Source organism: Sorex fumeus, unplaced genomic scaffold (assembly GCF_029834395.1).
Source record: "Sorex fumeus unplaced genomic scaffold, SorFum_2.1 ptg000024l, whole genome shotgun sequence".
Classification (NCBI taxonomy): Eukaryota; Metazoa; Chordata; class Mammalia; order Eulipotyphla; family Soricidae; genus Sorex; species Sorex fumeus.
Genome location: NW_026606081.1, coordinates 18,345,675 through 18,469,684, shown reverse-complemented (window position 1 = coordinate 18,469,684; position 124,010 = coordinate 18,345,675). Strand labels below are relative to the sequence as shown.

Genomic DNA, 124,010 nt, shown 5'->3' with positions numbered 1-124,010 from the left:
AGATAAAGTCCTCCCACCCGCCCAGACCTTTTGGTCACGTCTCGCTGACTCATTCTCCCCACTCTGGGCACAGGCGGAAGTCCTCCCCCTCCGTGAGTGCCCATCCCTCCTGGGGGCAGAGGCCCCGTCACAGCCCCTTGACAGACTCAGGTGGAGGAACGGTGTGCTTGGGGCAGGAAGCCCGCAGCCGTCCTCGGTGACGCACCCCCACCGGGCAAACATACAGTGCCGGGAGCCTCTCGCACTAATACTGCTCCCCAGCCGTTTCCCCCGGGGGCTGGGGAAGACGCCACCCCTCTCAGACACTGAGGAGCACAGGGGACCTCAGTACTTGCCCGCGGTCCTGGGGCTTCCTGGTCATGGTTTCTCAGGTCCTGGAGCCACGCTGGGCCACAGCAGCTACACACACACACACAGACACATGAGCATACACGCATGCACACACATGCACATGCACGCACACGTACACACATGCACACACGCACATGCACACAGGCATGCACATGCACACACATACACAGACACACGCACACGCACACACATGCATAGGTCCTGAGGGGCTGCTGCTCTCAGTGTACCCTAGCGAGACCTCGAGCTCACAGGCGGAGGTGCTGGCCCGTGGACACTCGCCCAGTGTCAGGATGTGCCTGAGGTCACCAGGGGTAGCTCATGGATGTGGAGGGAAGGGGTGCGGCAGGCGGACAGCATGGGCGCAGGGACACACAGTGACGGTCCAGGCGGTGCTCTTGGCAGCAGGCTACTGACGGGTCACACATCAACTTCGGTTATTCTTCTCTGGTTTGTTCTGACACCACAGTGCTCAGGTGCAACCCGCCATTGATACGTTGTCCGTCCCAGAGATGCGCAAGGGACCATGTGGTCCCAGGGACCGAACCTGGGCCTCTCCCACGTGAGACGCGTGCTCCAGCCCTCTGAGCTGCCGCTCTTCCTCCTGCAATTCCCTGGGGGCCAGAGAGCTGGCTGGGGGCCAAGCAGACAATCCTGGCACTGTGGGGGGCCCCGGAGTACTGCCACGAGGGCCCCTCACGCACAGAGCTGAACGCTGAACGTGGCCCCCAGGATCCGCCAGGTGTGGCCCTAAGCTTAAAAACATAATAATTCGGTGAATAGTTTTTGGTTAGTTTTCAGCTGAGTCATTTTATTGGTTTGTTCCTTTTTGGGGGGGATGGGGGGAAGCTTTTGGCCACACCCAGCTTTGCTTGGGGTTACTCCTGGCTCAGCGATCACTCCTGACAGGCTTGGGGCCTAGATGGGGAGGGGGGGAGCCCAGGTCAGTGGGGTGTCAGCAAGCACCCCACCCGTTGCATTCTCTCTCCAAATGGACACAGGGTAGGACCCGGCTCGCACCTCACTGCTGGCACCCCTGCCTCACTGAGTCTTCTCGCCAGCCCAAATAGGGGTCATTTCATTTTTTTTAAATCTCCCAGCGGTCCTTGGGGCCACCAAGGCCATGTCAGACTGTGCTCAGGAGGCCGACTGGGGTCCCACGGGTGCCAGGCCCATGCTCCACCCCTGCACATCACCCTGGCCTTCCCACACTGGGCCACTGACGGCCCTGTCTCCCTCCCTCAGGCACTCAGGGAGTCCACACCCCACATCTGAGCATCTACTGCCCTTTCGGATTCCAGAGTCTTCCTGGAGGGTGTGAGGTGGTGCCTTGTCTTGCCTACGCTTTATCTTTCTTTCCTGACTAATGGCCCTGGGCATCTTCCTCACCTGCTGGCCACCTGTACATCTTACCTTTCATTGGGGGTGTGGGGACAGAGGGGTTTGCCCCATGGTTCTGGGGGTCCATGCAGTGTCAGGCATGAAGCCGGGTCTTTCACATGCAAAGCACATGCTCTGGACTTTAGAACCTCCTGCCCACCCTGCCCCACTCTTGGGCATCTGTATTTGGGAGAAATGCTGTTCAAACCCTTTGTTCACTTTTAAACTGTTGCTACTTGTCTATTGTCGAGTTTAAAGATTCTTGACCCCTTGCCAGGCAGATGATTCGCAAATACTTCTCCCACGTTGTGATTTTTTTCACTGGAGTCCTTTGACAGAAATTTATAATTTTGATCAAGTACGATTTGTCTTTTATTATTACTACATGAAAGACATTGGGTGTATCTAGGAATTAAATGCCAAGTCCAAGGTTAGGAGAATGTGCTCTGCTTCCTTCTGAAAGCTGTCGTGTTTCGATCGTCCATTTCGAGGTTGGCCCACTCTGATCTGTGTATGAGACGAGACGGGCATCCAGAGTGGTTCTTCTTCACAAGATCATCCACTATTCCACCCAAGTGTTCCTGCATATGCTACTGGATGCTCTTTTTATTACTTGGTTTGGGGCCACCACACCCAGCATTGCTCAGGGGTCACTCCTGGCAGTGCTTGGTGGACACTGTGGTGCCGGGGATGGAGCCCAGGTCAGCTGCAAGTGGAAGACAAGTGTCCTAGCTGTTGTGCTGTCTCTCTGGCCCTATGACGTCTTGAAGAAAATTTTGACACAGGAAGTAGTAGTTCCTCACTTTGCTCCATATCAAGATTAAAGATGTCAGACTACAGTCCTTCGCAAGTCTGCACCTCAGAAACCTCCCATTTCCGGGGCACAATCCCTGAGTGCAGAGCCAGAAATAAGCCCCGAGCATCACAGTGGTGCCAGTAGGGAAGAACCTCCCGTTTCTGCAAAAACATCCACTGGAAAGTTGATCGGGACGGTGAAGTCTGCAGATTACTCAGGAACATGGCCGTGTGATTGTGGTAGCTTCTACTTCACGAGTACTAGATGTCTTTTCACTTTAGATTTTTTTTCCAGAATATACACTTGGGTCAGAGAGAGAACGCAGCAGGTGGGGTGGTCGCCTTGCACGCAGTCAACCAGGGTTTGATTCCCAATAAGCCACATGGTTCCCTGAGCACCATCAGGAGTAACTCCTGAACATCACCACAAGCCGCTCCTCCCGAACAGAATACTTCGTAAATTTAACAAGTACCAAACCTATTTCCCCTGCACACATTTTGTACTTCCTGCTTAAATGTATTTTGCAATGCTGGGGACTGAGCCCCAGCCTCCCACACAAGAGGCACATGCTCCGCCCCTGCCAGCTCCCAGGCCTCACTCATTCTTTTGCTACTAACTGGCAAATGGATTTTTTTTTTTTGCTTTTCGGGTCACACCCAGCAATGCTCAGGGGTTACTCCTGGCTCTGCACTCAGGAATTACTCCTGGCGGTGCTCGGGAGACCATATGGGGTGCTGGGAATCGAACCCGCGTCAGACGCGTGCAAGGCAAACGCCCTACCCACTGTGCTATTGCTCCAGCCCCCAAATGGAATTTTTTGGATTTGTTACAGAAATACAATCGAGGGAGTCATAGCACAGTGGGGAGGGCGTTTGCCTTGTACGCGGCCAACTCGGGTTCAATCCCTGGCATCCCACATGGTTCCCCAAGCACCACCAGGAGTAATTCCTTGAGTGCAGAGCCATGAGTAGCCCCTGAGCATCGCCAGGTGTGACCCAAAAAGAAAAAAAATTTTCTATCGTGCAAATTTGTTTCAATTATTTTTTTGCAGTTGACATTCTAAGATTACTTCAGGGTTTTCTTTGTGCTGCTTTCATGAAAAATTCTGCATTTCTTCCTTCACAATTTTGATGGCCTGGTTCGTGCTAACGTCTGAAAAACCTTATAGGTAAGTCAGCTCTTGCTTACGTTCTTGCCTTCTGCCTTCTGGTTCTGTCTTGGAGCAACACCTGCTGTGCTCTGGGTTCAGTCCTGGCTGTGCTCGGCACCAGGAGGCGTAGGGGCCGGCAGCCAGGGCAGCTGCTGTAGGATGCATGCCTTGAGCCATCTTCTCCGTGGCTCTTCTGATTTCTAACTGAGCCACTGAACCCCGGCAAAGAACCTGCTTCTTCCACATCTGCTTTCTCTACTTTAGGACCAACTACTTCAAAAAACAAGTTCTCTGCCTGTGCTTTCTGGAACTATATAGGAAACCTCTGGGCTGCAAACCCTCTGAAGGACACACTTCAGATACAAACCTGCAAACCCACCTGCGCAGAGCATGGCGCCCGGCCCTCGGCAGGCAGGGGTGGGCATTTTAAACTCGGGCTCTTCGGGTGCGCTTTGGACTTTGGCAGGATTAGGGAAATGGCAGGTCACCTGGTTCTTTCAGTATTTTTTATATTTTTATTAGTGAAATACCATGAGGTAAAGTTGTAGACTTTTAACAAATCTTTGTGTTTGGGTTTCAGTTATGCAATGATTCTTCCAGTATTTTCAAGAAAGCTCTTTTCCCCAGGTACAGGATTGCTCGTGTACTGAGGCCTTCTCTCGGCCAGGGGGGTGTGGAGTCCAAATGAAAGAACAGAGCGGAACCCATTGGGAAACCACCCATTTCATGCCTGGCCAGCAGGCAGTCTGGCCATGAGAAACACAGCGGTGCTGGACAGGCCTTCTGGGGTGAAAGCGGCTCCCCACTCGCGGTGGGATGCCGCCATCCCACTCTGCCCAGGGCTGAGTACTTGAGGGCAAAAGGGGCCGTATGGAACTCTTGGGGTGAGATGATCCAGAGGCCGGACCCCAGCCCTTAAGCACCTGGTGTGCTCCCGCCTCACAGGGGTTGGGAATGGGGGCACGGGGAGCACAGGAACCAGCGCACTGCAAGTGCAAGTGTGCCACCCGACACTGCACCGTCTGCTGGGTTCGAGGCATCTCACACAGGCCACAGGCTAACGGCCCTGCACACAAGGCAGTCACGTACCCCAAGGGCTGTAGAGCAGCTCAGTCGAAGACAAACACTTCACCAGACTTTTCTTGAAGGGCCTCAGGCGGCACATAGGCTGGGGTGAGCCACTCAGAGACCTGCCTTGCAGGCCATATGATCCTCGAGCACCGTGCGGAGGGACCCCAAAACGTAAGCGACACCCAGAAATGAGTGGGATTAATAACAGAACCCTGGCTAGTCATTTTCCACGGGTCATCAGTAAGGTCTCCTACTAGGCAGAACAGGGTCGGTGGGAGACTGCAGGAGTACCAGCAGGAACTCGGGGAGCTGAGGGGCGACAACCCTGAACCCAGCCTTCAGTTCTCTGGCAGTGGCTGCGCACCAGGCCTTCCCGGAAGCTGCCTGCTCCTCCATGTGGGAAGGGTGTTGGGTTTCAGTCATGCCCACAGTTCCCAAACAACCCAAGATCACCCAACTCTTACTGACGCTGAGTCGTTTCCTTGCGGGAGGGGAAGCATTCCAACACGCAAAGGACCACGCGCCACTACAACCCGGGCAGCCGCACACCAGATCACGTTACGCCACGCGACACATATTACCCTTCCCTTGGGGGGGGGGGGGAGAGGGGGGAAGAGAGTGGTGTCACGACTGCCCAGCCTGAGACCACAGTTCAAAACCTTGCTCATCTGACCACACTCATGCTTTTAAAATACTTGGTCACTGAGTAATACATCCACGGAATTAAGTTGATGTAAGATTGTTACTAATTTAGAACCGTGAACCTAATATTGTCTGTGTAGTGTTACTCAGAACTCAAAAGCACCATCAACCTTACAAAGCACTCTCGGGCATACAGTAACCCTGTCCACGTCAAGGGGCTGTGGTCACTGCTGCCGCCTACCCAGCCTCTTAAAGGGCCAACCATTACTGCCCTGCAAGCTGGCCTGGAGGAGGAGTTTCCACAATAGGGCTGGTGTCAGGAGATACCCTTTTTTCTTGAGAACCACCATCCTAAGCTCATTTAGATAAGTCGATTCCAAGCTCCACACAGAATTCACAATAGGAAGTGTGAGTTTCATGTTGGCTGAATTACTGAGTAAGACCAGACGTCTTTGAACACAGACTTTAATGGTAACAGTTCCTTTAAGCTCGATTAACCTTAGCTATTACAAGTCTTATGCGGGTGTCACTGTTAGACAATACTGAGTGACTTGCACTGGGATCCTCATAAAAGAAAGACAACTGGTAAGTGTAACCAACAATCATTTAACAGGTTTGTTATGTCAACACAAAAACATGGCTAACCGGAGTCACCCCAAATCACTAACACAGTATGGTATCTGAAGCATTTTCAACTAAGCCATTAAAAAAAAGTGAGTGTTTCACTACCCCTGAGACCACTAGTTAACTGTGGTTCATACTTTAAAAAATTGTGAGTACACCCACACAAGAAAGCAAAGACATTTTCCTTAAAAAAATTATCACATTGCAAACTTGCACAGGAACAAAAACTTCAAATATTTAATGTTGATTTACTATTAACAGGTCAACTGGACTATAATTCTCATAGGTGAAGCAAAACTTACTCTTGAGTTTATGCATTAGAAGACAGGAAATATATAGGAAGAACTGACTTCTCATCTATCTTCTTCAGTCTTACACATGGCACTAGTACTGTGAAGTGGGGACTGGGCAGAGGGCAAATTCTTGGGTTCTTTTGAAGGTTTCATCGGAGATGATCAAGTCCAGTGTCCATACATTCAAAAATGTTGGTTTTCCAGGTAACTTTACGGTTCTCTAAAACCCGGAGAAGCCTTTATGGCTTGTTCCCTTAGAGTTGACACAGGTTGTTCTCGGAAAGCAGTTAGAGAAAAGGACTGGACACATCTACCATCCATGACGATGTTGGGGGACATCATCTCTATACATGCCTACGGGTGATCTACGGCCAAACAGGGTCAGTTCGAAAGCCAGAAGGGATCCAGAAGCTCTGACAAGTATGTTTTTTTATTTACGGTTGGCTTTCAAGAAATCATATGCCAACTAAAGCTGTTATTTAGAGAGCATACTGTAGAGGAATCTCAGAAGAAACCATTTTTAAGGAGACGAAAGTATTTACCTGTGGAGTGGCATGTTACTAGTATTAATATCTCGTATAACTTGAATCCAAAATAATTTTAACAATGACAGCTATTCATGTCTTAAAGGAAAATAATGAAAAAAAATCACTCACTGGAAAACTGTATAGCTGGATTGATATTTCTCAATGAAATGCTTATTACAGAATTAACAAAGCCAGAACATCTTCAGAAGGCATGCATTTCACTTCATTTAGAGAACCTTAAGCCAATAAATCATGTCCAAACTACATATTAAAATGTTTATATATAAAAAAGAATCAAGCTTTAACATTTATTTTATATCTAGCTTCCCACATCTGTGTGCAGACTAGGAACAAGATTGCACATGACTTTAAGCAGTGCAAAAATGAGTAAGTGGAGAAAAGTCACAGATGTGCTAGCAATCGGATACAGGATTTGAAGAAAGCAACGGACAAAATAGTTAGGGAAAAGGAAAACCAGAGGGTCAGAAGAGGAAGGGTGAAGAATGGTAATGCCCTTGTTACTACAGAAGTTAGTGGCACACATAGCACTTGTCAAACAAAAATAATCCAATAGCATCGACTTTTATTCATTCATGTTAAGTCACCTGAAATGATATCTGTTGCACTTAAATGCTCATTAATGGAAATGGCTGAACAAGTCCAGGCCAATGGACACTCAATATCCCACACAGTTAAGTCACTTCAACATATCCTTATGACAACTCCCACACCAAAACAGTACTTTATTTCATAAATCTTGACCCATTATTACGCCCATGTTTTTTCTTTTCTCAGCTGTTGGGTGTACAAGGTGAAGGAAAAACTGAGTTAGATGGGGGTTGCACCTGGAAAAGAAACTGAGCTCCACATACGCTGCCGGTCCCAAGCGCGTCTCTGCGGCCCGGGCTGCCAGTGCCGTGTGCAGAGACCAAGCCACACTATCCCCACAGCTTCTTCACTCTGCATGACTCAGCCAGTCAGTGTGTGAACCTGGAAGAGACTGTGCACTTTAACCAGACATGGCAAAATAGTCACTCTTTCCAACTTTACATCATCATTTGATGTCCAACAACGAGGCAAATCCCAACAGTATATACAAAAAAACAGCTTTGCATTTACAAAAGATTGTTTCCCATACTGATTAATCCAGGCAGCTAACTCATTGGTTTATGCAACTTTATTGAAGAAAAATAAATTGATTACTAGCAGAGCTATTAGTTGATCACTCATCCATCGACAACTTGCATCATTTATTCAGTGCTATATTAAACAGTGTATTGGAAGATAGATTAACTAATAGCTCCAAGCCTCCTAACAATTTAAATGAAAATTACAAAATGTTTGAGACCCTATTTTGGAATACAAAGGGTGTTGACTTCCAATTTCCATTCTCTGTAGAACAAGAACAGGTCATTCCTTTATTGACATGCATAAAATACATCACATTTTCTGTTCTGCTGATGCTATAGGTTCAATACCAATTCTCCAGCCACATCAGTTATGAGCATAAAGTATATCATGTAACCTCGCATCTCTAACAGTGGAAGGCTTAGACAGGATGGGTGCTGCTAAAACAATGCTGCTTCGCGATGTGACCACCGAGCCCCCCGCCATCTCCCCTCAGATGGCTTCTTCAGCATGTTAGAGCAGGGAGGAATGGTTTAGTCTCATAACCAAGTTAGAGTGAAGACATTGGCCACATAATACACATGCTCCATTTTTTAAAAAAAAATTCTGAATCTTGGGCAACTGTTCTCTTGTAACTACTTTATAGTTTCTATAAGCAGTTATTGTCCAAAGCTGGAAGAACGTAAGTCTTCTCAGATGAGCATGTGAATGAATGGAGGGAGGTAAACAAAAAATAAAATTAAAAAAGATGAGGTCTGATAGGGGAGCAGCCGGATAAGAAAATCAAAAAAGGAACAGTAATTTAAAGTTTATTCCAGCTATAATGCAGGTTATTCTGACTTTAAGGTAGCATCACATGGCATACTTCTGAGTCCATTCCCGAGATATTCTGTTGTACCTGGAAATAAAGAAGATGTTATTTTATAAGTCTTTGAAAGAGCTGCACTACTTGAAGGGAATGATTAACTTAGTTTACCTTCAGACTCACCATGGACTCTCTCTCATGGCTATGATCAGAATAAAATCAAGAGAGAAACAGCACTAGTACTCAAAGCAACATGGGGAATGAAGACCTGGGCCTTCCACACTGAAAAAATAGTATTATTTTCCGAAACAAAGTGGCCATTGAGATCTGGAAAGCCTCAGGAATACAAAGACCTTTTCTCTTCCCACCATAGAGCAAATGTTCTATCAGAAATGCTACAATTGGTTTCCTTTCCATTTAAACATTTTATAGTTCAGAGACTTTTACTTAAAAAAAAAAAAAGTCGAAACTTTGAAGGAGGCCAGAACCCAACAATTAAGCTTAATCTTGTCTGACCCCTAGAGATGTTGAGAAGTCACTTGGATCCTCAGTATTAGCAGAAGAGAAAATGCCTTTGAGACCTGAGCACAGGCAGACACAGAGGCGCTTCGGAGAGTGGAGGGAGGGAGCAGTTCCAAGAGGTGGGAGTGGTGTGTGCTCGTCAAGACAACAGTGCCACCTGTGAAAGGTGTGGTGACCTTTTCGCAGCTCGAAGCTAGCGAGCTCCTTTTCAGACTGAGGAGGATCTCTAGACAAGGACTCCAAAAGGCCAATAGGCAATACACGCACAAGCGACACATCGAACGTTACTGAACACTTTCAGTATCTCCCTGCATCATTCCCATGTCACAGGCTACTCACTGACAAAAAAATACTGTTAACCCTAAGAAACAAACATCAAGAGGTAAACATTAAAAGGTACAGGAAAATGTTGTTACAGCTTGAATGTAAAAAAAAAAAAAAAAAAAAAACCCTTAACCAGCTTCACTTCAAACCAAGAACTAAATACGGCTCAACCACATTTCTGAACATTTAACAGTTTTTCCTACCAATTTGTGGTGATTTCACTTAAGCATTATTTTCTAAAAAAAGCCAGCACTTTTAAATCAAATGCTTCAACTTAGCACACAAGGTACCCCAAAGTAAATGACACTAATGCATGCTTGTCAGTAATGAACATTTCAGTCAGGCTGAGGCTACATTAAGTGCTTCCCCTGACATTCTCTCTTATTATAATAACAAATTATAATAACAAAAGCATCACAACCTCACATTCCATGTAGTACTGGTACAAATATTTAATATACCAACTTTTGAATTAAAATTTAAGCACCACAGTAATTTGAAAAAAGATACAACTTAAATTTCCATTTCTTTCTAGTGCTATAGAACTGTGTTCTCATGCAAAAAAAAAAAAAAAAACCCTAAAAAACTCCACCCAATAACAAACAAAAACTCTCAAGCAAGAATCACTGGGCTGTATGTTCAAAATAAACAGAGGTCAGGCGGTTAAAGGTGGGGTGGTCAGGACACTGCCATGTGTTACCTGGTGTTAGTGGACACAGTACAGCCTCCCACATGCACACGTCAGTGCCGGCAGGACCATGAGTAAGCGCACCGGAGTGCAGAGCCTCTTACCCTACAACATAGCGTATTTCTCTGTCCACTCTCTTGCTAACCTATTGTACCTAATTGAACAAGTATACTTAGCATTAATCAAAACAAACCAAAGTCGTAATGGTGAAGTTCTACACGATGATTCAAATACTCGTGAAATTTAATGCAATTTTTTTACAACAGTGCCAATGTACTTTTTTTTTCAAAAACAGAAATAACTGAAGTGAAGCAGATTAGCTTTCCTCCCCCTCAATATGATAAAAGTGAAAAACCATCGAACCATGTTAGAAAAATAAAAACCATTTTAGAAGGGTTTTTCACTGCCCCAAATTAACATCTACTAACTGGGAGGGGCGGGGGAGAGGGAGAGATATCACTCTGCAGTAACTGGCTTTTATACACAGTAGACTAGCTTCCTATATATACATTTCAACAATCATCTTACCAGAGACAGCATGTTAGCATTGTCACCTAATACTCAGTATGAGCCCAACTCATGAAGAAAACCACTTTATGTTATTTCCTTTAACTGCCACATACTTACTTATCTCTGTCTGTTTTATAGATCCGTGCAATCTCTGGCACTAGGGGGTCATCTGGGTTTGGATCACATAGCAGTGAACAAATGGATAAAAGAACTGCAAGAAAACAAATTAAGTTTCCCAACATCGGAAATTTGAATAAAAGTGTTATTTTAAAACACATTATAAGTCAGAACATCGAAAGACTCTTTATACCTTAATCTCAACGGGACAGGGGATTGATTGGGGTAGTCACACCCAGTGATGGGCACTCAGAATCACTCCTGGAGTTGTTTTGGGGGCCATATGGGATACTGTGGATCAAATACTGGGGTCAGCCATGGGCAAGGCGAGAGCCCTTCCTGCTGCACCATCTTCCCCAGCCCCTCAAGGAGACATGCAGTATTAAGAGATGCCGAGGCCAGCGCGTAAGTACAGTTGGTAGGGAATCTGCCTCAAGGCCAAACCGGTGTGATCCTTGGCATCCCAGGATTCCCCAATCCTGCGAGGTGTAATTCCTGAGCACAGTTCCAGGAGTTAAGATCTGACCACCTCTGAGGCCCCAAAACAAAAAAATGCAGGATTCGGAGAAATAAATGCTGGAAAAGGCAGCTGGAGAGATGAAACAGATGAAACTTGGCAGATCCAAGTTCAGGCCCCCTGCATCCCAGATGGTCCCCTCCCCCCACCGCCAGGCTCCCTCAGGAGTGATCAGTGAACCCAAACCAGGAGTGAGTCCTGAGCACTGCTAGGTGTGGCCAAGACAAAATAGCAGGTAACCTCAGAGCATTGCAGTGTGTGGCCTTCCTCCCCTAGCCCCAAGAATTGCCAGGAGTGGCCTGGCCCTGAGCATCACTTGGGAGCAGCTCCCACAAAGGTAAATGGCATCAGACTAATACACTTCATAGTACTCTCTGGGGAAAAAAACTTCAGTATCTGTGCTCAGGGCTGGAGACAGCAGAGCATGGGGTCAACCCGGGTTCGATCTCTGGCACTCCATATCATCCCAAGTACTGCCAACAGTGATTCCCCAGTACAGAGCCAGGTGCAGCCCTAAACCCAACCCTCCACCCAAATAAATTCTGTACAGCATTGTTTTCAGCGCTGAGGCATGATGAAAACGCCATTCTGCGCTGCTCTTCCACAGGAATTTCTAGCTGCACCACTAATTAGCATTCTGTGTCCCTGAAGTCAGACTCCACCCCTCAGTACGGGCTCACTCTCTACTGAAGAATCTCAACAAACTAAAGTTTGATGTAGTTAGGGTAGATAATCTTTGAAGATATAAGCAAATGCAAAAAGACAATATATGAACCCAGCACGTAATTTTACTGGGGGTCGGGGGCAAGGGCACAGTGCTGGGATGAAACCAAGCTCCACGAATATGAGGTGTTTGGAGTTTAGTGTGTGGAAGGCAGATGGAGACGGAAAACTCAATGTACATTTACAGAGGTCTCAGCTTCAAGAGCGCATTCCTTAACTGCAATGAAATGTTGGAACTCAGCATAAAGATAGTGATTTAAAAATGAACAGCAGGTGTTCCAAAAGAGCTCAAATTTACGCCAAAGTTAAAATGACTATGGCAAGCAGACCAAATTCTTTTTCTTTCTCCAGAAGTGATTCTAATCCGATGAAGGCACTCTGTAAGGGGGCTCATGGGATTCAGGCCACTGTGTAAGCTATGGGGCCAAGAGTCCTGCCTTTCAAGTGGGCCAGACTTCAGAGTGCAGGAGTTAGGGCCCCCAGAATCAAATCACCTGAGCACTGCCAGGGATGGCCCATGGTCCCCTATTCCCTGCTGTGCCCCCAAAGGGACTATCACTCGGAACAGATCACACTGACACACTAAAGAAATTCTTGTGAAGGCACTAGCTATAACTTGTGCAAGAAACAATCAGGAATTCAGCCAAATATTCAGCCAGAAAACGGTCAATACTTCAGAGTTAGCTGATCTGGGGTGGGAGCAAGCAGTACAGCAGGGAGGGTGCTTCACCTTGCATCCCTGCCATCTCATATGGTCCCAAGTATTGCCAGGAGTGACCTCAAGTGCAGTCAGGAGTAACCTCTAAGCACTGCTGGGTGTGACCCGAAAGAGCTGATCTTTTCCAGTTGTCTAGAACACTGGCAAAATAACCAATTTTTACTCAGTGTCAAGGATCAAGCCCACCACAATAAACTGAAGGCAGACTTCATTCTCATTAAAGCAGTTCTGTGGTAGGTAATTTTGTCTGTTGGGTTAAAGTGATACTCTCCCACCCACTGCAAACCAAAGGATTGAGCGAAACTATCTGCAATATTCATGTGGTCACAGAGACTATGCTTTAAGACTTTTTACAAAACACAATAAAACTTCTAATGTAAAATAAAATAGCAGGTGTCAGAGAGAGAAGCCAGAGTTGGGAGTACACAAGCACGTTTTCTGCACGTGGGATAAGGATCAATCCCCAGGACTGCCTGGTGTGGCCCCCCAAATTCCCCACATACACACAAAAGCAGGAAAGAAAATCACCAGTTTTCTAAACTAGAAAACCCAAGATTCAGACACTATTATGAATGGCAGACATACCAGTTCAGTTTTTTTTTAATTGCTTTTTTGGGTCACACCTGGCAATGCACAGGGGTTACTCCTGGCGCTGTGCTCAGGAATTACCCTTGGCAGTGTTCAGGGGACCAGATGGGATGCTGGGAATCGAACCCGGGTCGGCCGCGTGCAAGGCAAACGCCCTACCCGCTGTGCTATTGCTCCAGCCCAATACCAGTTCAGTTTAAAGGCAATGAGCAAGTAAGCTACCAAATGGCTTAGTACTGGAAAGATACTACTCCAATCTATTAAATTGTTAAAATTTTTAAGCAAGATCTTGTAGGAGTGCAATTTCAGTTTCTTTTCCCCATGATACATTTCAACACTGCTAAAATAGTAAAAAATGACCAGCAACTTCTTCCTTCTTCACCTCTGACTCACATACACACAGGTTCCAAGATGAAATTTCTTTGACCAATTAGAAAAATCAAAGCTCAAGACTATTTCTCTAGAAGTATTTTACCTTTAGAAATAGTTAAAGCAGGAGACCACTGTGATCTTAGAATATCGAGACAAATGCTGCCATTACTGTTAATATTTGGATGATAAATTCTTGTTGTAAACGCAACCTAAAATTAAGAAAAAAAAACCCACAAGAGCTTTAGGTGTTTTCTCCTCAAAAACAAACAAACAAATAACAAGCATCCTAAGCTTTAACAATGTTACAAAACGCCACAAAACCACACACACAAAAAGAAACTTGAATGGTTAAAGCCTAATCTATACACAGAAGGACAAAAATATCACATGACCTGGTTTTTACATTCTGACCAAGAAGCCTTGGGTAGGACTCTTTTAAAACAAATGTTTTTATTATCATATCATCAGCTGGATGGTAGGCTGGATGGTTACCTTAGCTTAAGTAAAATTTCTGCACAAACCTCCATTTCTCCAAAATACAAATCAAACATTTAAGTTGTTTTTACCTAAAGTAACTGTTATGCCTGACAAAAATGATTATCACAAACATTCAATAAAGATTTTTATAGCTATTTATATTGAATGTTAATGGCTGTGTAATAGCGTATGATTTTAATATCGACAAAACCAGTCACAAAGTGACTTATTTGTTCATCCCCAGATGAGAAAAATCTATCTATCACAAACATAGCATGTAGTACGTGTTCACATTAGTACATAGTGCTTCCCACAGTGTGACAATGCCCCCACTCTCAGGCTTTGGGGCTACTGAAAGTTACTGTGTCCGTGTGTGTGTGTATGTGTGTGCGTACTTGTAGTGTCACTATGCAACACCCCACCAACCCTCAAAAAGGGGTTAATAAGCCAAGTTTGGGAACCTCTGACGTGGTATATAAGGATAGGGCAATTCTTATTTCCATTTACAAAATTCACACCCAGGTACAGCTGTAGCTGGACTAAAGGCCAGGAATCAGGAAAATCAGTGACTCAATTATTTATTATTCTCAACTATTCTTACTCACTAGTCTATGTGCATGTACACACATATAACCATGTAGTTTTAATGCTCAGAATCTGAATTTCTAAGAATATTCAACTGCTGAAATAAAGCATAAAACTTTACTACCAGACCCTGGGAAAAATACTTGCCTTAGGTGGTTTGAAGGGGTAGTCTGTAGGAAAATGAATTGTCAAAAAGAATACACCGCCTTGATATGGGCTGTCATTCTGTGAAAAGAAAACGATGTTTAACTCTAAGATACCAATGCTAAGCAATTCATATAGTATTTCAAATTCTAAAGACTTTCTAATATTCTAAATGGTACTCAAGAACACCTACTATTTACATTACACAGTCGCGGTTCTCCCGTTATTCATTGATTTGCTCGAGCGGGCCCAGTAACATTACATTCTGACCATGTATCATGAGACTTCTTGTTACTGTGTTTGGCAGATCGAATACGTCACGGGTAGCTTGCCAGGCTCTGCCGTGCGGGCGAGATACTCTCGGTAGCTCTCCGAGAGGGGCGGAGGAATCGAACTGGGGTCGGCCATGTTGGCCACTTGTAAGGCAAATGCCCTACCGCTGTGCTATCGCTCCAGCCCCATTTACATTACAATGAACACTTTATAGCTCACATTAATGTAGAAAACACAAAGTTTGCCAACAGTGAACCAACCTAGTTTACTCAGATCTCATTCTGGGTAAGTCAAAGTGTTTGGAGAAACCATACAAGGAGCCGGGGTGGGAGAGAGCTCACACCCGTTAGCTGCTCACATATGCTTTGCACGCAGGAGGCCTGGGTTCAATTTTGGCACAGAGCACTGCCCAGTATGGTTCAAAACCCCAAAATCAGCACACTCTGAAATGTAAGTGTTCTGGGGCCTGAATCTCATAAACACGAAGTACCCCAATGAATCTAGTCTATTTTTTTTTCCATTTCATTTCATCATCCTGTTATTCGTCAATTGCCTCGAGCAGGCCCCAGTAACGTCTCTTTCATCCTAGCCCTGAGATTATATTCACGGCTCTTTAGGAGAATGAGACCCATCATTGTTACTGGTATTTGGCATATTTGGTACGCCACGGGGAGTTTGCCAGACTCTGCCCTGTGGGCAGGCTACATTCGATAGCCTGCAAGTTTGTCCAAAGTAGGAATGAGATAATAAGATGTCATAAAAAGATGTCCTGATAAGATGTCGCGCGGCCGCAACATATATACAACGTTATATGTCAAAATACAAATTTGAAAATAAACCCTTATTTTCAGAATATGCTACAAATGGCCATATCCATGTGTGTATAACCTACATACACAAGCTGCTGTGTATCCCGTAAGACCATTCTAGCAAGTCAGATTATCAGGACAGACATGAAGCGGGGAACCAGCACAGGCCTGACGCCTGCCATCACCCAGCCCCCGCGCACCCCCAGGCCGAAAGCATCGCCAGGCCCCTGAGAGAACAGTGAGTGAGGAAAGGGCTTGCCGTGGACACGTCCCCGCTCAGGTTCAACTCCCAGAATCCAACGTGGTTCCCCGAGTACGACCAGGACGAAGTCCTGAATGTCACTGGGTGTGATCCCTCCCAATGACCCAAGAAAGCCACGAAGGTTTTTTCTTCAAAACCATACTTAACACTCCAAACCAATACAAAGAACTACTTGATTTAGGAAAAGAAAGATTTGCCTCGTGTGACAACAGAAAATATGGACGCCTGTGTTACAGTGTACTTTCTCCTTCACTCCTTTGCTCACTGCAGTACAAAGAATTTCCTTAATAAACTGCATGGTCAAACATATCAATAATAAATAAAATTTTAAGATGTAAATTCAGGTCAACACTGGGGGGGGGGGAGACAAAACAGTGACCTAAAAATATTTTATGGTAAAGTTAAAAGACAAATTGCCCAAATGCTTCAGAATATGCAAACAACCTTCAGGTCAATTTGAACGTGTACAGTAACTGAGTAGTAACAACATTCATTCCTTTCCATCAGAGTAGCATAAGGTACCAAGTCTTTCATAATGACTATTATGGGTATCAAGCAAATATAGTACATTTCAGGTCTGACAGCTTCTATAACTCATCCAACCTCCTGCCCTCCATGGGGGGGGGGATCACATTTGCTGAATTGTTAACCCCCTCTCCTCTATTCTTTTGCAGTCAATCTAGTGAGCTTACAGTCTGGTAGAAATATGTAATAATAGATATTTAAAAACAGGGACCATCACCCCGGTTTGAAAGGAAAAGTCCACTTATCGATGAAACAAACTCCAAGAAACTAGAAGATGAAAGCTACAATTTAAGCTGAGTTCCTCCTCCTCCAAAGCTTGTCTTTTTTATACCGTCTATAAAAATTTAATTAAAGAGCTTAGATGATGATGCCGATCCATGAGATCCGGGTCTGGGGTGGGGAGTCCTGGTGTTTAAGAGGAGCCAGAGCACCAGAACATGACCCTTACCTCATGCTAGGTAAGAGCACCTGTGTTACACAGTCTGACACCGGCAGGCCAGCGCCCTAATACAGTGAGCAGAGTATTTGCCCTGCACGTGGCAGAACCACCTTTGATCCCTGTGCCCCTTATGGTCCCTTGAGCACTGACTGTCAGGAATGAACCCTGAACTCAAGAGCCAGGGAAGTGCTGGGTGTGGTTCCAAAAAAACACAGGTACCACTGTAGATAGATGCTTTCTAACAGCATACACTTACAAAATAAACTAATAGTGAATATTTATACAAATACAATTCAAGAGCAATCAAACATGTAAGTTTGCATAAAACCCAAATTTCAAAAATCCCATCTACGCCTCCAACCCATGCCAAAACGCTTTGTCTGAGAGCTTCTGAATAAAGGTAATGTAAGATGAAATTCAAGAAGTACCCAAACTTCATTTCTAGATCCGCAGCACTGCCACGTGAATCCCAACCACGGGAAGGGTCAGCAGCAGCTAGAGTCCAGTTCTGCTCCCGGCAGTCCCCCAGCCATGTGTTGGGTGTGGCCCCAATCCCGTCCTCCTCCTCCACAAAGGGGAAAACCAGTGAACCGACTAGAACAGGGGTCAGGGCCATGCAAGGCAAGCACCTTAAACCCTGCATTTTCATCTTCAACTCACTACACTTGATTTCTAAGATATCCGAAATGGAATCCATCCATACTAGTCAAGCTGTAATAGTCTTTTGGCCTTAAAGACCTTTAAAAACTCAGATCATACTCTTTTCTGCCCAAGACTCTGGGTCTACACTGTGACGGATTCCTGTGGGCACTCCTACCTTCACCAACTTCTGTCTAGTTCATCCTTCACCACTTTGCTGAACTAGTTTAAGACACAAGTTATTGCCTAATGTAACGAGTTTTCAATGTGATCAATATGACTCCTACCAACCTCATTAACTCTCACCTGCAGAATGAAGGCTAAAAACTCCTTCAGGACTCACATACAAGGAAGGGAACTAACGCTCTCCTGGTGAGGGAAATCAGTCTCTGGCCCTCAGAACACGCTTTCTTCGCTGCATGGAAGTAGGTTTTGAACAGGGAATGTAGTTTGTTGGCAGAAAGCTTGTCCTGCATGTGGGAGGCACTGGGTCTGATGCGAGTGGGGAACAGAAGTATACTTCATAACCTTTCCTCCATTTCTTTTGCCTACTTTATAGCTTTATTCAAAGGTTTGCATGGGAAGATCGGCATTTAAAACAGGGCAATATACTTAGTTGAAAAACAACCCCCGCCCCCGACCAATAAAACAAAATCTACAAACCAATTATTCTACTTCAGCTTCTGTGGCTGATTCCGTCCAACCTACCAAAGGTTACTTTATCTTTCTACCAGTTTCTAGTTCCATGTCCAATTAAGGACAGAACATAAATATCAAGATAAGTTACCTTTAAATGAACTACCATTTCTGTATCATTAAAAAACAAAACGAAGCTGGAGCGATAGCACAGCAGGTAGGGCATTTGGGCATTTGCCTCGCACACGGACAGCCTGGGTTCGATTCCCAGCATCCCATATGGTCCCTGAGCACTGCCAGGAATAATTCCTGCGTGCAAAGCCAGGAGGAACCCCTGTGCACTGCCAGATGTGACGCAAAAAAAAAAAAAAGGGGCAAATCAATCATTGGGGACATTGGTGGAAAATGTACACTGGTGAAGGGATGGATGTTCGATCATTGTATGACTGAAACTCAAACATGAAAGCTTTGTGACTGTAGCTCACGGTGATTCAATTAAAAAACAAAACACCCCCCCCCCCCCCATTTTGGGTCACACCCAGCAACGCTCAGGACTCACTCCTGGCAGTGCTGGGAAGACCATATGGGATGCCGGGGATTGAACTCAGGTCACCCGCGTGCAAGGCAAATGCCCTATGCAGTGTACTATCGCTCCAGCCCCTGGCGTGTGTGTGTGTGTGTGTATTTGCTTTCTGAGTCACACCCAGTGAGGCTCAGGGGTCACTCCTGGCTCTGCACTCAGGAATCATTCCTGGTGGTGCTCAGGGGACCATATGGGATGCTGAGAATTTAACCCGGGTCGGACGTGTGCAAGGCAAACACCCTACCCGCTATGCTATTGCTCCAGCCCCTATATTTTCTCTTTTAAAACAGAAAATTGCCACTCCTCATTACTGTAATAAAGGTGATGAGGGGACCAAAGAGGCAGTACAGCGGGTACTTGCTGGGTAGGTAAACTTGCCTTGCATGCAGTTGACATGGGTTCAATCTGTGGCAACCCATATGGTAGCCTAGTCTGCCAGGAGTGACCCCTGAGCACAGAGCCAGGAGTAAGCCCTAAGCACTGCCAGAGTTTTGTTTCTGGCCCTTTCAAAATGAAAACTAGACCGGGGTAACAAAAGATACTTGATTGATGGAAGAGGCAAAATACTCTGGGAAAGATAACTCACCAGCAAGAAAGAACTAACTCATAGAATTGATTTTTCTTTCAAAAACCTACGACATATTCAAGACTTATTTTAATTACTATTTAGTGAACATAAACACTAATAGAACTAGATCAGTTTTGGACTATCATTAAAAAGCAGAAGTTTTGCATTCATTATACTTACAGGTCCCATAATGGTGGCTTGCCAATGGAACACTAGAAAGAGAAGAACACTTATTATTATCTCGGACATACAAGCTTTTTCCTGTTTGAAATTAACCATAAAAACCAACTCGAAAAATACTTACTATCATCCCCAACTGGACCTGCAGAACATTGTGCTGGAGGGTCACGGGCCAAATCACTAAGTTCCTACACCAAGACAAAAGGCAAATGGGTCATTTAACTTAGCAGCAAGCACAAACAAGGAGAGCCAAGACTCGCCACTAGGGCCCCCCCATTCTGTGACTACGATAAGCCATCTATTTGGGGAGAAAACAGAAGCAACTCTATTTCAGATTTGCAGGACATGGTAGGCTAAGGTTGCTCAATGCGACACTTCTAACTAAACCCAGAGCCACATGTCCCCCTCTCCCCCCCAACGACCAGTCTCACGGACCCAAGGTGAAATGGCCTCAGTGCTCAGTGCTCTGGCACAAGTCTACGGGGAAACCAGATCAGGGGCACTGCAGCAAGGTACAAGGGCTAGAAAAAGGTTGAGAAACACGGGCTTATTAACAGCCTTACCAAGAATCTCCTTGCTAGTGTTCACAGTACAGATACACTGATGTGACAATCATGTGAATAAGGCAGTTCCTGGCATTGATATCCCGCCGTAACTTCAGGGTATCTTTTCTCCTTTCTCCTGTTTGAAACACCAGCTCCTTGGACCCACACTACCCACTGACCTCATGCTCCATTTGGAAAATCTCCCAAGGGACTAAAAGACCTTTGTTATGCACTCTGAATTCCCTTAACTCAACTTTATTTTTTACTCACATGGAATAAAAGTAAAAGAATTCTGCTCCCGGGGCTGGGGTGCCCAATGAAAGAGGTAGTGTACACGCGCATGCAGGACACCAACATCCGACCCCAGCATCACAGGAACCAAAGGAGCCTCGCTGAGCGGGGAGCCCAAACACCCCCCCAACCCGGGGCCCAGTCCACACTGAAGTCTGAGAAAGACAGGCAGTGCAACACTTTTCTCATCTTGTTATGTGCAACACACAGAATCTGATACAACTTAGGCACTGTTACTACAGGGGTGCAGAGTGGGGAAGAAGCGCCTTAACCCCACACCATCTCTCTGGCCTCTACACGTGCCTATATATAAACCCCTACAGACTACAGAGCTATGAGATAACCTGCTTCTAAGAAAAAAATACACAAGACTTTAGGAAAAGAATGTGTTATCTGCTTCTATCACATGGTCAAAAGTGCTTCAGCAATAATTAATCTAGAATTACCGCAGGGACTAGAGAGATAGTACAGTGTGATTAGGCGCCCGCCTTGTATGCAGCCAAACCAAGTTTGATCCCTGGCACCCCATAGGATACCCCGTGCACCACCAGGGGTAACCCTTGAGCATCTTCAGGTGTGGCCCAAAACCAAAATCTAGAGATACTCCATTAAGTCACGGAAGCAGGAACTACAGGGGTTAAGGCACCTGCCTTGCATGTGGCCAGCCCCAACTTAATCTGCAGCACAGTGCCCAAGCACTACCAAGAGTGCCCTCCCCCCTTTAAAATGAATCCCCGTGAGATAGTTACAGTCTTAGAAATTTTCGTGATCAAGTTTCAGTCATACAATGACCAAGTGCCCATTCTCCACCACCAATGTTCCCAGTATCCCTCCCGCCAACCCCCGCCTCTGTGGCAGGCACATTCCCTCTAACTCTCCCTTTGGGTGTCATGGCTTGCAGTGCAGGCACTAAGTGGCCATCGTGTTTGGTCCAGTCTACTTTCAGCACCCATCTCCCATCCTGAGCAGGCCAGGGAACAGCTCCTGAGCACTGCTAGGTATGACCCAAGCCCCAAAGTAAACATCTAACAGAATGTCAGGCTGGGCAGAAGGCTCAGAGCTGGAGCAATGCTCCCCAGGGACCAAGTGTGCCCCACAGAGAACACTTCAGGCTGTGTCCCGGGCACTGCAGGCCAGAGTCCAGGAAGCAGAGCCCCACAATGAGCCAGCAGCAGCCCGAGCATAGTCACATGTGATTCAAAAACAAAATGTCAGTTCGGAACTGTCCTGGGCTAAATTGCTTTGCAATGTATATGCATTAAACCACTACCTACCCCAAACTAGGAAGTGACACATCAAGTTGCTATCAATGGTGGGGTGGATGGGAGGTAATCTTGAGTCTCAGCATTTTCCCCCTGAAACTATGATGCCAGATCCTCATAAGAATTAAAACGTAAGAATCCCACGATTCACACTCAAGAAGATGGAAGGGCCTTTGCTGGCCCATGTGACTACCTTTTACGTCCAAAAATACATATTTTAAGTTAGCACTGTCCTCCGTTGTTCATCGATTTGCTCGAGCAGGCCCAGTAATGTCTCCATTGTGAAACTTGTTGCTGTGTTTGGCATATCTAATATGTCACGGGTAGCTTGCCAGGCTCTCTGAGAGGGACAGAGGAATTGAACCCGGCTCAGCCGGGCCGGCTTCGCGCAAGGCAAACGCTCTACCGCTGTGCTATCACTCTAAACATTTGATTATCAGCAGAAATAAGAACTGGGGTCTAGAGTGATAGAACAGTGGGGAGGGTGCTTGCCTTGCATGCAGCTGACCCAAGTTCGATCCCTGGCACCCCACATCCACCCATGTACCGCCAGGAGTAATTCCTTAGTACAGAGCCAGGAGTAACCCCTGAGCATCATCGGGTGTGACCTCCCACCCGCCCCAAATATTGCTCGATTTGCTCGAGCGGGCCCAGTAACGTCTCCATTGGAGACTTTGTTGTTACTGTGTCTGGCATATCGAATACGTCACGGGGAGCTTGCCAGGCTCTGCCGTGCGGGCGAGACACTCTCGGCAGCTTGCCGGGCTCTCCGAGAGGGGTGGAGGAATCGAACTCGGGTCGGCCATGTTGGCTGCGTGCAAGCCAAATGCCCTACCGCTGTGCTATCACTCCAGCCCCAAATATTACAGAAGATTATCCCAAATTAAAGTTCTAATTTTAAAGACAGAGCACAGAAAATGGCAAATGATTCTGAATCAAAATTCAACACACACACACACACAACCCATCCCTTAAAGTGAAAAAAAAATGTACTGGCACTTTTGCTCAACTATCCATTACTGAGATGATTTTCACAGGTCAGAATCAAATATTGGAGCAACTGTTTTTCAGCCACGGTAATTCAAGCTTTATTAGAACAGCAAGCTCTTCATTACCATCATTATTTTGGCTTTTGAGCCACAGGCGGCGGGGTCAGGGAGCTACGTGGTGCTGGAGACCAGCTCAGTTGCTCTGCTCCTGGCCATCTACTCTACCAAGGGCCTATACTTTCCCTGTAGTCAGAATCAACTCGCGTAACTGAGGGACTTTCCCTAAGTTCCATGGAGTCGGGGTCTCCAGAGTGCCCAGGGTCGGCGCAGTTAGCCTCTGAACAGACAAGGTGTGTGGCCCTTATTGGCCCAAGCTCTATTGTGTATCACCCCCTGCCCCCAGCCAGAAGCTTCTTCATTCTGTGTCTAAGCCCCTTTCCTTGAGGGATCAGTGTCCAAAAAGTCATTTTAAGGTTAAAAACCCACTGTGATCCTAAGAACACCTTTCCTCCATAGAACAAAGGGTCAAGCTCTGAATTTAGGAGTGGGGCGGCTATGGAATAAAGCCTGGACTAGAGGTGCCAGAGGGACAGGGGAGGGCAGGGGCACTGGTGACTTTACACAGCAGTACGGGAAAGCATGATCACCCCCCACCTAAGCAGTATGGCTCAGGAGGGAGGAGAGCGCTGAGGCACTCGCCCTACGCACCATGCAACCCACACCCCTACCTGAAAAGCATCTAGTTTAAAAACGCCACTAACCAAATACAGATGTATCTGCACTTCAGACACTCAAGCACAGCGCCACAGAAGGGAAGATTCTATGCATATGGTCTCCAGTCCTGCCTTGTTTCTTGAGTTTCGGCCCATGCTGATGGTACAAGAACCAATGTGTGTTTGAGATTGAACTTGGGGGCTCCAGACTTCCGAATCATCTCACCTGTCATTAAATCCAACTTACACCATTTCCTCATCTCTACAAGATAAAGCTATTTTAACAGGAAAACCTGTCTTTTTAACACGAACATGACCAAAAGCACTTTGGCACACTACCTGGGAACTGCGGGCCAGCAGTCCACTTGCAAACTACACACCTTGAAGCAAGATTTCTGGGTAGGCACTAAACCAAGAACCAATCTTCTACCATGAATAGGTTATGCCTCAGAGCCATAGCTCATTTAAGGGTGACGAATCTTTATGCTGAGCTGTAACATCTGCACCATGTCATCTAGCAATTATAATTGTCAGGCTATTCATACACTAACACAAGCAAGTCAAAGAACATTCATAGATGGGGTTTTAAGAACACATTATTAGGCTGAGTCATATGAAATTACAAATATCTGAACATTTTTAGAGACTGCAATTTCATGGATTCTAACTTAAATGGTAAGCCCTTAAAATCTTACTTTATACATCATTTAAGTATTCAAATATTGTTAAAATAAACATCTTGCAAAGTTTCTTAAGAATCTAGCCCCAATTGTTTTGGAGATCTAAGCAGTGCTCAGGAAGACCAGGAGCTACTTCCAGAACAGCCAGGCCACACAAGCCAATGAGAGGGGCCCAAGGATGCCACACCTGAAGGTGTGGGAGAGGTTGTCCATGTGGTGCCAGGGATTAAATCCTATAAATACAAATCAGGAATTCCTAGTCACAGCACTATCCCCCCAGTACCTTAATTACCATTTTTAAAAAATTCGTTGCTTTTAGGGCCACACCCAGTAGTGCTCAGGGGTGATTCCAGCTTTGCACTCAGCATCACCCCTGGTGTTCCTTGGAGAGCCTTATGGGAGAGATGCAGGGAATTGAACCCAGGCTGGCCACGTGCAAGCATTCTGCCTGCTATACCATCACTCCACAAACCCCTCCTTATTATTAAGAAAAAAAAATTTTTTTGGCTTACACCCGGTGATGCTCAGAAGTTACTCCTCGCTCTGCACTCAGGAATCACTCCTGGTGTTGCTGGGGGACCACATGGGATTCCAGGGATAAAACCGGGTCGACCACATGCAAGGTGAAAGCCCCACCTACTGTACTACCGCTGCTGCCCCTATTTTAAATAAATTTAAATGCCTAAAGAAAAACAGTAACTTATTTTTGGGCCCCACCTAGTGCCTGGGTGCCACTCTCCAGAGTGATCAGGAATTGAGGTCCCAGGGCCCAAACCTGGACTCTGGATGCAAAGCATACACCCCAGCCCTATCACGCTTTCTCCCAGGCCCAACTAGCAGAATTTACCAATAGAGATGCAAATATCCTACTTAAAACGTGCACATTAAAAACTTCCTATAGAAAAAATTTCTGCACTTTGATACTTATGAAAGAATGATGATACAGTCTTATTAAAATTCAATTTCAGGTTTTTATCCTCACAATTACTAAGTGTCCTTTCCTCCAAATTTCCTACGGCCAAGAGAGCTCTGGAGAAATATTCAGAGATGCACAATAAGGCCAATCAAATTATGTTAAAATCACTTTAAATTGAAGATTAAACAATGGTCTAAATCATTTTAAGGACAACATATCTTTTAACTTTTGCACTGGCATTTACCTCTTAAAACATAAAATAATTCTTATTATTATTATTATTATTATTATTATTATTCCCATAGTATAAACAAGATATGAGACTATCCTAGCAGGGAAAAAGACACACAAAAAGCACACATCCTGCAGCAGACATTTTTACGGATTCAACAAACCACTGTCAAATTTCCATGGAAATGCTTTTCCCTTATTCCACAGCACGACAAACGTTGAGTGACAGTAAGCACTCCAGAAACCAATTCCTTAGGACTCACTCGAAAGATACTGTGTTCACTCCGCATCACTGATTCATTAGCTCAAAGACCTGGAAAGTAACCCGAGTCTCAGTCTTGCCATACCAATTCATTTGTCCACTCCTGCACCGGTGCCCTTTGAAATCTTTTCTAGTAAGCTGGAAGGGCCTGACCCAGAGCCACGGGCAGGAATGTGCCCTCAAATTACAAGGTGAGCCCAAAGAAGCCCAATGGGTGGCAGATAACCAAGAGCTGGCTGCTGCTATTTCTATCCACAGCTCAGGCCCCTGCTAGTTGTTTTCTTCCAAAATCCAAGAGGGGGAGATGAAAATGAAAAGGACCTTACTGCCAACAATTCAGACATTATTCCACTAAAAAAGTCGTAACCGAGGACCAGAGAGATGTTCGAGTGCAGGGCAGCCAAGCTAGGTTCACTCCCCAACACCCCACATTGTCCCCCACCAGGAGCGATCCCTGAGCAAATGAACACAGAGGCTCGGTGAGGAACAGTCCATCTAAAGGAAGCGGGGCAAAGCCATCTGTCCTGTTCTCGAACAACAGTTCGACCTGTCAGTCACAGAAACTAGAGGTTCGTTTAAATCACGAATAAAATGTAAAGTGTACTGTTGGTAGCTTAAGTTTCAATATTTACCAGGGCCAGAGATATTACAAGGGTTAAGGTCCTTGCCTTCTACGCCACCCATTCTGGTTCCAATGCCCAGCACCACACAGGGTCATTCCAGAGGAGAGCACCACTGTGTCCCCAACACTCCTATCAAAGACTGGCTTGGTTTCAAGCGTGTCATTGAAACACAAATGATGCCTCAAAAACAAAGTAAGCACGACAGGACAAAAATGATGTGACCCACCTTTCACTGCCTAAACACTCAAAATGCTGTGAGTCCTCAAAGGTAAACTGTGCTTGAATAAAGAAATAAAGGAGTATTTCACCCGAGTTCTTGGAGATCTAAATATTCTAAATAGAGTCCAAGGGTGGACTAAGGGAGTAGCAACAGCAAGGGTATTCTGAACACACAATTTACTAAAAACTGGGCTTGGAGAGATAGCACAGTGCATAGGGCTCTTGCACTGTTTTCCTGGGTACAATCCTGGGTACCCCACCTGGATCTCTAATCCCAGCCAGGAGCCCTCAGCATAGAGCCAGTGTGGCCCAAAAGAAGGAAAAAAACAAAAAACAAAACACCAACCGTTGAACCAACAAAAACCCCACAAAAAAACACACCCAAGAAATAAGAAACAAAACCTTAAAAATCAATCGCACAATAAATTCAAGGTCTTTCTTTTGTTTGGGGGCGACGTTCGGCGATGCTCAAGAGACCATATGGGATGCTTGGGACAGAACCTGGGTTGGCTATGTGCAAGACAAGAGCCTACCTACTGCACTATCTCTCTGGCTCCAAATTCAAGGTGTTTCTGTCAGCATTTGCCCATACTGCATTTCTCAGGGCAAAAGGGATCCTAAGTGGGAAATGTTCAGGAAAACCTGCATCTAATACTCTTTAAATTAAGCCACATCCCCAAAACGTCCATGTATCAATGTGCCCAGACTGATACTTAAACCCCTATTATAAAAGGTAAGCGGCTACATTGGGAAGACACAGTGGTTAATTCAGGATACTGAGCATGAACTATGTTACTGAGGAAAGAGTGTCTCAAACACTTTCTACCTTTACCACTTTATGAAAATATGAACAATCTTAATTTTGCATTCAACCCCACAATAGCAGACAGTAAAATCAAGTAGAGACCCTGAGTTTCCGAAGGGACAGCAGAGCTAAATATTCCATCGCTTTAAAGACACGGGCCAGGAATAGATCCTGAGTAGGCTGCTTTCTCAGAAGGGCATTCTTGCATCAAAAAGTTTATACTAATTCAATAGTTCAAAAGCTAATTCAATACAGTATTAGGCAAACTGGAGGGAAAACTATGCAAATTCAACTCTCCAGGTCCACCCCAGGAATAAGCTACCTAGAGACTGAGATACAGAAATGTATTTTTTTTCCTTCTTAGAAAAAAAAAATTTTGGGGGGGGGAAAATAGATTTACTGAAGAAGGGAAGGAAACTCCCCTGGTAGGGAGAAACTTTGTGTAGGATTACATTCTGGACTTAGAAATTTCAATGGAATTTGTTGTCATTGGTTCTCACAATAATAAAATGATTTTAAACCTTAGGAAGTCCAGGGCTGGGGCTGGAGAGACAGCACAGAGGGTAGGGCGTTTGCCTTGCATGCGGCCGACCCGGGTTCGATTCCCAGCATCCCACATGGTCCCCTGAGCACCACCAAGAGTAACTCCTGAGTGCAGAGCCAGGAGTAACCCCTGTGCATCACCGGGTGTGACACCCCCCCCCCCGGCAAAAAAAGAAGTCCAGGGCTGGAGAGGTTAACAGTGGGTAAGGTGCCTTGCATGAGGCCAATCTGGGTTCCATCCTATATGGACCCCTGACAACACCAGGAGTAACTCCAAAGCTAAGAAAGTCTTCGGGATAGGGGGCTGGAAACAGGACAGAGGGCAAGGCACAAGGCACAAGGCACAAGGCACAAAGCATCGCGGCATCACAATACAGTTCACCAAGCTACACGTGGGTCACTCCTGAGCAAAGCCAGGAATAGCCCGAGTACTACCAGGTGCGGACCAAATAGCCCCAACCCACCCAAAGCTGAGGAACAAAAACCTTCAAGCAAACAACAGGTACAGCTTTCACCAAGTGCTCTCCTCTAGAGGTATGTGATTAATCAGTAACAAGTCTGACCATTCTATTTGTGGGACTCAAGTCTAGTTTAACTTTGAAGATCTTTGCCTTGATTATGGGAAAGACTCTGACAGATGATCTTTGAGGCTAAAAGGAGAAAAGGGGGTGAAGGGCCATAGAACAGGGGTCCCTGTGGCACCACTTGGCAGTCCCCCCAAGCAGTTGTCAGGTACATGCCTCTGGGCACCACCAGGTGTGGTCCAAGAACAAAAATATGAGGTGGCCCCAAAATTATTGCTTCAGCAGTAATTGTGGGGCACACTCTGCCTGCTCTTTTATAGAAGGGAATGACTAGGGAGCAACAAACAATCCAACTCTGAACAGGGGCAGAATGGTTCATAAATCCTAGGAACCTCTGCTGCTAGACCACTGGTTTCCAGCTTTTTACGCCTGCAAAGTCATCAAGACTTCGGACTAGTGGTTGAAAACCATGCATTACAGTTTAAATGTTCCTCTAAGTATTTGTGGTGTTTTGGAGATGCTATTCTCATAGAATATTTTCCTTTATGAGGTGATGAGATTTACCAAAGATGACAGAGTCAGACAAAGGTACTGAAAACTACCTTGACTATAAAAATGGAGAAATGGACCTGATTCCAAAGAGTTCCTATATTGAAAACAAAAAAACTATTCATGAATGGCGAAGCTGTGAGCCTCGTTCAACTCATTATCTAGTAAAATCGAATGCCTATTTTTCCTTTTTTTTTTTGGGGGAGAACCCAGCAATGCTCAGGGGTTACTCCTGGCTCTGCACTCAGGGGACCATATGGGATGCTTGGGATCAAACCCAGGTTGGGCATGTGCAAGGCAAACCGCCCTCTCCACAGTACCATAGCTCTGGCCTGCCACATATTAAGAACCTAAATATTCTGCCTTAACATTTCAATGACAGCCACTACTTACATACTAGATTAATGAAACATAAATGTAAGAAAGTTTCTAATCTCAATTTTACCATTAGCACTTCATAAAACGCAGAATTGTAAACTGTGGAGTTAGACAAGAACTGTATAGTTCTTACAAAGATCAGCCTTATTATGAAGAAAACAATTCTTTATTAACTTCAACATGGCAAAAATTCTCTGGATGGTACATAGGTTAAAAATAGGAAAAGAACAAACTACCCAGAAACTTATGATCACCAAGTAGTTTGTTTCAAAAGAAGCCAGCTTGGCAGATGTAAGCAATTTTATAGAACTGCAGACAATCAGAACAGTCTCTTCTAAAATCATTTCAGGTTGGAGTTTGTAATTTCTTCAGAAAAACCTGCAGTTCTTTTACCTTAAGGGTTAAAAGGTAGGTGCTGTGTGACACATTCATTACATCACCAACAAGACATTAACTTCCTGTTTAGTCGTAATTATGGGTGAGACAAGCATGCTTGCTCACCTGACAAGGTAACAAAGAATGGCTTGAGTGAATAATACTGCAATTTTCTTTCTGTTGACCACCACTAAAACCACCATTAAATCACGTAGGATTATGCAAAGCTGGTCTTCAGTAAGCAGGATGAAAATGGACAAGGACAGTCAAAGCTTTGATTCGTGACAGTTGGGCATTATAAAAACATGGAAACCCAAAAATCAGTCCAGTGGTTGAAAACAACTATGTATATACTAGCCTTGAATCCATGACAAGACCAAGACTAATGCAACCTGTTTCAACAAAATATGAAATATCTCACAGAACAGGCTAAGAATTTTTATTTTTATTATTGGGGGGGGCAGCTAAAGATTTTTAGTTTTGAGAATGAACTTTACCTAACAAGGTAATTAGACACTCAACTAAATGTAACCATTTTAAATTATACTAGTTATGAAATAAGATCACTCTGATGGTAGCAAAACTAAATTAAGAACATTACTTCCAAAGACAAAAACTCATGTCTTAGAATTTCAAAACAGGGGCTGGAGCCTGGAGCACAGCAGGTAGGGTGTTTGCCTTGCACGCAGCCGACCTGGGTTCGATTCCCAGTATCCCATATGGTCCCGAGGACCACCAGGAATAATTCCTGAGCGCAGAGCCAGGAGTAACCCCTGTGAATCGCCGGGTATGACCCAAAAAAACAAAAGAATTCCAAAACACTGGTATGCTTTAAATAGGGGAAATTAAGGTATAGAAAATGAAACAACCTACCATAATGACAAAATGTTGAAGAGACAAATTTTTAAATAACCCAATGCAAATATGCTTTTTGCTTCCTTTACCTACTTCACCTACAAGTTGTGTAAGTTGATAAGTCTCTATTCACCTATTTATATGCTTATTTCCTCTATTCAGAACAGAGTTCCAGATGAGGACAGTTCTCCCCTTTCCATCCCTAGCTTAGACTACCATGCAAGAGCCAAGCTCAATCCTTATGGTTCTTGATCAGGGCTTAGACTACCATGCAAGAGCCAGGCTCAATCTTTATGGTTCTTGATCAGGGCGAACTTCACAATCGCCTTGGGGACATTTCAGAATCACGCCTGTTTCTTGAGAAAAATGATTCCATCTCTAAGACCCTGCACCTGCATTTTTAAAAATTCCGCTATATGTTGGAACACTGTGTGAGTTTAATGGTCTGCCTCACACTGATTCAATAATCTAAAAAAAAGAAAAAAAAACCTGAGCTATACCTTTGGATACACAACTGCAACTTATGTCAAAAGTGACAAAACAGTAACAGAATACAGGCAAAGCCAATGTAAGATTTAGGATTTCTGGCTTTGAGTATTAGAAATCTGGTATCTTAAAAGAAAGGGGGGGGGGGGGGGGGAAGGGTGTTTGCGTAGTACATGGCTAACTGTAGCTCATTCTCCGGAACCCCACATGATCCTTCCAGCTGCTGGAGTTAAGTCCTGAGTACCACCAGGTGTGGCCCAATGGGGGGGGGGGGGGGAAGCATATAACATCTTGGAGATAACGAGGGCACCTAAACACACACAGAGGCATCAAACGTGCAAGTCTTGACAGTACTGGTAACAGGATTCAGCTGAATAGACACACCAGTAACAAAAACCTCCAAGTCACGTTACCGATGAACTCTACGCTGGAAGCACAGTAAGCAGACTCCCTCACTCAGACATCGAAACCACCGTACAGCCACTTCCCTGGTCGTGCTTGTGCCTTCCTAAAATCAGCTGGCTCGCGACAAGCGCTTCGAGGAGCGTGAAGACAAGCCAATCAGGCCCACGGGCTCCCTGGGCACAGTCGGGACACCCTAGAAGCAGGGGGGACACCGGACGGCTCCTGCGACCCTAGAAGGCGCCACAGAAAGAATGCCACTTCGGTGAGATCCCGAGGGTCTGCCCGGGAAGTGGAGGCCGGCGAGCAAGCAGGGCGGGGAGGGCGCGACCCCCGCAGCCCTCACCGCCCCCAGCACCGCCTGGGGTGGTGGGAACGGTGGGGGGGGTTCCCGGGGCGCAGAGCCGGAGCAGCCCCCAGCAGCAGCACCGCCGGGCGTGGCCCAAGCGAGCAAACAAGCAAGCAAGCGAGCGAGCAAGCAAGCGAGCAGTGGGAAAGGAGCAGCTTACTTCCGGGAGCAAGGCCTTTCGGAAGGAAAACCACCGGAGTCACCTGTAACATACTAACCTCGGGAGTCGCGAGCCGCCCGCGCGCCCCACCCCAGGGTCAGGCCAGCCGGCGTGAGCCCGGGGGCTCGGGGTGCCGCTACCGGGGGGCTGGCAGGAGGCCGCCGCTCCGGCGTGGGCGTCCGCGGCCCCCCACCGGGGCCCGAGTCCAGCTCGGAACCGGAAGCGGCCCGACTCCTCGGTGGGAAGCGCGGGGCTCGGGCTCAGGGCCGCGGACGCAGCCGTTCGCCACGACGCCGCGTCAGGGCTGAAGTTCAGCAGAACGGCCGGGCCGGGCCCGGACCCGAGGCGGGACCCCCGGCGACGGAGGCCGCGGCCGCTCGAGGCCGGGGCCCGCGCCCACCACACGTGGCCGCGGGGGGCGGCGAGGGCCGGCGCGCGGCGGCCGGGTGTGGCCGGGCCTCCGAGGCGGGGTGGGGGGGGCGAGTGACCGGAACCGCCGCGGGGCCGGGGTCGGCGGCCCCCGCGCCCCCCCGGCCCGGGAGCGAGCGGCGGGCCCCGGGCGCCCGCAGCGCGGCGGGGGGCCGGCGGGCGCCGCGGGGCGCGCGGGGGCGGCCGGGGCGGCGGCGGCGGCGGGAGGCGCCGCGCCGGAAGGGCCGCCATCTTAGCGCTCACCTTATTGATCCGCTTCAGCGCCATGGCGGCTGCGTGTCGGCTGTCGGCGCTCCGTGCGCGGCGGGCCCGACTCGGCTGCTCGGCGGGGACGCGGGAGGCTGCAGGCTCGGCTCCGCCGCACAAGGCGCCCTGCGCGAGACCCGCGTCAGCGCCGCCGCCCGGCCCGCCCGCCGCCCGCCCGCCCGGCCCGCGCCTGCCCCGCGCCTGCCCCGCGCTCGCCCGCCCGCCCGCCCGCGCCCCGCGCCCGCACCGCCACAAGATGTCCGCGGGCGGAACTGGCGCCGCGCCCCTCCCCCCGCCGCGCGGCCGCCCGCCCGCCCGCCCGCCAACGGCGCCGCCGCCCCCGCGCCGCCGCCCGCACCTGCTCGCCGCGGCCCCGGCGGGCCCCGCACTCCGGCCGCCGAGAAGCCTCGAGAACCGGAAGGAGACGGCGGCAGGAAGCAGGGCAGCGGCCGCGGCGCGCCCCGGCCCACGCCCCTCCTCCCGCCGCGGCCCCCCGGCGGCTCACCTGGGGCTCGGGAGGCGGATCTCGCGAGAACCGCGTGGCCGGCGTCCCCCGGAGCTGTGGCTCGCCGATGACTTAAGGGCAGTTTTGTGCGCTCTTCCTGATGGGGGCCCGCCCCCACGCCGCCGAGTCTCGCGAGAGGTCGCGCGGGCCCGGCGCGAGCTGGGCGGGCCTTCGACGGGCGGCGCCGCGCCCGCCGGCTGCGGCGCGGGGGGCGTGGACTTCCGGGGCCGGGCGGGCCGGGCGCGCCCAATCGGCGGGCGCGGGGGGCGGGACCGCGGGCGTGACGCGCCGCCCGGGCGCCGGGGAGGGGGCGCCGCGACTTCCGGCGGGGCGGGGGCGCGCGCCGGGCGGCCGGGGGCGCCGGGGCGGCCGGGGAGCGCGCCGCCCGGGACGGGCCTCTCCGGGGGCGCCGCGCATGAGCCGGGACGACCTCGGCTGCGGACGGCGCCCGGGACCCCGGGGGCTGCCCCGCACCGTCCGACCCCCTCCCGCCGCCCCTTCGCCGCCTCGGACGCTTTGCAGCCGAGCTTCCCCCTTGGCGCTCCTACCCGCGGTTTCTTTTGGGGGTGGGGTAGGGGTCTCAGATGTCACAATGTGAGCAAGGACACGGTGACGCGGACACGGGGCTGGAGGGACGGACGTGCGCAGGTTGCACTGTGGACCCCTCCGCCCCCGGGACGGCGCAGGCCACCCCGCAGGTGACCCGTCTTGTGCGGGCAGCATCACCCCGCCGGTGAGCCGGGTGTGCAGGCAGCGTCGCCTGCAGGTGAACCGGCAGTTGGGGCAGCGGCGCCCGCAGGTGAGCCGGGTGTGCGGGCACCGTCGCCCGCAGGTGAACCGGCTATGCGGGGCAGCATCACCCCGTAGGTGAACCGGGTGTGCGGGCAGCGTCGCCCCGCTCAGGTCGCACAGCCTCCCTTGGCTTCCCAGGTTTCTGGGCAAGAAGGGCAGGGTGCTCGGATAAGTCCCCTTTTCACTGCTACTTGAGTCTTAATTTTGTCTTGAGTTATTTCTCCGTCGGTGTCTCGTTCCTTCAGAAAACCACGGCACAGGGTAGTAGGAAAGTCTCCCACCTGCCCGAGGAAAACAGGTCTCAGGGTGACCGCGGAGCACCAGAGTAGCCGTTTGCAGGTGCTCCGGCAGGCCCGGTGCAGGGCAGAGCTCCTGGCCTCAGTGCTTCACCCACCGGGCAGTCTGCAGGCAAACTCTCCCTGCATGGGACTGAACACACGGAAAGCACTATCAAGGGAAACATCCTGAAATGGTACAGAAAACCGAACATTGTATACAGCACGTGCTTTATTAATTCAGCAAACTCTAGGTCCGGGTCTAATGGAGCACGTTTTGTAGATTACAGACTATAGAGTAAGTGGTATCCCTAGAGCCGGCAACAGTTGTGATACAAAGTATCTGATTCTTCCTGGTGATAGAGATGTAGATACAAGCTGGTGGTTACAATCAGAATTGAAGGAAATGCTAATTTCCGGGTAAAGAGAAGCAATATAAAGCTGTAATTTCTGGGTTGGAGAAAGCAGATGGACTTTTGTCTTGCATGTGGCCAGCCCAGGTTTGATCCCTGGCACCCCAGATAGTTCCCCAAGCCCACCAGGAGTGACCCCTGAGTTCAGAGCCAGGAGTAAACCCTGAGCACAGCTAGATGTGGGCCCCCTCTCCAAAATAAATAAATAAATATGTAATTCCTTCCTTACCCAAGCTTACATGCTATCTAAGTTCTATCTATGGACTTGATGTTGGAAAATGTTAGAAGATCAAGTGCTAAGGGTCCCACTGGTGGAGTGACCCCTGAGTTCAGAGCCAGGAGTAAGCCCTGAGCACAGCCAGGTGTGGGCTCCTCTCAAAAAAAAATAATAATTCCTTCCTTACCCAAGCTTACATGCTATCTAGGTTTATCCATGGACTTGATGTTGGAAAATGTTAGAAGATCGTGTTGAGGGTCCCACTGGTAAATCTTGAGAAAACTAAATTTTAAGATTACTTCATATAACAGTGCTGCATCAAGAAAAGATTCAGTTACCATCAATGTACTCTAATTATTGATAAGCTAGGGAAGAGGCAGTGTGCTTAGGAAGTAGATCCCTAGTAGGCTAACTTAGTTTGGACACCAATTAAGGCACTGGTCTGGATTGATCTTCCCAGGCCTTCTGAATAACTTAGTTTCACAGAAATGCAAAAGGTGAGGGGCTGGAGTGATAGCACAGTGGGTAGGGCATTTGCCCTGCACGTTGCCGACCTGGGTTTGATTCCCCATGTCCCATATGGTACCCTGAGCACTGCCAGGAGTAATTTGTGAGTGCAGAGCCAGGAGTAACCCCTGTGCATTGCCGGGTGTGACCAAAAAAAAAAATCAAGATGAAAGAAATTGAAATGCTGCATATTTGAAGTCTATTTTTTTTTCCTTTGGGAGCTTGTTTGGAGGTTCTAGCAGGGAAGTGCAGCTTACCGAAGACCGGTCCAGTCCATCTTTTCAGGGAAGGCCGCCCTCTTCGACCAAGTGCAGAGCTTCAGGAGGGATGCACATGGAGCAGTGAGGGAGGAAGGGAATACCCGCCTAGCCAGCCAGATCAGCCACAAGTCTCACAATGGAGACGTAATTGGTGCCTGCTTGAGCAAATCAATGAACGAGATGACAGTGCTACATTGCTCATTTTTTTCTTCAGATTTCAGTGCAAGGGTTGGAACCCAAGCCTTTTATGTGTCAGCACAAGCCTGATGTCCATCAGCTGATAAATAAAAATGTCCATATTGTGAATGGTATCTTATTAAAGAAAAATGCTACGTGTATTTTAAGCTAGAGAATATTCTGAATCAAAAAATAAAGCCAGACACATAGACCATTCTATTTATGTGAATGATTAGAATTGACAAACTCGGGCTGGAGAAGGACAACTGCAGGTACAGTGCTTGCCTTGCGTGTACCCAACCTGGGTTTGATCACCAGCATCCCATAGGGTCCCCCAAGCTCCCCTAGGAGTACAGAGCCAGGTATGCCCCCAAAACAAAATTATTTAACAGGTGGTTAGACAATTCTCTGCACACCCTGGAACCCAGATGTGAGAACCTCATCACTAAATATTCTCCGGGCAGGAACAGTGAGGTACTTGCTTGCCACTGGTTTGATCTCCAGCACTGCGCTTAATCCCCCAAGTGCCCCTAGAGTGGTCCTTGAGCCTGGAGCAGGAGTGAATTCTGAGCACCAGTGGGTATGGGCCAAAACCAGGAAGAAGGAAAACAGACTTTCCAGTATGTACCTTTTCAGGCTGCTGGTGCTAAAGCGAAAAGGCATTCATGTAAAATGTGGACAGGTTAACAGACAGGGTCTGGGGAGCAAGCTCACAAGCCCGGTGCCCACGCTTTGTGGTGGATGCCCAGATTCAGGCCCTCCCTGCATGGTGCCCCTAAGGACCACCAGGAGTGACCCCTGAGCAGTATGCTGGGGAATCCAGTCCCCTCCGAAGTTATAGCAAGTAAGCTTTTCTAGTCAGCATAACTACAATTCTATGCAAACAGCATGACATGATTAGATTGGTTTCGGTGTGTTTCCTGTCAATTAGTCCAGTATTTGTACTTCTAATCTGTATTATTTGCAGCAGTTATTTATTTTTGCCACACCTGGCGATGCTCAGGTCTTATTCCTGGCTCTGCAATCAGAGATTACTTCTGGCAGGCTCAGGGAACCATATGGGGTTGGTCATGTGCGAGGTAAATGCCCTACCCATTGTACTATATGGCCTCCGTGTAGTAAGTACAACTAACGCATCATATTTCATTGAAAATGCATGTTCATAATTCTGACGGGAGAAAATGCACTCAATCTGAGCGTACAATGTAGAAAAACCAAATAAAATTGGTTGAAAATTGAGGGCAAATCTGTATGGGGATTTTGTCGGCTAGGTCCTGGGTCTGTTTAAATGTACTACAAAAGATTAAAATGTGAGGCATTTGAACACTGAGAGAACTTTGGTTAGGAGTGATCTTGTTGTGGCGGTTCTGAAGTCGGAGGCGGGGAGTTAGGGCTGTGGGTGATATAGCTGCACCATCCCTCATTCTCCTCGTGGCTCGGAAGCACTGACTATGCATGCTCGAAGGGGAAGAATGACACTAGGAAGCTATTCCCTTAGGGAAAAAACAAACTATAAAAGGGCTCATCTGAGGTGTTGTGTACGTATAACAACGTCATTATGTTTTGGAATATCAAAGCATTTTATATAAATCTCAAGTTTGTGATTAAATGCCAAGATTAGGTCCTCCCAGCCCCACCCAGCAGTATGCAGGTTCCCATCTTCCCAGAGATCCCTTAGTTCTTCAGTGCGCGGAGACTAAACCTGAGAATGAAGGCCGCACTGGGACAGATCGTGGGATGACGTGTTCCTGGTTCTCCTGATCTGCCCTGCTGGAGTTCCATGCAAGCTCTTGGCGCTGCCGAACCATAATTGGAGGCTGAGGCAGTGGGAGGAGGTGAGGGCCAGGGGAACTGTGGCTGGGCAGGAAGAACCCGGAAAGGCCTGAGGGGACTGGGGTAGCCTCCTTCCTGCCCTTGGCTCCAGCCCGAGGCCGCCTTGAGTTCGGGTCCTCTTGGCTGTCTGAGCACTGCCAACCTGATTCCTGGGCATGCATCATTCTCCAGTAGCTTCCACACCCACTGACCCTGTGTGACTTCCCTAGAATCCCCCTTTCAAACTCTCACAATAGCTGTGTAGAACCTGGGCATCTTCAGCTGTGGTCGAGGCAGAAGCACGAGCTGGCGTGGCCGTGATATTTGGGGCTGAAGAGGCCTGGTGGGAGTCGGGGGAGTGTCCACGAGATAGAGATCTGGACGCATCCCCTGCTCCCAGCTGGTCACTCACAGAGAAAGACTGTCCCACTTGAGGCATGGAACTGAGTGGGGAAAGCCACAGTGCCCAAGTCTCGGAATCCGGAAGGTGCAGCCCTGAGCACAGTCTCACAGGGGTGGGTATGAGTTCTCTCAGCAAAGGGGGCAAGGTGCAGGGTCCCACAGAACTCTAGCTAGTTCATTTGCAAGATGAGAGACACAACAGTTGACACCGGGCTAGACCTCTTGAGAGTCTGAACACGCCTTTCGTGGACCCAGGCAGTGAGCAGGCAACAGACTTCAGCTCCTACAGGCCATGCGTGTGCCAACCCTGAGCTCAGGCCCCGCCACGAGTTCAGGTCAGGGTCAAAGGGAAGTGGGGCCTTCCACACACAAAGTCCGGACCATGTTTGAACCCGAAAAGACCGAGTTTGGTGACATGAACAGTGGGGCTGTGAGGAATCGGAGCATGGAGCTGGCCAGGGGCTCCGCTGAGGCCTCGGGGACCGTTCTCTCCTGGGCCCCACCAGGGCCACCCCACCCAGCGGCCCAACTGCAGTACTCAGAGGGTCAAACTTTTGAAACGAGGGGGCTGGAGCAATAGCACAGCAGGTAGGGTGTTTGCCTTGCACGCGGTCGACCTGGGTTCGATTCCCAGTGTCCCATATGGTCCCCTGAGCACCGCCAGGAGTAATTCCTGAGTGCACAGCCAGGAGTAACCCCTGAGTATCGCCAGGTGTGACCCAAAAAGAAAAAAAAAACTTTTGAAACAAATACAGAATTGCCTGTATCAGAATTAAGGTCTTTCACGCCTGCCAGGTCTCTGCTGACTCCACACGGCAGCCAGTTTCTCTCCTAGAGCCTCATTTCATCTTTGCACCAGAAGCCTGGCTTTCTCATGGCCAGGAAGAAGCGTTTCTTACCAGTTTCTATTCTCCCTTGCTTAAAGTCTTATTACACAGTGCCAACAGGACCGTGACCATAACCATGACGCAGACTCTGCACTCTATGATAGTGCTCCGCTATAAACAGCCATCCAACTGACCTGGACCGTGCTTCTACTGGGTGTTACAGACTAGCCAAACTTCGAGCGGGCCCAGTAACGTCTCCATTGGAGACTTTGTTGTTACTGTGTCTGGCATATCGAATACTCTCGGTAGCTTGCTGGGCTCTCCAAGAGGGGCGGAGGAATCGAACTCGGGTCGGCCATGTTGGCTGCATGCAAGGCAGACGCCCTACCCGCTGTGCTGTCGCTCCAGCCAAACTTCAAGATGGGAAAAGTCCTGGTGAGAAGGACTGATTTGAGAATCACGGCAGACGAGTTGGTTAAAATCCTTTTGTCATATACCTCAGGCTGAACCTGTGTGACCTTGGGTGGCGAGTGGTCATGAAGTGGGAAGCAGGAAACCGTCTCCGTCAAGTTCTTTGACTGCTTATCACTGATGACTCTGTGCTGACCTTCACACAGATACCAAAGTCCTCTTACTCAAAGTCAGAACCCTCATGAAAATGCAGTCCACGGTGAGATCTCTCTGGAGGCATGTGAATGGGAGGAAAGAACCCTCTGAGGCGTGAAGGGCCCATGGGCTGCTGCTCCCTGTCAGGCGTGAGAAGGCCGCTTGTACCCGTCGGGCACCCAGAACACACCCAGACCACGCGTGACACTTGGGCTTAAGACAAACAGTCCTGGGGCTGGAGTGATAGCACAGCGGGTAGGGCGCTTGCCTTGCACGCGGCCGACCCGGGTTCGATTCCCAGCATCCCATGAGGTTCCCAAGTACCACCAGGAGTAATTCCTGAGTGCAGAGCCAGGAATAACCCCTGAGCATCGCTGGGTGTGACCCAAACGGGAAAAAAAAAAAAAGTCCTCTGTTCTGAGGGGGATGGCAAGCCAGGAGTACAGGTGCTGGGTGCGAGGGAAGTGAGGGAGGGCCAGGCACCATGGGACAGAGCAGGGGCCTGGGAGGGCCCCAGAAGAGCAGGGCAAGTGCAGGAGGGTGGTTCTGAGCAAAGGCAGCTACGAGCGCCGCAAAGTGTCGAAGGTCAGCTGGACAGAACGTAGGCGAGCACCCGAGTCTCAGTGTTCCTACAGGAAGTGGGCTGCGGGGTGAGTTGGCCCTTGCGGGCACGAGGAAGGATTCGGGGAGCAGAGGAGTGGGAGGGCGTCATGCTGGGATGGATGGAGCCTCACACAGTGTGTGAAAGTGGGTCTGAGCTCAGGGCTTTGAGAACTGCTACACAGCAGCACTTTATATGGATATATATATATATATATATATATATATATATATATATATACACGATATATGTGTAACAAAACCCCACAGCTCTTCTCTGAAGTTAATGGAAACTTAAAAGAAGGTGAAAGGTGAAGCGCTGAGAGGGAGTGCAGAGGACAGAGGTGTTTTGAACGGGATGACGCTTCCCTCAGTGGTTCGCAGGCCAGGGCAGCAGGCGAAGAGCTTGACCTGTGGCTGAAGTGTCCATATCCCTCCAAAGCCCTCCAGGCCATGAGCGGAGAAGCTGCCCATTCCCTGTCAGTGGACACCTGGACCGCTCCTCAGAGCCACCTGCATGGGGACATGCTTCCACTGCTCTTGGGGAACGGCTGAAGGAACCAAGCACCTGGCCCCTCTCACGAGCCTGAATTCACCAGCTCCGCACGGGGTTCGAGTGGAGAACTCCTCACCCCGACCTGCGAGGATCTGGATTTCGACCTCAGGCATTCTCTCGCCTCACCATCCCCATGAGCGATGCTGGTGGCATCTACTCATGGTGCTGCACAGCGTCCCTGGACTTTGGGCACTTTTTTTTTTTCTTTTTGAGTCATACCCGGCGATGCTCAGGGGTTACTCCTGGCTCTGCACTCAGGAGTTACTCCTGGCAGTGCTCGGGGGACCATATGGGATTCTGGGAATCGAACCCGGGTCAGCCGCGTGCAAGGCAAACGCCCTACCCGCTGTGCTATCGCTCCAGCCCTTGGGCACTTGTTTATGTGTTAAATATACTTACATATATATGTGTGTACATATCTTTATGGGCTGGAGCGATAGCACAGTGGGTAGGGCGTTTGCCTTGCATGCGGCCGACCCAGGTTCGATTCTTCTGCCCCTCTCTGAGAGCCCAGCAAGCTACCAAGAGTATCTCGCCCACACAGCAAAACCTGGCAAGCGACCCATGACGTATTCAATATGCCAAACACAGTAACAAGTCTTGCGATTTGTTGTGAGACGTTAGTGGTGCCCCGCTCAAGCAAATCGATAAATCAATAAACAACAGGAGGACAGTGCTACAGTGCTACATATCTTTATGTACATTGCTTATTATATTCCTAGTATTTGTATTTGCATAAAGCATTAAAACTCAATAGCAATTTTTTTTGTTTTTTTTTTCTTTTGGGTCACACCCAGTGATGCACAGGGGTTACTCCTGGCTCATACACTCAGGAATTACTCCTGGTGGTGCTTGGGGGACCATGTGAGATGCTGGCAATTGAACCTGGGTCGGCTGCATGCAAGGCAAACGCCTACCCGCTGTGTTATCGCTCCAGCCCTCAATAACAGTTTTTTAAGATCTTAACATGAAGTCATAAGACCATAGAGGAATATGAAAGGGCATGAATCAGAGGTGACTATTTGGGGCTGGAACAATAGGACAGTGGGGAGAACATTTGCATTGTGCCTGGCCAACTTTGGTTCAATCCCTGAATCCCATATGATCCCCTGAGCACTGCCAGGAGTGAGTGATTCCTCAGAGCAGAGCCAGGAGTAACCCCTGAGCACTACAGGTGTGGCCCCAAAACAAAAAACAATAAAGAAGAGTTGACTATAGAAATCAGATAGAAATGGTAAAAGTGTTTTTTTGTTTTTCAGTGCCAGAAAATGAGCTTCAAACATGCAAGGCATAAGCTCTACTTCTGAGCTATGTCCCAGCCCTAAATTTGCAGGGTTTTTTGTTTTGTTCTGGGCACACTGGCGGTGCTTATCCCAGTGATCCTGGTCATCATGCCCTGTTCAAAGCCCATGGCCAGCTCTTTGCACCGTCTCAGGCCCCACGTCTGCTTGGGGCCTGTCGAGAATTGTCAGCCAGCAGAAGCACTCACCACTGTGAGAGTGCAGGAGGCTTGGCGGCTCTGGGCATCAGTTTTTAAATTTGTAGGAATTTTGCAGGCTCGTTGTTAAAGCAGCTGTCATTAAACAGTAACGCTGTAAAATGAGCTATCTCAGAATCTACCATGGAAGACTGTATACACCCTCAGAACTCACTTCCCCCACATTCTGACACATTTTCGTTTCCAGTTTTGTTTCTGGGTTCTTCTGCATCCACGAGATGGAAGTTTCTCTTTCCAGTGCCGCAGCTTGTTGAGTCTCATGGGGAAAATGTGCTCCAGAGAAATAGGTAAATACCACAATCAGCAATTTTTCCCCCTGGAAAGCCAGTTGTTAAGTATTTCCCGGGTATTAGTGATGGCGGTACCTTCGAGCTTCGCTGACCTACTGTCTGGGTGAACACTTGACTCTTCGCTTACCTGGAGACTCTCTCCCTGGGGAGCAGTTACTTGGGAACTGGTGCTATCACTCCGGCCCCTCAGCAGTGAGGTAACACAGAGCCATGATACAGCGGGTGTTCGCCTGGCATGTGGTCCCCCAGTTTCCATTCCTGTATCCTATATGGCCTCCTAAGCCCTGCCCAGGAGCCATCCCTGAGTGCAGAGCCAGGAGGAATCTCTGAGCATCACCAACTGTGGCCCAGCCCCCAAAAAGGGAATACAAATTCCTGAGGAAGTAACTGGTTTTTCTCAAACTTAAATAAGGAAAACAGAATAATCTTACATTAAAAAAAAAACTAAGAAAATATGGTATGTACGAAACTAGTAAGTGTAGTAGAAAATCTACTGAATATTTATCTTTTAATGTTTATTTTTTTCTTTGCTTTTTGGATCACATCCAGCTATGCACAGGAGTTACTCCTGGTTCATGCATTCAGGTATTACTCCTGGCAGTGCTCAGGGGACCATATGGGTTGCTGGGAATCGAACCTAGGTCGGCTGCGTGCAAGGCAAATGCCCTATCCGCTGTGCTATCACTTCGGCCCCTCTACTGAACATTAAAACAATTGAAATTGAATCACTATTTTCTCCCTAAGCCTTGTCTTGGTTTCCAAAACCTATCCCTCTTCTGACTGATATAGGTGACTTAATTTTTTGGTCACAAACATTTAAAATACATTGGAATCATCTTTTTCCTTCCCCTTCACTTCTTATCCATCTCCATGTCTCCTTCCTGGGGCCTTCAAATGCAGACCCAGTTTCTGTCCGGCTGTGCTATGTGACAGATTTTTCCTTGTCGTCGCTCTGCATCACCACTGAGTCCGGCAGGAACAATTCGCCTCTTGTCAGGTGACGAGCATGAAGGAGACTCAGAGTGTGACGGGCCAGTGCCCTGCCCACGAGGGAGCGTGTAATTAGAGGTCTGCTGACTCTGCCGTCAGCATTCCTCGCATGACACCGGCTGCTCTTCTCCACGTGGACGTGGCCTGTCATTTCCCGGCAGTCATCCCACAGGGGTTCTCAGCCATCCCACGCACCACTCTCAGATTAGACGTGTTTTATTAAGTTGCCACAATACGAAGTTCTCGACAGCTTCCTGTGGTGTAAAGGAGGCTTATCTCTGCGTCTATCCACGGCTATCATCAAAGCAGGCTCTCTGGGATCATTGTACACATGTGCTTAACCCGGGACCATGACCTTCTGACTCCTCCAGGGATGCGGGGGGTCGAACTCGGGTTCTCGCATGTGCTTAGCGACTCCCCTCCCTCGGTGTCTGGACGCACTGTCGGCTCTGAGAACGTCTTCGCTCTCAGTGTTTTTGCTCCTCCTCTCCTACTCACCACCCCCCCATGAGCAGCCCCATGGCTGAGGGATTGTGTGTTCCTTACTCATATATGGGTTATGTGGACATACATGGACCACCAGTACTTTGTGATTGATAAAGAGACAACTGGCCCCCTGGCGCCGAGTAATCCCATCAACAGCCAAGACTCAGAGACTATAAAATCCAGCTCCCGGAAGAGAACAGCACAGAGTCTCCTGCCCCCCCCCCCCCCCCCCCGCGCCTGGCTGTCCTCGTCAGGGCCCCTTGGAGGGGAGCGGATTGAGTTTTCCTCCCCACCCCGACCAGGGCTCTGGCAGCCAAAGACCTCCAGAACCAACCACCACCGTGCTGAGACCACTCTTTGCACACATGAAGGTACCGGCAGGGGAACAAAGGCACGCGGGTCCCGGGGCTGAGATCTCCAAGCCTACTTGGATCGGGGTTGAGCATCCTTCACCCAGATCCTCCATATTCCAGTAGGCAGGGGTCACACCCACCAACTGGCCCCCTGGCGCCATGTAATCCCATCAACGGCCAAGACTCAGAGACTATAAAACCCAGCTCCCGGAAGCACGTGGCCGCAAATGCACCCACGCGACATCTTATCATCTCATTCCTACTTTGGACCAACTGGCAAGCTACCGAATGTAACCTGCCCACATGGCAGAGTCTGGCAAACTCCCCCTGGCGTACCCAATATGCCAAATACCAGTAACAATGAAGGGTCTCATTCTCCTAACTCTGAAAGAGCCTTGAATATGGCACTTTTTAAAAAAATCTCAGTGCTAGGACGAAGGAGACGTTACTGGGGCCTGCTCGAGGCAATCGACGAATAACAGGATGGTCGAAAGAGACATATATGGATGACTAGTGCTTTGTGATTGATAAAGAGCAGTTTGATAAAGTGCTTTGTGATTGATAAAGAGACATTAAAAACAATCCCCTAGACCTGAGTGATAGTAGCATGGGTCGGGCACTCTCCTTGCCCAGCTGGCCCAGTTCAATCCAGCACCACATACAGTCCCCTGAGCACTGCCAAGGAGTACCCCACACTCCCCCACCTTATACCAAACACAGAGGAAGAAAGTGGAGGTTACAGCTCACCATGGGAGAAACACCAGCCTCTACCCCCAAAGGGCTGTGACCCTCTGGAGCAGGACCAAAATGGACAGACTGACCCGCTGGCCAGGCAGCTCCTGGAGAGGCAAAGAAAGTTTTCTCTCGAAGGGGAAATAATGCCAGCCAGAGCCTCAATTAAGTGAGTTTGCTGGGTTTTGGCATTACCTATTTTTCATCTTCTATATTCAGTCCAGATAAGAAAAAGCATCGGGTCGATGCAAAGATGTGAGGGACCTCAAATCAAAGCAAGGGGGTTCCCGAGCAGAGAAGCAACAGGTGAAAGAAACAGCCCCCAGGATTAGGAGATGAAAGTGTGCAGATACTCGGCGCACACACCACACACGGAAAACCCGAGTGAGAACCTCGAGGGTAGAATTGCTAAGGGCCAAGTGGAAATTCTGTTATTGGAAGAAGGGACAGACAGGACCCCCGGGGAATGAACGCGATGGGCAGCCGGCTATCCGGATGAAGACAAAGCAGAGGGTGGAAGAAGTTCTGAAGAAAACACGTGGGCAGATTTTCAAGAAACAGAAAAGCCTGGAAGCCACGGGGAGCCACGCTGAAGAGGCTGAGCCGCCCGTGTCAGGCAGGCCCGGTGAGTGGGAGGGTGTGTCAGGGACCCGAGTGACGGCCAGCACAGGCACAGGGCCCAGCTCACACAGCATGTCCTCACAGCCCAGCACACACTGACTGCTGCAAACCAAAGACGGGGCCACGCCCAGCGGTGCCGGGAGCAAACTCAGGCCACGGGCATGCGCAGCATCTGCCCCACAGACGAGAATATTTTAAACATGCAGAGGAAAAGACAAACACTGTTGAATCAACACCAAGGAGTCCAGTGCTCCGTGACCCAAACAACGCTAGCATCTTCTGAGTACCACAAGAGGGCAGGCTCCGGGCCTCAGGGAAACAGCAGGACCTTCCCACGTCAGGGAGAACTCAGAGATGCTTCCAGCAGGCCTTGACAGGTGGGGGGACGGCCTTCGGGCCGAGAAGAATGCCTCCCGACGGAAACCCGGGTTCCAGAGGGCGAACGATGGCAAGAAAATATGGGTACATCCCAATGTATGGTGACAGAGAAAAATATAATACCCCGGGATGCTCAAAATATCACAGTCTAAAACAGACTGCAGGATGCGGTGATTCCCAGGGTTCTGGTGTCTAGTAAGGTGCCCATGACCCCCAGCCGGGGCAGGCTGGCACGCACTCTGCTCTTCGGACAGTGCCAACAGAGGACTCCAAAGCACAAATCTGAACAACAACCCAAGGAAAAATGACGAAACAGCTATAGGACTGAGTGGCAGACACCAGAGGAGCAGCGGGCCAGCAGTCCCGTCCTGGGGCCGGACACATCTTGAGCCGGTCTCAGGGGCAAAACACCATCCCATTCAAACCCAGCAGGGAATATGGCCCCTGGCTGCTGAGGGCCCAGGTAAGAAGCATTTGGGGGTCGCGGGCAGCTCCCAAGAGGCGTCTCTGCACAGCCTTTCCCAGGCAGGGGGCCCGCCCTTACCTGCCCACTACCCCCTTTCGAGCCGGCCACAGGGTCTCGCCGGGGAGCACAGGGCCTCCACCCCGGCGACAGGAGCGGGGGCAGGACGAGTACTGGCTCAGGCCAGTTAGCCTGGCCGTTGGCGACTCCCTCCCCTGGACACAGGGGACTCACAGCCCCCAGAACAGTGTCTCTCCCCTTCTGGTGGCAGACAAAACCCAGACTGGCCCTGAGCAAGTCAGTGAGCGCCAGGGCCTTATGGGCACCTTCCCCATCCCAAGCCTCAGGGCAAAACCATGGGTTTTGGACAGAAAGTTCTCCCTTCCCCCCATGTATGTAGATACACACTAAGGCCACAACAGGTGCTCCTAGCAGTGTTCTTCAAGTAGCCCCCACCGAGAGCCTGCGGCCAGCATGCAGAAGGTGCAGACTGTGGCCCGCTTCAACACGGCACACGGCAGTGAGGCCAAGTCGCCTGCTCCAGGTGGCCCTGGGAAGGAAGTGTCCCAGTGTCAGAAGAGGAGCGGCCTCGCCTCGTCTGCCTCGCACCTCAGCCCCCGGGAAGCCACTCGGGCTACGTGGCTGCCCTCCCTGCCTGGGTGAACACTCCCATTGAGAGCAACGAACGTGAGGTTGGAGAGTGGGTACAGTAGCAGCTCGGTTCCATCCCTGGCAGCCCTGTGGGACCCAGGCCTGCCAGGAGTGAGCCTGAGCCCAGCGGTGTGGTTAAGGAACCTGGGGCGTATGAAGAGGGTATTCCTACAGCGTGTGTGCTTGCTTCCTGTGCTGGAAGGAGTCTTGGGCAGCAGTAGGGGTTTGGCTTTGGGTCCAAGACTGACGAGAGCGAGGTGTGTGGGGTGCCGACCACGAGGCATGGTGCCTGGACATAGCTTTCACAGTCACTGGCCTGCTGGTGGCCTCCCTGACCCTGCAGATGTTAAGTGACCATGCTTCTGCCATCCCAGGGTCATCCGCCATGCTGTGGGTTCAGCAGTGAGTGACCAGGCCGGGCTGCTCCGACCCACGTCCTCCTCCTGGTGAGATGTCCAATCCAGCTGCGGGTCCGGCAGAGGACCCAGGAACTTGCCTCTCTCAGAACAGGCGAGTGCTTGCCACTTCCTGGCGGAGGCCTCGGGGCGCGTGTCCTGAGCAAGCTGGAAGAAGCCAGGCCCGAGGGGCCCCTGCCACCGCAGTGCCCTCTGCCTGATGGCTACCCTGGCCCAGGTGAGGGTGAGCTCGGCTCCAAACCCACAGCGCTGGGCAAGGCCCAGAGGCCCCGGAACGGCGCTGCTCCCGTGACCCCACCCAAACCAGCCCCAGCCCCAGCATCCTCCTGCCACCGGCTGGCACGGGGCCACGCGGTGAGCACAGAGGGGGCAGGACTGTGCACTGAGCCACACGCCAGTGCGGGGGCAGACAGAGATCTGTCCTGGAGTCCCTGGGGCCCACTGGCCAGGAGCCAAAGGCTGTTTCCCTTCTCTCGGGGCTGAGGCCAGGGCGGGGGCCCCGAGCGGAGGCAAGAGCAGCCCCAGCCCGCATAGGGCTCTCCTTCCGCATCCCGGGTCAGCAGGGCACAGCTGGGCTCTGGGGCTCCCTGCTGGCTGGATTCAGGCAGTGGCCACACCCCGTGTTCTGCTCAGTGTGCAGGCGTGTCGGGAGGCGGGGTCTGGCCCTGGCTGCTGAACAAGAGTTAGGACAGTGACCCCGACCTGACTTGCTTGCGCGGTTCTGTGCTCGGCTTAAAGTAGCAGCTGTGGAAAGCGAGTGGGCCGGGCCGGGCCCTGGGCAGAGTCCACAGGACCACAGTGCAGTCAAACCTGGACTCTGGGGGGTTTGACACAAGACCCGTGGGCCAACAGGCAGGACAGGGCCCATGGGCAGGAAACCAGTCAGAAGGGGCTGCAGTGGGCAGGGGGAGAAGCACTGACCTATGGCGTCTACATGCGGGCAAGTGTGGCCCCCGGGCTGGGGGACACACAGCTGGGGCTGCACGCAGTCCTGAGGGACCCCCGCGTCCGTCACAGCTGCCGGAGACCCTTCCCACCATGAACAGACTCGAGGACTATCTGGAGCACCTGGCAAGGGGCAGTCCAGCAGGCGACCCGTCCACGCCCTCTCCACTCCCTCACCTGGCAGGTCAAGGCGGGAGCAGTGCTGGGCCCTGACCAGAGGTGCCGCCTGGCAGGCTGGGACCCTGGGACAGTGGGAGGGGACGGACAGGCCACGGGGCGGAGGGAGTGGACAGGTCCTGGGATGGGTGGTGGAGGCCGTGGGCAGGTCCCGGGTAGGGCAGACACCTGGATGTGCCCACAGCCTTGGAGCATCCCCGGCTAAGCTGCTGACAGTACAGGGTGCCCCAAGCCCGGTGCTCCCCATCGGTTGCGTGCCTGTTACCCGCCGGCCGTTGGCACTGCTGGGCCGAGCACCATGCACCAACCATCAGCGCCAGCACGTTGGGTGACATGCCCACACCGACAAGCCCACCCGGCTGGGATCTTGTCTGCCTCTGCTCTCGGGGCTGCCCTGAGCCTCATTTCCGCCCACTCTGCTGGACGGGTCACTCATGTCTGCTCTTGGGAGGAGGGCAGCGCTCACAGGGCCGTGCTCCTCGGGAGCTGGGCCCTGGCTTCTTGCTGTTCTGGCCGGCCCGTCTCCTTGTCGACTGTCTGCACAGGAGGGCCGCCCCTTCCCAGGCTTGCTCCAGGTCCTCCTGCTGCCTTGGGCAAGGTTTTGGTGGCACCAGTTGGGATGGGTGCTCCCAGCCCATCATGGGTGCTGCCGGTAGTCGGCTGAGCTTGGGAAGTGGCCACTATGTGTTCCGAGCTCTCACTCTCCTCGTCCCCCACCCACACGTGCTGGTCAAGACCACACCATCTGCTGAACAGTCTCTGTCTTGGCTCTGTTCCCATGGTGATCCTCTCCCCAGCTTCCCTCCGCCTCCTGCTTGGGAGGGGGCCATGATGGTGCTGAGCCCCGATCTCCTGTGGATCCCTGTCCCCTAGGACGGGCACTACATGAAGGTACAGAAGCTTATTCGAACCAACAATCTCTGTTTTTTGGTTTTTTTTTTTTGCTTTTCGGGTCACACCTGGCGGTGCTCAGGGGTTACTCCTGGCTTTGCACTCAGGAACCACTCCTGGCGGTGCTCAGGGGAACATATGGGATGCTGGGAATCGAACCCCGGTCGGCCGCGTGCAAGGCAAACGCCTTACCCGCTGTGCTATCACTCCGGCCCCAACAATTTCCGTTTGAGGAACTATTTCCTGCGCCAAGTCCTGGTATTGATGGCTCTCAGCATTACTAGGAAAAATGTAAGCCACACTTAAAACAATGTAAGAAATAAAAAGATGGGTGCAGTTAAAAATTAGCACCTACCACCCCCCCCCGGGACTCCATCAAGAAGAAAGAAAAGACAATCATCAAATGGGAGAAGAGAGTTGGCGCACACAGACTTGACTGAGAGTTCTCCTGAACAGATAAAGCGTAAGTCAGTGTGATGAAGGCTGACAAGGTAACAGACACCAGGCAAGTCACATGAGCGAGCCCTCAAACAAAGAGCATCTCAAGACTCCCAGAAAATGATGCTCAGATTCCAGAGCGCCTGGGAACAGGAGAACAAGGTCGGGTGAGTCGCCACTGTTGAGCTGAAAGATGACCACCACCAAGCGCGGCTGGTGAGCGAGCAGGAGTGTCATTTAAATCTGGGGGGGGGGGGGGTGTGAGTGACACACTGTCCCGGCTCACGCAATTTGAAAATACCTCAATGTGGAAAAGGTCTTTCGAGCACACCTGTACCCATAAAAAAAAAAATCAGTCAATGGCACTTTGGGTATGAAGCATGCAAAGGCCAGTAATGGAATGGACACAAAGTTTGGATTAGTCAGGTCACGGAAACACCACGAATGCATCTCACAAAGGCACTGAAATGCACAGTGAGTCTCAGTGAGTCACTGTCAGCCCCAGGCAGAACGGTGTCTGCTTAGGACTCGACAGAACAGCAGGGAGGGAGAGCGCTGGCCTCATCTGTGGCCAACCCGGGTTTGATCCCCAGCACCATAGACGGTCCCCCGAGCCCACCAGGAGTGAGCCCTGAGCATCGCCAGGTAGGCCCCCAAACAAAACAGCAATGTGTCTGGCAGGAAGGCAGAGGGCTGCATTTGGGGGAGATGCTGGGTGACGTTCTGGGAGGTGCCCTCTGAGAGCTTGCGTGACTGGTAGTACACCACTTAGGGCACGCTGAATTTTTGCAGGTGTGCTCTATTCGAAGCCACGCGACCTCTTATTCTCTAGTTCTCGCTCTCAGAGAACCCGGGGCAGGCTACTGAGAGTATCACGCCTGCATATATGCCTGACTGGGAACACCTGTAAAAGTGATTAGAGGCTGCCCCAAAAGCCTCCATCTCTCTCGGAGAGCCCGGCAAGCTACCAAGAGTATCCCGCCTGCAGGGCAGAGCCTGGCAAGCTACCCGTGGCGTACTCGATATGCCAAGAACAGTAACAACGATGGTCCTCATTCCCCTGACCCTGAGAGAGTCCCCAAAATGTCATTGGGCTACACTAGCACGTGACAGGGACGAGTGGAGACGTTACTGAGCCCGCTCGAGCAAACTGATGGACAATGGAGACGTTACTGAGCCCGCTCGAGCAAACTGATGGACAGCTCGATTTCAATGTCTGAGCGGGTGACTGACCCTAAAAAGATGGGGAGCCGCTAGCTGATGCTGCCCCTGCAAGGGCCCACACACGTTCTGTACCTCACAAGAAGCCAAGCACTGCCTCAGCAACAAGCCACTTACAGCCCCCATCTCTCCACCTCTCCAGGAAGCACTGGAGGCTGAGGACGAGGAGGGCTGGGCCGGACCCTCCGCCAAGCAGTGTCACCAGACATGGGTCTGTGTGTCGCATCCCCTCTCGGACCTGAGCAGTGCTGAGTTGCACAGCTTCCCTGACTCGCGGAGGCGGGAGCTTCCTTCTTCACCTTCTGGATCCCACGTTCACGTCAGAGTGGGAGGAAAGTCTGAAGGGCGCCGGGAGCCGGGTGGGGCTGGCTGCAGTCAGCTGGGGAACAAGCACGCTTTCCCTTTGCACGGCTTCCCTGCTGTACCCTTCCTGGCTGCCCTTGACGTCAGAAGCCCTGGTCTTTCACAGGGTCACCTGTGGCAGAGCCTGGGCCTCAGAGGCTCTGCAGAGGGTGGGGTGTCACTAGGTCGCTGGGTGGGGCAGTTGCAGTGCCAGGAAATCAGTCAGGGCCTGCCCGGGCAAGGCATGTGCTCCGTCCTCTCCCTGGCCCAAAGTCCCCACTGTGTCCTTTGGCCACTTTCACCCAGTGAGGGACTGTCTTGTGGCTCCCTCCAGGATGTGGGCACAGGACTTCCTGCTGGCCTGGGGGGCTCTCACTGGACATGAGGGTCACATCTTTTGTGCTGTGCCCTTGCGAAGGGAGACCCCCCCACCCCCGTTCCCTGGGTCCCACAGCAGAAGCTAAACTGCTACCCCAGGCTGGGGGCTAGAAGCCCGGCATGAAGTACAACAGATCCACCAACCAGAGGCGCCTGGGCCGCTGACCCCTTCCGCCTGGCCTGCTAGGGAACAACGCGAGAGACCAATCCCCACACTTTTTTTTTTTAATCTCAATTTAGTTTGGGGGCCACATCGAGGTGTTCAGGGATCACTCAGTGGGCTCAGAAGACCAACTGGGGTGCCAGAGACCAGCCTGGGTCCGCCACGTGCAAGGTAAGAGCCCCTCCCACTGTACTGCCTCCCTGGCCCCCTCTCCACGCTCTTTAGATTGCTGTTAGTTTGGTCTCAGAGCAACCAAACCTATGACCCAAGTAATATGCCTTTTCCCATGACTTCCTCCATGAAATTACATGCAGCTTTATATGCTGTGTTCACACACAGATATGCAAACATTTGTATGTTTTGGAGATGTTGCTTTATAGGCTGGGACCATGCTAGACACGCTGTTCTCTTTGTGCATTTTTTCTCTCAGTAATATCTTGTGCACATCAGGATTTGGGGCCAGAATTAAGGTGCCTTGCAGACAGCTGAGCCCAGGTGCTCAGTGACCCTCCCCCCCAGCATCCCAGGGTATAGGCCTGGAGGTCCGGGTACTGCTGGCATGGCCAGGTACTGCCCAGCACACTCGAGGAGCACTGTATCCTGGAGCCTGCGTGGCTGCAGGCTGGGGAGGTCCCTGTCTCACCACCGGCTGGAGCACTGTTCATCCTGCTTCCATCCCAGACAGGGGACGTGCACTGCAACCCACTCACTCCTCCCGCTGGTGACTTCCACACAACTCTTGGGATTATAGGATAAAAGGGATTTCTGGCGCCCACTCTATTCTACCGCGTGTCTGGAAATACTCTTTTAATCGAGCAATTCTATATCCTGCTGACACTTAGCACCAGAAAGCATGTTATTTTAGTGATTATCTGAAAAGCCTTTACCCTATGTTGCTAATCTACAGTTTCTAGATTAGTTCCCCTCAGTGTGCTTTCCTTCCCAATTAGTTGCATTTTCTCTTAAAATGGTGGGTGCAGCAACAGTAAAATGTGGTCCCTCACGAACACGAAGGAGGTAGAGTGTAAGAATTTCACGTACGGGGCCGACGCGGTAACGCGGCGGCCAGCCCAGCTGGATCCCTGGCATCCCGAGGGGGTCCCTGAGCCTACCAGGAGGGTCCCTGGTTGCAGTCATCCCGAGGGGGTCCCTGAGCCTACCAGGAGGGTCCCTGGTTGCAGTCATCCCGAGGGGGTCCCTGAGCCTACCAGGAGGGTCCCTGGTTGCAGTCAGGGGCAAGACCGCCGCTGGCCTCTGCATCGGCCCGGCAGACAGGTGAAACAGTGGCCCGGTTTTTTTTTTTTTTGCTTTTTGGGTCACACCTGGCGATGCACAGGGGTTACTCCTGGCAGTGCTCAGGGGACCATATGGGATGCTGGGACTCGGACCCGGGTTGGCCGCGTGCAAGGCAAACGCCCTACCGGCTGTGCTATGTCTCCAGCTCCGGCCCGGGGTGTTTGAGACAAACAAGCTGGACAGGTCAGAAGCCAGAGCCCCGAGCAGAGTCGAGCACCTGCACCGCGTCTCTCTCCCGCGCTGCAGCCGGGCCGGGCAGCGCCCACCCGAACCCAGGCCCCTGGCCGCCCCCCAACCCAAGCCCGCGCCCGGCAGGCCCCGGCTCTCGTCTCGCTACGGGACGGTCACCCGGGCTTGGACAGGCCGGCCGCGCCAACAACGCACGCGCACGCGCTCTGCCCGTCCCTCTGGAACGAGACCCTCGAAAAGGGACACGTGGAGCCGCCTCGCCCTCCCTCCGGGCCGTGCCGCGGCCCCGAGACCACGGGCAGGGCGGGACCCCGAGGCTGGGCCCAGCGCCCCGCTGGACCCACGCCACGGACAGTCGCGCACTGCGCACCGCCGGCCGCCAGCACGCGCCTCCTCGGGCCGCGCCACCGCGTCATCCGCCGGCGCCCCCGTGCGTCATCCGCCGGCGCCCCGCTGGCGGCCAATGGGCGCCTGGCACGTCACCGCTGCTCCAGCCAGGCCCCGCCCTCGTCGCCAGGCCCCGCCCCACTCCCGCCGCCAGGCCCCGCCCCGCCCCCCTTCCAGGCCCACTCACTGCTTCGCGTCACCGCCAGGTCTCGCCCTGCCTCCGGCCCCGCCCCGCCGCTCAAGCCCCGCCTTCCACCGCCAGGTCCCTCCCCTTTCGACCGCCAGGCCCCGCCCTGTCTCCCCACCAGGTCCTGCCCCATCCCGCCGCCAGGCCCCGCCCCGTAGCCCCGCCCCACAAGGCCCCGCCCTCCCTATCCAGGCCCCGCCCTCCGACCTCCAGCCCCGCCTTCCCCTCCCCAGGCCCCGCCCCCGCCGCCGCTTCCGCCGGGAGCGCGGGCGCAGGCGCAACACCGGGCCGGCGAGCGCGGACTGGGGCCGGGATGGTGCTGGACAGCGTGGCCCGCATCGTCAAGGTGCAGCTCCCCGCCTACCTGAAGCGGCTGCCCGTGCCCGAGAGCGTCGCCGGCTTCGCCCGCCTCACGGGTAACCTTCGCCTGCAGCCGAGGCTGGCGGCGCGGCGCGGGGGTCGCGGGCCCGGCCGGGGGCTGCCCGCGTGACCTCCGGGCCCGCCGGACCGCGGCCACCCTGACCGGGTCGAACCGGGTCAGGGGACTCAGGGCCCAGAGCGCCCGCGGGAGCCGCGCCTGGCGGGCTAGGGTCGGGCCCGGGTCCACCCGGGGCTGTTTCTCAGAGCCCCTCCCCGAGGTCCACTCCCCACCGCTGCCCTTCGCAGGACACCCTTGGGTGCGAGCTTCGCGGGGAGGAGCCCGCAGCAGCCTAGGGAGACGGCCCGAGCAGGGCAGGGAGGAGTGGGGGTCAGCGCAGACCGCGCCGGCCAGGGCATCCGCGGGACCCCGCGCACGGGCACTTGCACGGGAGCTGATGCCAGGACACGGGGGTGGGGTGGGGGTTGCCCAGGGGGAAAGGTCGGGGTGGGCTCCGGGCATCAGAGCAGAGAGGGGAGAGAGACCCTGCGTCCACGGCCGGCCCCATCTCAGGCCTGCAGAGGCCGGAGGCATATTCTGGCACATTCCCTCCTTTGGCGGGGGGTGGCGGGGTGAAGCACCCCTCTGCCCACCCTGCGGATTTCACTCCTGAGACACAAGCAACAGAAAAGCACCATGGACACAAGATCTGTCGGGATCAGGTGCTTATGGTCACCTGATCTGGACTTCTCTGACTTCTCAGAACCCTATGAACTGCGGCACTTAGGGAAGTTGTCCTTCACCCTTATCAGCTCTCTCCTTAATCCCCAGACCAGTGCAGTTTCATCTTGCTCTAGCATCTGTTACTGTCGGCCCAGTCCTTCCACAGAGCTGCAGGGGCAACTGTAGTGTTTGGTGTTCAGTGGGTCAGCTGCCACACGACCCCCGCCTTGTGGTGCTTTTTCTCCTTAGAATTACCCTGAACTCATTCCTGGACATGGTGATTCCAGGTCAGAAGGCTGGGGTTGCTTCTGTGACACTAATGGCCCAGGCGAGTTAAGTGTCGAGAAAGGGAAACATTCCATCCTGCCCCAGCCCCTCCTGACTGAACGGTGCTGCCTGACACATGCTGGCGTGACTTCGTTTGTTTCGGTGAGGGGGTACAGTGGGGGTTAGAAAATGCATCTCCCCCTTGGAGGTCCTTGCCGGGAACAGATGATGACCACGGGCGTTCAGGAGACCCCATCTGTCCCTTTCTTTACGTCAGTGGTGTCCGGTGTCTGTGCACACTGTGGAGTCCTTCTGTCCCCACACACGGCTGGCCTTGGTCCCAGCTCAGCCTGCAGCTCTCATGGGTACCCTGGAGACGCACCAACACCTGACAACAGCGGGCACCCACGTTCCTCAGGTGCTGGGGGACAGGAGCTATTTCGAAGCACTTGGAGGGTGCCCTCAGAGGCTGAGTTTCTCCTGAGTCTTCCTTTGGAAGACCCTCCCTGTACATGCATTTCCCCCGTTGGACAGGCTGGGGTCAGGAGACATCAGACTTGCTGAAACAAAACCTGGGCGGGAACTTCAGTGGCAGTTTGAAGCGGGGCTCAGAAACATTTTCTTTTTCTGCTTATGAGAACGAGGGCTGCGGCCGCACTGGGGCCTGCTTCTCCTTCCCCCTTTTGGGCTCAGGATGACGCTGCATTTCTTGGGCAGCCGAGGGGGCTCCGTGGCCTTGGAGTGGAGCCCTTGGGCCTCAGGAACAGGGCCCTGAGAACAGCTCCGGTGTGTTCTGCTGCCCGTCAGGGGTCAGGCAGGCCCACCCCAGAACCAGCAGAACTTCTGCTGAGTGCCCCGGGGGCACTGTGCTGTCACCCCACTGAGGGCAGTTGTGACAGGGGGAGGGGGGTCAGGTGCGCCCTCGCAGCTACCAGAGAGCCGGCCAGAGGGGTCCAGTGCCACCCGCCCGTGCTCTCGGGGCTCCCGGGGGAAGCTGCCCTGGGGTCTCGTGGCAGGATCAGGAGGTGTCAGGTCCCCGGGCTCCAGAGAGGGGCGATGCCCCGTGGGGGCTGTTGACGCGCGGTTTGGGACCGAGATTCGAGTGTTGCAGAGGGTGCTTGGGGCCATGCCCTGAAGCCCGGTGGTCTGCCAGCAGTGCCTCTGACCTCGCCACACTCAGGGCACAGGTGCGTGCCAGTCGTGGGGGTCGCAGATCCAGGCCGCTTGTTGGGGGTCTCGGGGATGTGGTGGGACAAAGGAGGGTCAGGGTGCTGCAGTTCCCACACTAGAGCCGGTCTCTGCCCCCTTTCTGACTTCACTGCCTTCCTGTGGTCCCTGACTCACCAGCTACCCCCGAGTCTGCTGTCATGGCCCCCATGAGTTTTACTGTGTTCCTCTTGAACACAGTCCTCAGCCCCAGCGGGGTGATGTCCGTGGCGTTTCACTCAGCCGACTGACCTGTCCACGCTCAGTTGCAGAATGGCTCCGGCTGCTGCCGTTCCTCGGCGTGCTGGCGCTGCTCGGCTACCTGGCCGTCCGGCCGTTCCTCTCCAAGAAGAAGCAGCAGAAGGACAGCTTGATCAATCTCAAGATTCAGAAGGAAAACCCTAAAGTGGTGAACGAGATCAACATCGAGGACCTGTGTCTCGCCAAGGCTGCGTACTGCCGGTGCTGGCGATCCAAGACGGTAAGGTGGCGCCCGCCCGCCCACGTCCCCACCTGCTGCTGGCCCGAGAGGGCAGTGAGGGGCATGTCTCGGGCATTCCTGTTTCGAGACAGGGTGTCCAGCTCCGTGGAAAGCTGCCGAAGCTTCTGAGTGAGAATCAGCTATGTGCACTTCTTCCTAACTGTGGACCACACAGTGATGCAATTAAAAAGAAAAAAAGATCAACTGTTCAAATCTGACACCTACAATGACTTGGGGAGTAATTTACCTAATTTTCAGTCTCTGAGATGAGTTTTTAGAAAGCAGATAATGTACCAGCAGCCACCAGTAGCCAGACAGTTTTGAGGATTTGGTGAAGTGAGGTTTGCACAGAATGTAGGTATGAGCCAGTACGTGGCAACTATAATTAAGACTTTTGGGGTTTTCAATTTGGGGGCCACACCTAGTGTTACACAGGGATTTTCCTGACAGGCTTGGGGGAAAATCCCTGTGTAACACTAGGTGTGGGTTTTGGGGGTCAGACCCAGCCCAGCTGCATGCGAGGCAAGGGCCCTTCCCTCTGTACTCTCCAGCTCCTGTGAATGGCTCTTAATGTGGCTAGCTAAAAAGGAGGACTTTGAAGTGACAACTATGCTAAATTACTGACGAAATCTGCTTTTTTCTTCTGCATTCTGGGTCACACCCAGCAATGCACAGGGGTTACTCCTGGCTCGTGCCCTCAGGAATTACTCCTGGCAGAGCTCAGGGGACCATATGGGATGCTGGGTATTGAACCTGGGTCGGCCGCATGCGAGGCAAACGCTCTGCCCACTGTGCTATCGCTCCAGCCCTTCTTTTGTTTTTTGTGTCACACCCGGCGATGCTCAGGGGTTACTCTTGGCTCTGTGCTCAGGAGTTACTCCTGGCGGTGTTGGGGGGTACCCTATGGGATGCTGGTGATCGAACCCAGGTCGGCCGTGTGCAAGGCAGATGCCCTTCCCCCAGTGTGCTATAGCTCCTGCCCCGAAACCTGCTTTCTTTAGGCTAGGTTGCTTGGGTTCTCAGTGCTGCACAGTTCGACATGCCTTTTGTTACCGCAGATCTAAGAGACAGCCAAGGCTTCTGGCAGGGCTACTGAGTGTGGTAAGGTACAGGGTGCCGGTCCAGACCATATTCTGAGGGGCCGGGAAGATGGCCCGAAGGGCTGGAGAGTGAGCCTTCATGGGGGAGGCCCCGGGTTTGACTCCAGCACACCGTGCGAGGCCCACCTGGGCACAGCCGTGGGGCTGAACACCTCCCACGGACAACCCTGACTTCATGTTTCTAAGAACGAGTTCAGCACACGAGAGTATGATGTAATGTAATAAAAGGAAAGCATTTTAAAGGATGATCCAAATTTGGCTAATAAAAGTGATATGCAGAGCAAAATGCAGAGGAAACTAAGATGCTGAGATTCAACTGTCATCACCTAAGAGGGAATTTTGTTGGGTGGGGAGTGCTAAGCCCCTCGCGGAAACGGTTTGTAAAATGACACTGTGATGCTTCTTCGTCCCCAGTTTCCTGCCTGTGATGGGTCACACAACAAGCACAATGAGCTGACGGGCGACAACGTGGGCCCGCTGATCCTGAAGAAGAAGGAGGTATAGCCGACGAGCAGGCACCAAGTGGGCCTGCGTATCCTGGAAGAAGAGGAGGCCTCGCTGAGCGGGGTGCTGGGGAGCGCCCACACCCCCGGCCGCCCCTTCCGAGCACCAGAGCTTTCCCGTGGGCTTTCCCGAGGCCGTCTTAATTATTGCTACTGGGTAATAGTTAATTCTGCCCGTTTATTTTCTTGCTACACTACTGTTTATATTTGATAATTTGTATATTCAACTAGTCCTTTATATAGAAATTGAATTGTGCACTCTTTTATTCTCCCGTCAAAGAATTAGTAGACCTTCCTGCAATAAAACCAACAGATCCAAAGCAGTCTGAGTACCGGGCTTTTGGACAGAACCTCATGTTGTTCTCCCTACGCTCTCAGATACAGCATCTTTGAGTTCAGGTGTAATCTTTTTCTTTCTTTTTCTTTTATGGTGGGGGGGACTCACATCCAGTGGTGCTCAGGGCTTACTCCTGGCTCTGTCTTCAGGGATCCCTTTCTGGCAAGCTGGGGGAACCCTATGGGATGTCGGGGCTCGAACCCAGGTCGCCTGCATGCAAGGCAAGCGCTCCACCTGCTGTGCTCTGGCTCTCACCCGACGTGATCATTCCGAAGGGATGTTTCCTCTTTTGGCCTTCCAGTAAGGGAAATACTGCCCTCAAGAATTACATGAGTTCTCAGAGAAATACACTCTGCACTAGCAGAGACGAATATCCCATAAAATGGATATCCTGATTTCAGAGGAAATGTGAACAGGTTATGAAAGTCCCCCACAGAAACAGTTGTTGATGTTGCTCAGGGCTGGCCTGTGTGTGGGGTCCTGAGCTCCCTGACGCCGGCTGGGGGCGGGAAGCCACCTGCATCATGGAGCTGTGACTGCTGGGGACACTGCTCAGCGTTCAGGGGTGCGCCTGTGCAGAAAAACAGTGCAGAGTACAGAAGGGGGGTCTGCGGTGTCACCTGACTCCCTCCCCCAGGTGTGCTGGGGGACTGGCCCTTGCAAGGGGCACGGCCCGACCAACCTCTCAGACTGGGGCCTGACCTTCTGTGGTGGGATTTGAAGGTGAAGGCCCTGGGGCTGGAGCCACCGTGCAGCAGCTGAAGACTCACCTTGCGTACACAGAGATGGGTCCCGGCCCCTACATGGTCCCGAGTCCCCCAGGCCACATGTGCGCTCCCGCCGAATCAGACTCGGTTGGGTCCAAACGTTGCCCCCGGCTTCCTCGTGGCCAGCGCAGATGGTGGCACTCCTCCTTCTTCGATGTCCTTTGTCCAGCTTTGAGGTCGTCAGGTCATCCACGTTTCCAGTTTTCTGTACAGACCCCCGGAGGGGTGAGTGCTGTGTGGCCGGGGCCAGTGCCATGCCGGGCTCTGCAGTGCTCTCGGGCCTTGAAAGGGAAACGTTTCCCTCTGTGGAGGCTCAGGTGGGTGAGCTTTGGAGGCTAAGTTTGAAGATCAGTTACAGAAAGTCACTTTAACACCCCAGAGTACTTTCCGCCTCACTGACTGTCATGGTAGTTCCTGGCGGTTAGACACGGGGTGTGCGGGTGCTTCAGGCCAGCAGCTGCTCTGCCAGTACAGGCACAGGGGGGCCGGGAGGGGAGGGGAATGCCTGGCACTGGCCCTAGGGGAGGGGACCAGCGACACCACCAGGGTCGTCACCAGCACAGCCTAGCCAAGCCGCAGGCCGCCCAGGAGAGCCCTGACACCCCAGGGCCCACGTGTCCTCCGGTGTGCTCCCCCCTCAGTGCTCGGCTGCCTGTGCCTGTGACTCTCCCTCACCTCACACAGCCCTGTCTTTCCCTAAAACACATAGGTGGAGTCTAACTGCCAGGTGCTGATGCGGGGTGTGACCCATTCTCCCAGCACTGCATCAACTGCAGGGTCCTGGCCCCGATGCCTCCAGGTGCTCAGCCAGGCCGGGCCCATCACAGTTCCCTGGAGCAGGTGCTGTGCAGTTCCATGCTCTGACTTCCGCATGCGTGAACTGGTCTGGGAAAGCTGACAGGCGGGCCGGCCTCTCATGGCCTCTCACAGCGACACCCCAGCTGCTCTCACTGGGGCTGTGACAACCTGGGAGGAGACGCTCCCGGGGTGATGCTTAGGCACTTCGGCATGGCCGGGGCACACGGGCAGACAGCAGCCGGGGGCTGGCAAGCAGGTGGACTGCGAGGCTGAGCCGACTCTTCGTCAGGACTGGACAGGCGGCTGCTATCCCTAGGGCATGTTCTGGGCAGGTCGAGGCTTAGTGCCGATAGCCAGACACCGTGGTGCAGCACTTAGTTCATGTGGCCTCAGGATGGCTCAAGGGTCCCGCCTGACAGTTTAGTATCTTGGAGGGCCGGTGACCGGACCAGAGTCAGCCCTGAGTCTGGCTCCCCTGCTGGCCCAGGCAGAGGCTGATCCCAGCAGGTTCTGCTCAGTTGGATGTTTCTAAGGTTGAACGGCAGTGACTTGCCTCCTGATGGCAGCTAAGACGCCGCAAGGTCAGGTGGGCGGGCCGGAGGCTGTGTGCTGCAACCCGGAGCCAGGGCAGTGCCTGCTGGGCCCCGGAGGCTGCCTCGCTGCAGTGCCTAAGGCTCTCACACTGTGAACAAGCAGCATATTGATGACGTCCGAAGTCGACTGCTCTGATCTTTTGCAGGAATGTAGGCCGGCTGTGGGGTGGCAAATGCTCTTTCCATGGGAGAGCAGAGAAACCGTGTTCACCAGCAGTGATGGGGCAGTTCCCCGTTAGTGTGGGTCTCAGGGACACGGACAGACTTCCAGAGCCTTCCAAGGACACGCATCCCCTCCCCTTTTCGTGAATCTTGAGTGCTTGAGCCTCTCAACTATTCCCGTGTGTTGAATGCAGCACCAACAGTCAGTGACCCTCATCCCTATGAGTAGAGAGGAGATTTCAGACTAATGGAGAGGGAGAAAGGGCACAGTTACGTAACCATGATTACAGAGATGAACCCTATACTACTGAGGAAACTCAAATGTCAATGACTAATTCGCCACTGCTGAAATTCCCTATAAATTCTCATTTGTGTCCATTATATATTCTTCTGCGTCTCACACTCACGAGTGACTTGAGAGCACTCCATCAGTGTACTTAAGAAACTCAAAGCCCGGACCCAGCTTCAACTTATGATGAACACTGATGAGAAGTGAAAAGGGATGAAACCAATGTTGACTTCGAAATATTTATGCAGCTATGGGTCAACAGTTGATAGGAAAATATAGAGGAAATGTATAATTCCCTGTAAGAGCATAGAACACCAAAAGTGATTCAAGATGAAATCGTAAATGTTAGCAGACCAATTATCAAGAATAGAAAAGTGAATTTCTTTTTGTTTTGGGGCAAAACCTGGCAATGCTCAGGGGTCATCCCTGGCTCTGCACTCAGGAATTACTCCTGGTGGTGCTTGGGGACCTTGAGGGGTGCTGGGGATTGAACACGGGTCAGCAGGATGCAAGGTGAGCTCCCTCCTCCATAAGATGTGAATTTCTTGTTTTTATTTTGGGGCCACATGTACAGTGCCTGAGGCTACTCCCAGTTCTGTGCTCAGGGAACCACATGTGTTGATGATCAGACCTGGGCCTCCACATGCAAAGCATGCATTCAACCCACTGAGCTGCCTCTCTGGCCTGGAAAAGTCTATTTTTTTTTTTAAGTAACTTTAAAATTACTAGGGCTGCGAGAAAGATAATTGTAATGATACTGAAGTTATTTCTTCTTTTTAAATGTAAGAAATGCTCCCCAATCCATCATATACACCAGTACAATATGACTGTGACTCTGAGAAGTACAAGTCAACCAATCACACACCAACCTCATACTGCCTGCAGAAAATTTCTAAAAGCAAAACAGCACCAGGACCCTGGGCAGGAACCAAAGAGGAAGTCACGTGTCTGCTCCAGCAAATCCACTACCACGACTCATTACGTAAATGAATCCGAGAAGAGCAAGCCTGTGTCAATAGATGCTAGGGTAGGTGTCTCCTAAGACGGCTCACGGTGAAAGTAGTTGAAAGAGGCTGTTTACGCATCCCTGAGGTTACTCAGCAAAGCCTGAGAGTCTTTAAGGACAAACTGCCGGGGAGATGGCTCAGGAGACCCAACACGCTCTGTGTGCGGCACCTTCCACCCCAGCACCACCATGAGCCATCCAGGGTCCAAACTGAAAAGCAAAGTCATTTCGGGTGGTAGTAGTTTTTTTCTTTTTCTCTTTGGGTCACACCCGGCAATGCACAAGGGGTCACTCCTGACTCATGCACTCAGGAATTACTACGGGTGGTGCTCGGAGACCATATGGGATGCTGGGAATTGAACCCGGGTCGGCTGCGTGCAAGGCAAATGTGTCCCCCCCCCCCCCCCCCCCCCCCCCCCGCTGTGCTATCGATCCAGCTTCCTCGGGTGGTACAGTTTTAAGGAGAACTGGGACAGGGAAAGAAACAGCAGACAAGAGCAAGGAAAGAGATCCGAGCCTGGGCTCAGATGCAGGCGGCCCCCGTGCAGCACGGAACCCTTCCAGCTGGTGGAAAGGGCCCCCTCCCCACACACATATTTACATCCACACACATATACACATACTTATACACACATTCACACATATACACTCACACATTTACACTCACATACACACACATCTATACGCACACATCTATACACACACACACACACATACAGAGCTGACTCAGAGGAGCATGTTGAGTGAGCAGTAGTGTGCAGCTGCCCCACTTTGGTGCCCTGGAAAAGGGACAAGCCGGGACCCCGTGATCTGCAGCCCCTCCTGAGAGTTCCCAGTAGCCTCTGCAGGTGGGGGACACTGGGGACACCCTGTGATCTAGCTCCAAGGCCACACTGATGGCGATCAGGGTCAGGGCTCACTCCTGGCACAGACCACATGGGGTGCGGGGATGACCCCAGGCTGGCCATGGGCGCGATGGCCGCTGCCTGTTGGACTACATCTTTGGCCTCCAAAATTTCTCAAATTATTTATTATTTTTTTGAAAATGAAGATCAACGTGTGTGTGTGTGTGTGTGTGTGTGTGTGTGTGTGTGTGTGTGTGTGTGTCACTCCTGGCTCATGCACTCAGGAATGACTCCTGGCGGTGCTTGGGGGACCACATGGGATGCTGGGAATCAAACCTGGGTCGGCCGCGTGCAAGGCAAACGCCTTACCCACTGTGCTATTGCTCCAGCCACCGAAGATCAACTTCTATTCAAAAACCTACGCTCTTGTAAGTATAGACTACTGTTTTGCAAATGTATGTTTTCATCTCCTTGTCAGTGAAAATGGCAAGTCCTCATGACTTAGGAACACATTGGTGTGGTCTAAAACAGGGGGACCCTAGTGCTGAGGCAAGAAGTGCTGCCGTGACAGATCTTACCCCCTCCCTGGGTGCCGGCAGTTGGGACCATGTGTGTGGTTTTATTTTTGTTCGTTCGTTTGTAGGGCCATTCTTACCCGGTGATGCTCAGGGCTTGCTCCTGCATCTGCGCTTGCGAATTACTCCTGGCAGGCTCTGGGGACCACACTGGACACTTGGGATGGAACTTGCATCTGCCGGGTATGAGGCAAATGCCCGCCCTCCCCACTGTGAGACAGTTCCAGTCCCTGCATGGTTCGGTGTTGCCGAGGGCCCAATCTGAGTGGAATAGAGGACTCTGAAGCATACTGTTTGACTTTGTACAACCGTGGATAAATTTTCTCCTGCCTTGTATTTTCATACCTGGCTTGTGCAGAAGAGGGAAGCTGTGAGATCAGACTCATGTCCAGTTCCCATATTTGGACTTTGCTGAAGAAGTTCAAATGGTTTCTAAGAGGCCGTTGACCAATGCTATTCAAGGGACTTGCAATCAATACATCAACCGAAACTGCACTGCTAATGGCAGATTCTATTGTCAGATATTACTCTGTTATTGGGCTGGAGCGATAGCATAGCAGTAGGGTGTTTGCCTTGCAAGCGGCCAACATCGCTGACCTGAGTTCGATTCCTTCGCCCCTCTCGGAGAGCCCGGCAAGCTACTGAGAGTATCTTGCCTGCAGGGGAAAGCCTGGCCAGCTAACCGTGACATATTTGATACGCCAAACACAATAACAATTGTCACAATGAAGACGTTACTGGGCCCGCTCGAGCAAATCGATGAACAACGGGAGGACAGTGACAGACTCTATTACTAAGGAAAAGAACTCCTCAATCCTGCATTTCTGCATGTTGGCATAAGTCGTACCTAATTTATACTAATTTATAATGAGCTTCTTTCCATTTCTGATTTAACTCTGTTTCTGCAAATAAATACAACAGAGAGCATTTCACTCAAAACTACTAAAATGGGGAAGAGGGCCCGGGGGAGAAAGAGCGATAGCACAGTGGTTAGGGCCTTGCATGTGGCCAACCGGGGTTCGATTCCTCCGCCCCTCTCGGAGAGCCCGGCAAGCTACCGAGAGTATCTCGCCCACATGACAGAGCCTGGCAAGCTCCCTGTGGCGTATTCGATATGCCAAACACAGTAACAACAATTCTCACAATGGAGATGTTACTGGTGCCTGCTAGAGCAAATCGATGAACAACAGGAGGACAGTGCTACAGTGCTACTAAAAGCAGGTAGGGAGACAGACTACAAGTGACAGGATGGTGAGGGGTGGGAGGGTCTGGGGCAATGGAGGTGGTGAAGGTGCAGAAAATATACTTCAAAACTAGGCATGAGTGCTAAAAACACCCCATAAACATTAATGCCGCTGTAACCACATTAATGAAACGACAGACACTGCATGGACAGCCTCCTAGGCTGAGCTGTGCCAGAAGGAGCCCACATTTAGTTGCTGAGCACGGAGCCTGTTCAGATGGTCCCTCCACCCAGAGCCTAGCGTTGTGCTAGCTGAATGCTGCAAGCTAGTGCTGAACCCCCTTCACTTCCCAGCAAATCACCCCGCAGCCAGGGCGTCCCACGAGAAGGCAACCTCTGCCCTCTGCACGCACTCACCTGGCCCGTTCATGCTCTGGCTGAATGGCTGTGAGGTCTGGCGGGGACTTGCAGCTCCGCTGTGCTCCTGACCAGGGAGACGCTGGGCATGCTGCAGTTCCTACTGAGCCAACATTGGGGTGTCATGGCCCGGGGACCCCCGGGAGCTCAAGCAGCTACTCAGTCCTGGGTCCTCAGGCAGGCGCCTCACGGCCTGGCCCTCTGGTGTTTTCTCCCGTAGGATAACTCATTAAAAGCAGCAGCCAGGTGATAGAAAATAAACATTTTAATGGTGCAATACGGTCATCAGCTCTCCCTTGAAGTCGCGTGGGTCATGGCGTGTGAGCACTTTGGGCCCCAGGATGCCGATGATGAGTGCCCCGTTGGGAGCCGTGATCAGGATGGCCAGGAAGGCCACGGTCATTACGTCCTTGGAGTACTGCTCCAGCTCGAACTTGTTGATGGCCCTCACGGTCTCGTAGGCCAGGGGACCCAGCACAGCCTGCAAGTGGGGGGAAGGACGAGCCATCAGGAAGGGAGTGAACACGCCAGGCTCTGACCAACTCAGCCAACACTAGCACCAGATGAGCACCGAGCGAGGAGCCTGAGCTGGGGAGGCCCCGATGGGCTGGCTATGACCCGCCAGCACTAACAATGGCGCTTCCGCGGATCTGAGGGAAGAGGCTGCAAGGCTGGTGACAGCCCTGGCCACCGGCAAGCTCTTGGTGCCTTTGTGTGGGAGCCCCTCGACCCACTCAAGCCTCCAGGTTCCTAGTGACTCCCCTGAAGACCAGGACACAACAGGCCAGACCCGTTGGGAGGGGGTCGAGGGCTCCCTGCTTCCTGCAGACCCCTGGCTGCCAGGGAAGGGACCCCCAGGAAAGCCCTAGCGGTTGCATTTCCCTCTAGGGACCTCCTAGCAGGTTTTTATTGCTGATTTCGTAAGGGAAATTTCACGCTGATCTTCGTTCCTTGTATTTAGTAAATCCAAGCATGAAATTTAGTTGTTTAGCAATTAAACAACAACAACAACACAACAACAAAAATGCTTTATCGTCTAAGGGGTTGAAGAATAATGGCACAAGGGGTGGAAATATTACTTCTGACAAGTGACATTCTGACCCAGGAATTCCTCAATTTAAGGTAATCAGAGATTAAAACTGGTGTAGTTCTTATGTGGACAACTTTTTGTGAGCACAAACTAATAATACACTAGAGGCTGGGGAGGAAAAGACGCCAGGCAGAAAACCAACTCCAACAAGCCTAAAAAACTATAAAAACAGAACAAAACCAAACCCAAAGCACAAGGACTTGTAACAGATGCTCATGTGATAACAAGGACGCTCACAACAATAATATTTATATACTTTGATAGCATTTGTCCTATGGCAAGCACCTTCCTGGAAATTTTAATAAGGACTAGTCCTTAACTCAATAACTACTCAGGGCAAGCCCATGATGTTATGTGGGCACTCTTTTTTTTTTTCTTTCTTTTTGGGTCACACCCGGTGATGCTCAGGGGTTACTCCTGGCTCATGCACTCAGGAATTACTCCTGGCAGTGCTCGGCGGACCATATGGGATGCTGGGAATCGAACCTGGATCGGCCACGTTGGCTGTGTGTAAGGCAAACGCCCTACCTGCTGTGCTATTGCTCCAGCCCCTGGGCACTCTTAATAGGTGACAAAGAACTTCCACCTAACGAATTGATGATTCATTTTCTTTGGGGGGCGTGGCCACACTCGGTGGTGCTTGGGGGACCACACATGGTGCTGGAGGTCAAGCCAGGAGCACACCCCCAGCACAGCACCTTTGTCTTTGTCCGAGCTCTGCAGCTCCTGTGACTCTTCCTTTAGGAAAAGCCAGTCAGCAAACGGGCCTTAAAATATTTGTGAACTGAATTCTTTAGTTCTCCTCTTTCTATCTTCTCTGTTCCGTCTTAATTTTCATCAGAACTGTTATACAGAGGAAGAGGAGAAAGGACTGAAGCAAAACCAGCACCGCTTCAGCAGGCAGGAAAGGAGGAGTAGATGAAGCCACAGCATCCTGGCTGGATTGGCACTTTAAAATCATTTGTGGGTCTAAGCGGTTTCTGCCACGCCCTGGCCGCTGGCAGTGGTGTGGCTCCATCTGTGTCAGTAGTGAATGATGCGCCTCGGCCGGTCCAGGGGACAGGGGCCACGAGCACAGACGCTGTGACCCACCACGCTGACCACTGACCGGAGGCGGAGCAAAGGGTGGCCGCCACTCCGTGAATCAGACGGAGAACACCACAGTGAGCCCAGTGGGTGCCACGGGGTCAGGGGAGGGGAGACCAGGACATGCCCCACGGCCACCAACACAGGCAGCAGAGAAAAAACACACTGGCAAGTGGAGTGTCCATGCAGCCCAGCAATTCAGGGTGACCAGCCTGTGGCTTCAAGGAAGAGCCGCCTGGGGCCCTGCTCTCCCAACTATATTAACTATTCGTGAGAACAACCCAGAAATAAGCTGCGGGACACACACACACACACACACACACACACACATACACACACACACACGGTCACGGTTTTTGGGCCACACCTGGAGATGCTCAGGACTGACTCCTGGCAGCGCTCGGGGGACTGAATGGGATGCGGGGTCCGAGCCTGGGCTGCATGCACGTGAGGCAAAGCGCCCTCCCTGTTCTATGACTCTCCGGCCCTGATGCTGCAGAAATTTTGTTGCATGGAAACTCACAATAACAACAGAGAAAAGAATTTCAGGGAATCAGAACCAGATTAAGCAGTTTTTTTTTTCTTTTTTTTGGGGGGGGGGTCACACCCAGGATGCACAGGGGCTATTCCTGGCTCATGCACTCAGGAATTTCTCCTGGAGGTGCTCAGGGGACCATATGGGATGCTGGGAATCGAACCTGGGTCGGCCACGTGCAAGGCAAACGCCCTACCTGCTGTGCTCTCACTCCAGCCCCGATTAAGCAGTTTTAAGTATTAAAACAACCTTCTTTTTCTTTGTGTGTGTGGTTCTGGGGTGGAACCCAGAGCCACACACACACACACGGCAGATGTCCACTGCTGAGATACAGCCCCGAACCTTTGCTTCCATTCAAAAAATTAAATTCAAGAAGAAGAAGAACAACAACTATTTTTACCAGGGTTACACCCTGTGGTTCCAGGAATAAAACCCGGAGTCTCTGCCAGACATTTGCTCCAGCCCTTGGGTTATCTCTCCAGCCTGTGGAAATCATCGGTCATTTCTTTCCTTTTCTGGGGCTGAACCTGAGAGCAGCACCTCACGGAGCACTGTGTGCTCTCTGGAGTGGCCGCACCCTGGGGCCTGCCAAGACCTTTCGGTTGAAGAATGCGACTGACCCAGAGGGCCAATCACTGTCCACTCACTCGCTCCATCGTCCCAAAGTCCTTATAAGGCTCCGGCACTTACCCAATGCCAGGGCCTGTCCTGCAGCTGGTACTGTACCCCCAGACAGCCCAGGTGGACATCGACCGTCAGGGCCAGGGACCAGCCTGCGAGCACTCCTGGTGGCAGTGGGTGGTAGAGGGTGAAGATATATTTTATCAAGATCAATGTGCTTCTACTTTTATTTATTGACTTGTTTGCTTTGGTTTGCTTTTTTGGGGCCCCTCCTGGTGGTGCTCAGAGCTCAGTCCTGCCTCTGTACTCAAGGAGCACTGCTGGCTGGGTCTGGAGGATGCTGTGGGATGCCGCAGGCCAACGTGGGCAGGCTCTACGTGAGGCAAATGTCCGGGCTGCTGCGCTACCTCTGGTTCCTGTGTTTCTACTTTAAGTTGTAAGATTTAGTTGTATAATATTTTGCAAAATTAAGTAATTAAAATTTGCAGGTGTATACTTTTTAATATTTTATGCAAAAGAAATTAAAAAAAATAAATTTAGGTAGTATTTGTCATTAAAATTATACTTTCAATCACAGAATGTTTTAAAATAGATTTCTGAGTGACTACCTAAGTTATAAAGTTGTTATGATTAATCACCGTCTTAACAAGCATTAGCTAAAATCCTGTGATAGGAATAACATTTTTCATTTAGAATTTTTCTTTGTTTGGGGCTAGGGCAATAGCACAGTGGGTAGGGCATTTGCCTTGCACACAGCCGACCTGGGTTCGATTCCCAGCATCCCATATGGTCTCCCGAGCACCGCCAGGAGTGATTCCTGAGTTCAGAGCCAGGAGAAACCCCTGTGCATTTCCAGGTGTGACCCAAAAAGCAAAAAAATTTTTTTTCTTTGTTTTGGGGCCACATCAGTGGTGCTTAGGACTTACTCCTGGCTCTGTGCTCAGGGATCACTAGCGGGGCTCAGGGGACCATACAAGATGCCACTGTAGGAAGCTGAGTCAGCTGCATGCAAGGCAAGCACCCTCCCCGCTGTATTAATGCTCCGCCTCCCCATTAGATTTTTTAAAACCATCAACGTTAAAGCTGTTTAGAATGACTTGGTATGTTCTTACCTGGACTGTAGCTTTCGGAAGCCATGCTAAAGCAATGAATAATTTCTCCTTAATATTAAAACCAGCAAAACTCATCAATAAAAATGTGAAGAAAACTCGAGCCGATACTGCCAAAATTACAGTAGCAACAGCTGTGCCTACAGTGGAATAAACACATATTCATATGACCAAATATTTGGGAGGAAATGGCTCCTTATGCCTCCAGACAGGGTTTGTAGAAGCATTCAAAGCATTTCAAGGCCATTACCTATTTATGTCTTTTTGCTTTGTTTTTGGGCCACACCTGACATTGCTCAAGGCTTACTCCTGACTGTGCACTCAGGAGTTACTCCTGGCGGTGCTCAGGGGACCATGTGGGATGCCGGGGATCGGACCCAGGGCAGTCACGTGCACGGCAAGAGTCCTACCCGCTGTACTCTCTCCAGCCCCATACTTCTTTGTATATTTACTTTGAAACGGAGTCTTCAGTAAATAAAAATAACATTCATAAAAATGTAAATGTGACCAAGTCACTAAATAGGAGATTATCTGATGGTGGTGGCAATCATGAAAAACAGGACATACGGCATTTATTCAATTCTAGGCTAATCAGCTTTGAGCTCTGAACTGTACGTGGGAATATTGAAAAGGTGCTGATGCAGCTAACATTTCCCAACTTCCTGGGGCCTGAGGAGGAACTATTCGGGGACGTCTTTGGTTACGAGCAAACAGATGTTCCCGGAGCAAGCCGAGTTCCTCAGGCATGCCGCAGATAAAAATGAAAACCATTCGTCTCTTCTCAAATTTTCAAAAAGGTTGCATTCTTATGGCTCTAATTATTCTTACCAAGAGCATTTGTCTCTAGAGCTGAAACATTGATTTCTGATCCAACCAAGCCAAAGAGAAGGGGTTGGAAAACATCCCAGGCAACAGCGATCACGTGCTGGACGCTGACCTGCGGGAGAGAGCCGTTCTCAGTTACCGCAGCACACGGGGCCGGGCCCTCGGAAACTCAGTCGGAACCCAAAGGCGTCTGACTCGCAGGGAAAAAGCGAAGCCGAGGTGGGTGATGCAGTAGGTGGACGACGTCACTCGAAGACGGTTCCTAGATTTGGATGGGGAGAAACTGACATGGCTACACAGTCAAGCGGCACTGGCCCACTTGGTTGTGCTTGCGTAAGGGGTTGGGCTAGGCAGAGACTCCAGCCCCCTCCCCCCGCCCCCCAGCTCTCAGGGGCCATGGGAAGGCCTCTACTAATGATGGCTTCCTCCCCCCCCCCCCCCCAGCACAGCCTCAGGGTTCCAAAGCTCCCAGGAAGAAGTTCTGATGAGAGTGTCGCACTTGCTCCTGAAGGAACTCTGGGGAATATCTGCCATTCTTTTCTTTTCTTTTTTCCCCATTCCTCCACCAGTGCCCATTTCCCACCACCACTGATCCCAGTATCCCTCCCACCCCCCATCCTCCCATCCCACCCTGCCTCTGTGGCAGGACATTCCCTTTTGTTCTCTTTCTCCTTTTGGGTGCTGTGGTTCGCAAAAGAGGCATTGAGTGGCAATCATGTTCGGTCTATAGTCTACTTTCAGCATGCTTCTCCCATCCTGGGAGGATCCTCCCAACACCCTTTATTTGGTGCTCCCTTCTCTATCTGAGCTGCCTTTTCCCCTAGCATGTGTGGCTGGCCTCCAAACCATTGAGTGAACCTCCTGGTACTAATCTCAGCTATTCTTGGGTGTTGGTCTCCTATTTTGCTACTTTATGTTCCCCAGATGAATGCAATCTAGATTCTATGTCTGTCCCTCTCTTTCTGACTCATTTCGCTTAGCATGATACTTTCCATGTAGTACCACTTGTATGTAAATTTCATGACTTCATCTTTTCTAACAATCTCCTATTATTTTTGTTTTGTTTCTTGGGGCTACACCTGGTGGTACTCAGGGCTTCCTCCTGGCTCTGCACTCAGGGATCACTCCTGGCAGGTCTGAGGGAACAGGTGGCTCCCGTTACTGTCTATTAAGGAAAACTGAACCGCGGGCCAGAGACAGTACAGGGCGTAGGGCTTCACCCTGAAGTGCCAGCAGCCTCACCCCTGCGAATGAGCCCCTCTGCCCCACCAGGCCATCCCTGGGAGTGAGGAGGCCTGTGGCTGACCGTCCCGGCCACTGCACGCCCAGCTCTCCGTGTGGAAGCCACACTGCCCTCAAGGTGGCTACCTGCTTGGCCGCTACTTGACAGATACAAGATTGAAAAAGGAAAAAATGGTAATGCTGCCTGATCTTCAGAGCACATCATACCACATTTTTAATAAAAAAAAGAAAAGAAAAGAAAAGAAAACACTTCTGCTTACTGTTTGGTTTCATTGGTTTCTCTCTTCTTTACCTACTTGGCAATGCTTGTTTTTATACTTACTTTACAATTATTATTTCACTGGCCACTAAACAAAATACGGATGAGATTTTTGGGGCCGGGACCTTCTTGCGCTGATTCTAAAATTCATCTACTAGAGATTATGGTGAGGAGTGCCCCCACACTCAGCCTCCTACAGTCGGGGAAGCTGTGTGCTAGTCGAGGCGTCAGAGAACACTCACTGACACTCCAAGGAGGCTGTGGAGGAAGGGAAGAGCAGACCCCGCTAGCCCAGGTCGTGCCACGCGCCTGAGCATAAACGCACACGCGCGTCTGGATCTTTGTCTCGTTTTGTGTGAGGTGTTGGGGGTGGGACCCGGGACCACACACGTGCAGGGAAAGCCTCTGCCACTGAGCTGGTCACACTGTCACGCACAAAAGGAGCTGCACACACACGAGAGAAAACCAAATCGGCAAAAAACTACCGAGTGTTTGATAATTATGTGGGGAAATTATTCATCGTTTTATTATCTCGGGGGAAGAAGTAATTTTTAAAACATATCAAAAATCTCCCGGATGGTTCCGCCCCTGCCCCACAGCCTGGAAACTCCAGCTGAGAACTCTGGGGTGTCCAAGGGAGGGAGACCCCCCCTTATCCACCACCCCCTTGCCAGCCGCAGCAACGGTGACTGTGGCCCAACTCCACTGATTCAAGACTCATCTCTGTGGAGATGCCCAACCGCAAACATTCTAGGCACATGGGTTTTCAGGCTGGGAACTCTGGGGTCCTCTCGGAGTGGAGCGGGGGGCTCCTTCCACCCAGCGGCCACGCTCAGCTCCACAGACCCCGACCTTTCTCACACCTCGAGTTCCCACAAGACTGACTCCCCTAGAGGATCACAGCACGTCAGGCGGGAAAGCAGCACAGGAGCCAACTCAACTCAACAGACAGAAACAGTACCATGGAGGCTCAGCTAGCAACAAACAGCCCAGTGACCCTCGGAAGGCTCAGCTAGCAACAAATGGCCCAGTGACCCTCGGAAGGCTCAGCTAGCAACAAATGGCCCGGTGACCCTCGGAAGGCTCAGCTAGCAACAAATGGCCCGGTGACCCTCGGAAGGCTCAGCTAGCAACAAACGGCCCGGTGACCTCGGTCCAGGACCTCAGGACCCAAGGGGAGATAGAACCATTTTTACAAGTTTTCTCTTACTGAGCTACTTTTTACAATTCCGTTGGTCACTATGTTGTAACAAGCAATATAAAATAAATTATTGTGTGCCTAGCTAGGGGGCGCAGGCTCAAGGGTGGGTGGGAAACTGGGGACAGTGGTGGAGGGAAGGCCACTCTGGGCAGTGGGACTGGGGTTGGAACATGGAATGCCCAAAACAATGATATCATGAATAGCTTTGTAAACCACGGTATTTAAATAAAGTAAAAAAAAATAAATAAAATAACCTTGATGGTTCGACTATGCAAAATTTTATTTCCACATGAGAGATATCATAAAGCTGATGATGAGTAAATTTTATATGTAATACATACATAACAAGAATACTGGTCCTAACATAGTGAAACTCTAGAAATCAGAAACAAAAAGGGCAAATAAATCAATTAAAACTGGGCAAGGAATGTGAGCTGGTAGTAAAAGAAAAACTATCCCTACCAGAGAAGTATAAATGTAAATAATGACAGAGGGTCACAGTTCCTCGCCCAGAGAGTTCCTCAGTGATATCATCAAGGTTCACTGTGGATGAGCAACCACTACGTAGCATTTGCACAATACTAACTTGAAATACTCTTCTAGAACTACGTAGGACTCACCTAAACAGCTGGCAGAGAACAAATAAGAAGCGTGTTTGATTTCATGCAGTGGACCTGGGTTTGATCCCCCGCATCCCACAAGGTCCCGAGGTCACTAGGAGTAATTCTTGAGTCCAGAACCAGGAGTAAGCCTTTAGCACCACCAGGTGTGGTCCAAAAACAAAAACGAAAAACACAAAAAGAAAAAAAAAAAGAAACACATTTGGGGGCCAGGGAGAAGGCTGAGGGCTCCGCGTGACAAGGCCCCGGCTTCATACCCGGCACCACACGGACCCCCAGACACCATGAGTAGTTCCTGAGCACCTCCAGGTGGGACCCACAAACCACCCTTCACCCCCACTGTGCAATTTAAAGGGACAACTGGGTGACAGTCATTCAAGACAGAAGTTCCTCAGAGCACTTTCCCCAGCAGGACACGGAGGAGGCACAGATGCGAGCAGCACGGCCACAGAGATGCTGCCCGCAGTGGCCAGCAGGGACACTAGCGAGGCCAGCGGCTGATGGAGGGGTCCTGGGGACCATTACCAGCAATAAGTGGCTCAGCAGGCCCGGGGCGGGGGCGGTCAGTGCAAGGCCCCAAGGCTGCTCCCACAGTCCTGACCACAGCCCTGACCACGGCCCTCTCTTGAGCCCTGACCCTGCACATCTGATTCCTCAGCAGACCTTCCTGTGGCCTTACTCTCATCCCTGTCCCTGAGCGTGTCCTCATGCATTTCAGAATTAAACTTTCAGCCAATGAACAATGCAGGCACCAGTCAGGCTTGGGAAGAACAAGGCCCGACGGGGACGGCGCCACACCTGGCGGGCTCTGCTCTCCGAGACGCCAGCGTCGGAATCTCTTCCTATAGGGCCGTGGACGCACTCACCTTCTCTGCGGCCCAGCTCAGCCCGGCCATGAAGGTGAGCACCAGCGTGCAGAGGCCCCCCGCGGCATGCAGGCCCACACGGATGCTGCCCAGGACGGCCGAGATGCACAGGCCGAGGATCAGGAAGGCTCTCTTCAGGTGGACATGCTCCTGGAGGAGAGCGGAGGGAAGGAGTGTGCGGGGGGGTGCAGGGAGCTCGCCGCCTCACCCCTGCTTGGATGATGCCTGCCTATCTGGAGAACCTTCCAGCAAACCCGTGGCTGGCCAGGCTGGCCATTGCCACGTTTGATTTTACACCTCTCTGCTGCCAGTGCCAGGGAGATGTTACCACACTTCAGCAGCTTAAAATACTGGTTTGGGGCCCCACCGGGCTTGGTGCCGGGTCACCACGCACACTAACACACTCGTCCCTGGGCCCGCTCCTCCACCCAGGACCAGCTCTGCTTGGCTCTGAGCCCAGCTGACTTCTCTGACAGTTCTTTATTCTCCCTATGAGGAGGTGGGCACTGAGGCCCGGTTTGGCTTCCAGCACGTTTGGGCTCAGTCTGAAGCCGAGAACAGGTGTGGGGGCAACTAATTTTGGGGAAGGGGAATCGAACATGAAGTGTACCATTTCAGAAATGCTTATGACTATACCAGTAGATACGGGTTAATTTTTTTATTTACCTGGTCTCTACTTGGAAAATATCGAACAAAAATTCCCAAGGCAGCTCCTATCAGCACACCAATAATTATGTCCCGGACAGAACCCAGGATGTTATGCATGACGGTACCTGCGGGGCAGACGGGGAACACCTTTGACATCCTGGTGGCTCACAGAGAAAGGAACATATTTCACTGTATCACTGTCATACTGCTGTTCATCGATTTGCTCGAGTGGGCACCAGTAATGCCTCCAATCATCCCTGCCACGTGCTAATGTAGCCCGATGGCATATTGTGGGCTCTTTCAAGGTCAGAGGTATGAGGACAATCATTGTTTGGGGGGGGGCATATTTAATCAAATAAATAGGTGAACGTGGACCTGGAGCAATTAGAAATAGAAAAAAATCTGCAGATGTAAAAATACGTACTTAAAAGCGATAATTATCACACATCTCGGACAAGGAGACCGGAAACCAAAGCAGCCAGGGGCCCTCTGTGTCCTCTGAGGCAGGGAGAGGCGGGGGAGGTCGGAGCAGGGATGCTGGAGGGGCACAGGGCCTGCGATGCATCTTCTCTGATGTAATATTATTATATTATTTTTTTTAATGTTTGGCCTTTTTGAGGGTCACACCCAGCAATGCTCAGGGCTTTCTTCTGGCTCTGCACTGCTGGCAGTGCTTGGAGGACCCTATGGGATGCCGGGGATCAAACCCAGGTCCACAATGTGCAACAAATGCCCTCCCCACTGTCCTATTTCTCTTGCCCCTCTGATGATGTAATTTTATGACAAAGAAACAAACTATTTTTTTTTCTTTTTGGGTCACACCCGGTGATGCTCAGGGATTACTCCTGGTTTTGTACTCAGGAATCACTCCTGGTGGTGCTTAGGGGACCATATGGGATGCTGGGAATCGAACCTGGGTTGGCCGCATGCAAGGCAAACGCCCTACCCGCTGTGCTATTGCTCCAGCACCCCAGAAACAAACTGTTTTTAAAAAGCAGCCTAATAGAAGGTAAGGTAAGGTAAAGGCCCTCCCGTTGATCGTCGATTTGTTCGAGCGGGCCCAGTAACGTCTCCATTGGAGACTTTGTTGTTACTGTGTCTGGCATATCAAATACTCTCGGTAGCTTGCTGGGCTCTCCGAGGGGGGCGGAGGAATCGAACTCGGGTCGGCCATGTTGGCCGCTTGTAAGGCAAACGCCCTACCCGCTGTGCTATCGCTCCAGCCCAGCCTAATAGAAATCTCATCAAAAGTTTTATTCGGGAGTCAATCCTAGGACTACTCAGTTGTGTTTCTAGTGTTCTTCTTCTTTTTTTTTTTTAATACTATCTAATCTGCAACAATAGCACAGCAGGTGGGGTGTTTGCCTTGCACGCAGCCAACCCAGCGGACCAGGTTCTGCCCCTCTCAGAGAGCCCAGCAAGCTACCAAGAGCAATTCACCCACAGAGCCTGACAAGCTCCCCGTGACGTATTCGATATGCCAAACACAGTAACAACAAGTCTCACAATGGAGAGGTTGCTGGGCCCGCTCGAGCAAATCGGTGAACAATAGTAGGACAGTGCTACAGTGATAGTCTGTAGCTCCTGGTGGTAAGTTAAAAAATGATCTGAAATCACAAAAAGAACGGTGATCCCCTGTGTATTTAGGTCAATCAGGAATGTAAATATATGTTTTATAAATATTTTGGCATGAAACATAACAAAAACGAAGAGAGACCACAGCAAGATGCTGGAATGAGAACCGAGACAATCCTGCCCTGCAGACACCAGCTCAGGAGCCTAGAAGCTTCCACCCAGCTCCAGAGAGCACTGGAGAGGGAGCAGCACCGTGGGCCAGGGTCCAGGAGCAGAGCACTTAGATGGCAGCACTGTCCTTGCGTCAGGAGCAACAGCGTCCCGGGAGTGTTGGCTGTGGGGGGCTCCCAGGACCGGGCTGAAGACAGGAGCACGGGCACCGGAGCCCGTGGGGTGAGGGGCAAACTCAGGGAGGCACGGGGTGGACAGGGGCCAGTTCCAGGGGCGGCCCAAAAAGGCCGGCCAGGACCCGAGTCTCCAGCCAGGCTGGTGGCCAAGGCCACTTCCCTAGGGAGTACTTTCCCAAACGCCCAAGTCCCACTGAACAGAGTAGAAGGCCCATGGCCCGGGGACCAAACCCGGGGCCTCTCCCGGGAGGGACATGCCCTGGCCCTCTGAGCATCTCCCCTGTGCCCCTTCACCCAGAGGAGCCATGCCCTGGTGGGCTCAGCCCAGTTCTCTGGTGTTGGGCCTCCCGCAGTGACGGCCTTAGCCTTGTGTGCAGGCACATGTGGAGGGCTCCGAGGACAGGGAACCCGTCCAGGCAGGGCTGTAAATCAGTCCCTTCACTAAAAAAAAAAAAAAAAGAAGAAGAAAGAAAGATTTCACTTTCCAGATGAAGAAATGTCTTAGAAGCCCAGCAAGAGAGCTCCAAGGGCCCGAGCTGATCCCTGGCACTGCCAGGAGCACCCTGCTGGCCCCAGCACCGGGAAACCCACAGGCCCTATGTCCTCAGGTGAGCACAGCCCGGCAAGCACTAGTTCCCAGGACTCCTGAGCCACGTCTGGGAGAGGCCCGGCATTAAAATCAGCTTTGATTCTTCAGCCGTAAGATGTGCAACCCACGTGTTATCCTAATAGCGGGCACTGGCATCGACAGCGATTTTCAATAGGTTATGACGCAGCTCATTGGACACCAGCAAACGCAGAGGACCAGGCCATGTCGAAAATACTGCAAGGGGCTCGGAACAGGGTCAAGGGCTGAGGCAGTAACTGGCCCGGGAGGCCTTAGTGGGGCCTCTGGTCCCCAGGACTACACAGACCCCCAGGAGGCTGGAGAACACCATAGTTATTGACCAGAGAAGCGGACATGCGAACTTGCTGGCATGTTTCCCCTTGGCAAGAGTGAGACAACTCCGATTAGAAGAAAGTCCGGGAGATGCTCAAAAATTCTGTATGGCTGAACGAAAGTCAGGAGAGAGAAGGCAGAATAGGAATGGGGGGTTCACACCAAAAGATTCAGAGTCATTATTCTTGGGAATGTGACTCTTTCCTATTTGCCTGTGCTTTATATGATATGTAATATACATCGCATCTAACACAGAATATGGTTCTGTGCGTGGCGGTGGCGACTCAGGCTCGCATGTGACCACAGGGTGACCCCTGGCTGCCCCAATATTGTGACTTTTAAAAGAACTATTCACTGTTCACTGTCCTCCCGTTGCTCATCGATTTGCTCGAGTGGGCCCAGTGATGTCTGCATTAGAGACTTTGTGGTTACTGTTTTTGGCATATCGAATACATCACGGGTAGCTTGCCAGGCTCTGCCGTGCGGGCGAGATCCTCTCGGTAGCTTGCCGGGCTCTCCGAGAGGGGCGGAGGAATCGAACTCGGGTCGGCCATGTTGGCTGCGTGCAAGGCAAACGCCCTATATGTGTATATATGTATATGTATATATTCTATTACTTTTCAACTTCAAAATACTTTGGAGCTTCAAGAATATAGACTATTGAATTCCAAACCTTGCTGATAATTAAAACATATTTAAAGAAGGTTCAATATCGACTTTTACAATTTCTGCAGAGTGATGAGATTCCTCTTCTGGGTATTCACCCAAAGGGCACAAAGGCCTTATCTGAACAGATAAGGGCACCTGCAAGCTCCCCAAGTGCCCCAGGTGGGCAAGCTCCCCAAGTGCCCCAGGTGGGCAGGGGACTGAGAAGTCATGGGCTACAGAGGGAGATGGGGATTCACATATACTAAGTGAAATACGGCAAAGAGAAATAGGGGGGGAATCTTGTTTACACGTGGGCTCGCATAAATGAAACAGCGAAGGATAAACAAACCCCAAACCTGAACCAGCTCCGTTACACGGAGGCCAGGCGGGGGTGGGAATCGGGGGCTGGCGATGCAGCGGGCAGTGCGGTGAAAACTTCCAGTCACGAACATCAGTCCTGGCTTGGGGCTGGGGCCCCCAGTGCACAGCTGCCGAGACGAACCAGACACGGCCCCGTCCGAGGCAAACAACAGTCTCTGCAAACCTGGTGCGGGCAGAGAACGAGCCGGCTCACCGGGCCGAGCTGCAGTTTCTATAAACAGTGACTCATGCAACCGCATACCTGAACCAACATAACGTGTCAAGTACTCCCTGGGGTCAGAGCTGGTGCAGGCGTGTCTGCCGTGTCACGGCAGAGAGTGTGCACAGCTGTCTGGACAACGGTCAGCACACAGCGCTCTATGGTGACGGCCAGAAACGCCACATGTCCAAGACATCAGTGATGCTGCTGCTCCAAGCCGCTCTGCTACAGCCACGGGACATACAGCCAGAGCCTGTGAGCAGACAGACAGCCACAGGACATATAGCCAGAGCACCATGAGCAGACACACAGCCAGACACACAGCCGGAATACCGTGAGCAGACACGCAGCCATGGGACACACAGCCAGAGCCTGTGAGCAGACACACAGTCACAGACATACAGCCGGAACACCACGAGCAGACAAACAGCCAAGGGACATACAGCCAGAGCACTGTGAGCAGACACAGCCATGGGACACACAGCCGGACCACCGTGAGCCGATACAAAGCCATGGACATACAGTCCAGGCACTGTGAGCAGACACACAGCCATGGGACACAAAGCCAGAGCACTGTGAGCAGACACAGCCACGGGATGGGCTCAGAAGCTCATTGGCAGACCCGGTCATGGAGATGAAATACTGTGGGTCGGAGGGAGGTTCCTCAGCCAGCCGACATGTCTCTTCTGGCCCAGAACGAGCTTTCTGCACAGATCCAGCTGTTCGGCCTGTTCTTGGAGAGTGCACGAAGTCAGCTGGGCCCCATCAAAGACCCCAGTGGGTGGTGAGGAGGCCGTTAGCAGGGCAAAGCTGCCCTGTGACCATGCCCAGGTTCACTCGAGGTCTGCAGAGAACCCCGGGAGAAAACCAGCTGGAGGAACGGTGCCCAGCCCCCTCCACCCGGGCCTGCTCTTCAAGCCCGTGCTCCCCCCTGAGCTCGTCTCTCTCTTGCTTGTCTCTGGTCTCTTGGCTCCGCCTTTTCCACTCCAGAGAAGCCCATGCTCACAGTAGGTCTCATTTAACAAAAACTGTCTTGCTACAGCAAAAAGAAATAAGAAGGAGCCCAGGCGGCAGGGGTGGGCAGCCATGTACCTGTGGAGAAGATCAGGCTGATGCAGATGTTGAAGCCGGTGATGGCCAGGATGTCGTCCAGGCTGCTGGCGGCCATCAGCAAGGTGGGGATGCCTTTCTGGATGCCGTAGCCCTTCTCCTGCAGCATGATCATGGACGGCACGACCACCGCGGGCGAGACGGCGCCCACTACAAAACTGAAAGGAACACCCTCAAACCGACGGGCATGTCTGGGAGCAGGCAGGCAGCACAAGGGACCCACCACAGCCATGGGACCTCTCACAGCAATGTCCAGCCGGCGCCCAGATGGCAACCCGCCCTGCGTCCTCTGAAGTGAGAGCTAGAGAGATGGGGAAAGCTCACTCGGTGTGGAAAGCAGGGGAAACTGAGCCTGTCCCGGGAGCCCAGTCAGGACCGACACGGCCGAGTGTGCACTGAGGGCACCCTAGAATTATAATCTCGGAAGTAGACTGTACTCAACCATCACATCTAACTACAGAAACCAACCATCGACTGCCCGAAAAACAAAAAGATGCTACGATCTTAGGCGAAGAATGAGTAGGACAGAGGAAAATGTCCAGTGTGTACTGCAAACGGACAAGCAGAGGACACATAACATAAATAATGTTGAAGGGGCGCCGAGGTAAAAGTTCTGGAAGTAGCAGTAACGGTGAGTGCAGGATGGTTCTCTATCAGGAAACTCGATGTAATTCACAGTGTCAAATTAAGGAAACATATAAAATGTCCTCTGTTAAAAGATAACCTCTTAAGAAACAAAATATACAGGAGACTTTCCTTAATAAGAAGCATCTGCCACCGGCCACTATACTATCGCTCCGGCCCTTAACCAACATTTTTTAACAAGAATGAATTTCCCCTTGAGTTCTCTCCCACCCTCCCTCAGGAGTCCTGTTGAGTGAAAAGAGAAATTAGCAAATGAGACCTCTGTCAGACTCTACACACTGACACACACGAGGCACACTGTCAGACTCTAGACGGTGACACACACATGAGGCACACACTTTCACAGATTCTGCACACTGACACACACATGAGGCAAACGCTCTCACACTGACACACGCATGAGGCACACACACTCTGACAGACTCTAGACAGTGACACACACATGAGGCACACACTCTCACAGATTCTACACACTGAAACACACACGAGGCACATACTCTCACCGACTCTACACACTGACACACACATGAGGCACACACTCTGTCAGATTCTACGCACTGACACACGCATGAGGCATTCAGGTATTTTAAGATAAAAATCACTTAAAGATCCATGAGTTTGGCCAGGAGGTGTTTAAACTGCGGAGCGCAGGCTCTCTGTGTGTGTTGGAGGACCCAGGTTCCACCCCAACACTGTGTGGCCACTCCCAGGCATGGCACCCACACACATACATACACACACACACATAAATCCCAACTGCCCATGAAATGGGTGAAGGGTTCTATAACTGAAATGGAGAAACGGAGAAGCAGCTAAGTGGGTTGGAACTAGAGTGAGGGTCAAGGGCCCAGGTCCCAGTCCTGCAGGACTACCGGGTGCGGTCCCGGGGCCCCCATTGCACCGTGTACTTGGGTCTCACACTTTGGGCCAAGAATCGCCAGGAGTGTTCCTCCAGCTCCATGGCCGTACTTGGGAGACCCCCCCTCAAAAAACAAAAACAAAAACAAAAAACAAACCAACTAAGCATAAAAGTTGCACAGAGTGCAGGGCCTAGCATAGCAACTAGAGACCAAGAGTGTGAAGAGCTTGGGTGCGAGGAGAAATAGAGGTGGATGAAATAGGCAGACACTGGGTCCAAGAAAAGATACTTGCTTGTTTTTACTATTTCTCTACATAATGTATAAAACCATTCAAGCATAAACAATACAAAACATATACAGTAAGCAGAGCTAGTTGGTTGACAGGCTGAGAGAAAGAGTGAAAAATGGAGGGGCACAGTGCGGGAGGGGAGGGGAGGGGAGGGGAGGAGAGAGTTAGCACAGCACTACCAGGCAGGACTGGTAACTGGAGGGGAACAGAGGCTTCCCTACGGGGAAATGTGAGAAGGGACGGGTGTTGAAACACTGTATTCTGAGCAACTTGGTAACTGTGTATCTCACGGTGATTCAATTAAAAAAAAAAGCAAATAAAAAAATCAGCAGCAGCTTGTCTAGATACACATGCAGAGCAGGCACCTGTCACTGCACACCTGACACAGCAGGCACCCGTCACTGTACACTGACAAGAGCAGGCACCCATCACTGCACACCGACATAGCAGGCACCCGTCACTGCACACTGACACAGCAGGCACCTGTCGCTGTACACATGAGACGAGCAGGCACCTGTCACTGCACACCTGACACAGCAGGCACCTGTCACTGCATACCCGACACAGAGCAGGCATCCATCACTGCACACCAACAAGAGCAGGCACCTGTCACTGCACACCTGACACAGCAGGCACCCGTCACTGCACACCTAACAAGAGCAGGCACCCATCACTGCACACCTGACAAGAGCAGGCACCTGTCACTGCACACCTGACACAGCAGGCACCCGTCACTGCACACCTAACAAGAGCAGGCACCTGTCACGGTACACCTGACACAGCAGACACCTGTCACTGCACACCATACAGAGCAGGCACCCGTCACTGCACACCAACAAGAGCAGGCACCCGTCACTGCACACTGGGGAGAGATGGGCACGTTACCCTACTAGAAAGCCCCACTCCCAGGGAAAGCCCAGGAGGTAGTGGGAGATGATGGCAGCAGACAAGGACTCAGTCAGGCAGGGCCCGATGGACAGCCTCAGGCACACCCCCTTCATGGTCTTCAGAACCTGAAACACAAGGAGAGGCACCGTGGGCGGCTGGGCAGAGTGGAGGGACGGCAAGCGGCCGAGCTGAGCTCCGGCCCCACGTGTCCCTTGGGACACACATGGACGCAACTCGCTCTGTGTCAGCATCAACTGGATTCAGAGCTGGTTCCCATGGACAAAATGCTACGCCTGAAAGATTAGAAAGGATTCATAGCTCTATAGTTAAACAATGATTTCTACCTTCCTTTATCTTCCTTGTAAATAATACAATTAAATCTTCACAGATTTCCACGCCCCCACCACTGAACTTAACTTTTAGAGACAAACTACTTGAAAAATGTAACAGCAACAGCACTGTAGCACTGTCCTCCCAGTTGCAGGCACCAGTAACTTCTCCATTGTGAGATTTGTTACTGTTTTTGGCATATCAAATACGACATGTAACAATTATAGTTGTCAAGGTCACAGTCACAGTCCTCCATTTGCTCCAGCAGGGCCCAGTAAAGTCTCCATTGGAGACTTTGTTGTTACTGTGTTTAGCATATGGAATACATCACGGTAGCTTGCAAGGCTCTGCCATGGGGGTGAGATACTCTCCGCTGCTTGCCAGGCTCTCCGAGAGGGGCGGAGGAATCGAACTCGGGTCGGCCATGTTGGCTGCATGCAAGGCAAATGCCCTACCACTGTGCTATCGCTCCAGCCAACTATAGTTGTAACAACTATAAATAGAAAAATATCAACGTGCCAAAAAATCACTTAAGCAGGTAAAAAGGAAAAACAAAAAGCAAACAACAACAACAAAAACCCTATTTCTCATTGGTTCAAATTTCTACTGGGAAGTATAATAAATCATCAGTGAAGTTATTCATTTTCTCTAAACTTGAGCACTCATTTGAGCGTCATGAGACTGTTATGTTAATGAACAGTCATCTTTTAAAGCCCGAATAGATTCCTGGCCCTTAGATCAGTAACCTTTTAGGGAGCATGTTCAAACATCAGGCACAGAAGGAAGAAAGCAGTTCCTTGGACTCTCGGAGTGAAGGTCTGCAAGCCCAGAGGAACGGGTGTGTGTGTGTGTGTGTGTGTGTGTGTGTGTGTGTCTAGGGCGGGGCTGAGGGGAAGGAGGAGCAGGAGGGCTGGGTTGGGGCCGGACAGTGGGGGAGGGCTGAGCTGGTGGTGGGCATGTGGCGGGTCTTACAGGCATGTGAAACTAGAGCCCAAAGCGTACAGTCTTTAAGCCAATATTACCTCAAGGGAAACATTAAAATTACAGCTACTGTTTTATCATAAGATAATCAGAAAATCAGGAACAAGCTTGGTGTGGGGCAAGCAGTGAACTCGAACTGAGACTCTGAGTCTCGGTGACAGGAAACGAAGACAGCAGAAGCTTCCGCTGAGCCTGCAGAGAGGCCCGTGGCCCTTCCCTGCTCGGAGCAGCACAGCCGGCCACGCTGGAGACTGGGGTGGTGGTGGTGGGGAGGGTTGCAGCCTCAGCGGAGCCGGGGCTTGGCGTATGCAACAGAAGCGCGAGTCCCTTTGCTTCTCTGGGCCTCCCCGGTCATGCTGGAGGGCCCTGGCCTGGACACTCAGGCCCTGAGCCTCTCCCTGGCCCGAGCACACCACTCCCGAGCCCCGACTCCAGCCCCTGACAACAATCTCCCACAGAAATCTGACACTGGGGGAGTCTCTCTCTTCCGGAAGCCATGGTGATGACCCAAAGCAGAAATCAAGTGACAATATTTCTGCAAAATCTGTCTTCTTTCATCGCTCTACTGTGTAGTCTTAGCCTTTCCTGCTGCACCGTCTCTCTGGCCCCCAAACCTGCGCTCCTGATCTGCGTCTGGCCCACGGGCCCCACAGGAAGAGCTCGGACAGGCTCATCATCCCCTTCTCTCCGCCACCACCTTCAAATAACAATCTTATTCACATATGACTGGAAACGTACCTGAGGGTCAAGACCAAGTCCAGCTCGTACGAGGATGACAGTGAGGGCCATGTTTCTTAACGTCGAAGACCACGCGGAGTTGACAGAGACGATTTTGTTGAGGAATGGGATATTTCTGATAGCAAAACCAGCCAGCAACATCCCTTAATGGAAAGAATACAAAACACGCCTGAATCAGATCATTTCCCCCAAGAACACAAGCAGAGATGTCTCCTCACACACACCACGGGGCTTGGCTCTGCAGTAGGGGCCAGAAGTGTGAGCTCTGGGGGCTGGGCAGGGGGAGAGGGTGCATGGCACTCGCACCCCTGCCTGGCTCAGGGGAGGTGGACGTCATGGAAACCTCACCATGAGTGTTGTACTGTGCGTGTTCTGGGGGATTAGACAGGCTTAAAGCGACACAGGAGGGGCCAGAGCAACAGTACAGCGGGGGAGGGCGGGGAACCGTTTGCTTCACACATGGCCGACCCAGTTTGATTCTCAGCATCCCATAGGGTCCCTGAACACCACCAGGAGTGATTCCTGAGTACAGAGCCAGGAGAACCCCTGAGCATCGTGGGGTGATTTCCCTGCCCCCCAAAAGAATAAAACCTCTACAGGACTCCAACCAGGAGATCCTCTGTGGACTGAGGGAGACAGGATGCAGAGGATGGGGTCATGAGCGAGCCGGCTGTGTGAGGGCCACGGCTCAGATGGTGTCAGGGAGGACACGGGGCTCAGTGGCCAGAGACATGCCCCCGGTTTGGTGCCCAGATAGCATGGCTCCCACCCCCGTGCCCCGCCCACAGACCCATGGCTGGGGCCGAGAGGCACAGAGGGCATCACCAAGCCCGGGTGCTGGGCTGTTGGCCTCCACAGGCTGGCTGGGTTTCTCCACGAGTGCCCCCTGCATCCCTGGAGCACCATCTGAGAGTCCACCCCAATCTACACACACACACACACACACACACACACACACGCACGCACACACAGGTACACACATGTACACACCCACGCACACACATGCACGTGCACATGTATGCACACACACGTACATGCACACATGCAGACACATGCAGACATGTGCAGGCACACATGCACACACATGCATGCACACGCATGCGCACACACACGCACACACACGCAGACACACTTACGTGCACACATGCAGACACATGCACATAACATGCACACACACAAACACTCACACAGATACATGCACACACATGTACACACACGGAGATACACATGCAGACACATGCACACACACACACACAGACCATCCCCACAAGCATTGTTCTCTCAGCTATAAGTTCCGGATACTCGAAGACTGACCAATGACCATCTGGTAGAATCTCTTTCTGTTTGTTTTGGGTCACACCCAGCAGTGCTCAGGTCTTACTCCTGGCTCTGCACTCAGGGATTGCTCCCCGCTGGCCCAGGGACCAGGCTGACCGTGTGCAAGGCAAGTGCCCTCCTCACTGTCCTGCCTCCTGTCGCTCCAGCCTCACTCGGGCAGAATTCCTTCCCTAACTCTCCTCCCATCACACTGATGACACACTATCTCTCATCACACAGATCAGGAGTCCGCACAGAGGACACCAGCTCTGACCCCAGGGCATGTCTGTGGCTTGGTCACAGCAATCATCTCATCTGATGACTCTCCTTGGAGCTGCATTATCTGCCAGGAAATCCGGGGATTTACGACAAAGTTTTCCTCACTGATAACACACTTTAAGTTAAATCTCAAAGGCCCGGGGCTGTGGAGGGGGCGGGGCATCTGCAGGGGACAGGCCCAGCTGCAGCCCGGACGCCTGAGCACTGTCGGAGCAGCCCCCAAGTCCGGCTGGGGATGACCCCCAAATAAAGAACCGCCCCCAAACAATCAGAGATGCCTGCGACAAACCAACAGGCATCACATGTGAATGATTCAGAACTCCTGTTTCTGGGAAGCACGTTTCTGTGGGTGTAGAATAAACCCCCCCAGAGCGAGAGCGAGCAGACAGCTGACTGCACGAGAGACACTGCCGGGCACTCCGCTGCCGCTGCTGCCCTCTCCAGCCCGGCCGGAGCACACGGCTGACGGACGCGGACGCACGCACGCACCGAGGAGAGGCGGGAGAGGCGGCACTGAAGGGATGGAGATGCATTCCAGCAGCTTCCCCCCGAGGATGGCGCTGTAGAAGATGATGATCAGGCCGAACAGGCTCCCGCCGGGGAGGACTTCGGGGCCCGCGATGGCCCAGGCTGCACACCACCCCAGCAGGAGAATGACGGCTGGAACAGAGGAAACACACACGTCCACACTCGCGCCACAGAGCTCATTCGCTCCAATCTGCCCGTTGTACTCAAATTAGCATTAAAATAAAATGTCAATAAGATAAAATAGGGGGGCTGGAGTGATAGCACAGCAGGTAGGGCGTTTGCCTTGCACACGGCCCGACCCAGGTTCGATTCCCAGCATCCCATATGGTCCCCCAAGCACCGCCAGGAGTAATTCCTCAGTGCAAGAACCAGGAGTAACCCCTGTGCATCGCTGGGTGTGACAAAAAAAAAGATAAAATAAATATTAATAAAATAAAAGGTTACAATATGTGGTCAAGGGAATCTGTTTAACATAGATCTCATTTTATGAGTCACAGTTTAAATACTGTATCACTGTCACTGTCCTCCTGTTGTTCATCTGTTTGCTTGAGTGGGCCCAGTAACGTCTCCATTGTGACAACTGTTGCTGTGTTTGGCATATCCAATACATCATGGGTAGCTTGCCAGGTTTTGCTGTGGGGGCGAGATACTCTCAGTAGCTTGCTGAGCTCTCCGAGAGGGGTGGAGGAATCAAACTCGGGTTGGCCATGTTGGCTGCTTGCAAGGCAAACGCCCTACCCGCTGTGCTATATTTTTATTTAAAAATCTTGACTAGGGGCTGGAGCAATAGCACAGTGGGTAGGGCATTTGCCTTGCACGCAGCCAACCCGGGTTTGATTCCCAGCATCCCATATGGTCCCCTGAGCACCGCCAGGGGTAATTCCTGAGCGCAGAGCCAGGAGTAACTCCTGTGCATTGCCGGTGTGACCCAAAAAGAAAAAAAAAATCTTGACTAAAACCCCCCATTTTTTTTTTTTTTTTTTGCTTTCTGGGTCACACCCGGCGATGCTCAGGGGTGGTTACTCCTGGCTCATGCACTCAGGAATTGCTCCTGGCGGTGCTCAGGGGACCATATGGGATGCCGGGAATCGAACCTGTGTTGGCCATGTTGGTTGCGCGCAAGGCAAACGCCCTACCCGCTGTGCTATCGCTCCAGCCCCAATAGCAAACCCTTTAAAGCAGTAAACATTTCTCAGGCTAACAGGATGGGGTGTACTCTGTTTTGTATTTTATCGTCTGTTCCTGTGGTGGTCACATGCTTCTGCACTGTCTCCTAATTGCTGTTTCATCCCTGTCACTGGCTAAGCACCCTGCCACTAGTGTCACTGACCCACCTCTGTCCCGGGCCCTTTCTCCACCCCCCACCCCATGGCCGTTGTGTTTTCCAGTAGCTTTTCCACCAGGAAAACTGACTCCCAGCCATGGCGCCAGCTGCCCCTGCTAGCCCTGGTCTGGTCAGCGGCCACAGGCAGAGCCGCCCGGGGAAACCTCTTCATCACCTGCGGGGAGCAGAGAGACAGAGAGCAAGGAGAGGCGGAGGCAGGACAGGGGAGACGCCGCCTTGTGTGGCAGGAGAGGCCCAACTCTCAGACCTCGGGGAGACCCATGGCCTCCCGAGAGCGAGCCGCTCCCTCATCTCCTGCCAGGCCAGTTCCTGGGGCGGTTCGGAATCTGAGTGCAGTTCCAGGGTGTTCCTTATCCCCGACCCTCTTAGTGGCTGCCCAGACTTCACCAGACTCACAGCAGGAAATTAGGACCAAGATTCCTATTCCATCTCCTCCCACATGCTCCAGTGACTGTTCCTCCACAGAACTGGACGACTTGCAGCACTAAATGGTTTGCTTTGGCATGGTTTGGTTTAGTTTGGTTTGGTTTGGTTAGGTTTTGGGGCCAGACCCAGCAGTGCTCCAGGGCTATCCTGATTTTGTGCCCAGGAGTGACCTGTGGCAGTGCTAGGGGACCTATGTGGTGCCAGGGCCTAAACCAGGGTCAGCAGAATATAAAGCAAGTACCACCCTGCCCATCCTCCAGGAAAAAAACTTCCCACTGAAAGAACGCACGAGAAGAGAAACAGCTACAGAAGTTAAGGTGCTGGCCTTGCAGTCACCCCAAGCAATCCCTAGTACCATCTATGGTTCCCTGGGAACCGCCAAGAGGGGTCCCTGAGTACAGTGCCAAGAATAAGCCCTGAGCAGAGCCAAGAGTGAGTCCTGAGCACAGAGCCAGAAGTCAGCCCTGAGCACAGAGCCAGGAGTGACCCTGAGCACAGAGCCAGGAGTTAGCCCTGAGCACAGAGCCAGAAGTGAGCCCTAAGCACAGAGCCAGGAGTGAGCCCTAAGCACAGAGCCAGGAGTGAGCCCTAAGTACAGAGCCAGGAATGAGCCTGAGCACACAGCCAGGAGTGAGCCCTGAGCACAGAGCTAGGAGTCAGCCCTGAGCACAGAGCCAGGAGTCAGCCCTGAGCACAGAGTCAGGAGTCAGCCCTGAGCACAGAGCCAGGAGTCAGCCCTGAGCACAGAGTCAGGAGTCAGCCCTGAGCACAGAGCCAGGAGTGAGCCCTGAGCACAGAGCTAGGAGTAACCCTGAGCACAGAGCCAGGAGTCAGCCCTGAGCACAGAGCTGGGAGTAGCCCTGAGCACAGAGCCAGGAGTGAGCCCTGAGCACAGAGTCGAGAGTGAGCCCTGAGCACAGAGACGGGAGTGAGGCCTGAGCACAGAGCCGGGAGTGAGCCGTGAGCACAGATTTGGGAGTAGCCCTGAGCACAGAGCCAGGAGTAGCCCTGAGCACAGAGCAGGGAATAAGTCCTAGCACAGCTGACGTGTCCCCGCCCCGCAGGAATGAGAAGATGTCACTCTACTAGACAAGGGAGAGGCAAAGCCGTCTATCCTGCCGACGACTGAGTGGTGAAACAGACTTCTGGGAACTCACATACAGGATGAGCCCCTGAGTAACAGTTTTGTTGTTGATTTGGTTTAGTTTTGTGGTCCTACCCAGCTGAGCAAGGGACGACTCCTGGCTTGGTGCTCAGAGGCTACTGTCAGTGGTAGCTGGGCCCTGTGAGGTGCCTGATCCTGGGCCTCTGCACACAAAGCAAGAACCCACCCAGCGGGCGTTGCCACTTGCTTTGTGCCCAGCCCGCCCTTCCGTCTTTTGACTGAACAAACAACAGTTTGTTACACAAAGTGATGGCAAAACATATTCACTGGCTATAGCTCAGGGATGAATAACGCAACAGCCGTGACGTGAAAATCAGGAGGAAGGACCCAGGAGTACCTGTTATTGCAAACATCTGTCCTGCCCTGAGGCAGGTAGTGTTATCTGAGAGTGGAACTGAATTAGCTGTAAGTGCAAACTGCAAATTCTAAGGTATCCCCAAAATAATTACAAAGAGAAGCATCATGGATAAGAGAGAGAAGTGGGGTGGAGCGACTGTGCGGCTGGCAGGGCACTTGCCTTGCCTGTGGTCAACCTGGGCTCTAACCCTGGAACCCCAGACAGTTCCCAGAGCCCACCAGGAGTGAGACCTGAACACAGAGCCGGGAGCAAGTCAGGAGCAGCACCAGGCATGGCCCTCAAACAAAACAAAGAATAATAATAAGTGAAAGAAGGGCAGGAGCGATAATACAGCGATAGGGCGTTTTGCCTCAGGCCTTGCGCGCAGCCAGCCCGGCGGAGCCGGGTTCGATTCCTCCGGCCCTCGCGGAGAGCCTGGCAAGCTACCGAGAGTATCTTGCCCGCACAGCAAAGCCTGGCAAGCTCCCCATGACGTATTCGATATGCCAAACACAGTAACAACAAGTCTCACAATGGAGATGTTACTGGGCCCGCTCGAGCAAATCAATGAACAACAGAAGGACAGTGTTTGTTTTTTTTGTTGTTGAAAGGAGGTCAGATTTATTTATTTATTTTTTAAAGAATTCTTTTATAAATATTGGGTGGCAATGAGATGGTTTAAAATGTTAGTGGTAAACTAAGCTTTCTACCAACACTTACAAGTGTACATGTGTTTTAAAATTTAGGAACTAATTTTATTGAGAACCAGATGTATAAAGTACTTTCTAAGTAGTTTAAAATTAAATGCCAAAGTAAGATTTTAAAAACTCATTAGGGAGGCTGGAGCAATAGCACAGCGGGTAGGGTGTTTGCCTTGTACGTGGCCAACCCAGGTTCTATTCCCAGCATCCCATATGGTCCCCTGAGCACTGCCAAGGGTGATTCCTGAGTGCAGAGCCAGGAGTAACTTCTGTGCATCGCCGGGTGTGACCCAAAAAGAAAAAAAAAATTGTTAGGAGTCAGAGAGATAGTAAAGTGGGCAGAGCATTTGCCTTGCATGTAGCTGACCTGGGTTCTCTCCCTGGTATCCCACAGAGTTCCCAAAGCTTTCTAGGAGTGATCCCTGAGCACACAGTCAGAAGTAAACCCTGAAAAACACTGGGTGTGGCCCCCAAACAGAAAACAAAACCCCAAACAAAACAAAAACTTCAATCAATGCTGTTGCTAGAATTTTACACAAAAAAATCATGAAAAAGCATGAATAACTATTTGCTAAGCAACTGTTGTTACTCTGACAGTCATGGAAACGTCACCTCCTCATCCCTGCCGTGCTTGTCCTCCTGCTGTTCACCTGGATGGGACGGACGGTGGGAAGTGGGGGCTTTGCTGTGACCCCTCCCACCCCTCACGTCCAGCGCCACGTACCGTTTGTGATGATCTCATTCAGTCTTCCTCCCCCATAATCAGGCTCCTTTTCCCCCTGCGACCTTCTTACATTTTTGCTTGTTGAAGCAGGAGAATCTTTCCTATGGTGTTTAACTTTATCAGGGTAGGAGGCCTGAGGCAAAACAGACATTTAAAGAAATAAGTGCAAACCAAGGAACATGACACAACACATCCGCAAAAGCAAAGGTGAAAATCGTATTATGTCAGTCACTGCAGAGAAAGTTTTGGACAAGACCCAACATCTATCTATTCAGGATTTTAAAAATCTTCAATACAATAGGGGTGGAAGGAAGCTTTCTCAAGGTAATAATGGCCATCTGTGGCAGACCCACTGCCAATATCATTCTCAATGGTGAAAGACTGACCAGACACAGGGCAAGGATGTCCACTGTCTCTACTTTTATTCAGTATACTATAGAAGTCCTAGCAATAGCAATCAGGCAAGAAAAAGAAATCAATGGGATCCAAATTAGAAAAGAGGAAGTCGGATTATCGGCATCTTCTGCTGAAATGAAAACATACAGAGAAGGCCCTGAGGAGTTCATTACAAAGCTCTGAGAAACAATAAGTCAGTCCATCAAAGTGGCTGGTACAAAGCCAACACACTAAAATCAGCTATATTGCGCCCTTTAGAGGTACTCTGATCTATATAAGGGAGATTTCAGGGCTCTCTCTTGGGGTGCAATATAGTGATGTCATCAAAAGGAGTTACAGAAAGAACATTGAGGCAAAACATACATTGTTTCTATACATCTGCAGGCCAGTAATCCTTTTACAAACTACAAACACTTGGATTAGCACAACAAAGACCAATCTGCTAGAGCTTGGAATCTACATCTCCAAAATCAGCCAGCTTGGAGCCAGGCATCTACATCCCAAATATCAGGCCTGGCTTAGCACCTGGGATCTGCATACCTAAGGCCAGCTAGGTTCCTGTGAGATAAGAGAAACTGCCTCAATATACTGAAATCATTTACTGAAGGCAGTTTGAAGGGGAGAAAGTTCAGTCTCATCCCAGCTAGTCAGGACACACAGGAAAACTGCTTCTAGGACGTGTTTCTCCTCTCCTTGTCCAACCAACATAAGCATACATAATATTAATCATTTTGTATGGACACAGTAAGAAATACTTTGAGCTTATAGAATTGCTCTCCTAGGGCCATCTCGATCTCAGACTGCAGTGCTCAGGCCAGATATCTTTCCTGTTCCTAGCAGCGGGGTCCTAGTCTTATCATTACTTTTAGATCATGACAGCATTTGCCTATGATCAAACTCTTCTTAACTTATAGTTAAGAATTGTGGCACCTTGGCCTGGCCCATCTCGATGCCAGGGTAGCACATAACTTACTGGCTTTCCCTGGTTCCATCCAGTCCCATGTCGGGACCCTGCCCTTGGGGTGCTAGGAAGTGAGGGCAACTGAGGCTTAAGTTGAGAAGGCAGATGCCCAGGAGTGAATAATATCCAAAGCCAATTAATTCCTAAGTTATAAAGAATGATATTAATTGTCTTCCTGTATCTATACAAAAGGACATTGCATTAAAGTAAACTGCTCAAAAGACATAAGGAGAGGAGAAAGGCAATATTAACTTACAGTACAGCTTCAGTGTCTAAGAAGGATGAGACCTTACAAATTGGTTGGGGAAGAGAGCATAGAAGTGGTTACAGACAAACAAAGTAATAGGAGTGACTCGGGAGCACTGTGATAGATGCAACCTGATAAACCTAAGATCCGTGTACTCCAACACATTCCTATATGCAATAATGAACCAGAAGATTAAGAAATATCAGAGTCTGTTTAATTCAAAATCGTTCCCTAAGTACATAGAAATTAAGCTAACAGAATCGGCGAGCGATCTTTGCAATAAAAGATGTCACCATAGGAAGACCAGAGGAAGACCTGAGGAATGGAAAACCTGTCCATGTTCATGGATCAGAAGAATCGATATTATTAAAATGACCATCCAGGGACTGGAGAGATAGCACAGCGGGTAGGGCATTTGCCTTGCATGTGGCCGACCCGGGTTCGATTCCCAGCATCCCATATGGTCCCCTGAGCACCGCCAGGAGTAACTCCTGAGTGCAGAGCCAGGAGTAACCCCTGTGCATCGCCAGGTGCGACCCAAAAAGCGAAAAAAAAAAAAAATGACCATCCACCTAAATTACTGTAGCAACTCAAGGCAGTCCCCGCCCAAATCCTAATAACATTTTTTGAGGATGTAGAACAGTCAATGCTAAAAGTTTGTATAAAATCATAGAATACCCAGAATAGCCAGCCTCATACCAAGAAATAAAAAGCTAGAAGACATCTTGTGAACCGACCTGATGCTGATGCTGTAGCATCACAGTGGCCTGGGGCAGGACTTGGGCTGGACTCAGATCATGGGTTAGGGCTGAGCATCTAAGACAAATCCCAGGTCTAGGGTCACCTCAACTCTAACCAAGGACCTGGGGCTATGGAGTGGAGTGGAGGCAGCCTCTTCAACAAATGTGCTGGGAAAACTGGGTGACAGCACGTGAAAAAATAAGGGTGGGTCCATAAGGGTCCATAAGGCTGGGTCCAGTGAGGCTCTGAGTAGTAGTCGGTCTAAGCAGGAAGCCGGCCTGGGGCAGGGCCTACGTAGTCTGTAAGAAGACTGCAGCCCCCACCAAGGCTGAAACCAAGATAGGGCAGAGAGACAGCACAGCCGGTTGGTGCTAGCTTTGAACGCCGCAGACCCTACCCGGGTTCCATCTTCGGCATCCCATCCGGTCCCCCAAGCACCACCAGGAGTGATTCCTGAGTGTTGAGCCAGGAGTTACTCCTAGGAATCACTGGGTATGGCCCAAACATCCCCCCAAAAAAGCACAAAAACAAAATTAAAAACCAAGTCAGAAGAGCCAAGGGGTGCTCGGAGCTGGGCAGCCCAGGGAGGTTAACTCACCGAGAGAATTGGAGTGCAGGGGGGACACTAGCTGACCACCAAACCACTCTGACAGCCAGAAGCCCCAATGACCCAGAGAGAGAGTCCCAAAGGGGGGACGGGAAGGCCCCTGAGGTCTGGGTGGGGGGACGGGAAGGCCCCTCTGTCTAGCATACAAGTTCTTGGTGCCAGACTATGGATGATCCCAGGCTGACTTTCCGAATTGCCTTTGGTAGGAGAAAGGCCTCGGAGGGACTCAAAGGCGAATTCTATCTGGGGGTGATGGGCCACATACAGCCACGTCTATTACTCACGTACAGCCACGTCTATTACCCACGTACAGCCATGTCTATTACTCACGTACAGCCACGGCTATTACCCACGTACAGCCATGTCTATTACTCACGTACAGCCACGGCTATTACCCATGTACTGCCATGCTCTATTACCCACGTACAGCCATGTCTATTACCCACGTAAGTCACGTTCTATTACCCACGTACAGCCAAACTCTATCACCCACATACAGCCATGCTATCTTATGCGAGTACAGCCACACTCTATTACCCATGTACAGCCACGCTCTATTATTTTATGTTTTGTACTTTACAAGTTTCCAACCATTTGACAGACCAGGACAAAATATTTTCAGGTAGACAAAGTGATTTCAATCCCTGATGAAATTTTATAAAAGCACCTTCTGACCTCTTAAGAATTACTTGGGGGAACCCCACAACTCTATTTTAAAACATGACTGGGTGGGGGTGATGGCTCGTTGGGGGGGTTCTCACCAACCCTGGGCCTTGAGCACCTCCTTGAGGCCCTTATGAAATATGAATGAAAGTTTCGACCACTGCTCACTTACACCTGCTTGGTTTCAATGAAACCAAGCCAATGGCTGCCTTCCATATGTTTTTTGCCTTCCATATCAGCAGGAAGGAGGAACGCCTCACGTGGCCTCAGACACTGCTTCCAGCATGGTGCGAAACACCCAGCTCGTGCTCCAGCTCCCTAAAATCTCTTAAGTCTGGCTTCAAAATAACCGCCAGGCCCACCCCTTCCCAACTTTTCATTCCTTGGTTCACGCCACTGGACCTAGTCAATAATAAAACTGGCGTAGTTAAAATGACCACGTCTCACTTTTCCACTGGACATATAAAGTAAATCTACGAAGTCACGGTCACGGTCACAGTCCTCCCGTTATTCATCGATTTGTTTTGAGCGGACCCAGTAATGTCTTCATTGTGAGACTTGTTGTTACTGTGTTTGGTATATCAAATACGTCACGGGTAGCTTGCCAGGCTTTGCCGTGCGGGTGAGATACTCTCGGTAGCTTGCCAGGCTCTCCGAGAGGGGCAGAGGAATCGAACCCGGCTCGGCTGGGCTGGCTGCGTGCAAGGCAAACGCCCTACCGCTGTGCTATTGCTCCAGCCCAAATCTACTAAGTAAACTAGAAAAACAGTATTTAGGTCCTGAATAATTTTTACAGGGCCCGGGTCACCCAGAGCGCTGGCGGGGCCCCACCCCGGCCCCTGGTGGGGGTGTGGACACTGCACATAACAGGAAGTGTTCACCTTGGAAGCTGGAGTCGATCTCCTACTCTCACTCTCCACGTCGTCGTTCCTGGGCGCTTCGCTGATCATGCTGTCAGGAGAACCGGGAAAGATAGAGAAAACAGTGAACGCCCGGGAACCCGCTTACGTGCCAGCGACTGTTGACAGGTGTCAGGCTGGGCATGTCACACTCTTCTATCTCTATAGTCAAAAAGCCCCAAACACCATCTGAAAACCATCAATCAAAATCACGCAGAAAATCTGGAAAGATCAGGGCAACCGTCAGGCGGCCGAGAGTGACCAGGACCACGGCAGGTGGCTCAGAGTGACCAGGACCACGCGGCAGGTGGCCGAGAGTGACCAGGACCATGCGGCAGAGAGCCCAGAGTGACCAGGCCACAGTAGATGGTCGAGTGACCTGGATGACACAGCAGGCAGCTGAGAGTGACCAGAACCACTGGCAGGTGGCCCAGAGTGACCAGGACCACGCGGCAGGCAGCCTAGAGTGACCAGGACTACGGTAGATGGCATGTGACCCGCATAGACGCGGCAGCGGTGGCTAGCACTGGGGAGCCAGGGCTGGCGGCCAGTGGCCGAGACAGGGCCCGGCCTTCAGTGGTGGGGCAGCGAGGCTGACCCAGCCGAACACATGGGTCGAGCCGTGTTGCAGGGGTTCCTGTAGCCCAGTGGGGGTCAAGGAGTGTATTGCAGGTGTGAAGGAGAGGCCCTTCCCTGGGTCAGCACAGAGGAACAACCCAGAAGGAGTGTCTTGGCGATCTGAAGCGGTGAAGCCGGCCGCTGCCTGTGCCTCAGTTTCCCACAGCGTCTCTGCCATAGGAAGGGCAGGGGAAAGGCACGCAGGCCTGCCCAGGCCTCCGGATCTGCCAAATGCAGTAACAAACTGAAACATGCACTTTCGTTTTAAAATTGCAATGCAAGGGGCTGGAGTGATAGCACAGCTGGTAGGGCGTTTGCCTTGCACGCGGCCGACCCGGGTTCGATTCCCAGGATCCCATATGGCCCCCTGAGAACCGCCAGGAGTAATTCCTGAGTGTGTGAGCCAGGAGTAACCCCTGTGCATCACTGGGTGTGACCCAAAGAGAAAAAAAATAAAACAAAAAATAAAATAAAATTGCAACATAAATATTCAAGTAACTTATTTCAGACTAACAGAAACATCTGCACAGACCCCTTGTGTCCTCGAGGAATGACAAGGGGCTGTCCCACAGACAGCATACACTGAGGCAGGAAGCGTGCAACCCACAGACTGGCTCTGTCCCCAGATGCAGTTAAAGGTCGACTCCAGGCAGCCAAGTCCTGCCCGGCCCACCTGCTCTGCCCTCCCAGGGCTTTCTGCTGGCCTGCTGGGGTGTGGTCATGGGCAGCGGAGAGAGATGGGGCAGGGGCTCAGGGCTCCTCACACCGCAGGGCCAGCACAGGGCGCCGACTGGGTGAGCCAGACACCCCGAGGACAGCATAGCACAGACGCGGTTACTTGGCCCAGGAAAGCACCTCGGCAGACGCAGAGAGTCCCGGACGCGAACCCATTTTCCAGGTTGACTCAGGAGAGAGCAAACTAGGAAACAGGAACCTAACGATCATGCTGCAAGGACAGACAGCATAAAGGATGGAAGCTCTCAGGAGTGGAAGCGATGAACAACAGGCCAGGACAGACGTCGCAGGAGTGAGAGCAAGTCCAGAGGCTGGAGAGTCTGGGACGTAGAGCATGGGAACACACATACACAGATGCCGTCACGGCCTAGAGTGACGTTTACAGTAAAAGCTACGGCAGTCAAGACGAACCCGGCTGGCTACACGCAAGGCAAGGCCCTACCTGCTATGTTGTCACTACGGCCCTTGGGTTACTTGGTACTGGTATTACTTGCTGTACTATCTCTCCAGCCAGCTACGCCTGAATTTTATTTTATTTATTTTGCTTTTTGGGTCACACCTGGCGATGCACAGGGGTTACTCCTGGCTCTGCACTCAGGAATCACTCCTGGCAGTGCTCAGGGGACCATATGGGATGCTGGGAATCGAACCCGGGTCGGGGTCGGGCGTGTGCAAGGCAAACACCCTACCCGCTGTGCTATCTCTCCAGCCCCCCCCCCCCCCGCCTGAATTTTAAAGCAGAGTGGATTCTGATGGTTTTAGAGGTTCTCTAACTCACCTGGCTTTTTTTTTTCTTTTAAGTCTTTTTGCTTGTACATATTAATAACAAACCCACTAAAAGGATCAGGCAAGCTAAGTGCCCTGATTTTAATTTGCTCCATATCTCTGGTCACTTCCCCACCATGCTCCTCCGAGTTCCAAACCTTTTAAAGGGGCCCTGCTCCGTTTCAAGCGGGCCTCAGTGGGAAACTGGGAAAGGGAGGGGCAGGTGAGCTCCGCAGGCGGCTGGGCTCCATCCACTCACGCTGTGCCACAGCGCCACCCGGTGGCCCCTGCCAGCATGCAGCCAACATTCACGGAGCAGCCATCCTGCGTGGGTCCTCTGCGGCCTTAGCGGGTTCAACACCCCTTAGCAACCCAGCACTCAGCCACGTCATCCAAGACTTCAGCGGAGCCTGTACGGTTTTTTCCCGCCGCCACGGGCCCTCCATGCCTCCACGTTGGGGGGATTTAGCGTGACATCTTAAAATGTTAGACAAAGCATGATAATCCACATCCGTGCTCGGCGGTATGCCTTACTCTAGAATCTCTGCAACTACCCCATCTCCCAGAGGTTACTTTGGGAACTGACATCACAGATTATCAAGTAAAAACAACTACAGTCCAAGTCTTTCTGAGCCCAGGGCCCTGAGAGCTAGACCCACAGAGGGAGTATCTTTGATACAGGGCATCCAAAGTAGCTCAGTCATTTCTTTTTAATGTAAAGAACGACCAGGTGGCTATTTGGTCGACACAATTTTATTTTGTCCACCATGGGCACATTTGAATGGTGTGCGGGTGTCCTGGCTGTGCCCGGGGTCTGTGGCTTAGACCCCAGCTGGCATTGTGGAAGGCCTGCACCTTCCCCGCTGGCCCCCAGACCTCTGTTGCTGCTGATTCTGGGGTCACGCATGCTGTGTGAGGGACTGCTCCTGCCTCGGTGCTCAGGGCTCACTCCAAACCACTCCAAACTCCTCCAGTTCACTCCCAGCCTCTGTCTGCCTGACAGGCCCCTGGCCTCTCTCCTGACTACTGGGGTTCTGCAGGCTTCTGCCCTGAACCCTCTTCTGTTCTCTTTCTCTCTACCTTTTTGGGTCATACCTGGTGATGCTCAGGGCTGACTCCTGGCTCTGCACCCGGGGATCACTCCTGGCAGTGCTCAGGAGACCATATGGGATGCTGGGGATTGAATCCGGGTCAGCTGCGTGCCAAGCAACGCCCTCCCCACTGTGCTATTGCTCCAGCCCCTCCTTCCAATTCGTGCCTTGTCTATTTTACTACCATGACTCCAAGAATGACCGACAATCTGTTGAGTGCGGGCTAGGAAGGCCTCCTGACAGACCAGCCCAACCATTTCACTCTTTTCCTTCTCAGAGGTCTCCACAGGCCTCCCAGGGGCACGAGGAAACTCGCTGTCCGCCCTGCCCCCCAAAGCACCTCCAGAGAAAGTCCATCCCAGCAGGTGCCCAACATCCCTTCAGCGCTCCCGGGGACGAAGACGGAGACCTGGAGCTTCTCTCCCGAGCAGCCAGAAACGCTTCCACTGACCCCCAGCCCGGTAGTCTCTATCTGCAGAGGGACCTGAGTGGGCAGCACAGCCGGGCAGCCGGTGTGGGGGGGACTGGACACAATGCACTGGCAGCACTTAGATGCCTGTCGCCACACTGGCCAGACACGTCCCTGACACTAAGGCATCCCTATGGCAGAAGCTGTGCCCAGTACCACAGCCCCCGCAGCTGTGGCTTCCCTCTCCGCCCAGAGACCCCTGTCTCACCAGGCTGTGCTCCCAGAGTGGGAGCCATGCCCAGGGGACACATGTGCTCCTTGGGGGGGGGGGGGGAAGGAGAGGCTTCCTGGGATTCAGCCCCGCCAACTACACCTGTCTGAGTCCCCTGGGACCAACCCCGGACAGTAGCAGGCGCCTGACCAGCTCATCCAGGTCACGGGATTGGAGACACAGCTGGCACTGCCAGCTGCCTCCAATTGCTAGTCCCTAAGGGGTCGGTTCCCTTCGCTAGCATGGGTGTCCCCACTCTTCGTCATGACCAAACATCACCACACTTCCTGGGGCCTCGAGGAGGCAGCCCTGAGCCAGGTCTGGTGGAGAGGAAAGGGTGCACCCAGGCAGAGCGAGAGGACAGGTGACAAGCGTGAGCTCCAGGGATGGGGGGGGGTGTCCCTGGAAGTTCAGGCCCCGGGGCCACGGAAGGTGAGGGCCAGGCCCTGCACTTGAGGCTGCTCTCAGCCCACACCCCCGGCCTCTCCCTCCCCTCACTCCCCTTGGCCCTAGGCCCCTCCGCCCTGTCTGCTGCCCATGGCAATTTGTGGCAGCAGCCGGGTGGGCTAGGCCAAGTCCCTCTACGCTAGCACCCTTCCCCTCAGCTGCTCCTGGTGATGCCTCAGGTTAAAGCGACTCCAGAGTCAGGGCTCGAGCTCTGCCTCCATCCCTGCACACCCCACTCAGAGCACAGCACCCACCCCTCTGCCGTGCTCAGACTTGGCCTCCTTCCCATCCAGAAGGTTCCTAGTTGGCGTGACCTGGCAGGCCCTGCAGCCCGGCAATGGTGAAGATAATTCCCACACAAAGCAGACGGGCCCCTCCCTCCTGTTCCCTCCCTGCCCACCGGCCCACACACACATGACCCTCCATTCTGTCCACAAACTCCAGACTCAAAATCCCACCCTACAGCACAGAACGCCACTCCCAACACTTCCTCTCCTGGGCGGGCTCTTGGGCTGACCCCACATGGCCCCAAGTCTGTCTCACTGCGGCAACGCCCACCCCTTCCTGGAGCAACGCTGTTTCTGCTCATGGGGCATCCTGGGAGGACCCCAGGCTGCCTCACCTGCCCTTTCATCACGCTTGAACCCGCAGGCTCATTCCGAGGCGGGCCCCCAGCCTCCTTGGAGCTGCGAGGTACGCAGCCCACCCACTAAGCTCGGCTTCTCTCAGCCTCTCATTTGGCGACAGCAGTGTTGTTTGTGTTGGTCTTTATTTTACTTTTTGGAGGTGAGGGGCTGGGGACACGCGGTGTGGGGTGGATATGTGCCCAGGACGGAACCAGGCCTCCAACGTGCAGCAAAGCAAGTGCACTTGGCAGAGCCCTCCCCCTGCCCCTGCATGGGGCTTGGTGGCAATTCCACACTTGCGGGTGGCACTCTACAGGACCTGGGAGGTCTGCGCTAGGGTAGGGCCTGCCTGCAGACCAGCAGCCCACAGGTGCAAAACACTTACAGATGGCCAGCAGATTGATGAGCTGGGGAGGGTCTGGGCAGGGGAGTGGAGAGGGGGAGGCTCACTGGCTGCTGGGGAGGGAGGAGGGGGAGGCTCACTGGCTGCAGGGGAGGGGAGAGGCTCCTTGCTGCATCCAAGTGAGGAGGGGGAGGCTCCCAGGGCTGCAGGGGAGTGGGGGGGGGGAGGGAGAAGGCTTCCTGGCTGCAGGGGAGTGGGGAGAGGGGAGGCTCCCTGGCTGCAGGGGAGGGGAGAGGGGGCAGGCTTTTTGGCTGCAGGGGAGTGGGGCGTGGGGAGGGGGTAGGCTACGTGGCTGCAGGGGGGCGGGGAGGAGGGAAGCTTCCTGGCTGCAGGGGAGCGAGGAGGGGGGGGGGCTCCCTGGCCGCAGGGGAGGGGAGAGGCTCCTTGCAGCATCCAAGTGAGGAGGGGGAGGCTCCCAGGGTTGCAGGGGAGTAGGGAGGGGGGGAGGGAGAAGGCTTCCTGGCTGCAGGGGAGTGGGGAGGAGGGAGGCTCCCTGCTGCATGGGAGTGAGGAGGGGGGAGGCTCCTAGGGCTGTAGGGGAGTGGGGAGGGGGCAGGCTTTTTGGCTGCAGGGGAGTGGGGCGTGGGGCGTGGGGAGGGGGTAGGCTACGTGGCTGCAGGGGGGCGGGGAGGGGGGAAGCTTCCTGGCTGCAGGGGAGCGAGGAGGGGGGGGGGGCTCCCTGGCCGCAGGGGAGCGCTCCCGCGCCGGCGGCGGGCCTCTGAAGGCCGAGGGCAGGCGGAGGGCGGAGAAAGACTGACCGTACCTACGACCTCGTCAGCATCCTCACTGCCTGCCAAGACAACCGCCAAGACCGCGCGCGCCCGGAAACGCCGCCAGGGCTCACCGCGGGGGCGGGGCCGAGGCGCTGGGCGGGGCGGGGCTGAGGGCGCTGGGCGGGGCAGGGCTGAGCCGAGGCGCGGGGCGGGGGCCGGAAGTGGGCCTCGCGGGGCGGGCCCGGAAGTGGTCTTCGCGGGGCGGGCCCGGAAGTGGGCCTCCTCGCGCCGCCCGTGCGCTTCCTGGGTCGGGCCGGCCCTTTCCGCTGCTGTCGGTGACGGAGCGCGGCTGTGACGCCGGCGCGGCGTTGGCGTCACGGCCGCGTTGGCCCATGCGCCGCGGGGGGCCGCGCCTGGAGGAGGCCCCGGGGTCAGCCCCCGGTCAGCTCGGCCACGCTGGGCAACCCCCGGGTCAGCCCCGTCACCCGCTCTGGACCCCCCCCCCCCCGTCAGCCCGGCGCGGCCTCTCGGGCACGGGCCGACGCGGGCTGTCCGGCCGGCCCGGTGCGGTCAGCGGTCACCCCGGGCTCTGCTGTCCGAACCCTTCACGGGACCCCGCGTCAACAGCCGCTCTGCGGGACGGTGGCCCAGAAGTCCCGGATTCCCGGTCCTCACGGTCCCCCCAGTAAGACCCCAAGCCACGGGGTCAGAGAAAGCCCCGCCTGGACCCGCAGCCTAGGAGGGGGCTTAGCGCGCTCGCGCTCGCACGAGGCGGCTCAGGCCCCAGTCCCAGCACCACACGCGGCCCCCCAAACCCTGACCACCACTGCCTGTGGCCCCCAAGCAAAACCCACAAAGATAATCAAAGAAACACGCATATAGGACAACGAGGCAGGGGTGAGCTGGGAAACAGGAACTGAGTGGCACCCAAGGGCTGGCAGGTCTGCTGAGCCAGGGGGAGACATCGGACCGGGACCACCGGCCTCTCCCGGGAACCCTCTCTGCAGGCACCCCCCCACGGAGACCCTCTGCCCCAAGCCTGGCCCCCTGTGCTTCTGGAAATGGGGACCCCAGCACAAGGCAAGAGAAGGTGGGGCCCACTGCCCCCACTCCCCTCGCTGACTGGGAGCACACAGTGGGGCTAGCGGGTGCAGATGCGAGTCTCTGCTCTGGGTTGGCAGGGACTCCTATTTAAAAAAAGAAAGGCTATGGAAGAGACTCCCCTCCCTTCCTGGGACTGGACACACACTTGTGCTCCTGGAGGGGACTCCTCGTCCTTGTGCTCAGAGCACTCTGAGGATATCTGGGGAGCGGGAAGAGATGTGACAATGAGAGCCAAAGGTCTCGCCTGCTCAGCCACTGAAGAACCGGCCAGGGGACTGCCAGGGGGCTTCTGGCCCTTGCACAGGCACTGGGCAGGCAGCAGTGGACATAGGAAGTACCCGCACTTCCAGTGGCAGCAGTCCGTGCCAATTCACAGAGCCAGACAAGAGACCCAGTAGCCGGCTGGGGCTGGCAGATTGGCTGGGTTCGGACAAACATTTGTTAGAGCACAGCGAAGCCTGTTTGTCTGCCGTGGGAGAAGCTCCCCATGACGTATTGGATATGCCAAACACAGTAACAACAAAGTCTCCAATGGAGACGTTACTGGGCCCGCTCGAGCAAATCGATGAACAACGGGAGGGCAGTGGCAGTGGCAGTGGGAGAAGGGTTTGGAATGAGACGCGAGAGTGCACGATGGAGCAGCAGCTTCTGAGTCCTGTGCAGCTGTAGCTTGAACATGCCCCATTTCACTCACCCCCCACCCCCCACCCCAAACCATCCCCCCAGCCAGGCAGCCTCTGTGAGCAGCTTCCCAGCTTGGACCCTGCACCCTGCGCTTCTACGTGTGTGGAGAAGCCCCTCCTGGGCGCTGTTCATCTTCTTGAAGTTTCGCTTTCTGGAGGAATCGGGGGCCGAGCAGGCCGATGAGGAGGCTTCCAAGGGGCGCGGTGAGGAGAATGGCCAGGAATGCGGCGGTCAGCACGTCCATCCCGTACTCCTCTAGCTGTGCCTGTCCATGGGCCCTGGCAGTATCCAGTGCCACGGAGCCGATGGCCGCCTAGGGAAGGGCAAGAGTGGGTCAGAAGTACCAGGGACGACAGCGGGGCCCACATCTTGGTGCTGTGTGTGCCCCTCAGAGACCTTGTTCATCTTCCAGACATGGTGCCATAGCTTTCGGGGATCAGTGCCCCCCACGAACTTTGCAAGGGGCAAGGAAGACAAACCAGAGGAACCCCCATAAGCAGAGTCACAAAGGCACCTGGCAAATAGCTTCAAGCCCCCAGAAGACACAGACTTGCCACTGATGGCAGCGAGGGGCCCCTGTTGCACTGACCTCCCCTAGTCAAGGCCACGGCCCTCCCCCCTTTCTCTTGGATGATAATTTAGCAAGAACAAGAACGAAAAACATCACCGTGCTTACGGGAAGCCTGAATTTTCAAATAGCAAAAACCCTAAGAAGATGGATTGCGGAACTGCCTGCTCAGCCTCGTGAGCTCTAGCAGTAAATGGAACCTGCAAAACCCCAGGCGGATCTTCTTGGGGATTGGGGTCATTTGTTGCCTCAGGAGTTGGTGGGAGAGGTTTTACGAGGGCTGTGGCTGGGGGGAAACGGGCTGAAGGGCAGGAGCTGTGCAGAGCCCCACGCAGCATCCCTGCACTACAGGAGAGACCCTGATGGCCTTGTCGTGGGCGTGTCTGAACATCGCTGCCAGGTCCATACAGCCAGGCAAGCATCATCTGGATGCGCCGGGGAGTGTTCAGTGTCACTGAGCATCTCCTGGGACACCCCCCTCCCCGCTACAAATAATGTGTCTTCTAGAAAGGCCTTTGGAATGATTCATTTTCTTTTTTTCCCTTCTTTTATTTATTTTCTTTCTGGGTCACACCCGGTGATGCACAGGGGTTACTCCTGGCTCTGTACTCAGGAATCAGTCCTGGTGGTACTGGGGGACCATATGGGATGCTGGGAATTGAACTCGGCCGCGTGCAAGGCAAACACCCTACCTGCTGTGCTATCACTCCAGTTCCATGATTCATTTTCTTATTCTTTCAATGCTGATGGGAAATAGCACACCAATGAGCCTGGCTATTCTGCGGACAGCAGCACCAGCCCTGGGACAGCAGACAGAGATACCTGCTGCCCTGCCCCCAAGTATCAGAGCTGAGCTGCACAGCCTATGGCCCACACAGAGCTGCCCCTGGCCTTCTCTGCAATGAGAGGACTCTGGGTACAGAAGTTCTTGCAGAAGTGAGAAGCAGAGACTGATAACGGCCCCCCCATAAAGGAAGGGGCATGTGCTCCTTACTCCTCCCTGCACTGCACCCCGGGGTGGACGGCACGTGCTGCGCTCTGGATGCCCACAGCTGTGCTGCTGGAGGGAGAAGCGCGGGCTTTGTCCTGGATACGGGACACTGTCCTCCCGTGTGTGTGCGGCACGCAGGGCCGCGTCTGGGGAGCGTGTACCCTGGGTCATGACTTAAGATATATTTCTCAGAGCAGGTCATGGGGAAAAAAACAGGTTTTGAAAAAATGCTAGTAGGTCTTGTGCAGTAGCAAAAGGAGGAAAAGGAAAATGTGGCACAGTACTTGGTTAGAGGATATATCATTCGACACACTGTAGATAATTTCTTCTACTTTAAAATTTGTTCTGATGGCAGAAAGGTGCTTTCTTTCTATATATATATATATATATATATTTTTTTTTTTTTTTTTTTTTTTGCTTTTTGGGTTACACCTTTTGTTGCACAGGGGCCGTTCCTGGCTCTGTACTCAGGAATTACTCCTGGCGGTGCTCAGGGGACCATATGGGATGCTGGGTTTTGAACCTGGGTCGGCCGCGTGCAAGGCAAAAGCCCTACCCGCTGTGCTATCGCTCCAGCCCCTTCTTTCAAATCTTAATGTTTAAAAACAAAATGTCCCTACCAAAGATTCCAGAGTGATTTTTAGTTTGTTTTTGCCTTAGGGACACACCTGGTGTGCGCAGGAGTTACTCCTGGGGGTGTTCAGGGAACCCTATTCACTGTTCGGGATTGAATTGGGGTCAGCATCATAACCCCTGTCCTATCTGATTCCTTTGAAGCATAAATTAGAAGACACTCTTTTCTCAAGTCAAACTTCAATGACTTATCTTTGCCAATTGCAAGTCAGTCTTTTTATTTAAACACTCCAAGTTATCATGGAGAAAGCGGAGTCAGGATGGGAGGCTGCTCCCCCTGGCTTACCTGCACGGTGGCCTTGGGAAGCCAGGCAAAAGAAATGAAGATTTTTTCTTTCAGGTTGAAACCAGCAAAGCACACCATCAGGAATGTCGTCAGAATCCGGACCAGTGCAGCACTGCTCAGGATGGCAACACAAAAGCCTGCAAGAAATGTTCAGCTTGGGACTTGGTATGATACTGATGGAGAAAACAGCATCTCAAGGCTATTGAGCCAAAGTTCTCCCAACAGGAAAAATCCAAAAACACTAAGGAGACTATGAAGGCAAAATGCTTAGGCAGAATTGATCCAAACAGTGTTAAAAATCAGCCAGATAATCTGTTTAAAAGTTTTTTTCCTGGGGCTGGAGCGATAGCACAGCAGGTAGGGCGCTTGCCTTGCACGCGGCCGACCCAGGTTCGATTCCCAGCATCCCATATGGTCCCCCGAGCACCGCCAGGAGTAATTCCTGAGTGCAGAGCCAGGAGTAACCGCTGTGCATCGCCAGGTGTGACCCGAAAAGAAAAAGAAAGTTTTTTCCTTAGGTTAAAACCAAAAATTAAAGAGCTGAGTTTTCCATAAGTGAGACTGGGGTGTTATTTTTCTTATGCTTTTATAGTTTTCTCTAAGACTAGATTGAGATGTTATTTTTTTGTGTACTTTTATATTTTCTCTAACGAGAAGTTTGTTGAGTTATAATGATGCATGGCAAGGTCTGAGCCAGGTACTGGCACTCGGTGAACTCCAGAGTTAGAGAGGGAAACATTAACAGCCAATTTGTGTATTATCAGAAAAGTTCAACAGAAACACACTGGTCACAGGACAGAGAAATGAGTCATTTCATCTAAATGGGTGATCATTCTTTATCAAACATAAGATTAGAGGTAATATTCAAGGTATTTCTTAGCCAGTATGAGGACAATAAGTCAACCGAAGCAGAGTTGGCTGGGCACTGACCAGTAGGGATTTGAGGGCAGCCCACCATGTCTCCGTCATGCTGATTGACCAGGCCAGGTTTCATTGTGTTCTGTAGAGCGCTTCTCACCTGGAGTCCATGTGACCCGCAGGAGACCTCAGAAGAGTCAAGGGGCCACAGGTGAAAATTATGTGAGTGGGGGCATGGCAGAGAAAGGGGCCAACCCATTGAGCAGGGTGACACGGAGGATGTGAGGCTGGAAGGAGGCTGGGGAAGGAAAGAGGCAGGAAACAGGCCTTTAGAACCTTGTGCTGCAAGGGTTAAGCGTCCATCTGACTTTCGAATAAAGGACTGGGACTGTGTCTGCTGAAGACTGCTAGACGCAAGAAAGGTACTCAGCACTATCACCTTACCAGGGATGACACACACATGACACACACCTGCACGTACATATGTCAGTACATTTGCTGGCCTCACGCAGGCAAGGCAAGTGCTGTGTACTGAGCCCCACTCCCGGCTCCTACAAGGGATATTAAAGGTGTGAAATCTTCCCTTAGATCAGCAATTATTTCCCAACCAACTTCTCTAAAAGACTTCGTTCACAGTTAACTGTGTCTAAAACCACGACGATGAGAAACCTTTGAATATTTACCTACTAAGGACATTTCAGCTGCACATGAAAAGAGCTGATTTTAGCAAAAGTAAACTTTGCCATTTACAGTAAACTTACCTACAGTTTCTGGTCTGAGAGATGCAATGGAGACTTCCGATCCGATCAGTCCAAAGAGAAGTGGTTGAAAGACTTCCCAGGCAACTCCTATGATTTTCTCAACCTCTGCCTAAAAGACAAAGAAATACACACACTTCAATTACTTTTACTAATTTGGATTGACTTGACATTGACTTTACTCTAAGGCATCTATAACAAAAGTTTGTTTAGACTAGGAAAACAAAAACTGAATAAAGATATCACAGTTAAGAGGTGCTTCAATATGGGTTAGCAAAACTGAATACTAATCATACTTATTATCAGAGCCTGAATATAGTACAGCAGGTAAGGCACTAGCCTTGCATGCAGTTGACCAAGATTTGATTCCTGGCACTCCATATGATCTCCCAAGCTCCCAGGAGTGATTCCTGAGCAAATAGCCAGGAGTAAGTTATAAGTACCACCAAGTGTGGCCCCAAACAAAAAAACAAAAAGATGATTATGATGTAGCCTTTGGAGACCTTCCATTTCTGAAAAAATGGTCTTGGGGTGTGTGTGTGTGTGTGTGTGTGTGTGTGTGTGTGTGTGTATGTGTGTGTGTAGCTAATAACTTGCCATACCGCACAGTTTAAGACTTCTCATTTTCATTCAACAACACAATATATAGATCTTATAATATTAGTGTGTATCTGGATGCATGCACTTCATTTTCACTGAGTGATAATCTGCAGTAAGAAAATACCAAAGTTTATTCAATCATTTTTTTAATTGATGGGCCTTCAAGTTGATTTTTCTTTAATTTTATTAAAATGACTCTTTAGGGCTGGAGAGATAGTACAGTAGGTGGACACTTGCCTTGTGTGAAACTTGGTAAGACCTCTGCATCCCACATGGTCCCCGAGCACCACCAGCAGTGATTCCCGAGTGCAGGGTCTGGGGGTGAGCACTGCTGGGTGCAGCCAAAAACATTAGAAAAAGAAAACCCTGAAAAACTAAATCAATCTAACACGCTGCCTCGCACGATACCATTTGTGCTGATTCCACCACGCTCCAGTGTGAGTCAGCCACCAGTGGTTCGGGCCAGTGCAACTCGACACGCTTATAGCAGCCCATGCGCTAAAGTGAAATTCCTGTTTGGTACCAGGCTGTGTCAGTTACTCATTCCTGCCCATGGCGACAAATGCTCCTTCCTGGCGGCTCTGCAGGAAACGGAGTGGGGCCCCTTGCGACTTCTATGAGTGTGTTGAGGAGAGCGTGGGGAACCATATCTGTTCCTGCCCTGGGAGCACAGAAGAGGCACAGAAAGAGCTTTCGTGGAGCTGGAGCAATAGCACAGCCGGTAGGGCATTTGCCTTGCACGCGGCTGACCCGGGTTCAATTCCCAGCATCCCATATGGTCCTCCAAGCACCGCCAGGAGTAATTCCTGAGTGCAGAGCCAGGAGTAACCCCTGAGCATTGCTGGTGTGACCCAAAAAGGAAACAAACAAACAAACAAGAGATTTCGAGAGAGCCACCTATAGCAGGAGAGGTCGCCAGAAGCCGCACATCAACCCTGGCACGCCCTGGCACACAGACAGCACCAACAGACACGGTCACTGGGATGCACAGTTCACAGGAAATGTTTCGTTTGGTTCCATCTGACTGGAACATGAATGAGGCCACCAGGTGGCGAGCGACACCAATGCAGCACTGGCTTCAGTGTGTAGTTGGGCAAGTGTGTGAAGCAGCAGCTGACCAGCAGGAGGGCCCTAGGCTCAGGGGAACACAGCGTGGGGAGCTCCCCACACAGCCCCGGGCAGCGGTTCCCTCACGCAGGACCCCAGAGCTAGCCAGGGCACGGCTTGCGTCAGGCATTTTTTACAGCAGGTAGGGGGCTTGCCTTGCACACAGTCATCTTAGGTTGATCCCCGGCACCGCAGAAGATCCCCCAGTACCACCAGGAGTAATTCCTAAGCGCAAAGCCAGGAGTAAACCCTGAGCATCAGAGAAAAGCACTGTCCTTCCATTGTTCATCGATTTGCTCGAGCGGGCCCAGTAACATCTCCATTTTGAGACTTCTTGTTACTGTGTTTGGCATATCGAATACATCACGGGTAGCCTGCCAGGCTTTGCTGTGCGGGCGAGATACTCTCGGTAGCTTGCTGGGCTCTCTGAGAGGGGTGGAGGAATCGAACCTGGCTAACTGGAAAGAAAAAAAAGGAAATAAGAAAAGAAAAGAAAGAAACTCACCTTTTGGTCGGCCCACCCTCTGCCTGCAAGGAAAGCCAGGACGAGGGTGCAGAGGCCCCCGGAGCCGGGAAAGCCGAAACGCACGCTGCTGAATATGGCGAACACAGACAGTCCCAGCGCTAGGGAGGCACGCTTCCATGCCAGTCGGCCCTGGGGGATGGGGCAGGGTCAGAGGGTCAGGCATGGGACAGAGATCCCTGCACCCCTACCGATGCGTGCATGCACACCTACACCTCACATACGCATACACGCACACCCACGCCTTACCTATGTGTACACGCACACCCACACCTTATCTACACATACACGCATGCCTGTACCTTATCTACACATACACGGACACCTACACCTCACCTATGCGTACACGCGCACCTACATCTCACCTACACGGACACGCACACCTACACCCTACCTGCGCGTACACTCACACCTACATCTTACCTATGCGTACATGCACACCCATACCTTACCCACGTGTATACCCACACCTAAACCCGCACCTTTCACCTAAACCCATAGCTGACACCTAAACCCACAGGCACACTGACACGTGACATCTAAGTCTACACCTGACACCTAAGCCGCCTATGTCTCACACCTTACACCTAGACCTACATCCCACACATTCACCTATACTGAACACCTAGACAGACACTTACACTTCACACCCACACTGACACCAGACTCACACCTACCCTCTGCCTCTATCTCTTCAACAGCCCAGCCCAGTCCTGAGCCCCGCGCACCAGAGTCCCCATGCCGTGAGCTGGCACGTATGCCCATAACTGTTGCACCCGCACCCCGACACCTGCACTCTGCTGGACGTACCCTCATGATGCTGAGACCTACCTCTGGATCTCAGTGGGTCGTGGTGCGGAATGCAGAGTCACATGAAAAGCAGGAGCCCCACAACCAAAATGTCTCCCAAGGCCTTTCCAGGGAACAAGTTCTATTTGTTTCAGGGGTGGGATTTGGGCCCCCCTGGATCTGTGGTCAGGAGTGAGCCCGGGTCCTCAGGGACCACAGATGGTGGTGGCATTCAGACCGGGCTCGGCTGCATACAAGGCAAGTACCTGTGCCCGAGCCCCAAGGAACAGTTTTAGAATGAGGCCGTTAGGGATTCCACCTTGGAATCGCCCACATTCCAGCTTGGGATGTGCGATTCCTTTCTTTCACTTTGTGGCCTTCTTTCCTTTCTTTATCTCTCTCATACTTCTAAATAATACACTACTTTACTGCACTGCACTGTCCTCCCATTGTTCATCGATTTGCTCGAGCGGGCCCAATAACGTTTCCATTTTGAGACTTGTTGTTACTGTGTTTGGCATATCGAACATGTCACAGGTAGCTTGCCAGGCTTTGCCGTGCGGGCGAGATACTCTTGGTAGCTTGCCAGGATCTCCAAGAGGGGCGGGGAAATCAAACCCGGCTTGGCCGGGCTGGCCGTGTGCAAGGCAAACGCCCTACGACTGTGCTATCGCTCTAGCCCAAGTCTCACAACGTTACTGGGCCCGCTCGAGCAAATCAATGAACAACTTTACTATATTGAAAAAATAAAAAGGGCCATTTTATAAAGTTTCATGGGGCTGTATAACTAAATGTGAGTGGGTCGCAAACACTTGTTTTAAAATAAAACGCATGATTTATTTTTATTTTTCTTTCTTACTTTTGGTTTTTGGGCTACACCCAGTAGGGCTCAGATTACTCCTGGCTCTGTGCTCAGGGATCAGTCGTGGCAGGGCTTAGGGGACCAGATGGTGCCAGAGACCAACCCGGGTCGACCACATGCAAAGCAAGAGTCTTCCCTGCTGTTACTTATTATTTATTATCAGTCAATGCTTGATCTTTATACCTATTTAAATACCCACATAAAAATTCCTGGCCAGGGCCTGCAGAGATGGAGCAGGGGTTTCGTCGACCTTGGCTCAGGTGCTGGTGCACATATGAACCCCGACAGGAGAGATCCCTGAGCACAGAGCCAGGAGTGATCCCTGAGCACAGAGCCAGGAGCAAACCCTGAGCACAGAGCCGGAAGTGAGCCCTGAGCACAGTCAGGAGTGAGCCCTCAAGTAGGTGTGACCCAATGCTGCCCCAAGACCCCGGTGGAGAGGTCTCGAGTGGAAGTGGCTGAGGTGCCTTGGCCGCTCCTGACCCCAAGGGAACGGCCCCACATGATTTGCAACATGGAGAGCATTTCACAGACGCCAGGGCCGCACAGAACACTTTCCTTACCTGGTCGCGGCTTGGGAAGTACTGGATGAAAAGCCCCAAGAGGGAGCCAATTGCCAGGCCGAGGACTATCTCCAGGGCGCCTCGGAGCACGCTGAGCATCGTGGAGCCTGCAGTGCACACAGGAATGCTGCAGTCAGGCCTGGACACTGGCCCCCTGCCCGGTGCCGCCCGAGCACTGCCCCGCGGCACGGACCATCCCTGGCCCCAGGGGCCTGAGCAGATGCGTCAGGGGGAGTCTCGGGGACCCTGCCCCCTAAACTGAATGCTGCCACCACGCAGCCTGCCTGCCCTCTTCTGTGCTCGTGAGGAAGCTGGCGGGGGCTCAGGTCCAGCCCCAAGTGCCCCACGCACACCCACTCCCCCTTCCCGAAGCTCTGCTCCTGCACGCAGCTGCCCGGGGCCCCCGAGACCCAGGACACTGCAGAGCCAGCAGGAAGCCCTAAGCACAGCTGGTCGGCCACAGCGGGGCGTGAGTGGGGAGTGTCAGATACGCTGGCTAATGCAGAGCTGGCACCCGGAAACATGCCATGTCCTGAGATGCTCGAGAGCACAGAGGGGAGCACTGCCACTAGAGCAACTTACCTGTGGAAAAGGCCATGCCCAGGCAGGTGTTGAAGCCCGTGATGGCCAGGATGTCGTCAAAGCTGCCGGCAGCCATGAGCAAGGTGGGGACACCTTTTTCGACCCCATAGCCCTCTCCCTGCAAGAGGAGCATGGAGGGAACCACGACGGCTGGAGACACGGCACCTAGGACAAAGCTGAGGGGCCATGTGAGCCAGTACCTTGGTGCCCAGTACCCTCCCACAGAGCCACTGCCACTGTAATGAGTGAGGATGTCCTCTTCTACCAGAGGCCAGGCAGGAGGCAAGTCTGCTCATGCCATCATGCTCCATCCCACCTCCCAGTGTGGCTCAGAAACCCCAAGGCTGCCTCAGACTGATTTTCTCTAGGATTTCGGGTGGGGCTAGAACCTCAGGTGCTCAGCGATCACTCCAGGTGGGGCTTGTGGGAACATAGGGGATGTCAGGGATGATGCCCAGGTCTGCTGTGTGCAAGGCCAGGCCTTTGTTGCTGTACACGCTCTCCACCCAGTACCTGCCTTTGAAGAACAGATAGTCCAGGTGCGGAGACACTCGGGCTGCTTCAGCCTCCGTGGTTTGAAAGATAGCTCACCTGCACACACACACACACACACACACACACACACACACACACACACACACGCACACGCACACAACGATGGCCAGGCCTGTCCAGGTCTCCAAGGGCAGACCCACGTTCTACAGGACAATCCAAACAGAGATTGTGTCGTGTGGGTGCTAGGGCAGGAGGCTGGGCCCTCTCGTGGTCTGAGAGAGGTTCCGGAGCCGGCTTACCCCAGCAGGAAGGCCCATGGCCACGGCAGAGCCAGCAGGAAGTGGGCGAGCAGCGCGGACGTGCAGGCCTCCACCAGGCAGGGGCCCATGGACAGTCTCACGCAGACGCCCTTCAGCTTCCGCAGGGCCTGGAACGACAGATGCCCGGGGGCTGTTCGGGGACATCTGTGGTGAGACAGACACTCCAGGTGATGAAGCTGGGTTTGTTCGTTTGTTTGTTTGGGGGCCGCACTCAGCGGTAATCAGGATGAACTCCTGATTCAGCACTCAGGGCTGACTCCTGATTCCGCGCTCAGAGCTGACTCCTGACTCTGTGCTCAGGACTTACTCCTAGTGGTGCTTGTGGGATCCTGCGTAGTGTTGGAAATTGACTTGGGGCTGGCTGTGTGCAAGGTGCCTTGCCTGCTGCACTGCCCTTCACCCCCACAGACATCTCCCTCATTCCAGGGGACACTGAGACAAGGCATCGGGGATAACTTTCCCTGCACCCAGGGCCTGGGTGTCCCGCTCACAGTGAGTCTCAGCCAGGCCCATCGAGTCCTCAGTACACCCTCAGGTACTCCAAGGGGCAAAGACGGGGAATCATACACAGGGGCCCGCATGACACCAGGGGTCGACCTGGAGGGCAGGGGCACAGGAAAGACACCAGGCGGTGGTGGTGGGGGGCACGGCAGTGGGAAAAGCTGGAAAAGTCCTGGCTCATTGCGGGGTAGACAGCGCCTATACTCGGATGTCACCGGCACACAGGTGCCTGGCGGCGATTGGTGGCCAGTCTCGGGGAATTCTGGGACCTGGGGCGGGAGAAGTCTCCGTGAGGCAAACACTGTCCACTCACTGCAGGCTCGCAGCCACTGGGCCCGGGGCTCTGTCACCTGCCGCTACCCCTGCCACAGTGCCGGTGGCCTGGATGCAGAGCTGTGTCTGGTGGGCGCCCAGGGAGCCGTGAAGCTCCGCAGACCCCTCCCACTGCCCTTGGCACCTGCTGCTCGAATGAGGCACCTGTGCACCCCGCCTCCCCGAAGAGCTGCCCTGTCCACCCTCTTCTGGAAAGGGGGGGCGCTCTGCTCCACTGGCCCGAGAGACACACCTTCGCCTTGTCCCCACGGCGGGCCAGAAGCACATCCATTCACTGCCTGGGAGTCGACCGGACGCTGGCAGGGGCTCCTACCTTGGAGTCCAGCCCGAGGCCCGCGCGGACCAGGATGACGGCCAGGGCCACGCTTCGGAGTGCCGAGGACCACCTGGGCACCACGCGGATGTTGTCACTCAGCACAGGGATGTTCCTGAGCAGGAAGCCAGCCAGCAGCATGCCTGGGGGGGGGGGGCGGGCAGTGAGTGTCCCACAGGGAACTGAGGCTGGCCAGCGGCCTCTCCGGGAGCTGCGGCCACTAGGCATCAGGCCTGAAGGGAAATGACGTCAACTTCGATGTGCTATTTGGAGAGGACCCCAGAGGGGCTCAGGTGGGAGGAAGGCACTGGGTGTCCTGGTGCTGGCCAGGCAGGGACGGCGGCAGTGAGCCCAGTGCCAAGCCTGCAGCGTGCGAGAGCGTCAGCTCCTGCGCTCCTGCTCCTCACGCCGGCCCTCGCCTGCTGGGCAGAGGCTGACAGTCGCCCGCGGAGCGTCGGGGGCCTAAGCCAGCCGGGGTTGCAGGGACAACGCCACAGGCTCCCCGGGGGAGCGGGCCGAGCAGCCTCCCCTCCATCACGCCCAGGCCGGGCAGTGAGATGGGACAGCGTGTTGGGCACAGCAGCAGGAGGCAAGAGGCCCCGGCAGAGACGACTGTTCCTGCGAGCACAGAGGGATGGCACTGCAGGCCTCTCAGAGCAGCCAATCTCCCTTCCCAGAGCCACAGCTCCTCTGAGGGCACTGGGGCCTCGGGCTGAGAGGGCAGAGGATGGCCGAGGCTCCCGCAGGTGTGCTGACACCCGGTCCTCAAGGGCTGCACGACATGATTCTCTGGTACTTGTCCCAGACAGGCTGAGCCAGGCTGGACGTGCTGGGAAAAGGGTCGGGTTCTGAGCGTCAAGGGCATCTGTCTGCTCCACTCGCTGCCACCCTCCCCCTGGGCTTTCCCAGGCCATTCTAGGGAGACCCCACACCTGTTTCTGTGTGTGCATGCGTGTGTATGTGTGTGTGTGTATGTATGTGTGTGAGAGAGAGAAAGAGAGAGAGGGAGGAAGGGAGGGAGGGAGAGAAGGAGAGAGATCCAACAATACCTATTTCAGTGTGTGTGAGATTCTACACCCATTTCTTTCTCTCTCTCTCTCTCTCTCTCTCACACACACACACACACTGTATGTATGTATGTGTGTGAGAGAGAGAAAGGGAGAGAGGGAGGGAGAGAGAGAGACAGAGACATAGGAGAGGAAGAGAGATTCCACACTTAATTCAGCATAAACTTTTGCACGTGTGTGCAAGAACTTTCTCGCAGGGAACACAGATGGGAAGACACCTGCCACGGTACCGGGGTCTGTCTGCTTGACAGAGAACATCTGGACACCTTCCCACTGGGCCTGTGCCTCTCTGCCTTTGCTCTTTCATCGTCACTGCTGGATCTCACAGGTTGGAAGGGCTGTCATTTTCGGACCATTAACAGACTTTCAAAGTTTTTCTTTCCAGGCAGAGCTGGAGGGAGATGGTTCACACACCAAATACTCCCCCAGCAAACTGCCTATGCGGCCCCCTCAGGCCCTGTGGCACCCAGGAAGTCTGGCAACCTGCGGAGGGCCCAGTGTGAGCAGGTATATGCAGTGTATGGAGGTGTGCACTGGTGTAAGCAAGCATATACAAGTGTGTGCAGGTGTGCGTAGGTGTGTGCAGGTGTGCACAGGTGTATGCAGGTGTGCGCAGGTGTACGTGAGTGTGCACAGACGTATGCACCCATGTGCAGGTGTGTGCAGGTGTATGCAGGTGTGCACTGATGTGTGCAGTTATGTGCAAGTGTGTGCAGGTGTGCTCAGGTGTACGCAGGTGGATGCAGTCATGTGCAGGTGTGTGCAGGTTTGCACATGTGTATGCAGGTGTGCACAGACGTATGCAGTCATGTGCAGGTTTATGCAGATGTGCGCAGGTGCACACAGGCTTTAGTCTGGAGGGGAAACCTGACCCCAGGCCACAAGGAAGCCCCTTTTTGTAGCTCTCAGTGAAGCACCAGAACCCCTTCCTTGAGGAGAACTCGTTCTTCTCTGCTGGCACTACAGAAACTGCAGGCACCGGGTGAGAGCTGTCACTCGGCGCCAGTCTTAGTCATCAACTCTCAAGTGATCTCAAAGAAAATTATTATGGAGAAAAGGAATTGTTTGGGAAATAAGGAAATAGACAATTTTTTGCTTGTTTTGTGGCCATACGCAGCTGAGCTCCAGGCTTACTCCTGGCCCTGTGCTCAAGGATCACATCTGGGGATGCTGGGGAACTTTAGGGGTGCCAGGGATTGAAACAGGGTCGACCGCATGCAGACAGGTGCCCTCCCTGCTGTACTGTCTTGACGGCCTCACGAGCATTTCGAAAGCTCCGATTCCCTGCAAAGGAGACAGGAGAGGGTCCAGCACTTACCCAGCAGAGCAGGCAGCGGGGGCAGCGTGGGCAAGCGCACGAGCCGCAGAAGCTGCCCCCCAGCAACGGCGCCATAGAGAACCATCAGGATCCCGAACAGGTTTCCGCCCGGGAGACACTCACGGTCCGTGATGGACCAAACCACAGCCCACAGCAGCAGAGCCATGGCCGCTGAAACAGAAAGCAGGTCCGTCAGCACGTGCCCGTAGGCGCCCCGGGTGTGAGAAGGGCAGTGACCGTGACCTCGCAGCAGGGACATGGGCCTGGGATGGCCCTCGTCTCATGAAGCTCAGCACACATTGCCTGGACCCTGGCTTCTGTCCCACCCACCGCTGTTTACAGTTAAAACTATGGCCTTATCTTCCTCAGTGATTCTACCACAAATACATCCCCCGTTGAGGTTAAAACAAGAAGCAGGTGTGCACCTGTCCAGCGGAAGACACCCACAGTGTGGCTGGCACAGGGCAGCCTCTCCATGAACCCAACACCACATACATCTCAAACACTGAGCTGAGTGGGGGTGTCTTCTTCGCACGGGGGAGTTCTCTGATTCTGCCCTTCCTGCGAGAGTCGGGAGCTGGGGTAGGGGAACACAGCGTCAGAGCATGCCAGAGAACAGGTGTCAGGGCACAGGGTGTCAGAGGAAGCATCGTCAGAGAACAGGGCATGGGGAAGGGGTGAGGGAACAGGGTGGGGAAGAGGTGAAGGAACTGGGTGTGGGGAAGGGGTGAGGGGAACAGGGCATCGGGGAAGGGGTGAGGAACAGGTTGCAGGGAAGGGGTGAGGGAACAGGGTGGCAGGGAAGGGGTGAGGGGAACAGGGCAGCAGGAAAGGGGTGAGCGAACAGTGCGTGGGGAAGGGGTGAGGGACAGAGCGTGGGGACCGCCTTTCCCGGCAAGCGAGCCCTGACCTGTCCCCTCAGCTGCTCCTGCTCCCCCTTCGCCCGCCACTGGGTGATGCAATGTGTCAGGGTGGCGGAGCATCCGTGGGAGCATCTTGGGAGCATCTGCGAGTGGTCGCCTTGCTCCTGGGGGTGGACCCTCTGGGAACCTCAGGGCAGCCAGGCCGGTGCAACAGGGCTGTGCCCACATGAGCCACACGCTGCTGAGTGCTCTACGCCCACAGGTGACCCCTCACTCACTCCCTCCAGGGTGTGCTTACCCTGTCCTGGGCCAGGGGAGGCTCTGTCCCAACCGCCTCTGTGGGTCGGGGTCCCTCGATCACAGCCTGCGCAGGAGGCAGAGCTCCTGGCCTCTGTGAGCAGCCCACCGGGAGGGGCGGTTTTAGTGTTTCTCTTTTTGCCTTTTGTGTGCCGGAGATGGAACCCAGTCTCCATTCACGCCCAGCTGCGCTCTCCCGCTGGGAGTTTTTATGAGACAAGTTAAGTGTCTTTTGTCCTTTCAGTCAGATTGTTCTGGACTCCTTTCATACCCACGGCAGCCCTGACTCTCTGGGCCACCCCGTACGCACCATTGGTCACCAGTCTGCTCAGCAGGCCATGCGGGGGCCAGGCCAGCGCTGCCCTCAGGGTCTGCCAACGGCCGGATGCTGCGGATGCCTCCTGAGGCTTCTCGTCGCTCCCGAGCAGGGTGCGTCCTTCCACGCAGTCGTTTCCACACGCACCCGGGAGGTCCAGAACTGTCTCCTCCTGCATGAAAACAGTGGAAAAGAACCCTTAAAGCCAACCACCGTCACAGGTTCTGACTGCTGTCACAGTGAGTTTCCAAGGCCAGCGGTGCAGAGGGAAAGTGTTATCAGCCGCCTATCGGCTAACTGCGGGGAGGCTCTGCTCGGAGTCACTGTTCCTTTCCCAGGGGCCTGCTCGCCACAGGAAGTCGGTTCCACTTGGCAACACAGGGTTGAGCCGCCACAGCAGGAAGGGCTGAAGCGCCAGTGATCAGAGAGAGGTGACAGGACCCTCTGTGGCGAAGAACGGGCCACACAGGGCTGGAGAAAGGCAGGCTAGACTCTTGCACGTGGTTGATCTGGCTTCCATCCCTGGCACCCCAGAAGGTCCCCTGAGCCCGCCAAGAGTGCTCCCTGAGCACGAGGGCAGGAGTCAGCCCTGAGCACCGCTGGGTGTGGCCCCCAAATGAAACAAACAAGAGCCCAGTGCAAACAGAGTCCCTCCTGGACAAACCTGCAGGCACCGCCTGAGCTCGGGCGGAGACAGCGAGAGCCTGCGGGAAATGAGAGTCCGCCTCCCACAGGGGCGAGAGCGTCTTCTCCGGGGACCCACCTGCATCTCTCTGCGGCCACAGACCGCAGGGTCTGGCCCAGCGCCCGGCGCCAGCTCCTCATGTCCTGAGGTTCTTGTCTCATCTCCCATGACTTGCGATTCCAAACCGGAGGATTGAGGGCCGAGGAGGAAGCCTGCTCTGAGGAGAGAGACAACACACAGCGCTGAGCATCCTTGCTCCCAACGCCCTGGGATCCTGGACGCTGTCTTCTTAGTTTCAGCTTCAACTGCCAATCTTTCCCTTGATTACAGCAGCCCCATTCTTAGCTCCTTCCTGCCCCGTCCCCCCCAGCTGTGCTCTGGGATCACCCCTGGCTCTGTGCTCGGGAGTCTCCTGGCTCGGGGGACGTATTTGGAGGTGGGGGTTGCGCCCAGGCAGCCCTACCTGCTGGACACGTCTCTGGCTCTCCATTCTTCTCTTTTGGCCTCTCTTGGAAACAGGCAGATCCTCCCATTGGCCATCCTAATTTTACATAATTTCTTTTCCACCCTACTTTTGGTTATAATTTAAATCTTCCAAGCCACATGGCTGATAAGCTGTTCTCTCTAATGGCCAGTTTGATGAGGTGGACAGCACGAGGGAATTTTCCAGTGTTGACACGAGCATGAGTCACGCCCCCGGGAACTCATGGGGACCCTCCTTGTCAGGGAACCCGGAGCTTCCTTCTCCAGGGAAGCAGCGAGGCATGGCTCAGGGGACTGGCCACACTTTCCAGCCTCGAGATTCGCTCATTTCCCTGTTCTTTTAAGAAAATGTACTATGGTGTAGGCGCGTGTTTATGATAGTTCATGGGGTTGGTGGTCACCGTTTCGCTTCTCTGGTAAGCATGGCCAGGGCGCCAGTCTGAGAGACCAGCCTTCTCGGTTGTTCCTTTTTTTCTTTTTTGCTTTTGGGTCACACCCGGCAAAGCACAGGGGTTACTCCTGGGTCTGCACTCAGGAATTACCCCTGGCGGTGCTCAGGAAACCATATGGGATGCTGGGAATTGAACCAGGGTCGGCCACATGCAAGGAAAATGCCCTACCTGCTGTGCTATCACTCTAGTTCCAGTCCCTGCCTTCTCGGACCCCACCTCCCTGCCCTGTCTCAAGACCATCTTGTTAGATCCCGACTTTCACCCATGTTAGCGCTGGCAGACATCAAACCAAGGATGCGGGGACACTACAGTAGTAGCAGTACTACTGAAGACTAATTTTAAATAGCCAAGAAATAGATATGATTGTATCTATGTACGCGATTAAAATGGTATTTTTTTTGTTTTTCTCTTTTGGGGAGCTACAGGTGAGTTTGGATCACTGGAGACCCAAAGGAACACTCTGTAAGAATCTTAGGGCCAGAGCGATAGCACAGTGGAAGGGGCATTTGCCTTGCATGCAGCCAATCTGGGTTTGAACCCCGGCATCCCATGTGGTCCCCGGAACACCACCAGGAGTCATTCCTGAGTGCAGAGCCAGGAGTAACCTCTGTGCATCGCTGGGTGTGACCCAAAAAGCAAAATAATAATAATAAAAAAAAGGATCTTGATATCCAGGAGGTGCTCTGGGTAGCAGGAGATGGGTGTGGGAGGGTGATTTTGCATCTTCACGAAAATGGAAAGAAAAAAAAGTGAGGTGGAGATATTTTCTGTTTTATAAGTTATGAAGCCTATAGCATAATTTAGAACCTTTCTTTAAAGAGAATAAAAAATTTAACACCCAATAAAATTGGTATTTGTTATGCAGCAAATTAATTTAAGTAAAGAGTTTTGTTTCCCCGCAGTGCTATTAAGTGGAAGTCTCTTGCTGTGGGACTTATTTTCTCACTGCATCCGAGAACATCATCAAAGGTCTAGCCCCAAGTAGATGGAGGAGCTCTCAGTCACCTGAGCCGCAGAGTGTGTGGCTGGGAGGGAAAAACATGGAGCAAATCCCCAGAAAGTGGATGTTTTCTGCATCGCAGAATCAGTCTGAGGGAATCCTCAGAAACAACCTCCCACAACCGCTTCCACACTAGTGTGAGAACCCGCCTCAAGAAGCCATAACTTCTTTTTCTTTTTTTTTTTTCTCTTTGGGTCACACCCGGCGATGCACAGGGGTTACTCCTGGCTCATGCACTCAGGAATTACTCCTGGCAGTGCTCGGGGGACCATATAGGATGCTGGGAATCGAACCCGGGTTGGCCACGTGCAAGGCAAACGCGCTACCCGCTGTGCTATCGCTCCAGCCCCTCCAAATAACTTCTTGACTGTCACTACCAGCCAAGCTGCAAGGTCTGACCAAATAGAAATGTGGGAAGTAAGATTATTTTTTATAAGTTTTTGGGAATGGTCGCACATACCAGTCAGGGACCAAAGAGTTATTTTTATTTATTTACTTACATTTGCTTTTTGGGTCACAACCAGCAGTGCTCAGGGGTTACTCTTGGCTCTGCACTCAGGAATCATTCCTAAAAGGTGCTCAGGGGACTGTTTGGGATGCCGGGGGTCAAACCTGGATTGGCCGCGTGCAAGGCAAACGCCCTCCCCGCTGTACTATTGCTCCGGCCCCGACCAAGGAAGGGGTTATTGCTAGCCATATTCAACCCATCAGGCCGGATGGTTCAATCCTTGGTCCCAGTGCTATCGGGGTCACCAGGCAGAGGTCAGGGCCAAGCAGTGCCGGGGATGAGATTAGGTCCTTGTACAAAGCCTGACCTTTAACCTTAGAGTTTAGACTTCACGTCATTTCCTTTGATTTTAGGCAACTTAATCCACCCACCCTGATTTCAGGTCACCTTTGATTTATTTTTTATTCCTGTGGGTTACAAAGAAAATGCGGGGAGCTGGGAAGCTGCCTAGAACCTTCCATAGACGTAATTGTCAAATATTCCTTTTTTTTTTTTTTTCCCTAGGGATGAGGCGGGGGTGGAGGGGGTGAGGGGAGGGGGTTGGGCCAAACCCAGTGATGCTCAGGGCTCACTCTTGGCTCTGCACTCAGGGGTCACTCCGCAGAGCTTGGAGGACCACGTGGGATGCTTGGGGGCAAACCCAGGTTGACTGGTGCCAGGCAAGGTCTCACTGCTGCATTGCTGCAGTCCCTCAAATGCTCTTTAAACCCCAGATCCTCAGCCTCACCCTGAGCTCTAACAAACGGAAGAGACGTGTGAGGCCAGACTCCTGCTCTCCTGGCTGCTTCATTAGCCTGATGTTCGGGGCTTTCTGCAACAGTGCAGAGGAAATCAAGGGTTCTCAGGGAGCAGACACTC

At 52.4% G+C, this 124,010-nt stretch overlaps 4 protein-coding genes across 8 annotated transcripts; 1 reads left to right on the top strand and 3 right to left on the bottom strand.

Moving 5' to 3' along the window:
- Positions 1-5,836: 5,836 nt before the first annotated feature.
- UBE2D3 (ubiquitin conjugating enzyme E2 D3) lies at positions 5,837-33,491 on the bottom strand. 5 transcript variants are annotated; one of them, XM_056114073.1, is made up of 9 exons: positions 33,301-33,491; positions 32,793-32,921; positions 20,088-20,151; positions 19,964-19,995; positions 15,053-15,130; positions 13,947-14,052; positions 10,926-11,019; positions 10,403-10,452; positions 5,837-8,857 (listed from the first exon to the last, which is right to left on the bottom strand). In XM_056114073.1, exons 2-8 carry the CDS (start codon positions 32,814-32,816, stop codon positions 10,404-10,406), a joined length of 447 nt encoding a protein of 148 aa, XP_055970048.1. In that variant the 5' UTR covers positions 32,817-32,921; positions 33,301-33,491; the 3' UTR covers positions 5,837-8,857; position 10,403. The 5 variants fall into 5 exon arrangements, with proteins under 5 accessions (XP_055970048.1, XP_055970047.1, XP_055970050.1 ...); XM_056114072.1 differs by lacking the exon at positions 33,301-33,491 and adding an exon at positions 33,154-33,288; XM_056114075.1 differs by lacking the exon at positions 33,301-33,491 and adding an exon at positions 33,043-33,096.
- A 20,995-nt stretch (positions 33,492-54,486) lies between these two features.
- CISD2 (CDGSH iron sulfur domain 2) lies at positions 54,487-59,229 on the top strand. Its single transcript, XM_056114216.1, has 3 exons — positions 54,487-54,652; positions 57,057-57,271; positions 58,786-59,229. Exons 1-3 carry the CDS (start codon positions 54,550-54,552, stop codon positions 58,873-58,875), a joined length of 408 nt encoding a protein of 135 aa, XP_055970191.1. The 5' UTR covers positions 54,487-54,549; the 3' UTR covers positions 58,876-59,229.
- A 6,864-nt stretch (positions 59,230-66,093) lies between these two features.
- LOC130023708 (sodium/hydrogen exchanger 9B1-like) lies at positions 66,094-97,266 on the bottom strand. Its single transcript, XM_056114300.1, has 11 exons — positions 97,198-97,266; positions 92,702-92,834; positions 87,965-88,135; positions 85,880-86,022; positions 83,828-83,955; positions 81,131-81,306; positions 75,967-76,073; positions 75,301-75,450; positions 71,116-71,224; positions 70,291-70,427; positions 66,094-66,327 (listed from the first exon to the last, which is right to left on the bottom strand). Exons 1-11 carry the CDS (start codon positions 97,264-97,266, stop codon positions 66,112-66,114), a joined length of 1,539 nt encoding a protein of 512 aa, XP_055970275.1. The 3' UTR covers positions 66,094-66,111.
- A 7,909-nt stretch (positions 97,267-105,175) lies between these two features.
- LOC130023707 (sodium/hydrogen exchanger 9B2-like) lies at positions 105,176-120,877 on the bottom strand. The gene is made up of 11 exons (XM_056114299.1): positions 120,788-120,877; positions 120,019-120,196; positions 118,549-118,719; positions 116,164-116,306; positions 114,996-115,123; positions 114,202-114,377; positions 113,620-113,726; positions 111,388-111,537; positions 109,179-109,287; positions 107,560-107,696; positions 105,176-105,394 (listed from the first exon to the last, which is right to left on the bottom strand). Exons 1-11 carry the CDS (start codon positions 120,875-120,877, stop codon positions 105,176-105,178), a joined length of 1,608 nt encoding a protein of 535 aa, XP_055970274.1.
- Positions 120,878-124,010: the final 3,133 nt, after the last annotated feature.

What these genes read in the sequence shown, in the direction of transcription:
- UBE2D3 (XM_056114071.1), bottom strand. Translation starts at nt 25,880, where the DNA reads ATGCGGAGTGAACACAGTATCTTTCGA. An exon ending in TGCTTTAACTATTTCTAAAG is followed by an intron (nt 11,020 to 13,946) that starts GTAAAATACTTC and finishes GTTTTCTTGCAG; the next exon opens with TTCTTTTATCCATTTGTTCA. An exon ending in TATAAAACAGACAGAGATAA is followed by an intron (nt 10,453 to 10,925) that starts GTAAGTATGTGG and finishes TTGTTCAATTAG; the next exon opens with GTACAATAGGTTAGCAAGAG.
- CISD2 (XM_056114216.1), top strand. Translation starts at nt 54,550, where the DNA reads ATGGTGCTGGACAGCGTGGCCCGCATCGTCAAGGTGCAGCTCCCCGCC. An exon ending in CGGCTTCGCCCGCCTCACGG is followed by an intron (nt 54,653 to 57,056) that starts GTAACCTTCGCC and finishes GTCCACGCTCAG; the next exon opens with TTGCAGAATGGCTCCGGCTG. An exon ending in GGTGCTGGCGATCCAAGACG is followed by an intron (nt 57,272 to 58,785) that starts GTAAGGTGGCGC and finishes CTTCGTCCCCAG; the next exon opens with TTTCCTGCCTGTGATGGGTC.
- LOC130023708 (XM_056114300.1), bottom strand. Translation starts at nt 97,266, where the DNA reads ATGATCAGCGAAGCGCCCAGGAACGACGACGTGGAGAGTGAGAGTAGG. An exon ending in GAGTGGGGCTTTCTAGTAGG is followed by an intron (nt 81,307 to 83,827) that starts GTAACGTGCCCA and finishes TGTTCCTTTCAG; the next exon opens with TTTTGTAGTGGGCGCCGTCT. An exon ending in ATTTTCCAAGTAGAGACCAG is followed by an intron (nt 75,451 to 75,966) that starts GTAAATAAAAAA and finishes GCTCTCCTCCAG; the next exon opens with GAGCATGTCCACCTGAAGAG.
- LOC130023707 (XM_056114299.1), bottom strand. Translation starts at nt 120,877, where the DNA reads ATGGGAGATGAGACAAGAACCTCAGGACATGAGGAGCTGGCGCCGGGC. An exon ending in GCCTCGGGCTGGACTCCAAG is followed by an intron (nt 115,124 to 116,163) that starts GTAGGAGCCCCT and finishes CTGTCGTTCCAG; the next exon opens with GCCCTGCGGAAGCTGAAGGG. An exon ending in TTCCCAAGGCCACCGTGCAG is followed by an intron (nt 105,395 to 107,559) that starts GTAAGCCAGGGG and finishes GCCCTTCCCTAG; the next exon opens with GCGGCCATCGGCTCCGTGGC.